This window comes from Uloborus diversus, chromosome 3, assembly GCF_026930045.1.
Source record: "Uloborus diversus isolate 005 chromosome 3, Udiv.v.3.1, whole genome shotgun sequence".
Taxonomy (NCBI): domain Eukaryota; kingdom Metazoa; phylum Arthropoda; class Arachnida; order Araneae; family Uloboridae; genus Uloborus; species Uloborus diversus.
The window spans coordinates 15,641,502-15,785,680 of record NC_072733.1 but is presented as its reverse complement, the minus strand read 5'-3'; the positions used below and the strand labels follow the sequence as shown (position 1 = coordinate 15,785,680).

At 32.9% G+C, this 144,179-nt stretch overlaps 2 protein-coding genes across 5 annotated transcripts; both read left to right on the top strand.

Annotated features, from left to right (window-relative positions):
* The first annotated feature begins 44,626 nt into the window (after positions 1–44,626).
* Positions 44,627–94,314, top strand: LOC129218535 (GDP-D-glucose phosphorylase 1-like). 4 transcript variants are annotated; one of them, XM_054852828.1, is made up of 14 exons: positions 44,627–44,792; positions 54,848–54,933; positions 55,088–55,170; positions 61,812–61,928; positions 63,725–63,832; positions 73,311–73,370; positions 73,454–73,543; positions 74,665–74,723; positions 74,851–74,953; positions 81,690–81,793; positions 81,867–82,021; positions 86,763–86,828; positions 89,657–89,728; positions 94,180–94,314. In XM_054852828.1, the coding sequence occupies exons 4-14, from the start codon at positions 61,848–61,850 to the stop codon at positions 94,290–94,292; spliced, it is 1,011 nt and encodes a 336-aa protein (XP_054708803.1). In that variant the 5' UTR covers positions 44,627–44,792; positions 54,848–54,933; positions 55,088–55,170; positions 61,812–61,847; the 3' UTR covers positions 94,293–94,314. The 4 variants fall into 4 exon arrangements, 3 of the variants coding, with proteins under 3 accessions (XP_054708803.1, XP_054708801.1, XP_054708802.1); XM_054852826.1 differs by lacking the exon at positions 55,088–55,170; XM_054852827.1 differs by lacking the exons at positions 55,088–55,170; positions 89,657–89,728.
* A 32,966-nt stretch (positions 94,315–127,280) lies between these two features.
* On the top strand, positions 127,281–132,687 carry LOC129218234 (WD repeat-containing and planar cell polarity effector protein fritz homolog). Its single transcript, XM_054852458.1, has 2 exons — positions 127,281–129,816; positions 132,647–132,687. The coding sequence occupies exons 1-2, from the start codon at positions 127,281–127,283 to the stop codon at positions 132,685–132,687; spliced, it is 2,577 nt and encodes an 858-aa protein (XP_054708433.1).
* Positions 132,688–144,179: the final 11,492 nt, after the last annotated feature.

Genomic DNA, 144,179 nt, shown 5'->3' with positions numbered 1-144,179 from the left:
CAATTACAGCATTCCTGATCGTTATGCATAAAAATGGCTGTACGTGTGCTTGTTTTGTACACAGATCCGCAGTTATGTCTTGGTACACAGGTCCTGTCGGATTTTTGATAAATTTGGCCCGGAGGTCCGTTGATGCTCAGGAAAAAATTGCCGGGGTTAAGCTTCTGAACTACCCCTAAATAAAGTGCTTTTTTGTACAAGGATTGACTTCCCTGCTACACTAGTCGATGTCTCTACATACAAATATGGGAAAACCACAGCTAACTCAATTTTGAAAAAAATGTGACTTATGCCCTTTCTGCAATAATCGATTCAAGTGCGACTGAACACTAAAAGCAAAAACAGCTGAAACAGAAGTTTAACGAGTTTCAAAAAGTTCAGGCATTCGTATGACTCCAAAGATGCCAGAAACGTTTGAGACGGTCCGCAAGTTCACGCTGGGAGAGGTACTTTTCACTGATTAACCGTTCAGCTCTAGCTCATACTTACAGCTCTTACTTACTTACTTGATAAGATTTAAAATTTAGCTTAATAAGTTTATTCGACTAATTTAAAGTTTTGTTGTGAGAAATTCTTGAAAAATGTTGCTTGATTAATAGAAATGTATGCGGCCTACGGCCGCTCATTATCTTTGCCGCCCGTATGCGGTGCACGAGCTGCACACCTGCTAGTATCGGCCCTGCAAGTGACAAAAAAATCTCTGTTTTTTTGTGGATGAGAGCCATAAAATGAATCAAAAAGTGTACCAGAAGGACATTTTAGAAGTTGTTGTACTTTTATGGACCTAAGAGCACTTCAGCATAGCAATGTAGACAAGGCATTTCAATTTGACTCCACACCAGTTCATACGGCTAAAAAGACAACAATGGTGCAAGGCGCAATGTTTTTGACATGATATCTTAACAGCGGACACTCTACTCGCTAGACCTCAATCCCATAGGGTCTGGTGGGGTAAAGTGGTCATAAAATCGTAGGTTTTCAACTTAGGTGGATATTAAATACAATAACTTCTTTAAACACTTCAACTTTTTTTGTAGTTATTTTACATTGCATTATTAAGGAACACAATACATAGAATTTCAGGAAAAAAATATTGATTTAAGTAGTTTTATAACAATTTCATTTCCCTATGTACTTATGACCATTTTACCCCATGGGTTGGGGGAAAATGGTCATAGCATGGGGTAAGTGGTCATAGTTAAAAATAGATGCAAAACCATTACAAATAACCGTAATATTTGTATATTTCGGTTATTTTTATAATTACAAGTATATGCACGAGTATACGCGGGTATATATAAGCATGTATACGTGATTACCTACAGTATACGTGTCTACACGTGTTTATACGCGTATAAACGAACATCATATGCGTGTATGCACTTGTATCTCGAGTATATAGATGCATACTTAAGTATATGCGTGTATAGTAGACATATATCCGCATATATAGGTATACATACATACATACGGGTACACACGAGTTATTTCGAGAATACATCCAGTGCATGTTTGTACATCCCTACTCACGTACATACATATGACAGCAACGAGTATACACGTATGTTTACGTGTAAACACGATTATGTACCAGTATAGACGTATATACATACATTTGCGTGTATATCAGTACATGTATGCATACACGGGTATATCCCCTAATACACTTGTATGTTTACAGAGTGAATCCAAGCTCTGGGGCAAAAATCAAAGGGGTGTGAGAAGGGAGGATACGAAGCAAAGGATCATAATGAACTTACGGTCGCTAACGCGCTACATGCACATGCACAGTAAGCCAGAAACTGATGGATGCAAAACAGGTTACAAATTTGTTACACAATTTGATTTTACCTGACCGGCTGGTGGCGTGATGGTTAGGCGCTGGCCTTGTACGTCTGTGAACCCGGGTTCTGACCTCAGGATGCCGGTCGGTGGATTTTCGAGATGCGGAAAATCATCAGCGCCCATGTCGTATGATTATGCGGCATGTAAAAGATCCCTAGGGTATTCGTTTGGCTTGGAGTTCCCTAGGCAAAATTAAATTCCTAGTGCAATTTCGCATCAAAAAGAGCCCAGGTGCCTCCCCCTGGTGGAAACTGGGCATCAAAAAAACTACTGTGTCATGCATCAGTGCCTTAATGGTGGCACATGAAATACTGATGCATTGTAGGGGAGCGCACTAGGTCTGGTTATGGCCCAGACGAATCTTCAGGTGGGACTCTTATACATCCCCCTTGGGGAAAAAAAGATGATTTTAACCAACAGTTGATTTTTAAGAAATATTTAGAGCAGATGTAAAGTTACGACCTGTAGTAACTCTAATACACGCATTACAACAAAGGCACAGCGACTGATGAAAGTTTTTCAAAAGTCTCATTATTGCAACAGAGAGTGCTTTGTGATTGCGACATATGTATTACAGCAGCCGGCCATAAATTTCATCAATCACTTTAACACTTTCTTAAGACCTAAAATGTTGTGTAAATTGTCTTTGTGTGATAAATTTGTGACCTTTTTTGCATCCATCAGGTTCTGACTTTGCGTGCATGTAGCGCTTCAGCGTTGTGTTTGTGACCATATGTTTCTTATGATTCTTGTTTCTTCTACTCCCCTCTTACATCTTTTAAGAATTTGCCCAAGTGTTTAAACTCACCCTTTATACATGTATATCATATGCTTGTGTGTAAGTGTCTACTCTAGTTTCGAGTACGTACGCGCATATACGTGTTCACCTGAGTATATAAGTGTTCGTATATATACGACTATAAGCGAGTATATGAGGCCCCTAGTTTCAAAACCGGATACTTGTAGAAAACCAAATTTTACAGGAGACGTAAAAGTCCGGTTTTGAAACTGAGGCAGACCTTCCCGCCCCATTTCAAGGGGGAAAGAAGCGGTTTTTGAACCTAATATTGAGCAGGCAAATAGGCCTTATGATTCTCTACAAGATTAACAAAAAAAAAAAAAAAAGAAAATCGAATTTTTTGCAAGTATCCGGTTTTGAAACTAGGGGCCTCATATAGTACGTGTATAGTCGAATGTATATCTTTATAGACATAAAATGCAAATACCCATATACTACACGTTTATTTTTGCATTTATGTGAATACGTATATATACGTGCCTACACGAGTAGATGCGTATGCATTCGCATATACTCGTGTATTTAACCCTGTTTATTGTAAAAGCAATACATATTAAGTGAAATTAATATTTCATTTATGTCTGCCTCATACTTAAAGATTAAGTGACGTTGGAAGGACAATATTCGTTAAGCCTAATTTTATGACCACTTTACCTCATCTTACTTAAATTGTTCTAACCAATATAGATTCAGCTAACTGCTAATGAGTAAGAGTTCTTGAGACATGTAGGAAGCTTCCTGTGCAGTCAATCTGTTCATAATTCTAACAAACAAATTTTTCCAAGAAAATTAATAGAGATGTTTAGATTTTGAAATTTTTCATATTCACACAAAATATTTTATTTTACCAAATAAAATTTTGCCAGTTGTGAAATTTTGTATTCAAAATGTAGCTTCTAACCGCCCTATCGTAAAATAAAATTTTCACATTCATTCGAACATTTATTTCCACGCTATAGCCATTTATTTAACGTATGACCACTTTACCCCACCAGACCCTACTGTATGGCCTGTTTTAGAGTCAAAGGTCCGCCCTATACTACACAAAAGTTTGGACTCTCAAAGCCAATTGCTTTATAGGGAATAGGATTGATTAAAGGACTTGCGACCCTAGAATGAAAATTTCAATAAGCAGTTGCAACTCTGATTTACTTCAAAAGGCGGCTAGTTTGAAACCAATTAATTTATTGATTGCTAAATGTCTTCTCATATTATTATTTTTTGAGTTTTGTTAATTTATTTACTTTTAATAAAGTTAATAAAGTTACAAGGAAAATTGCTTGCCAGTTTTTTTTTTTTTTTTTTTTTTTGCCGCATCCTGTATATTTGGTTCGCACAGTCAGCAGAAACATAGTTCTGTGATTAAAGTTATGAAGTTTTATGAGGAAGGAAAATAAATTCTTCACTAAGGACATTGTTTTTTTTTTTTTTTTTTTTACAAAAAGTAGTAAATGTTTTTTGATCCATATGCAAATTATATGAAACTTGGTTTTTATCAAAGTTAGACAGAGTATTTTAACATACAAGGAGGAGGGGGGTGGGGGAGGGTGCATCAGAATTTAAGTATGAAAAATTTCTAATAATGTTTTGCTGAAAATTTCAATTAAAACATCCTGAAAAGTTACAAAAATAATTTTTCAATTTTTCCGGAGTGGAAATAAACCTCTTCGGAAAAAAACGGTTTTTTCCGTTTCCGGAATTTCTGGTTGTTTCCCGACTGTTTTCATTTCTATTGACAATACATCTCTTCTCACGCTTTGGTTGAAAGAAATTTGGCAACAAATGAAACCCAAAAGTACAATGCACTAAAAAACTCGTAATGAATGTCGGATTGGAATTTTATCGCTAATTTGGCATGTTCCAAGTTTTGATAATTCCCCCAAAAGTTGCTTTAAAAGACAAAAAATTCACGAAAAAGTAAATGAGGTCGTCATGAAAATACATCGATTTTTTCAACTTGCATTGAGAATATTTGTTATCTATCATTTTTGCATGCTTTCCTCTTTCTCAAAAGAAATTAAATTAATAAAATTTTACAAGAAACGAAATCAAAATAAAGGGTTGCCCCTAAAGAAATTAAAGCTTGAAATAAAAATATAAATTTATTTTAAACAATCAATGCTGCAGACGATATAAATATTAGTTGGTTCCTACGAAGTCTCTAAATCCTCATATATATATAATAGGGAACTCACTGATCGAATAACGCTCTGACGTCATCAATAATGGAACTCGCGCCATACCTAGAGATGAAAAGGGTCGGGGAAAAAAACGGAAAATTTCGGAAAAAAAACGTTTTTTTTTTTTTTTTTTTGAAGGGGTTTATTTTCGCTCCAGAAAAATTGAAATATTATTATTTTCAACTTCTCAGGAAGTTCGAATTGAAATTTTCAGCAAAAAGTGATTAGAAATTTCTCATACTTAAATTCTGATGCAATTTTCTCCCCCCTCTCCTTGTATGTTAAAATACTGTCTAACTTTTATAATGCCAGTTGTTGTATGGTAATATAATTTGCATATAGATCAAAAAAAATTTAATGCTTTTTGCAAAAAAAAAAAAAAAACTAAACCAATATCCTTAATGAAGAATTTATTTTCCTTCTTCATAAAACTTCATAACTTAAGCCACAGAACTATGTTTTTGTTGACTGTGGAAACCAAATGTACAGGATGCGGCCAAAAAAAAAAAAAAAAAAACCAACCTGGCAAGCAATTTTCGTTGTTACTTTATCAAAAGTAAATAAATTAACGAAACTCAAAAAATAATAATTATTTGAGAAGATATTAAGAAATCATATTTTTATTCAGAAAAAAATCAATTTTTCCATTTTTTCCAATTTCCATTTTTTCCACTTCAAAATTTCCGGAAATTTTACATCTCTAGCCATAGCATGATAATTTGATTTTTTTTTTTGGTAATGTTTGACATGCAGGAAAATGCTTTATTTTGACAAGGATGAACTGGATCCGATAACCTAACTGTTTTACTGATAAAACTAATGTTAGGAGAATGAAGAAACGAAAAAGTGGTCAACGATCAACGCTATTTATTGGAGTTTACGGTTAGTTAATTGGAGTTAGGATTTAAATTTCAACTACCAAAATATCAATAAACAGGCAATTGCTTCGTTCAAATGTAGGATGCAATTTTCACCCGTCATGTCCTGACTGGCGATTTTCTAGTTTTAAAATAATGTTCATTATGATATTCAAAACGAATAAAAAACATGAAAAGGTAAACTGAAATTTGTGTAACATTAGTTTTTAGAAACATTAAGTGAACCTGATAGCAATTCTTGATTGCGAAAACTTCTAATTTGTCAGAAGCAAATTTAAGAGGTTTTTTTTTTTTTTTTTAATTCATTTCTTCCCCAGAACCCGAGAAATCGGAAGCGCAGCGTAAAGCAAAGCATCGAAGCCACATCTGTGGTTAAATGAATACTTTTTACCGCGGAACCCTCTAAACGTTTTATTAAAAATGAAATAAATATAATTGGATCATCACTCCCTGTTATGAAGCAACATCGACGCTCCTCTCAAAAGTAGCGAACTATTCAACGAGATTAAAAACCACGATCGCCTGCAGTATCAAATCCCGCTGAGTTCGAACCTCCCCTGAACCACGCTGTCGATTTTTGAAGCTCCTTTTCATTGCACGTCAGGTCTTCAAGTGTTTTGGGAGCCTAATTTCATTAGGTTGTTTAATTCTGGGGGCGGCGAAATGTTGATGGGGATGGTCCACTTGAAAATGAATCCTCTGTGGCTACTTCAGAATCGGGATGCAGTTTTTAAAAAAAGAGAGGGGATTTCTGTCAGAGAGCTCGCGATTTGGTAACAGCTGGTGCCGTGACGCAATGACCTGAAATATGTCGGGTTATCTTATATTTTGTAATACAGATCTTTAAAAATTGTGGTTATCTAACCGGTTAATAAATAGTTAATTCTACGGGCAGTGAAATGCTAATTTGAAATAAAACATTGACAAAAAAAGGGGGGGGGGAGACCATTGTAATCTGCAAAAATGTAGTTTAGGTACAGGTATATATCATCAGCTGAATTTGTTTACAACTATCAAATTTTCGTTCACTTAGTTACCTTAAAGTAGTAGTTACCTTTTGTTTCTTAAATAAAGGATTACAGCAGTAATAAAAATATTATTTTATTTACACCACGAACAAATAATCAAAAATTATCTGCTCCGTTCTGCCGTTTCAATTCCTTGAAATGTGCAAATGAGGGTCGAGAAATAAACTGCGCGAGTTTATACAGCATTTTAATATAACTTCGATTAGTGTATGTCTCTTTTGCTTAGATTGTTTTCATTACATCTGGAATCATACTTGCTCAGGATGGAAATAGCCGTTGTTTGGTGATTCATGCGATACATTGCTAGCAATATTTTGCCAAATTACGGAGATGGTTTTAATGATATAAATGGAGCCGTCATAAACTGAAAAGTGATAGCGAGACTAAGAAAAGACATGGTTGTGAAAAAAAGAAAAAAAAATTGAATTTTCACTCCAAAATATCAGATAAAAAAAATAGAACAGTTTCGCAGTGCCAATCAACTATTATTTGACATTTCATCTTGCATGTGCAAAGTAATTAACTGCCGTGGGTTAAACGACAGTTAATTACTTTGCACCAAAGTTATTAACTGCCGTCATAAACTGAAAAGTGATAGCGAGACTAAGAAAAGACATGGTTGTGAAAAAAAGAAAAAAAAATTGAATTTTCACTCCAAAATATCAGATAAAAAAAAATAGAACAGTTTCGCAGTGCCAATCAACTATTATTTGACATTTCATCTTGCATGTGCAAAGTAATTAACTGCCGTGGCTTTGCAGTTACTGCCGTGACAGGCAGTAACTGCAAATTTTTCATTTTGAATTTTCGTTATCTATTGTACGTTAGTTTTATTGTACAAGCTTGTTTATTTGGTTTAAGCTGAATGAAAGCTATAAAACTTTTTGAAGGCTCTGAGAGTGATTCATAAGTAACATTTATATTACAACATACCAGAACAGTTTTGAAATGAATTTTCCTCTTTTTTTTTGGAAAATAAAAGATTTTTTTTTTTAAATCTTTTTTCATTTTTCTGATGATTGAAACCTTATCATTGAATTTAGCCCTGATATCTAAACGCTTTTTCTTAAAACATATGCTCTATATGCTCTTTTCACTGATGACTGAGATAAATGTGAGACAAGGAATGTAGAAGTTCAATTGTTAAATGAGATGAAACGATGATAATTTCATATCTCCAAAATAGCTATGGGTACTTCATTAAATTATTATTGAACCTAACATTCAAGATTGATAATTTTTACTGATGACACAAAAAATACCTTGCTTGTAGCAGACAGAAGGAGAATATGTCTCTCAGTTATAACTGGATTATTGTATGTCGAATGCAAACTTGTTCTGACTGATAATAGTTTGATAGTTTCATCAATGCCAATTGCCATAATATGCACTTTTGCTATTGATAGCAGAAAGAAAAGCCATCTGCTTTCCATTGAACATTAGATTCATTGTGGCAAATGTTGTTTAACTGGCAATTTTTATTCTGGAAAGAAAAGCTATTACTAAAATAGACGAGTTTCGCTACCAAAGTTTTAAACCTTTTTTTTTTTTTTTAAACGTCGCATCAGGACGGTTGAAATAAACCATTGTATTTCGTCAAATATACTTATTCATTCATGGATAAAAGACATTTCTTCAAACTCGTAGCTCAATATCAAATGTTATTGAGACTTAAACGAGATGGCCTTCTGTCTTAATCTTTAAACTCAGTTTGTTCCTTTAGTCATGCTGACATGATTAGTTTTCTAAAAACTTTTAAAAATATCTTGTCACGGGTGGAGAGGAAAATTCCAACTTTCAGTGGCATAATTATATCTAATTATGCATACTGGAATATTATATACTTCACAATATTTAAGGAAACATTGAAACATTTTGGCACTTCATAAACAGACTTTTGAAAAAATGAAACACGAAAGAAATGGTTAAGTCATGTTAAACTTACAATAAATAGCCGTAACTAATGAAATTTTACCTTAATTCAAGTTACTCTAGTAACGAAAATACGCTGATTCCAATTATTAAAATTTAGTATTATCTAAAAGACACTTCAATATGTTACGTAAAAAAAATTGAGTAAATTTAGAGCATTCCTTCTTATTCAAACAAGCATCTAAAATAGAGAAAAAAATGAAAATTTCGGAAAATTTTGATTTTTTAAAGTACGATTTCGTCATCAAGGAATTCAAAAACAATTACTAAGTTAGAACTGATAGTTATTTATAGATATTTTTTCAGCGTGAATCATTTTTACTGCTATTTTTTCATTGAGAAGAGTGATTTGAAATCTGAAGTAAATTGGCAAGTTTTCAATCTTTGTTAATATCTCAGATTCAAAAAAAGCTCCGATTAAATTTTACTTTGCTCTTGCCCAATAGAGATTTGTTTATAGAATGTGGAAATATTTATTTTTTAAGTGTACGTTTATAACTTACGGAGTTATTGAGTCACAAACTGGCTGCCTATGAACTCTGAAAATTTAGGCTTAGCGTAAGCATGAACTTTTAATTTCAATAACAAAGCAACAAAGTTTTTAAACTTTCAAACTTTGCATTCCCTCATAGATATGCATGATTAATCTAAATAAAAATTTTCATTGAAATCTGTGACATGTCAGCCACAGCTGATTTGCTCATTTCGCATGGAATGACCTTAGTGTGAAAAACAGAAAGTTTAGAATTTCCTTTGCAAAATCAATGATAAATTAACCTGAAACGTATAGAAATATACTGCAAATCTTAAAATACTTTTAAGTCGAACAATTGTCTTTGTATTACACTTTTTTTTTCGGGACGGAAGGTAGGAGGGGATTTCTCAGAAAATTATAGAGCACTCGTCTTCTTCCAGCGCGATAACGATGGTCAACTGGCAACCTTTCTCTGTGTTGATCTGAAGCCTCATCCCCAAAACACGGATATAGAATCGTCCGATACCACGTGTTGGGGGAGAGCTAAGTGCAAACTGCTGAAAAACAGACAACACCACTAACCTACGAAAATAATGCATCTTGCACGGTGATGAAATAAGTGCAAATGAGTTTACAGTACCTCCCCCGCTCCTCTTCATTTTTGTTCCCCACTGAATGTATTGCTTACTGTTTGAAAAGCAAGTACACTGTTACAACCAGAGGTTCCAGACGAGTGAATATATTCCCCCTAAGGTGAAAGCATGGGGCCCAAGGGTGCAATACTAGCCAGGAAGTAGAGCAGGGGTGCGAAAACAGCAGACAATCGTAGACAGGGGTGCCAAAACAGCAAGCAATCGCAAAATGACTTGCTAGCGCATGCGCTTCCGGCATACATTCACCATTCAACCACTTCAATATGGCGGACGAATGATAGGTTGCATCTAAGCGTGGCTTCAATGTCTTTCACATTGAATGAAGTACACTATTGGATTAAATCTCAACTTTTCTAGGATAATTCCTTAAAATAACAAGTAAGTACAGCTTTTGATCACTTTGAAGGTTTAGGGCTTTCAAACATAGTTAAAAGTACATTTAATGCTTTTCAGTTACCGGTAGTTCGTTACGATACCGTAGTACCGTTAGTTGTTGATTTTCAGTTGACCGTTACTGTCGTGAAATTTCCATCATTCAAAACGCTACTAAATATATCTATCATTATTTTCTTGAGTACTCGATAAGCAACATTTAATCACCAAAATAATAACCGCAATTTATCACTAATCAACAAGTGAGAACCTAAATAAAAATGAGTCTTGTGCTTCGTAGATTACTACACAACAGCGAGCGCAAAAAAATAAAAAGGAAATCTCTCTCCGTCTAGCTTTTTTTTTCTTTTTCGTTCAAGTGTTTGAATCATTTCCTGTTAGCGTTTAATGTTTCGTTAGCGTTAGGAATTTCTTATTTCTTTAGGTTTTTCAATTGTCGAAAAATTTCATATGCATTTTATTTTATTGTTACTCTTGATTGAAATTTTTAACGTTCGAGAAAGGATTTTGTTTTTCCGTAACTTTAATATCCCAGAATATTTTTGGCTCTTCATGTAAATAATTCATAAGTACATCTACATTTTACTTTCGGTGCGGTTATTTCTCACAAATAATCATTAACTTAACTATGATTATTGAAATAATTACACGTCTTTAACTTTAAATATATTTGTGACAACTCTTTGATACCAAATAAAGTCTGTAGATATTTATTGTTTTATTCATTTTTAATATTACTTTGTAAAAAATAAAAAAAAAAAACTTATCAGTACGCAGAGTTTTTTCACAAGTTTTTTTACCGCCCCGAGAGTTATTATAATTATTATTATTTATTTTTAAGAAAAGGATAAAAATTTCACAGGTCCACAATGTTTTTCATTTGCTTTTACCGACCCGTGGGTCAAAAGAGGTTGAGAAACACTGATGTAGAGAAAGATCAGATGGATTAAAGCAATGAGCACTCCTTAACTATGTTGAAAACTCTGAAATATGATCAAATGCTGTAATTACAAGTTTTAATCATTTCCAGTACTGAATTCATGCAATGTGAAAAGTGTGCAAAACGTAGACTATCATGAATTAAAACAAAACTATTAAAAAAAAAAAAAAACACCCAATTATATTCAAAAAAGCACACAATACGGGGGAGGGGGGAGGAGGATCTACAGTGAGGGTGCCATTTCTCTCTCCGTAGGTTCATTCTTTTCACCCCGGCTGCCTACTTTTTAAAAGGTGCCTGTTTTTCACCCTAGTTAGAGGTGCAATTTCGGCTCCGTATTGGGTGCCGCTGGTGAACAAGCGTTTCACCCCTGAAAGGTGCCGAATCGCAGGGGCGGATCTAGAGGGGGGCCATGGGGGCCATGGCCCCTCCCAAAACCTTGTGATTGTAGGAATTTTTTTAAAAAAAAATATTATGAGAAGATATCAAAATTTAACACATGTGTTTTGCTGAAAAAGAAGTATAGGCCTTAATTGGGAGATAAATTATATCCCTATCCTGAAAACAAAACATTTATTTCCAAAATTTTTCTCCATCTTTTACATCATTTCTTGATTTCAACTACAGACACTTGGACGATCTCTAAATGCTGCTGTTCTCAGAGTACATTGTTCACAAGAGAGCCTAAATTTTCGTTTTTAAGGCTTTAATTTCGAAACTAGGGGGAGAACCCCCCTTTTCCCATGCTCTTTCACAAATGCCTTGATATGTAGCAAAAAATTGCATTTTAAGTTTTTTATTTGGAAAAAATGTCAAAGGAAACTAGCTTATCCAGCCCTTATCACTTAACTTGCTTAAAAGCAACTTAAATCAAATTTTTTGGGACTTCAATTACAAACGATTTTTGATAGGATCCCCTCCCTCCCTAGTTTATATCGTGATGATAGCTTTAAAAGGAGATTTTTGGAGGCGCTCACGAATCTTCCATCCCTTTCTAAAATATGTATAAATATAGTTAAAAATCGAATTTTTAGAGCCTCAAAGGCAAAATATTTCGAGGAAGGAAGGATTCTTCACACTTCCTTTAATGTAAGCAAACATTATAGCTAAAGGTGCATTTATAGGCTGGACAGCTGAAGAGCACCCCTCCTCTTCTAACTTCTCAATGTATAATGACAGAATATTTTGGTTTCTAAGCTTTATTTTCAAAACGTATTTTGGGGTCAACGCCCGAAACCTGACCTTTCTCCGTACATCATCAAAAATAGATAAAATACCTTTTTAGTTTCCTAATTTTCAAAAATTACTCGGAAATTTAAATTTTGAAACATTTTCGAAGGAGATTCATAAATCCACCCCCTCACCTAATGTCTCGATATCCCGAAAATTGAGTTTTTAAAACTTCATTTTAATAAAATTTCTGGGGAGTTCGGAGTTTGTTCAAAAATTTCGGATGGCCCCTCCCAAAACAATCAGCTGGATCCGCCACTGGCTGAATGCAACCTGTAGTTTTAACAGTGTAGTTGATCATCATTTTCAAGTCATTAATCTAATTACAATAGTTATAGTGATATGCATCAAGTGCTTAAAGGTCACGAATCAACAGAAATTCATGGTACTATCATGGTGCTTGACACTATCTCCAGCGTTTTCATAACCTCTCTAGTTCTACTGCAGCCCCTCATAAGAATTTCCGTACCTCAGAGCCTGATTAAGCCCAAAAATTGAGACTACCCGTTTATTAGTGCATTGTATGTAGAAGCCTTTTCCGCATCGAGCCATATGAACATAATTCTTTAAAAAAAAAAAAAAAAAAAAAAAAAAAATCAATTTTTTACCACGGTTAAAAGAACGCGCGTCCCATCCTTTGCATGCGGCAGAAAAATATTTTTTCTCTCTCCTGTAAAATTATCACAATGTGACTTCCGTCCTTCTGGTTCTGAGGTACAGATTTGTCGTACTTAAAAAGAATATTTTCATACGGGTCTGTCCACGGTGACTGAAGTTACAATTTGACTCTATTTTTAACTTACAAATTCAGCGCTGTCTTGAAATTAAATTTTGTTTCTTCTGAAATTGATCTAAACTATCATAAATCATAATATGGTACATCACTGCCCTCACACGTGTTTTCAGACTTGAGGAAATTTTTTTTGTGTGAAATTGAAGGGAATAAAAAAACGTGACTGATGTTACGCGCAAGAGAAATTGAGAAAATTGACTTATATACAATTTGAAATTCTCTTCAAACTAATAACGTAAAATCTAAACAGAGTTTTTCCCCTTAAAGTAGAGATTTTAGACTTGATGAAACCATTTTGTTTTATTAGAAAAACTTAAAAATGGAGAGTAAATAAATTATTTCACACCCGTGACTGATGATACAAAGATTTTGTGACTGACGTTACAATTACAATAAATTTCTGCAATTACAAATTATTTCTCCTTAAAAGTGAAATTAGCACAAGTTTTGTTTAAAATTGTATTTAAATTACAAGAAAGGTACATTTATAAAGTTTTAAAAGATATATTTTTGATGTATTTCATAAAATAAAAAGGTCTCTTGCATTTATTACATCTAGTGCGCTAAATATTTTATTCCTTTCTCATTTGAATAATAAATTTCATTCACATTGACAGGCTATTTCCAATGTCTTTCTGCTTGAATCTTTAGTCACTAAATACTCTTAGTTTTTAATTTTAATGCATCTAACTTCTCGTGATACAATTGTTAGTGATATTCTTTAAGAACCCGTTCTCCAGTTGCAATCAACAATTTTGGAACATGTTCTGCAGGAAGTGAATCCCTCCTTTACTGCAAAAAAAAAAAAGTGTCGTTGCTAAACACCTAATACAGATTTAGAACTAAAAAAAGTATCACTCGAATATAACTCTTTATAACATGATTGCAAGTCGGATGGTGATAGTTCTGAAATTTGCATGAAGCTGTGACACTTAGAAATATTTCTGTATCGATGATGTAGCACTTTTATTCAAACGTACTGCATGAAGAACTAGGAGTATCTGTTTATCAAATTTCATACCAGAAAACATTTTACATCAGCTGTTTTCTTTTGTGAAGATATAACAAAGAGCGCTTTGAATAACATATTTTACCAAGGTTTCATTATTTTAAAGTGAGGCAATGCAGCTGCTAATTTAAACCTAGGACTTCAATACTTTAAATTTGTTCTATACCTGTTCTATTTCTTCACCTAATTTCTCTTTTAAATTTTATTTCAAACCAACTTTGGTAATTATGCTATATTTTTAAAAATTATTTATTTATTTTTTATTATCCACTCTTTTCAGTTTCTACTTTGTTTTACTTTTTGTGATTTTCATGTTTTCCTTTATTTCTTAATTTATATCGCCCCTTTTTTTGCCTTTCTGCAGCAGTCAATGCTATTTGTGCAATTTGCTTGAGGTTTATTAACGAAAGCAGAAATGTGACTGATGTTACTGTGACTGATGTTACATACTTTAAATAAGTTTTAAATAATTAAATTCAACTATTTCTAAATATTTAAGGGATTGATACTAAAGATATCATCATAAATGAAGAGAATATGACATTTTATAAACTTGGGTTTGTTTTTGTTTAAGCAATGGAAACTTTTATACAATTTTGTGACTGATGTTACATTAGCGTATGAACCCTAGTTTAAAAACATTTGCTACAAGACAATTATAACAGTTTAAAGTTTCTTTGTTGGTCTAATCTCTTCCTAGATAAACCACATTTCAAGAAAAAATAAGATTGTAGACATAGCAATTAATTTCCAAAGTGAAAAAAAAGGAGTGACTTTTAGAATCGTTAATGTAACGACACATGAGCCATGAGAAGTGCTGTCAAAATTTGCCTATAAAACTTATAAAAAAATGTGCTGATAACTTTTTTCGCATAGTTTTATGAAAATACAGTCTTTTTTACCTCATATGAAAGAAAAAAATTACTGATACAAGGACGTTTTTTTTTTACTGTGATGTCCCTAGTTTCGTGGAATTGCCCATACTCCTTAAAAAAGAATCAACTTGAGCTTATAAGAATATATTTGAAAGAGGAAAAAAAAAAGAGAGAAGAGAAAACGCAATATATATATATATATATATATATATATATATATATATATATATATATATATATATATATATATATATATATATATATATATATATATATATATATATATATATATATATATATATATATATATATATATATAATGAAGCCGCGAAGCACAAAGTAGCGAGATACGACTGTACTCCGAGCATGAAAATGAGAGGGGAAAAAAACTAAAACATAAAACTCATATATACCGATCCCTCATTTTAGCCCCAATTTATGGAACGACACCGTCGTGATACCTCAGCTAACATAGATATTTTCTTAAACAACACGTTCTGTAAGAAATCCGAGAGTAAGTCTCTGGGAGGGATCATGCCATCTGTTGCACATTCTCACGCTGATCCAATTAATCCTGCGTCTTCCACCACTTTATTTGGTCGAGATCTCCAAAAAATCCCAGACATTCCTTGCCCCACCCTCGGAAGTCGGAAGCAAACGAAAGAGACGTTGAAAGACACGTAAATGAGTTGTAGGCTTGAGCTGAAAAGGGGGATAGAAAGGGTCGAACAACCTGCTAGAGTTAGCGGCCTTCGGGTCGATGGAATTCCCTTTCGATACGGACCGGTCCCCCTTTCGAACGGAGGAACATTTGGCAAAACTACTCGACAACGTTGGGGGAGGGAGAGGGATTTTTCGAGGGTTAACCATTGTTGCGCAAGACGGGCGGGAGAAAAAATGGAATTCATAGAATAGAGGTGATTAAGTGGCCAACAGCAGTCGCCGAGGAAGCGGCAGCGGCGCTATCCCCCATTTAGTTTTCCGTTTCAAATGGGGCGTATAAGAAAACGATCAACCTGCTACTGTGGGTCGTGAGAATTTCCGACAGCAGGTGCGTATCCGAAATTTTTACCCTTCTTAAGAGCGTGGAGGGGGGGGGGGGGTGGAGCGAAGAAGTGCAAATAAACATCTTAGATACATTGAGGCACGTTTCGAAAAACAAAACTGCACTGCGTAAAAAAAGACCCACAGGAAAATTTGAGAGCAATAGTTTCGAAAGTTGTGTAACTTGAAAAGAGTGGAAGATGATGAAAATAATAAAAAAAAGTTAGGGGGAAAGACTTTTTTTCTTTTTTTTTTTTTTTTTTTGCATTTTTGTCATCTATGTACGTTAGCTTTATTGCACAAGCTTTGCTATTTGGTTTCCGCTGAAAAAAGTGTCTTATTCCAACATTTTCCTACTGTTAGTATTTAATCCGAAACGCGTTTCTTCAAATATCTCGAAAACTCATTTCTGAAGATACTGTTGTTTTTCTGGCCATGGCATTACATTTATTTATTATAAAGATTCGCTCTTGCACTAAGGATATGTGGTGAATTTTGTAACGGAAAATAAGTACTTTTGTTCTTCAGTTTTTTTTTTCGCTTTTATAATTAAAAACGCTAAAGCTCTCCGTATACACATTTATCTTAATAAAAAACGGGTATGTTAGTTCTACGCTTTCTGCAGTATTATACCTCTTTTATAATCTTAGTTTCTTAAAAGTCATCAAGCAAATAAACAAAAACAGATAAATTTAGTTAGCTCTCTAGGGCTGTTGTCAGTGTTGTAGTTCGGAGAGAGGGAAGGGGGAGGAGGGGTCTCAGCTTTTGAAATATTTGTCTTTTTATGGTAAAATTAATGCAAATGTGATGTATATTGCTTACAAACCACCTTTTCTTTTGGTGGGTGCTTCCAAATTCCAAGGTGAGTTATGCCAAACATTTCTTCCCAACTCCAGAACTGCCTACTGCCTATAAAAAGCACGGAAGCACTTGTTATATTATTTTTACTTAACAAATGCATATAGTTTGGCCGCTACTTCATGAAACAATGAATTCTCCAACATTTCTCCACTAGACAAGAAGAACGGATAGTGTAGGACACTCGACCAGTGTGAGTCTAAGGGAAAGCAAGCCAGGCCCTTGCCCTGAGTGGCAACTTCCGGTTTACGGCAAATATCACCTTATTTCTGTGTTGTATTATTTCGTTGAAACTGAATGTAAAAACTTGAAGATAAATGGGTAAGGGCGGCAGTTTTAAGATTTGTCCCAGCTCCCAGCTTGAAAAAATCGAAGATCCGGCACTGCACTGGTCCAAATGCAAAGCAGTCCTAATTCCTAATTTGTTCGGTCATACAAAGAGAAACACGCTAAAGATTCAACAATGTTGAAACGAAGAAGATGGGCATGAAGACAATCAATCCACTTCGCATTTTTCGAGCGACAAACGCTGCAAGGCTCGAAGTTGTACCACGAAGAAAGCACTTGGAAATCCTATACAGTTTTCAATTTAATTGAATGGAATCGTATTTTCTCAAGAGGTTTCCTTTTTATACTATTTATTATTTCAATCATCATTCCTTATTATTCCCACATTATTTCCATTATCATTCCTTATTATTTCAATTGCGAATTCAAAAAAACTTGATAGGCTAAGGTGGATGTAGGTAGGTACAAGTAACATTTAAAAAAAAATCCTTTACTATGTGTGATGAAATGACATAATCCAGTGGTTGGAAAAACTACATTTTTTTTGTAGCGAACTACAACTACAACTACTTTGTTACAAATGTAGTTAACTACAACTACAACTACTTTTTTCAAAATGTAGCAACTACAAACTACTTTTGAAATGTAGTCGCTACTTCGCTACTTTCTAAAAAAATAAGTAAATAAAAAGCATACACAATAGGTTGTCCCTCAAAAAATGAAAGTCAGTATTTCAAGTCGTATACCCTCTTGTATTTTTCCTCTTGTGTCAAAACCAGGGCTGCGGAGTCGGAAGGAAAATAGCCGACTCCGACCCCGACTCCGACTCCGGGGTTTCGAAACACCCGACTCCGACTCCGACTCCGATTCCGGCTTTTTTATTTATTTATTTTTCAATTCAACCCCTATCCCCCTCATGAGAAGGGAGGAAAACCTCTATACAGTGATTGAAATATTAATTTGTTTCTTATGAAATTTAAGCGCTGTATTTTTTTTGTAAAATTAAGAAGCATACAACGTCAGAAATTGAATTTGAAAATCAAATTCTTCCAATAATTACGATTTTAAAATTGAATTTACATAATCATCCTATTGTTAAAAAAAATTGAAAAGGTTTAACTTGCTCCCCATTAATGTTTAACGAATAGATGTTGATCAAATCGTGTGATTTTCAAAAACGCTTTTTTTGCTATAAGTCAAAAAACCTTTCTTGAGCGAGGGCGGTCCGCTCCGGCCGAGATCCATCTGGTGGGTGACACCTCAAGTATATTTCAGAGTTTATAAAAACAATACACATACTTTAATTCTGAAAAAAAAAATCCCCAATAAATTTGAAATTATATTTCATCTATAAAATTTCAACGAAAATAGGGCACTATACTTGTATTGAGGGAAAATATGGGGTACATGTACGCTTGGAGAAAATTTTACAGAAAATGCGGCAATATACAGCTTTGTACAAATAGCTTTTCTTTTTCCTATAATTATTCCCTCAATTTTTTATTTTAATTTTACTGGCTGCTTTAGAATTAATCTTGAAATGAAGATTTTAAGATTAACTGCAATTATTTGAGTGTTGTAACCAAGATATTTGTTCTATTTCATACTTTTGTTGAGAATCAAGCTTGTAGATGTTGTCCTTAGATTGAAAAGACAGATACATTTTATCATGTCTTTTAGATTTGCGCCTTTGCACGCCAACATTAAGTTGAATTACAGAACACCGTAAGATACCTCTCGAACTACGGGCTCCAACTTGCTCAAGGGGTACATTCCTTTTACAATTTTATAACTGAGGTCGAAGTAAAAAAAATGTTATTATTGTTGTTTTAAAGTGATTTTAAAATTTTTTATTATTGTTGTTTTAAAGTGATTAAAAAAATATAAAATGTTAGGTAAGAAAACCGTGCTCACAGTTGCTATTATTTCAAGAATGTTGAAAAACAAGCAAACTAGGGAACAGCGTAGGTGGCTATTACAGAAAATTCGATAAACAATCAAGCCAGCTGGTTATTAATGACAGTTGTTTTCTTATTAGTAGGCTTTTATACATGTAATCGAATCAACTGGTAGTCAGTTTTTCAAAAAATGCCAGGAGAGTCAGCGAAAATTAAAGAAAAAAAAGTAGACCGGAGTCGGAGTCGGTATATTTTCTACCGACTCCGACTCCAACTCCTTTACGCCAAAATCAGTCCGACTCCGACTCTTCGACTCCGACTCCGACTCCGACTCCACAGCCCTGGTCAAAACAATCGTGAGAAAAAGTTTCATATAATTTGCACAACAGCAATCCGTGCCGACTTGCACCTGAAAGTGTAAAACAGTACTTGTATACTAGGCCAAATCGAAAAAAAGAAAAAAAATTTTTTTTAGAAACTCGAAATTTCTGTTAATAAAACGTTTCCCCTGTACCCAACACCCCACATCTACCAAAAGAACATTTATTCAAATTAAAAAAACATTTAGATATGTCACACTTGACCTAAAATTTATAATTTTATTTAAAAAAATGATTTTTTTGTCAGTTATCTTTTAAAAAATTACATATAAATTTAAATAGAATATCAAGTTCAAAAATTACTGGCGAACACATTTACAAATCAACAATTACAAACGAATAATAAATACATAATATAGCATTTTAAATGAAAATTTTAACTCAACCTGGAAAAAATCCATATCTTTGAGTACTATGTTGGAGACTTAAAAATTGCAGGAAAACAAAAATTTCTATTTAACGCTAATTACCCACTTTTCTATTTTACTGTATTTTTTTCCTTTTTTTTTTCAGCTTGATAATTTCGTAAAATCTTACTTTTCTGAAAATGTGTATCAAAAACTTAAATTTTTTGATGAAAATTATAAATGTTAGGCCACGAGTGGGATATCTAAATGGCTTTTAATTTAAATACATGTTTTTGAGGTGCATATGTGGGGTATAGGAGCAATGTTTTATCAACATAAATTTTTAGTTTCTAAAAAAACATTTTATTTTAATTTTGCCTAGCATTACAAGTGCTGGTTCTCACTTTCAGACATAATCGGCACTTGTTGCCGTTGTTCAAATTATGATTTTTTTTTTTTTTTTTTTGACGTAAAAGGATAAAATATAAGAGTGTGCGACTTGAAAAATCAACTTTCGATTATTTTTTTTTGGGGGGGGGGGACACCCTTATACACACACACCGTAAGAGGTTTGAACAAAAAACGATTGATAAATTAACTCATCAGAAGGCACTATGAAAAATGCCCGTTATCATACTCTCATACTGTAATGCTGGTATTTATTGTAAGTCCTCCAGAACAGTTCATTTTTTTCCTTTTCTATAACATTTTTAGTAGCTTTTTTTTATTAGGTGAATACTGTCGAAAATTTAAGCCTCACTAAAATATTTTTATTTTACAATCTTCGGTCTGTTCATATAAAATTCACAAAATTTTCAACTTGCGAAATCACCGCTATCTTCATTTTTGCGAAAATAAGTGCTTTTTTCCATATAAATATTGGTGAAATATGAAAATTACGATGACAAACTAATGGCGTCAAACAGATAGAACGTATGGCGTCAAAATGAAATGCCTGAGGTCAGCTGGTATTTTTATGAGTCTTATTTCTCATTGCATCTGATGATGTACCTTGTGTAAAATTTACGCAAGTTAAATTCGTTTTAACCTTGATTTTTTTTTTCAGTTTATATAAAAGTAGTTTCCAGAAATCGCTACAAACTACTATTTTTTGTAGTTAACTACTCACTACACTACTTTTTTAAAAAAGTAGTGCGCTACACTACAAACTACTAAAAAATGTAGCTACTACAGTAGCGTCGCTACTTGTAGCGCGCTACTTCCAACCACTGACATAATCATTACTAATAATATTCCGTAATGATATTCCATAGTTATTCAAAATTCCGCAAACAAGAGCTGTATTGAAGCAATAGGGTCAAGAGGTAAATATCATTATTGAATTCTCTCAGTTGGTCAATTATTTTTGGCCTTTTTCTTACAACTGTAAGTAAAACGAACTTTTTTCTACTTTTCATCGCAGGAAAATCATCAGCATGATCAAATATTCATTCCAATTACTGTTCATGTAATTTGTACCCCTTTATATAACAAATGTTTAAGTTCGGGATTGAAAAAAAGAAAAAACCTTGAAAAGTGAAGTTTGAAATTAATTACAGCAGAAGTGGTCGGTTTTGTGACAAAAATTTGGATTTTATTCCATTTTATTTATTTATTTATCCTTTATTTTTTCTTTGGAAGTACATTTTTCCACAACTTATTCGAAAAAATTTGGTAATAAACACAAAACAATTCTCATTGCATTCCCAAAGCCTGTGTTGTCAATTTCAGTATTAAAATCCTGATCATTGGCTACATAAATTATTTAAAATTCATACACGTGTCAGAGTACTTGAGAATACTATTTTGCGGTCAGATTAACGCCAAACGCTGACTTTTGAATAATGGATGACTTTAGGAATGGAGGCCTGGCAACTCTACAGATGTGGCGTTCATAATGGATGATGGAGGATACAGAACCTTTTGAGCCCAGGATTGTTTTCCGGAGTGAGCCCTCTACACTTTTTGCACCCCTTTCCCCGCTGGGACTGATCCCCCAAACGGATTTTCAAACCCTCCCTCTCTCCTAGACCGCAAAGATTTATTGGCCCACTGAGAGATGAACTCGGCTGTATAATACACTTCGGGATACGCGATTGATTCGCGGACCGATCGCGGTTTTTGTATTTATAACAATGAGTGACGTCAAATCTAGTGAAAGCGAAAAAGAAGCACATTTGGCCCGTTATCCTTCTTCTTGTGAATTTGCTTTAATTCCGTTTTCAGAAAAAAAATATTACTTTCGTTTAATGAAAGGAACTCGTATTTTTGAATATAGCTGAACTCGTTTGTAACGAGCGCTAAGGAGCGGAGATATTTTTTAGGTGTAACTGAGTGCTCCTAAAAAATGGGTTTGTGATAAAATATTAAAAATTCATACATACTTGCTTTGTTTTTTATTTCGGTGCAGTACCGAAGAAGCTGGTTAGTTTGCTTTGAACAGTCTTATCATCTCATTCTGATGTTGTTGATTTGCGATTAATATTCATGGCCGGAAAGACTTCGTGATTTTCAGCCCTGTCTTTGAAAACATTTTGAAGTTTTTCGATAAATTAAAAGCCATAGAGAATGTTAAAGATATAACTCAAAAAAAAAAAAAAAAAAATCATTCGCTTAAAGCGGCGTTTGCTCGTTAAAAGCGAGTTATGCTCCCATAGAGTTAACATTGTAGCAACCAGGTATTTGCGTTTTCCTTGTTACATCCGGGTTAAACCAGGGCTCATTATAAGCGGGTTCTACCCTATCTTTAGAAAGCTATAGTGAAATATCAATAAGACGAAACTGTTTTGCTCAAAGCTGCTCTGAATAAAATGGAAAAGTATTGAAATGGAACCTAAGTAGTAAAAAAGGCACAATTGAAGATATCTTTCCGAACTAAAACATACCAACTTAAATGGATAGTTGTTATTGTTGTTACTAATACCACTTGGTAAACCGAACCCGAGTAGCAATTGCTAGTCGATGAAAGGCAGTGAGGAACGGCTTCCGTTTTAACGAGCACCATTCACGTGGAAGTCTGAATTGGCTCACACATCACACGATAAATGGAAGCACCATCTATCAACATTTCGAAATTTAGAATCAAACCAGAAGTTGAACAACTCTTGGCCCCAGCACCCCTAAAGGTATTCGTATTGATTCACGTGGAGGACTTTATGACCACGACAATTTAACGTGACCCAGACATCAGCAGTAAACACGGAGGATCTTCGAACCCGGAACTTTCCAGTTACGAGACCGATCAGGTTACCCCGGCTCTAAATAGATATAGTTAAGTGCAGAATAGAAATGATGTATCAACTTATTTGCTAAATTTTAAGCACTTTTCTTGAAAAAACATTACAAACGTCGTTAAAAGCCTTAGAAAAAGGAAAACTTCTTGTTTTCTTCCCATGAGTTACGCAACATGACAAAAAGCTTAATTGTAAGGCATTTCCATGCAAAATAGGGCATTTGTAACCTTTAAGACTGATAGTCTATGTCTTCAGACGCAGCGAAAAGCTTTTGTGTGTGGGTATTTTTTTTTATTACATTCTTAGCTCGCATAAATATGATAGTCTTCTTGTGTGATTTCAGAGTAGCTGCAGAGAAGTTTCTTATTTTCTTGCACTTAATTAGCATTTATTTCCAATGTAACGCAATGCAGCCTCATAGTTTCCTTTGATTACGTTCTATTAAATTTAATGTAACATTTATAACATTTTATACCCTTGTGCGAATTAATGGAATCAAGTTGGGAATTTGTAATTTTCGAATTTTTCAGGTTGTTCAATCTTTGTCGTTTATAGCAGCTGTTTAGCCTACCAGTTGATTAGGCGCTATAACCTCACGTTTTTTTTTTCGCCATAAATATTGTGTTTTGTTTAAGTTTTATAAATTTCTACATATTTTTGCTGTTTTTTTCTCAATCCGGTCACTTTTTATCTTTTTGTTAGTCGTGGATATTTCTGTACCGATGGGGCAGGCCATTGTGACATTGAGTGAAAATCTGATTGCACAACAAAAGAAAAAATGATTTGTGCTTTGCTAAAAAACATGGTTTAGAGATCAAGAATTCAAAGAAAAGTGCAAAACCCTAGTTGTCTCTATGCCCAGTAGGGTGAAAATGGTGCTGGACAAATAAAAGGGGGGGGGGGGGTAGGGGCATACTAAGAAGTGATTTTTATTTTATAATTAAATGATGTAAATAAAGTTGATTTTGTAAAAAAAAAAAAGACTTGATTCCATTAATTTTCACAAGGGTGTATAGTATTCAATTTAGTGTAGTCTCTCAATTTCATTAGATAGCACTCTTTTGGTAATCAGTTTATTGTAAAGTAGTTCCATGATTTCATTGAATAATATTCTATTAGTAATATTCAGTTTAATGTAACGTATTCTTATAATTTCATTTGATAGAAATCTATTATTCAATTTAAGGTATCGAAGTCTCATAATTTCGTTTGATAGCATTTTATTAAAAAATATTCAATTTAGTGTAACTTAGTCTCAGAGTTTCATTTGATGATACTCTATTAGTATTATTCAGCTTACTGCAACGCCGTCTCAAAATTCATTTGATGGTATTCTGTTAGTTCTATTCAGTTTGATGTAACTTAGACTCATAATTCCATTTGATAACATTCTATTGCTATAATTCAATTTAACGTAACGTAGTCTAATAACTTCATTTGATAGTATTCTGATAATAACACTCAATTTAATGTTACTTTTACGTTTTTTAATAATTTATGCAAGAAATCATTTGAACAAGTGAAGTGCAACTTTAAAATCCCCATTTCGGGTGACTCCCGCGTGCTTGGCGAAAAGTGATAGTGAGCCATTTGGCGAGCATTTATTCCGGTATGAAATATTGGCTACTTTTCTCCAGAGTGTCGTATTCCGAGTGCAGGCGTTAGGGGACCTAATGGAAGTGTAATGACTTTCTTTTTCAATATAGGTTATGATACCTTTTACAACAATGATATGTAATTGAACATTTCATATTCATTGGTCCTCGAACCTTTCGATCTCTGTAGTAAAGAGCTGTATTATTTATCGGGCCGCAGAGTATCCACTATTGGAAATTTTTACTATTGATTCTGCTGTTAGGGGCTTGTGTAAGTAAAAGCGGATAATATTGGTATGGGAGGGAGCACAATTTTTATGAAGTTAATAATATTCTCAATATGACCTTTGCATGAGTTGAGCATTTCAAAAGCATTAACCGATTGACAGATAAGTCTTACAAGTAACAGTAAAATCATACCACAAAAATACAGAATTGCTTTTTTGTTTGAGAAAGAAATATAAAACAACTCTGATGTTTTGTCAATTAATGTTACATAAAATAAATATATATATTAATTTAATTGAAACACATACATCAAAATATACAATATATTTCAATCCCTCTTTTATTGAATTTTTTAAGTTTTAAAGGTTGTTTTAATTTTTGAAACGCTCAAACATTTAAATTACAACGCTAATTTTAATGCTAGTTTATCACCTACTAGATTTGAAACTTCTGCTGTTTTAAAAATCGCCCAGAATAATACCTAAAGAGCTGAAGTAATTAAATAAATGTGTGTATGATGTTATAATACCCATTTTTTTTTTTTTTTTTTTGATATATCAATGTGTCTTAGTGCCCCCTTGGATCTTGAAAAGTTGGCGCCTTATACGTATAATTTAATAACTTCTCTTTAGTGACGAGGAACGAGGCTAGATTGTTTTCTTTGTATTGACACCACCCTCGCAGAGAAACACCTTTTACAGAAAGAACTCCAGGGCAGTCGCAAGAATGTTTTTCAGCTTCTTGTGTAAGAAGGAGTAATTAGGAGGCCTAAATATTGAGAATATGAACCTAATCATAAGTATAATAGTCATTCAGAAGGGGGGGGGGGTCTGGGCGTTTCTCCTCTGGAAATTTTTTGAAATTGTAGCTTTAAAAGCGCAGTTTTTAGGCAAACCTTGAGGGAATGGCCATTTGACAGCTGGCCCCGAAAAATTTTCTAACTTGTATAGTAGTCTTTAAAAATACATTCCGGACGATTTTTGCTTATGTTAAGGGGGGAAAAGTTGGTTTGGGAACGCTCCTCCGGCCATTTTTTTGAAATAGTAGGTCTAAGAACGCAGTTTTAAATATTCTTTGGTGAGGTTAAGAGGAGGAAAGATCCACTGACGGTCCCCGGATTTCTTTCAAATTTTAGTCTTAAAAATACATTCTAGACTTATCTTTAGTAATGTTGGGGGGGGGGGACTCTTGAAACTTTTAAAACGCATTTGTAGATTAACTCCGATTATATGAGGGAGATTAATGTTCGGGAGCTCTCCCCTGGAAAAGTTTCAAAATATTAGCTTTCTCAACCCATTGTTACGATCGTGACATTTATACGAATATATGTGCGTTTTAATCCAGGAAGTTTAAAACTTGGCTTTTAATTTTGACAGATGTGAACATAAGTAACCACTATGTATCTTCATATAAAGTATCAACTCTGTAAACATTTTTTTTTTTTTTTTTTTGTATGTTAAAAATATTAATCAGTACGTATTGCGGTCGTTTCATTAAAAAAATAAAAAAAATAAAAATAATAAAATAAAAAAAAAACACATTCATTTTCCAACGTAAACATCCAAATTTCAGCGAATCATGATCATGGACCCGTGAGATATATTTTTTTTTATTTATTGAAAACAGTACACAAGCTTTTATCTTAAAAAAGGTATAGTTGCCTTGTTATTTCGTTTTTTAAAAAAAATAAATATTCATTCCTGTGGTGTGGTTGTGATAGTTTTGTTGCGGGGGTGATATGTATGAAATCTAAATGAATTGCACTGATTTACAAAGATGGTTATTGATTGAAAAGTATATTACTGTGATAAGCAATTTAATATACAGCATAAATACATAAATATATACATAAATTATCTCCCTGTAGCACTGAATACTTCTTACCCATTTAAGTAATAATTTTTCCCATTTTACTATTTCTTTTTTATGTTATAATTAAAAATGTTCTCATTTCTTAAGTATTGACCTTGTGGGCTGTCAAATACGAGTCAGAGTCGACTGAGTTTGGCGTAGCAGAATCGGAATCGGAACCGGAGTCTGTCATTTTTGCTTCGACTCCGCAGCTCTGGTCTTCACTCATCAACTGTTAAGTTTCAAAAATTATTACAGGTGTGGTATCCATTTACATTTACCCCAACTGACCCCTATATAAATATATTTTAGCGTTAAAGTTTAGGTTGAAACATTAATAATATGTGAAACATGAGTTAACTCATGAGCTAAAATTTTTAAATTCAGAACTGTTACGAATAATTTTGATTGTGTTAGTAAACTAGGGCTAAGTTTTAGGTTTTTCTCTGCATTTTTACCAAAGTGATAGGGAAATCAGCTTCTTCTTTGAAGTTCCAGACTTGTTTCATTTTTCAGAGATTTCTTTAATCGATCTTTTTGAACCGAACTGTAATGTTTGCCACACAAAATAAAGAACCGGCTACAATTGAGCTCATTAAGCTCGAAATCTGTCATAGTTCTAAATGGTTTTTCTTCTGCAACTACTGGAACAGAAAATTAAATGTATGAGAATGTGGGGCAAAGTGAAATAGTTAAGATGACTGAGCTTTTTCAAAACAAACGAAGTTTAAATTTGTTTTTGAAAATTACAGAAAATAAAGAAAGAACATTGTATTTTATAGTAAAACTTTCATTGAAACATCATTTTTACTTTCTTCTATATCAAATATTAAGAAGTATTGGTTTCGTGCAAATTTTCGAATTTCGAATTTTGATGGATTCGAACGTTTTGAGGTGTGCTGAGTCCATTTCGACCATTTTTGGAAAATGCCTGTCTGTCTGTGTCCGTGTGTGTGTGTGTCTGTATGTATGTGACCGGTTTTTTGTGGCCGCTCTACAGCAAAACTGCCGCATGAAATCGAACGAAATTTGGTACACATATGTGCGGCTATGTGAACTTGTGCCCACTAGTTTTGGCGTGAATTCCTCCAAGGGGAATGGATCAATAAAGCGTTTCTTGAGTTATGCGAGCCTGCTATTCCTCAGTAAGTAACTGGCGAAATCAAACAAAATTTGGCCCATGTGTTGCCCTTAACAGGTACAGGCGCTGATTCAATTTTGGGTCAATAGCTCAAACGGGGACTGAGGTATCAAACGTTTTTTGTCGTCACTTGTGACTGGTATATCTTAAGAAATACGAGTAATGAACGGAATCAAACAAAAATGTATAGACAAGCAGCCCTTAGAGATTGCAAGAGCTGATTCTATTTCGGCGGTCAATAGCTGAAAAGGGGGTGGCGCAGTCGCACGTTCTTTCTTTTTCATTGCTAGTGCTATATCTCAAGAAGTAATGCAATGCTCTGGATGAAATTTGAACCTATATGTGAACAGGGGTTGTTTCGATTTTGGCGCCAGCAATAAAAATAGCTTTATTTAGGCAACATTAAGAAAAATAAAAATCGTAATAGACTGTTGTCTGCATGTTTCGAGTGATTTTAGTTGTTGGAAAATGACCGGAAAATCTCAATGATTTAAAACTTTTAACTGTTGTCATCTTGTGCCTGTTAACAAACAAAATATTTGTAATTAATTTAAGGGCAAGGGTTTAAAAATAACTTTCAAATTTCGCCTGGCTTTTGCGATAATTCGGAAATTGGGATGGCCGTCAAGTTTTTGCGAGTGTAATCTTGTTTTAGTTGCTAATATTGCTTCCTTCCTCGTCAAGCATGGGGGGGGGGGGGCAGAATTCATAAGATAGATATAGAAGAAAGTTTTGAAATAGCCACAACATACTAGTTAATTTTTGGCAGTACATTTGCGCTTTCAAAAAACGTGAAAATTTCCCCCTTTTTTTCATTTGAGCAAAGTGAAAAATATTATATTTTTTAATGAAATATTTTCTATTCGATTATAAGAAATATTTTTGATCAAATGATTCAGTAAATGAAAGGTTCAATGAATAATTGAAAAGATAATGAAACAATACATTGAATAATTAAATAAATAAGTAAATTAATATATGAGGAAAAAATGAGCCGGTAAAAGAACGAAAGAATAAGAAAATAAGTGAATGAATGAATAAATATATAAGTGAATTACTAAATGAAGGAATGTAATGAATTAATTAATAAATGAAAACGTAAGAGATTGAGCGACTGAGTAAGTAAACGAAATGAACTATTTCATTTTGCCCCATCCACTTTGCTCCGCATGTACTAGACTGATTGTACAAATCATTTAAAATACAAATAAGCATAATATTAACTGAATTATTACTGCACCGAATATTAAAGGGTCTCAATTAGTATTTAAAATGATAATGGCAAGAAATTTATCCTTTTGTTTTAAGCTAAATCTCAGGCTAACATGAATATTAGGAAAAATTATTATTTTAGCAGGGAAGTGGAATCTTGGAACAGCTTACCGGAAGAGGTGGTAATGAGCAAGGGAGTAGATAGTTTTAAGAGGGCAATTCTGGGGATTGTAAATTGACTAAGACCAGGGCCGGATTTAGGGGAGGGCAGGCGGGGCTACTGCCCCGGAGCCTCCACATCAAAGGGGCCCCCCACAGTAAAATTTTTACAAAGTATCCTAACTTTCACGGGTCGAAAATATCGGATATATACATGTATATTAAAATATTCGGATATATATCAATGTATCGGATATTTTCGAAAATATGATGATTTTTTCGAACCTGATTAGGGGACTCCACTCCTTCGTTGCCCCGGGACCTCCACACTTCCAAATCCGGCCCTGACTAGGACTAGCCTACCTGGGCCCAGAGCCTGTTGCTGGTCGTCACTTTTGTATTTGTATAAGCAGGCCCGTGCTGGGTCTCCGAAGAGGGCGGTGGAAAGACTAGTTGGGGGCGCCTATATTTTTAGGTGCATGTTCACACATATATATATATTTTTTTGGGGGGGGGGACAATTTTTTTCCGGAAGAAAAAAATCGCTTTCTGGGAAAGTTCTTTTTCTTTTTTTTTTTTATTCAACTCCCCCAAATGCAATTTTGTTTACCTGTCTCAAATGCATTTTGTTCTGCTAGAGTTGTACTTCAAGCTTTTGGGTTTGACCTTAAGAGGGGAAATGGTATCATGAGAGTAGTAAAGGGCTCTCCTGTAGTTGGGGTGCAGAATATCCCCAAATTTGGGGGGTTCGGGGGTTTCTCTCCCAGAGAAAAATTTAATAAATAACATAAAATTCTGCATTTTGAAGCCATATAAGGGGTAATTGGAACTACAAAAATATGGGGGGGGAAAATAGGCAAACAAAATTTCTTTAAAGTTATATACTCCTTTGCAAATTAAGATAATACAAATTAAAAGTTGTTTTGGTTCGACAAATCATGTCAGCAGCCGATAGAAAGAAAGAGCGAGGGAGGAGAAAAGTTTATTTATGCATTATTACTTTCGGTGCAACTCGTTTTTGATCACCCCTCCAACTCCAACTCACCGACAAATACTACAATAAATTAAATGTAAAATGGTCAATAGTAAAAAATTGCTTTAAAATAAATGGTGCACAGATTTAGAAAATAGATAACTATATAGTATCATAATGATACTGTCCATTTGGACAATTCATAATTTAAGCACTTCATGAGAAATAAATTGGAACACTTTGCTTTAGAGCTCGAAAGACTTGTCTAATTATTTTTATGGACTTTAGAGCAATTAAAAATATGTTAAGGACTTCACTTGCACTTTTCAGTCTCTGATATTTTAGTACTTGGTTGCATAGGTTAAGCTTTAAAAACTTTGTAAGAAACAGCTCTTTTTAAATTAACTAAAGAATAAGCTATAGATTTCGCATTGCAACAACTTTTTTTTTTTAATTACAAGTAGTGCAGGCTAGAAAACTAAAAGAAATAGAGATTGTGTATTTTTTTCCCTAGCTAACTGAACAGATTGACAACGTGCAGAAGTTATATAAAAGCAAGCAATACACAAGTGGGACAAAAATTAATTTGTTTTAAAATCCCCGATTACCCCGGCAAATGTAGATTCAAGAAGGAAAATTGAAAATCCTTTAAAAAGCCTTGTACTGTTAAAAATCAATTACAAGTATTTTATTTGTGAACAAATAGAAACTGGCAACGGATAAAAATTTCAAATCATTGCATTTTCTTTCCATGTTGGCCAACAATGAATTCGGTTACCGATCGCGTGAATAAAGGCTTAGCCGTATTTAAAATCAGCTTTATAAAGCGTTATAATTCGAGTTCTATGTAACATGGAAGTTCCAAATACATTCTATCAGAGGCAGAAAAAAAAAAAAAAACTCTTTATTTTGGTACAAAACATTTAAATTTTTAAATATATTTTCACTGCAAAAATCGCGAAAAACCTTTTAGATTTTAAATTAATATCTTTGTTAATTAATGTCATCCGAAAACGCAACCTAGCTAAGAACACCCTCGATCAACTCTCCTTTCGAACAAAATTTTTTTTCCCCCAAAATCGGTCCACCCGTTTAGCCGCTAGAGTGCCACACACAGATACGTTAAACTTATAACCCCCTTCCTTTGTGTGTCGGGGGTTAGAAAGAATTTCTAAAGTACTGCATTCGCTTATTAGGGATGACATAAATAACAAGATATGAAACACGTGTCACAAAATATTTCTCTCACCCATCCCCCCTCCCTCCCCGCACCTCATTTGATAGAAATTTTAAAATTTAAGGTTTGTAGCCAAACTTTTAAAAATTTTCAAGGTTTTCAAGCATTTTAAAATGAAATTTATCTTTTCTACTTTTCATTTTTAACGAATCATGCAATTTTTTGGGAGTTGGAAACCCCCTACAAAACAGGATCTCTAAACTATAGCCTGTTTAGCTAATAGGTAAATTCGGCCTTGGTTCTTAGTTATAACAGTACTGACGACAGAGCATTTTTATAAGCATGATAGTATGCCACATAATCACCATGTAATAAGTGACCGCAAATTGTTAACGCATTTGAAAAATAACTTTTTAAATACTAAGACTTCGAATCTGGACTATACAACTACATAGGTATACCATTTACAAGCAACGATAAAATTAAAAATTGTAAAAAAAACCCGACTGAGTCGCAACTGTAGTAGCAAGAGGGAAAATTGAAAATCCTTTTAAAAGCTTCATATTATTTAAAATCAATGTCAAGTATTTTATTTGTTAACAAATAGAAACTGCAACAAATTCAATGCTTTTAATTTCTTTGTGGGCCAACAATGAATTCGAACTAAGCTAAGACAGGGTGGCGACAGATCAGGGAAATCAGGGAGATCAAGGAAAAGTCAGGGAACTTTATTAATCAGGGAAAAGTCAGGGAAATATCAAGGAATTTTGAAAAAATAACAAAATCAGGGAAAATTGATTTTATGAAGAAAAAAATTTTTTTTTTGCTTTAAAAAATTAAGTACTTAATTCCCTACGCATTTTCCACCAATTATCTGTTCAAAAAAAAAAAAAAAAAAAGTAAAATTAATGAGGTGCGATTTTACATTGCCGCATATTTGTGCATCTTTTTTCCTCAACATTGACGTCTTACTTATTAACCACAGGATGAACTTCCTAAGATTGCTTCTGTGTCTGTTAGGTTGTTTATTTTACCTAGCTTGAAATTTCCTTTAATGCTTTCAATGCTATGTAAAATAAACAACCATACAGGCAAAGAGGAAGCCTTCATTAATGCCTTAGCTCCTTTGCCTTTATTCCATTCTCTCGAAGTAATTAGCGTACTGTAATCACGATTTCAAGAAGAAATCTTTGGTTTTTGAATTAATACTATAAAAGCTTAAAATTATTACTTCTTTGTGTTTTTAATTTAATTGCTAAAATTGAACTTTCAATTAAAAAAAACTTCGTTTTTTGCCGTTATACTATTTGTTGTCACCACAGATTATAAAGGTTTTCTTTTCTTCAGACTTAAGAAGTGATTCTTTAATTTTATAACCAAGTTGTATTCTTCTATTATATATTTTAAAATTAACTTTTTTTTTTCTTGCATTGCAAAGTTGTTTGTTACAAAAGCAATCTAAGATTTTTTTGTTACATACTGAAATCATTTGGAATAGAGTTAACTTGTGTACTTAAGTAAATATCTTTATTTTTTTTATTGCTAAAATGCTGTATTCATTCATTAAAACCTATGTTCTTGATTAGAGAAAAGCTCCCCATGAATGGATGTCAAATGGTTTCATCTGTTTTGCATAAATATGTCAATTAGTTATATAAGAATAACTACATTACTTCTATTCTTTCACTATTACTTGTTATTCTTGCAACAATTATTATACTGTTTGAAAATTTAGTTCAAAATAATTTCGATTACTTTTTAGTTCTATCATAAATACACATATGTTTTTAAGAATCATTTTAATACTTTCTTAAAATTCTCATGCTAAGTGGTTTCTGGAAGTAAAGTATTTTTTTTTTTAATTTTCTATAATCTTCCTATGTAGAAAAATTTAATATACTGTTTTGTAGGTGTTTTTTTTCCAAAAAAAAAATGACTTGATATGTTTTTTTTTTTATAACCATTTTATTAAAAAAGTAGCATCTTTTTAAAATATATCTTTAGTGCAACAACTTTACACAACTTAAAACGTTTAAAATACTGCATTTTATACAAACATACAGTGGATTTCAAGTAGAGCAAAGAAAGAAAACCATTATCATTGGTAACGTAAATCAGGGAAATTTGATGAACTTAATCAGGGAAATCAGGGAAAAGTCAGGGAACTTTTTTTCGTAGTTCCTGTCGCCACCCTGTAAGAACACTCTCGATCAACTCTCCTTTCGAACAAAAAAAAAAAAAAATTTTTTTTTCTCAAAATCGGTCTATGCGTTTAGGTGCTTGCAGACAGACAGACAGACACACACACACGTCAAACTTATAACCCCCTTTCCTTTGTGTTTTGGGGGTTAAAAACCATGAAGGAAAAATAATAATAACGAAACTAAGAAGGATATTAACATCAGCTAATTACATAACAAAAAAAATCAATGAACTGGTAAATAATGACCATAGGTAAAATATTCTGTTATTACAAGATTACTTTCGCAAACTGCGCAAAAATAAACTTTGTATTCAACGAAAACACAATCAGTAACAAAACCGAAACGTTAATGAATCAAACTGAAATTACGTTTGACGTTTCATTTCTGAGCTGGTTTCACACATTCATTCTAAAATTTTATTAATTCTTATAATGAGAGTATTGATGACTGAGCATTTTTATAATCATGGTAATATATAAAATAATTATAAACTAATAAGTTACCGCAAATTGACGCGTCATTAAAGAATAACTTTTTAATACAGACTTCGAATCTGGAATGTCAATTAAAGATGAACTAAACAATAACACAGGTAAATAATTTTAAACATGAAAAATAAATAAATAAATAAATCAACAATTAAGAAAACCTTAGAAAGATATCAACATTAGCTAATTACATAACAAAAATCAACAAAGTGGGGGGAAATGACCATAATATTATTTACTATTAGATTATTTCACAAAACCTCAGAAATGACGGCTTCCTGTGGGTGAATATTTCATGGCGCCCCTTCCCCTCACACAGAATGGGGAGAAAGTACCGAACATTTGTATATAAATTATTAGATAATTGAACATGCAATCCGAAATTTATGTGTACCATAAAAGACAGGAATTAAATCTAATTAATTAAACTGATCAATTTGCATTCTAAAAACCATTATTTTTAAAAAGAACAAAATTAAAACATTAACTAATTGATTGTGATGCAACAAAAGCTAAGTTTATGGCACCCTCTCATAGCTTGGCTACCGGAGCGATCCGGCCTCCTCGACGACTTCGAAGAAATGACGACTTCTGTGGCGACCATTTTCTGGCTCCCCCTTCCCTCACACTGAGAGGTGGGAAACGTACCGAACATTTTCATATTAATTATTGGATACATGTTATCCAAAGCCTATGTGTACCATAAAAGACATGAAAATTGAAAAAATAAGCTTTTTAAAAGCCTCATTTTTTATATATAAGAAGAAAATGAAATAATAATAATAATAATAATAATAATAATAATAATAATAAATTGTAATGCAGCGAAAGCTTAGTTTATAGCGCCCTCTCTTTCTCATACGTTGGCGTCCATGGTTATCGCTCCTCTTCGGACGGCCAAGAAGGCCGGTGTCCAAGGCGAATTTTTTCTGGTGCGGAGGCACCCCCCCCCCCCCCAGGCCCGGACTGGCTCCATCTGGGGTGATCGGCTAGGTACTGGAAAGGGCCCCCCTGGCCCTGGTATGGGGGTTCCGGGGGTCCTCCCCGCGAAAATGTGAGAAAGTTATTGTTTCAAAAATTGCTTTTTCTTTTTGGACATGTTTAATAATAAAACTGAAGTTAAATTAATGTATAAAAAAAACACGCGTTTGAAGTTTTACTTGACTTACCCTTTAGCAGAACGAAATTTCATACCATTTTTACAAAATCTATTAAAGGTGCGTTATTTTATTTATCATTGTTTCTGAATTGAATTTTTTTCTTTTTTCTTTTCTTTACTTTTTTTAATAGTTTTATTTACCTCGTAAGCGGAGAAGGTGTGGAGAAGGATTGTGATGCAGGGACAGGCTTGGAAAAGTTTTTCCCACCACCGGTATTTACCGTCCTGGGAAATACTATGTTTTTCCCAAACGGGAAAAATTGATTATTAAAAATATAAATTCAAAACAATCTTTTAAAATATCAAATGAGTTCTAAGTAAATAATACTAGCTTGAAAGACAATACACAAATTACAAATCATAATCGTGTTTATATTCTTCGTCTTCTACTTCCACATTGGATCTTAGCATCAGATAACAAAACACTAATTAGAGATTTTTTGCAAATTTTATTTAAATTTTATTTAAATTTAACACAAATTATTTGCTTCTCTTGATGACCCTGGTATTTTTAAGTTTAAAAATTTTATTTTATTGTGATCAAAAATATTTATTTAGAAAATTAATTATTGATATAAAACATTGTGAGCAAATTTTATGTTTTATATGCAATAATTCTTATTTATTTATATTCCTTTCCTACACAATAATTTAAAACCCAAGGGGAATTTGTAATAACTATTTGTTTCTAACCTTCATTCTACACATCAGACTCAGATAACCAAAACATTTCTCACATATTGTTATTTAGAAGTGTTTCCCGGTATTTACCACTTTCCCCGGTATTTACCATTTCTTCCCAGTATTTCCCAGCGGTATGAAAAAAACAAGTTTTTGACGGGGAAAAGCCAACCCTGTGTAGAGCCCCCTCTTTCAGTGGAGTATGGCAGACCGGGGCACGTTTAGGCAGTGCCCTTTTTTCAAAACGAATTATAACTGGAGGGCCAACAGTCATAACAGATTGATGCTGCTCCCTAGCAAATATCCTCACAAGGTTTTGAGCATCAGTTGAGCTTCAGTCTGGCGTGCAGAAAGAATTATCGGTTTTCTACCAAGTCGAGTAAATTTTGAATTGAACGTTTTAAAGCTTACTGTGAATAAATAATATTTAGTCAGAACAAATATAAATATATTAAAATTGGTAAAATTTCATCCTTTTTTTTTTTTTTTTTTTTTTTTTGAGAATTGTATTAGTAGGAACTGAAATGTTGTTAACTTTTTTTGCACGTTAAAAATAAATCGAAGCTTGGCGAAGGGGCAAGTTTGCGCGTTGACGTCTGAGCACCTTTACGCACGTTCTTATACTGTGGCTTACTTCTAAACGTGCCCTGACGCTTTTTTCGCTCCAAACTGTCTCAATTTTTTTTAGCATCACCAAGCTCTTTAGTTTTTAAAATCACTATTTTAATTTTTAATTGAGTTACAAATTCGTATCTTATAGCTTACAATCATGTAGCTCTGTCTTCATGCCCGTTCAGTTTTTACTTTATACACTATTCAGTCTGTAATAAATTTGCTTTATGTTAACGATGGTAAGACATTATGTTCAAAACACTTTAACAGAACCACGTTAGGTGTCAAAATAAATATGCGTAAACGTGTCCCGTGTCCGGGGTAAGTTTACGCCACCGACTTGCACTTAAAAATAATTTTTTTAACGGTTAAAAACAAATTGAGCAACAACTAATCTTGACTCCATTAAATGCTTCCTTAAACCGCAATGACTGAAATTTCCTAAGTTAAAACATAGAACATAGAAAATTCATTGAAAAAATTCCGCTGAAAAGTGCTTTGGTCGACCCAATAGAATATTCCCAATTTTAGGTGGTCCGAGGGGTTCTCCCCCGGGGAAAATTTTGAAAATCAGATATAAAATTCTGCATTTTTAGGCCTAATGGGGAGGGGGGGCGGAGCTTAGTCTCTAAGAGGGAGCCCCTTATCCTCTCCGTGAGTAAGCCACTGTTGGAAGGTACTGAGATTTTTTTGCAACTTTTAAGCTTAAAGCGATGAATTAATAGTAGAATAATTCTCGTACCTTTTTTGCTTCATCTTGTCATTATCTTCTCCCAATGTATCTATTTTTTAATTTCCATAATAGAAATTATTGTTGGCTTGCACGCAAGTAAAATACAGACCTTCAACTATCGTACTATAATGCAGATTGCAGAAGTAAAAACCCCACGTGGAATAGTTTTATGGCCAATATCCGGTAATAAAGACCCTATCGGAAAGATTTCCATGTGCATTCAATTTTCCCATTTATTTACTGGTTTAAAAGCAAAAGGACTTGGTGAACTAAAGCAATCTACATGAATCTATTGAGTCTTGAACACACTGTTAAAAAAATTTCCTGAAAATAACGGATAAAGTACCGGCAGCAAAGTTGCCGTAAATATTACGTTTCCGTTAAATTATTTTCCGTGAATTAACAGAAGTTCCATTTCTCATTTCTCCGTTTAGTTCTGTTCTTCCATTTATAAATTTTCCGTGATTTAACGAAAATTCCATTTCTCTTCTTTCCGTTGATCTATTTTTCCGTTTTTAAATTTTTCGTTTATCTATTTTTCCGTTTTTAAATTTTCTGTATCTTTACAGAACTTTCGGTTCTTGATTTTTCGTTGCGCTATTTTTTCGTTTCTCATTTTTACCTATTTTACTGAAATTTCACTCTCGTTTTTCTATCCTATGTTTAAAATAATATATATTATAAAAATAGTTAACCATTCAAAAACTATTATTTTTTTAATTTGTATTTATTACTTAAATATATTTTAAGTGATATTTTTGCTTGATAACTTACCTTTCAAGCATCTATCTTGAAATTTGGACCTTCAGATGAATAAAAATAATCGAAAGGTACCAGCAAGGAAATTAGTGGATTTGAATATAACACCAATTTTTGATGCTGATACTGCTCGATATTTTCTTCCACATCTCCTCGTACATATTCTCGCATGGCATGGAAAAGCATACATGAAAAATAGAATATTTTTTTTTTGCAGAATGAGTCAAATAAAATACCATTAAAAACCGGTTGACTTTATCTTGGAATAATATACCTGATGGAGGGTACCGCATACCAATTTACTGTGTTTAAAAACAGAATCATTGACATACACGTGAAGAATTTTTTGCTCAGATGATGTATACCCCCCCCCCCCCCCGGTGATTTCCGCGTTAGAGCAAAAACAGTAACTTTATAATAGTTCTATAAATTCTAAATCAGCTACCATCGGAATTCTATCAAATGCATATTAACAAGAAAAATACATTTGTATATTAACATGTTCAAAGATATTCTACAATACTTACATGTGACCAGCGGTGCTAAGTTTAAGTGTCTCCATTGCGTCTGTACACAAGTAATCCAATAGCCTTTATTTTAAATAGATAACACGATATTCTAAAACTATTCTCACCGCTAGAACACACAATATGACTAACGAACAGAATTGTTCGAAGTATTGAGCAAAATAATACACCGCAATAATATTCTAATACTGACTCAGTAAAACTCACATCAAATCACCAGGGCGATCAAAACACAGCTGCCTGTCTGAAAATGGCGCAAACATTTTTCCAAACTTACAAAGTCCAAAGGCGTAAAAACAATTTCGACATACGAGTATATTACTTTCCAGGCATGAAATAGCAAGCTATCTATTTTGTCTTCGACATCTGAGTTGTTATTCTAAATAAGCTTTTAATTAAAAAATGTAACAGTGCGATTTAATAAGCACTATCAAAAAGCGATGTTTATCATAACTTGAAGGCTAATCAGAATACTAACAAAGTACAGCACAGCGGCAACCCTAGAAATGGAAAAATTCTGTTTTCGTTACTTCCTTTCGTGATATTTCTGTTTTTGGAAGGAAAAAATACGTTTTTAAGCATTACGGAAATATTCTGTTAAAATCAGTCAGAAAACTACCTGAACTTTCAGGTTTTTTTTAACAGTGTAGTTTACTCCTGTCACCGGAGTAACTTATAACCATGCGTTTAGTACCGCCGTCACCCCTGGAGGCGTCAGTCGGTAGTACACTTGGAGAAAGAGGGAAGGAAAGAAAAGTTGTTGGTTAAAATTTTATTTGTTGGAATTCGCAAAAGATAACTTTTTTCAACTTTAGGATTACTCTGGAGATCTGCGTACTCGCAGACTCCGCAATGCGAGGAGGAGGGGGGGGGGGAGGGGCACACCACTAAGGGGCCCACGGCCCGAGAAACCAAAGAATCTTTTAAAAAAAAAATAATAAAAAAAAAAAAAACGAACACCTAATCACCTCCAGGATCTGATTACTGAATAGGCCAACTAGGCCGCGTGGCCTAGGAACTCGATATTTAGGGGCCTGAAATGGCTGAAACTACTTTAGTTTGCGGCTAAAATTGTTTTAACCAATGGATAGAGTTTGAATACTGGGCCCCCCATAACAATTATTGGCTTACGACCCCTCGATACCTTAATCGGGCCCCTAATATCTTTGCTGAAATTTTAAAAGTTAAAAATATGTTTTAGCAAATATTTGAAGAAAAAACGAAACTGAACTCATATTAACCCAGGAGCAGCTAAACTGTGCAACTGTGTCGTTTAAACACATTTTTAAATAGACAAAAAAATATATGTACGAAAAGCATGAAAAATCCGCAAAGTTTTAAAATCTCTCTTCAGGGGTGCCCACCAGGAGAGGGGTCATGGCGCAGACTGCGCCATTGAAAGTTTTAGGGGGTGTTTTGAGGGGTACTTTTTACTTTTCAGAGGGAGGTTCTTGCTTTGGGGGGGGGGGTCTTCGTGATATTTAGGGAGGTGCGCCCTTGCTCTTATGGGGGTTGGGCACCCCTGAATCTCTTAATGATAGTTTTATCAGTTCTAAAAGGGTGAAAGCAAAAATTTAACTTGATCAAGAGATTGATGTTAATGTTTTGTATCTCAACTTATATAAAAGGCAGACAACACCTCTAAACATCCCGGTTAATAGAGGAATAAAATGAAATTCAAAAAATGGATTCAAAGCGTTTAAAAATTAACCGAAAATGGTGGCGGTTATCAGTGGGCGGTTATGGGCCGGGATGATTTTTTGCAAGGAGGTCGAGCATTTCTGTTAGGGCCCGTAGGCGATCCCTAAATTGCCTATTTGGTAATCCGGCCCTGTTAACGGGACAAATTCAGAGAAATTAAAGCCCAAGGGGACCCTAACCTAAAATTAATATTTGCCCCGGGGCCCTACCTGGCTTTAATTGGGCGCCCCATTGTGCTATTTGTATAAAACTAGAAAGAGTGATCAAAAGCATCCCGGACAGGGCCTGATTTAGATATAGGCAGGTTCTAAAAAAAGATTTTTTGGAGTCACTATGCAGTCAAATCTTACTTTTAGTCATTAGCTAAAACAACTTTAGCCATTATGGGGCCCCTAAAAAGCAAGGGCCCTAGGCCACAGTCTAGTTGGTCTATTCAGTAACCAGGCCCTGATCGTGGCAAAACGTATAAGGAAACATATTGAAATAGTTACAAGGAAATCAAAGAATTTTAAAATCATTTTTTGCTACAAGTTTTTTTTTTTTTTTTCGCTTCATTTGGGGGCTCCTCCTAGCATGGGGACTCTCGGCGATCGCCGACTAGCCGATTTGGCCAGTCTGGGTCCGCTCCTCTCTCTCCTTTTTCACACAGAATGATAAAAAAAAAGTACCGAACAGTTTTATACTAATTATTACGTAATTGAAAATGTAACCTATCATCAAAATGTAATCTATGTGCGCCATTAAGACAAGAATTAAATCTAAATTTGTATTCTAAAAACAATACTTAGACTAAAATTTAAAAATTAATAATTAATTATTATGCAGAAAAAGTTTAGTTTATGGCGCCCTCTTAGATCTCTGCGCGTGGTGCAATTGCCCCTTTCGCCCTCCTTTCGGACGGCCGGTGGCACCAGGGCGCCGTAAAGTCTGAATGTTCCTAGTCTGAAGGCGCCATTATTTTATGGCAATTGCACCGCTACTAAGAAAACGTTTCAAACTGAGGAACCCTTACTTTTTTCCCTCCCTGACTTCGTACACTGCTTCATATTAACTCTAAAGGAACATTTAAATAGAAGCCATCTGGTTACCCCAGGGAATAATTTAACTTTGTCCAGAAAGGAATGATGGGGTCATCAGGTGTAAACAGTGATGAATGGCAGAGGGTAATTTACTGTTCAGAAGTTGCCGAACCGCCTCCCCCCCCCCTTTTTGTATGGATTGGGGAGCTCTTTTATTGTAACTATTGTATATCTTATTGAAACTGGAAAACTAGTACGTTATCTTTATGCGGGCACTTTACGGAAGATATCGCTTTCCCCCTTTGGCTATTGTCTACTTGAATGGTGCAAGATTTTAATAATTAGTTTGTCGCTATGGCTGAGTTTTCATTCGACAGATTTATAATTTTTCTTGGAAGTATTTTCGTCCGTACTAGTTTCGATAGAAGTTTACATTCTTTGAGGAAAAGGGCGTCGTAAAAGGGGGCGCACCGGGATTCGTCCCGGTGTCCCGGTGGGCCAGCACGGGCCTGTGTATAAGTTTCTTTGAAAGTTATCTTATGCTAATACACCAAACAAATCTAAGAAGGTTCTTCTGCCTTTAAATAGGAGTTTAGTAAGACCTCATTTGGAGTATGCTGTTCAGTTTTGGTCGCCTTATCTGAAGAAAAATATTTCTGCATTTGAAAGGGTTCAAAGAAGGGTAACTAGACTAGTAAGGGGATTTTCAGATTTAGATTATGATACTAGACTTAATAGGCTTAATAAGTATAGCCTGGAGCAAAGGAAAGTCAGAGGGGACATGATTCAGTTATTTAAATTTATAAGATATTAGTGGATTAAATTTTTGCAGGGAAAGCAGGACGATGGGTCATTGTTTCAAGCTATTTAAATTTCAGGCTAACTTGGAAATCAGGAAAAACTACTACTTTAGTAGGGTCGTGAGCACAGCTTACCCGAAGAGGTGGTAATGAGCAAGGGCGGGGTGGATAGCTTTAAGAGGGCCATTCAGGGTCGGATTTAGGGGAGGGCAGGCGGGGCTACTGCCCAGTAAGCAAAATATCTTGCCTCAGTATTGCATAAAGGTTGACATGCAAGAAAAATCATCTTGCATTAATGCTGCCTCAATGTTGTTATGTTACTCCATTTATGCTGTCAGCAGGCTGCCACAATATTGACTGACAAGGTGTATGCAGCATAATATCAAGAAAATATCAAGGTAGGCTGCTTTTGCAACATTGCATACGTACTGATATGACAGGATAATATCAAGATGTTGTCATGACAGCATGAAATCAAGGTCTAGGCAAGATGATCTTGCTTTTGTAATCTTGCATACGTATTGATATGACAGGATAATATCAAGATGTTGTCATGACAGCATGAAATCAAGGTCTAGGCAAGATGATCTTGCTTTTGTAATATTGCATGCGTATTGATATGACAGGAAAATGTCAGGATACATTGACATGACAGTATGAAAACAGCACGTTTGCAAGGTGTTTTATCTATTTATTTATTTGTATTATTTTCACTTTAAACTCGAGAATTAAATTTCATTCTTTAATTGTTTCTGTTATTCTTCAAGATAGTTTTCTAGCCTAAGAATATTTCCTTAAAGCTGACATCTGATCGGAAATTCATATAAAGGTATTAATAGTACTCGCAATTTAATTTAAAAAATGAAAGTTACTTCGTTTTGCGTAATACTTGACTTATTTTTTAAATTCATGCTTCTAATTGTATTATAAAGACATAAAATGCCTAGTTAGGAATAATTGCGGAAGTTTTTATAACACATTTAAGAGTAAAGAAAGCAAAATAATAAATAAGTAAATAAATACAATAAAGTATTTATTTACTTATTAATTCCAAATGGATGTCAGCATTGAAAATATCCCATGGACAAAACACATAAATTTATCTTAAAGAATAACATAAATAACCATTGAATAAAATTAATCTTACTCATGAGATTGAAGTGATAATACGAAATTCTGGGCTTCATGTCCTTTGTTTCAAAGTCTAGGGACGAAAAAAGTTATTTTCGGCCATTTCTAACATGGTCGCACATCGTCTGCGATATGAATTGTTTAGTACTATATTAATAAACAAATGCAGTTATCAGTCATTCATAAGTTATTCCTAAAACAGTACTATTTCACACTAATAACTAAGCAACCAACTTAACGAAGCCTAAAGAACGCAACGCCACGTGCAGCTCCTCTGAACCGACTGAATCGTAGGTCGATGCGAGGGACGCTGGGTAGAAAGAACTGTGCGCATGCGCAAGTATCATCGAAGGTCCACCTGTTCTATTGTGTACTAATTACCTTGACGGCGACAGCATGAAATCAATACATATTGACGGCGTCAACATGTATGCAATGTTGTTATTGTAAGGTAATATCAATATTGATATTTTAAGATGAATGCAATGTTGCATACGTGTTGTTATTGTAATATTGCTTTTTAATCTTTATGCAAGCTTTATGCAGTATGAAACACGTCAATATTGACGCCGTCAGTGTAATATCAAGATCTGTCAAGATTGATGCGAGAAATTTTGCTAGTAGGGTGCCCCTGGGCCTCCACAACAAAGGGGACCCCACAATAAAATTTTTACGAAATATCCTAACTTTCACGAATCGAAAATATCGGATATATACATATCTATCAAAATATTCGGATATATATCAAAGTATCGGATATTTTCGAAAGTATGATGATCTTTTCGAACCCTGATTAGGGGCCTCCACTCCTTCGTTGTGGAGGCCCCTAATCCGGCACTGGGGCCATTGATCTTCATTGGGGACTAATAAATTGACTAGGACCAGCCTAGTTGGGCCCGGAGCCTGTTGCTGGTCGTCACATTTGTATTTGTATCATATGATTCTGCCGGTGCCTGTGGCTTAAGTAAAAAACAATGTTTCTAAAATCTAAACAGTTATTTTTCATTGCAATGCTTTTAATTCAAAATTGTTCATGCTTTAGTTTTTGAAATTATTTGTTTTTGAAAGGTATTGAACAAAATTTTTCTTCCCTAAAAGATTTTTTTTTTGGTGAAAAGTGTTTTAAATGGAAAAAGTGGATTGTGTGTAAAATACCCTACTAGATGGCAGCAGTGGTCCGGCCTGTCTTTTGCGTTGGTTCAACTTGACTTGAAACTTTTGCGATAATTAATAATTTTTAGATTTTGAAAAAAAAAAACATTTTTAATTTCCTAGGGAGAAAACGTTTTATTGTTTAAGGGAAAATTTTGGCGACATTATTATATCTAGGGCTAATCATCCAGCTAGCATTTTTACTTTGCAAAAATTCTGGCAACACTAGATTGCCATGTGCCGGTGTTTTGTTTTCAGTCTCATAGCCATATTCATAATCCAAAATGGAATTTTGAATTTTTTATCTTTTATCTCATAAAACTCATAAGCATACGTCTGTTGGTGTTGGCACTTCAGCTCTTAAACAATTAAGGTGACCGGTGAATCAGAAAATTATCATTGGATAAATTAGGTGGGTTTCCTTTTTTCTGAAATCACTTTAAGTTTGAACTGGTCACAAACCTGCATTTAAGTACAAGCTAAGCAAGCTTTGTTGGGGCCCCCACTTTGTTAGGTTAAGGGCCCTATCTCCCGGAAATTAGCATGATTTGTTCTTAAAAATAAAAAAAGAAATTAAAAAAAAGGACTTGAAAAAATAAATTTTATTTTCCAGTGCTTGAAAACCTTGAAAATTTGAAAAAGTATGGCTATAAACCACAAATTGGAGGGGATTGGGAGAAGGAATGATAATATATGTCAAATTCAGCTCCTTGCTACATCCTGTACCAAAAATGTAAAAACCATGGTTCTCGCATTTCTGAAACATATTACAAATTTTTGTGACTCACAAAGTTTCATATCTTGTTATTTATATAATTCCGAATGCAGCATTTTGGAAATTCTTTTGTTATTACTTGCTTCTATCTTACTTCTTCTGCATATTGTCAATCTGTTTAGCACAGAAAGATACACTATACCTCTATTCCTTTTTGTTTTCTGCCCCACGAGCAACTGAAGAAAAGTTGTCATGAGAAATCGATAGTCTCTTTTTTCTTTTAAATTTAAAATAGCTGTTTCTTACAAAGTTAGAACAGGACTGTAAAAATTTACTTAATCAAGTACTAAAATACCAGAGACTGGAAAGTACAAATGAAGTGCGTTAAATAATTTTAATTGTTCTAGCGTCCTTGAAAATAATTAGATAAGTGTTTGAAAATCCTAAGCAAAGTGGACTCCAATTTTATTATCAAGTGTATAAATTATGAATTGTTCAAATGAGCTGTATGTTGCTCTCTTGTTGCCTCTTTTCTAAATATGTACACCATTTCTTTTAGAGCATTTTTTACTATTGATCATTTTATATTTAATTCATTGTTGTATTTGTCAGTGGGTTGGAGGTGTGATTAAAAACTAATTGTACCAAAAGCCAATATGAGCAAGTAACAATGCATTTCTCTTCCTGCACTTTTCTCTCTGTCAACTGCTCTCATTGATTTGTGAAATCAAAAACAATTTTTACTGTGTATTATCTTAATTTGCAAAATAGTATATAACTTTAAATAGTTTTGCTTGCCTACTTTTGTCCTGAAACTTTTGTAGTTTCAACTACATCTTATAAGACTTCAAAATGCAGAATTTAATATCCACTTTTCAAAATTTTCCCAGGGGAAGAATACCCCCGGGCTCCCTACATTTGGGGATATTCTACATTCCACTTAAAAGGGAGTCCTGGGTCACGCTTTAGATATCATTCCGCATTCCCTCTCTTACAATCAATGCAAAAATGACATCAAAGACAACATATTAAAATAGTAGTAAAGTAAAAGTATTGCTGTATGTATCAGAGGAAAGAGACAAACATAGTAAAGAGGAAAAAAATGCATTTTACACCACCGAGAGAAACGTTCATACAAAAGGGGCCCCATACCTGAAAAGCTTAGGGCCTTGTTAAGTCTATATCCGGTCCTGACTGGTCATTAGGGATCTTGTCTTTTGTTAATGTCACTTTCACTTACATGAAACTGTCAGAATGTCATGAACTCAGTTATGTATTCTTGTTATTCTCAGTTATGCATTCTTCTTCATTCTTTTCTCTGTTATTCAAAATTTAAAAAAAAAGAAAAAAAAAAGCTGTAAAATAACTTTGGTGATATAGATCAATGCTTATTCACATCCTTTTAATGTATTTGGTAACTTTTATCTCTCTTTGTTTCTGTCGAATCGTGCCAGTCATTTTGGCGAACGAGGACCCCCCCCCCCCCATCAAATTAAAAAAAATGTAATTATGCATTTTGCATGTATGTTTTGATTTTCTCTTATAAAATGCGTCCCCCCCCCCCCCCCGAAAACATTGAAATAACAGGCCTGCTTCGATTCTGGCTCAGATTTTTGTGTAGAATCCTTCCAGAAAGAACCCTTCAAGGACCTTAGGACACGTGTCCCTAAATTCAAAATTTATTTCGTAAAATTTCCAGTATAAGTAATTTATAAATTATGTTTTTTCTATGTTATTGAGACATCAGAATCTTAATATTAGCAAAAAAGAAGAAAATAAATTCCATACTTACAAATGAAATATATTCAATTCATTCTGTCATGAATCGACTTTTATTCAATATTTCTTTATAATTGAAGATCAAATGTACCCATACTCTCAATGAGTCCAAATATTTCTGAGTTGAATAGTTGTAGCTATCTCTTAAGGACGCTATATACATAGATTCCCTATTAGTTTATCCAAAATCGACTGAACCAACTTTCACCAAAGATGCTGTTGATGGGATTCACTTCTCCATTATGTTGTGTATATACCGTATTTTCCTGCGCATTATCTGCGGGCGGCCTATAATTCACAGGTCCTAAAATCGGCCTGAAGGAAAAAAAAGCTTTGTATAATGTGGATAATACGATGTAAAAAGATATAAAGATTGATTTTAACATACCATTTGAGCAACTAAACTAAAAATATGAAAAAGTAATTACTTTGAAGGTATAATCAAAATTAATCTGAAATATAATCTAAAATATAATGATTTCTTCTTGAAATCTTTATTATAGTACGCTAAATACTTGAAAAACAAAGAGTCGAGACAAATAGTCCAGGATCTGACAGCACTTCTGTAGGAAAGTTCGAGTAGGGAGAGTTTCTTTTCAAAAATGTTTAGTAGGTGTCCTAGAAAGTATTTCGGACTCGGGTGGACATCCGCCACCTGGTCACTTCTCCTGCTATGACGTCATCAAAGATGGCGGCCGCTCGCTCTCATAAATGCTTAGTACTTCGATAGGAAGATTGAGTACGGAGAATTTTTCCTCAGAAATGTTTAGTAGGTGTCCTAAAAAGTATTTAAAGCTTATTTGGACATCTGCCATTTCGTACATTTTTTAGCTATGACGTCATCAAAGATGGCGGGCGTGCGATTTCGTCCCCATATAAGCCCAAATTTATGTTAATACTTAACCAACAAAATGAAAATTTGGCCAGTAAGTTACAATTGGTGTTTTTAAGGCGAATAGCAATGTATTTTTACTACTGCTATAACTTAATAACTTTTTTTTTTTTTTTTGTTGCACTTAATAAAATTATATTTAAAAGGGGTTGTTACGAGTTGGTTGCAAACCCGTACTGTTACACTTACAAAAAGAGCAACAAGTTACTTCATTTGCTCTGCAAGTACAGGAAGATTTGGCACATTTCAAGTAATTACATGCTCCAATAAAATCAGTTGGAAATCTCTGCAAGTTATTTTCTGGCATCAAACCATTATCTACCACTGCAAAACCAAATTCACAAGGATCTAAGTCAACAGCAACATCGTCAAAACAATGTCGTTGTACGTATGTGTAAAAATATGATCTTAATAAGTGGCCCTTAGCACTTCTACTAGTAGGCGGCAAGTTATCAGTGTTAATACCTTTCGCATGATGACACAGCCATAACCTAAGTTCATCTAAAGATTTACAGAATGACCCTTTTTGCAGTACTTGCACTAAGTATTTTTCTGCAGATTTAAGGCTTTGCTCTATATAAATCCAGTCAGATGATACGCCAAAACTCTCCAAATACTCTACAGATGCACAATGAGGAGAAGATTTTTTGGTACCAAATCTACTTGTATAATCTGGTCCAGATAGTGCGTGGATGGCAGGAAAGTTCACCTATTTTTCGGTGAATATCATTAACAGATAAGAATCGTGTAGAATCACCAACTCCAGTACGCACCCAAAGTTCCTGAACACCAAATCGTTAAAAGAGTAAAATAGTGAAACAAAGCTAACACCATTATATCAGTGTCGGCGCGCTAACAATAACTATTTTAGTAAACCCACACATGGATGCATGTTTTGAATGAATAAACATTCTGAAGTCATATACAGTAAATTACCGCCCAATAGCCAGGGCTAAAGCAGAAATACAGGAATACACCGCCTGCTCAGTCATTTCCAGCCGAGGATTGCAGTTTCGTGCTGATTAGCACTCATCAGCCCGGCATAGGAGAGTGACTGAGCTGGAGATGGAAAACCTCAAAGGAAGTCAAGAGTGCCAAACAAACTGGTAGCTAATATAGAATTAGCGCTTGGCTTCCTTAGAGGTTTTCCATCTCCAGCTCAGTCACTCTCCTATGCCGGGCTGATGAGTGCTAATAAGCACGAAACTGCAGTCCTCTGCTGGAAATGACTGAGCTGGCGGTGTATTTCATGTATTCTGAGGTCAGTTTCCTCTATTGTCAGACAGTTTAATTCTGGGTGAATTATCTGTTTTCCACATTGCACAGATGTACAGTTAAATATTACATCATCCTCTTCATCACCATGCAAAGGACTAAAATTGCGGTTGGTATTATGTTGTCAAAGAAACTGTGACTGTATCAGCAATGAACTTTTGCAACATCAATTTGTTTCTTGAAGAACCCCAAAAGCTGCTGAGTTGGACAGGCAATGGAAGATCTTCCGAGATTTTGACCACATCTATAACGATGCTACTACCTTGTCTTTGCACCCTTTCAGACTTTTTGGGAGATAATTTGCGATAACTGTCAAAAATGTAATCTACTCTTCCACAGTTCTTGGTGATGCTCCCGATGTATGACGAAAATGCTGAAACAGCTCCACCAAAGGTTTTATTTTCATTTGTCATAACCTTTCGTATAGAGTTCATGACGTCGACTATAAAGCAGGTTTTGTCGTCAGACTTGAACCAGGTATCATCACTGTTACTACCATAAGATGTTTTCAACTCTTTTAACACTGCGCTTTTTTGTGGTTTTACCATTAGCCCTTGGTCATTGAACAATGAACAATTTTCAGATAGCTCATACCTCGTGTGATACCAGTTTCCGATGAGCATGGTTTACCTGATATGTCTTGCTATTTATCTTGGAATAGTACGCGCACATTGTCATGAGAGCCTCGTATACCGGATAAAGTAGCTTTTTCGTGGTCAAAGTTATCGAAAGCGCCAACCGTATATGAATCTGTCTTAAAATGACTGGGCATTGGCACTGCAATAGGAGACTGTTTAAGAGCATATTGTGCCAGATTATCGTGGTGACGAATGATTTCACTGTAGCTGACACTGAAGCCGAGATGATTCAAGCTTGTTATCAATGTTTTACTTTTGCATTTCTCATGTATTTCTTCGCCCATCATATGTGAAGAAGTTTTTTTAGTTCCACGATGCATGTTATAGTACATTATTTGTAATAACGCTTGTGCCTTAAGATACCACTTCTAAGAATACTTCCTCTTTTCTTCCTCTTCTTGTACATTGTCAACTTCTTTCATGGAGTTTGGATCTATGTCAAATAATGTACTGAAGAAGTTTATTAAAACATCAGGTATCTTACTTTTAGTCCAAGATCTTTTAAGGTCTTGCGCATCACCAAATTTATCGCTGAGCTCGAAATGTAGCCCCTGCAATGCGTCTCTTAGTAGAATGGGGCATTCTGTTACAGGATTGCAGCTTCTAAGGACATCTGCTACTTCTTCTGTTTGAATATTCGCAGAAAAAAACATAATCGGTTTGTTTGCCTCTTTAGGTTTGGCGAAAGTAATGTCATTTTGAAAGCAATCACACAGCATTAGTTTAAGCGCCTTGTTGCTGAATTTGATGCCCTCATTTTGTATATTAAACTTGTCTCGAATGTAACTGAGCGTGTACCCATAGCCTTCATGCAGTCCGGATTCGTTGTCATGAGCTATAAGCGAAAAGGCTGCCACCTTTTCTGAAACTGGAGGTGTACTCCTGTCATCTGCTTTAAATTTTCGTTTGTACTTCAATAAATATCTAGAAACACAAAAGATCGGCGCCGAAAACACTTGATACATCCTCCAAATCACTAGTGCGAGTGAAAACATCATCTTGTAAGTATAATGTGGCTTTTAAAAACTCCTTAGCTCTCGGATACTCACTTATTCTGTACTTCTCGCACATGCGATTATATGATACAGGGTTACAGATGATACACAATTAAATCGATGAAGAATACCTCCTGCTTGTGGACTGTGATAACGTGCACGCTTTGTTCTAGATTTCTTTAAACTTTCGTGCACATTCGACTGAGCAGTAATGATGCCTTCATCTTCATCCTTTGATTTTTCCTTCTCATTTCGAAGCTGTAAAATAGGTTTCTAATGACAGTATTGCTTAAAGCATGCATTATTTATATGGTAGTACAACAACTCTTCCTCACTTAACGCGTTCAAACGCTTAGTAGCTACGTCATTTCACAATTTTACAGTGGCCCTGTTTTTTTTCACAACCATTTTCTGTACTTATCACACTATTGTCGCTTTTATTACATATAATTCAAGTCTCTTCAACTGGTTTGAGATCTCTTATGCTGTCTTTTGACACTCTCGGCAGTTTAATAATATCCATATATCTCAATTTTATTTCGATAAATCTCGAACAAAAGAAACATTCAGATTAACAGCGTTTCATCATCTCAAGAATCACCCTCTGTCGCACTCATAACACATCATATAATTCAATGGCTGCCAACTTACTACTTCGAAGAATAACAACGCTCTCGAATCTTATGTCTACGCCGCCTATAGTGGCGCGCCTAAGTGGGGCGACTAATAAACATTTTGATTGATTAGCCACACCAGGTGAAAATGGCAAATAAACATTTTTTACGTAAATAGTTTTTGAGTGTAATTTTAAACGGTTGTTCAACGATTGACAGTTGAAAAATAATGAGTGAATTTTAAAAAAAGGAAAATAAATAAGAAACAATGAAATAAATTGTTTTTAAACTATTTTTTCTGGAAAACTTTAACACTGTAACTTAAAAGTAAACTAGTTAATATAAATTAGTATAAAAATGTGAAAGAATCGCGCAAAAATGTCAAGTATTAAAATAATTATGAGCATTTATGTGATCGAGATGCCGCCATCTTTGATGACGTCATAGCAGGAAAAGTGACCAGGTGGCGAATGTCCACCCGAGTCCAAAATACTTTCTAGGACACCTACTAACCATTTTTGAAAAAAAATTCTCCCTACTCAAACTTTCCTACAGAAGTGCTGTCAGATCCAGGACTAAAAGGAGCAAATGGTCTAATCTTGTGCAAATGGCTACCTATTTCACTGTAATCTTGCTTATTTTACATGACCTGAATCGCAAGAGGAACATTCAAGCAACGTAAAATAACAAACAGGCAGGCAGCAAAGGAGAACATGTATGCTTCGTAAAATAAACAACATTCAGTCGGCGTACGGTGGTCTCGCCGGTGTATCCTACTGTAAAAATATTGAGGTTCAATACTGTTAACGCCTCTGCGCGGGTCCCTGAGCGATAAGGAGCAACGCTTGGGGTCTTGACAATTGGCTTCGCCAAGCAACCCTAAAGCCCCCATTGTGAGAGGAGCGTGGGAAACCACCCCTCAGAGATGCACTTCCAACGTTGTCAGCGGATGCAGCCATAGGGCTCTCGCTCCCAATCTCTCGCTAGGATACAAGCGTATCCTATTCTTACTTTAATGTTATGCTCATACTCTAATTGTAAATAAATTCATTTGTTTGTTTTAACCACGACTCATCAATGCAGTCACCAATTTCATTATACAGTCCACTGCTGGAAAATTAGTTTTCCCCCCTGAAGCCAGGCGGCTTCAAATGCATTTGTGTTAAATGAAAAAAAATATCACAGATAATCCGCGGCTGCGTATAATCCGCAACTCATAAACTTTGCCTATTTTAGCGAATAATCCGTAGACTATACGCAGGAAAATACGGTAGTACATTGTTGTACAGTGGAACCCAGATTTTACGCTTTTTTCTCGAACCAGTGATAAAAAACGTTCCAAGCAGGAAAATGTAAAATTGGGGCTGTATTAAAAACCTAATCATATTACTTAAAACTTGACACTTATCCAATGTAGTAGTGCGGAAAATATGTAAACATGTAATCTTTACTTGTTTTTGCCTATAGATACAATATCATTTGTAGCACAATCTGTACTAACAATTTTTTTGCAAATTTGCTTCTTAGTTGCCATTCTAATAAAAAAAAGTTTTTGAGTTTTTATGCTTGGAATCGCTCGATTACTATGATGACCCCCCCCCTCAATTATTTCTTCTTTGTCTTCATCATTATTGTAACAATAGGGTAGTAAATCTTATAGTGAACAAATTCATGATGTGATGAGACGATACATATGTCATCAGCTGCTTGCAGGTTTTACTCATTTTGTGAAACAGAAATTATATACCATAACCATATTCGACTCAGATGCCATATCAGTGTCAGCAGAGGCTGAAGTAATTCTTTTTGCACATGGCCGTGGTCGAGGTAGGTGCATATATGAGGGTTGATTCAAAAGTAAGGTTCCCATCAATTTTACAAACATACAGCACTGTCTATTCTCAGTGAAATTTACATCGTTGGAAAGAAAAACGTTTCTCTATTATTATACATAATTGCCATCTTTTTATGTGCGTTATTGTCGACCAGTGCCATAACTTCCGTATCGAGTGTCAACAGAATTCTACCGCCAGAGTGGGACATGACAGTGAACAAACCACTCCGTTCTTGATTGCAGTTAGGAGCTCGAGTCTAATGATTAGAACTTGTTTCCCAAGTTTAAGGAACGCTTTTATGGCCAACATTTCCAGTGTGACGACAATGTCGAAAAAGGAGTGAAAAGCTTGCTCAACCGGTTGGCGGTGAAACTCTATGACACTCGATTCAGAAGTTTGTGCACTGTCAACAATAATGCACAGAAAAGATGGCAATTATACATAAAAATAGAGGAACGTTTTTCTTTCCAACGATGTAAATTTCAGTGAGAATAGACAGTGTTGTATATTTGTAAAATTGATGGAACCTTACTTTTGGATCAACCCTCGAATGTTCCGCTCTTCGGGGGATTTTAATTAGGGTGAAGTAATTTTAAGTTGAATGGGGCTCTAAAATTAAGTTTCAATTCAAACTTTATTTAAGAGTATTCTTCTTATTGTTACTAGCTTATGTTAATTTAGTTTTAAACTTAAAAAATGAGTTCTATTTGCAGTTTTGGCAAAAAATTTCAAATTAAATTCATGAATGAATCATTGTTTACTTTCTCGTCCGGCTCCAACCTTTGGATGTGCCAGAGTGCCTAACATAATTTTTGTTTACAAATGATGAGAAAATAAAGGATGTTTTTTAAAGATTTTTTGAGGGAAATAGGGTTAATCAAGAATGAAATGATTTGTTCTCTGTGTAATTCCATTATGAAAATTAAAAACTGAAAGAACTTTTCGGATGGGTATGTGTTTATTTGTAAAAAGGTTATTAGGGGGAAAGTTTGTGGTAAAGAAACTACCATCAAGTGAGGGTCTTGGTTTAGTTTGAGCAAATTGAAATTGAAAGATTTTTTTTTTAACTTATGAAATAATAATAGGTACAAAAACAGCAGATATAGAAAAACAATTTTTTTTTTGTATTTCATACATTAGCGGACTGAAGAAATTATATTAATGAAGAAATTTTAAATTTTGTTGAATTAAAGTCTGAAAAAATAGGGGGGGGGGGGGTGTTAAATTATTGAAGTGGATGAATTAAAATTTGATATAAATTCATATTTTCCCCCTCATATTCATATTTTGTGTCCACAATGAGTATAAAAATAGTGTCAAAGCACTTTTGGTTTTCACAGAGAAAAAAATCACAAACAAAGTTTTTATTCTAACATTGCCCTGTTGTTAATGTTGAATTAAATATCTTGAAAATTTATTTCTTCTGATAGTGCTATTTACTTGACTATGGCAGAGGCAGCATTGTTTATAAGTTCATTTTGCAGCATTTTTGTTCTAAGTATGCTTTTGACAATTTTAGTTAAAAAATAATTTCCAAGGATTCATCGGAAAAATTTGTAAATGGCCAATTGCCGATTAGTGTATTCCTAGTACATACATTGGTAATAGTGTATCAATATATTTTTTGTACTTATGCATAATTAATGGAAATAATCAAGGTTATTTGTTTAACACTTAAAATATGGCATTGTATATATAATGCTAAATGTTTTTCTATATTTCAGAAGTTATGAATTTCGGAGACTGCAATGAATTCTCGTTCTCTAATGAAGACTTTGTATTTCAAACTAAAATTGGAAACAAATCAAAAGTAAGCAATTATCTTTTGATTCATTTGTATCATTCCAATGTACGATACTTCAGTTGTTTTGAAACTAGTGATTTCAATTGAAAATATGCTTTTCCATTTCAAAAAGTTACCATGCATTCTTAAATATGATGATCTTTATTTTTTTTAAATACAGATAAACACACACATTGGTAGGAATCTTAAGCAATTTTTTGCCTATGCTAGTTCTGGGAAAGCTAGCGTCAAGTAGGTCAACTGGTAAGTGAGAATGGGGTCAAATCCAAAAGTTGTTCATATTGCTTATATTTATATATTTTTTTCAAATGTTTTTAACAGAAATTGTATTTCATCTGTTGATATGAGTCAGACACAAGCTAATATACAGCTTGAGGATTTTGTGTTTTCTAGGCAAGATGTATTGTACTATTTTAAACAAATTAAAGCGTCTAAAGCTCCTGAACCTGATGATATTATAATTAAAAATTTTAGTTACATGTGCACACAAGTTAGTGGACATTCTTTAAAAAAAAAAAAAAATCATTGCTTCATGTAACTCGGGAATGGTGCCAGAACTGGAAAACATCACACCACTCTTTAAGAAAGGGTCAAAAGAGAAGGCAGGTAACTATGGACCTGTGAGTTTAACTTCGGGTGTTTGTAAAATTACTGTACAATATTTCAATTGCCAGAATTACTTGTGCTCCTGCTAGCGAAAGGTTGCCATATTTGATTACTTTTCGAAATCATTTAATAACCGTTATGAGCAGGATTGCTATTTCGTCCACTTTTTCCTAAAAGTGGACGAAATAAAATAAAAGTGGTGAATAAAATAAAAGTGGACTCCTTTTTATTTTATGACCAACAAATAGCACCTATGGTCCTACAAATCCTACAATGAAATCACATGGCACAGTTATATTGAACAAATTTTATTCCAGAAAGTTACTTCAGTAGTCCTGAGTAATTTTCAGAAAACTGGAACTTTATTTTTTTTAATGGTTTTCATCAAGATTGCGGGAGAAAAATTGAACTCCTTTTTTAATGTAAAGTCTTTCAGTTCATAATAATTGGCAATGTTTGCATTTTTTTGTCAAAAAAAAAAAAAAAAAAAGACAGCCTTTTTTCAGACCAAGAAGGTGGGGCAGGTTGGTCCACTCTTTGCGGGGCACGTTGGATGGGACCAACCTACCTCACATAATTTTAAAACTTTTTTTCCTCTTAAATCTCAATAATTATAACAATATTCTCACTGTTTGTATATTATACATTCATTTCATTTCACACATGTTTTGAAATAATAATAAAAACATAGATATATTTAGGCAGAAAAAGCAAAGATATATTTTATAATTATTTAACAAAAAATATACTAAATTTTACCAAAAGATTTATTTCATATCTGCACTTTTTTACTATTTATATTTTTGAATATACTTTAAAATTTTTGCAGACAATTGTTTTCTAAGAGTAAAATATGCAATACATGCTATAATAAAGTTCCTGTATTAAACAAATTTTTTTTGCTAAACAAGCACTCTACATAGAAACAAAATAAAACAAATAATTGATTAAAGGAATGCAAAAATATAGTTTTACTTAAGATTATCTAGTTTTGAATTTAGAACACAAAATATGCTAACTTAAAGCTGTTAATTTTATTGTACTTTTTCTTTGAAATATATGGTATTAGTGTTAGAGGATTCTTTTCGTTTTGGAATTGTTTCATGCAATGCAATGAAGAAAAAAAGAGCTCCCTCCCCCCAGCAAATATTGGTGTAACTTTGCATAAAAGTTACATATGACTTATCCATCCACAACCCAGTCCAATAAAAGCGCTACTTTCAAAGCTCAAGAAGTAACACTTTTACATTTCCAGATATCATTTAAGACATCTTTAGTTAACTTTAACCTGCATTAATTGTCTCCTGAATATTCAATCATTGATTTTTCTTTTGAATTTTAAAAAATAATTGTGTGGTGAATACTTATTGCGGTTTTTAAATAAAAATGATTTATCAATTGAAATCAATTTAATATGGCATGTTGATCTTTAAACTGCATATTTTTCACTCAGCATACAAAAGAGAATAAGGTAGTTACAAAGTTTGGTAGTATTTATCACTAAAATTAAAACAAATGTTGTTTGAGCTATGCGAACCAACATACCCCACCCGTGGGACACGTTGGTCCACTTCACGAGGTTCCGTTAAAAAATGTATGTAAAAAAAGGTTTATCAATATTTCCAAAAGAATCTGTGGTGTTGAGAAGTGTTTAGTGAAACTTATTGGAGAAAATCGAACTGCTCATTCAATTTTTTGATGAGATAAAAAATGATAAGTAAAAAAGCGGACCAATGTGCCCCACCTCCCCTTAATTCTAAAATTAGTAATAATTTTAATATAATTTCATTATCTATTGTCAGTTAATCATTTAATTAAAATAGAATGATTGTAGGTTTCAGAATCAAATAAACTGAAAAGAAAAAATCTTATTTACACATTGGTGTGACTAATTTCAGATTATATTTTATATAAAAAGAATAAAATTTAAACAAAGTAAATGAAATTTAACAAAGAGCTGTTGAGCGTGATTATGTTATTATATATGATATAAATTAAGCTCAATGGAACACTCGCATTAAATGCTTTGAGAAATACATACAAAACTAAGATATATTGTTGAAAATTATCGATGAACATGAAGACGAAATAGATTCATACTTAAGGAGTATAATTAATAACATTGGGTTATATAATGAAGTGAAACATCTAATTACTCTTCTGAAACCCATCAGCATTTCATTAAATGTGCTACAAAGAAATTTCTCATCTATTGCAGACCTAACTAATGAATTTTTGGTATATAGAAAGCTGAAGAACTAAAAGATTCATAGCAAGCTTCTGCAGAAAAGATTTGATGATTCCACTACCCCAGCTCTCATTGCATCATGCATGTTGCATCAGAAATACATGGGTGGAAGACTTAAGGCTCTTCAATACCGTCCATCTTGGTTTTCGACGCTAATACTTTCTCTATGGGAAAATCTGCTACCAATTCCAAGCAATTCCAGCTGTCCATCATGAAATCAGACCAATTAAAAGTGCAAAAAAAATGAAGTGAGACCCTCCCAGGTACACTAGGGTGTCCCAAAAAAAATGAAAGTCATTTTTTTAAAACGCATACCCTCTTATTTTTTTCCTTTTACATCAAAACCGTTGTAAAAAAAGTTTCATGCAATTTGAAGCACGGTAACCCATGCCGACCTGCGCCTAAAGGCCTAAACGTGCAAATAGCACGTGTATTCATAAGCAAGCGAATGCTGGCAACGCGATACTTTGAGAAGCTCAAAACAGCTGTAAATTGTGCACAGAAAACAAGTGAAAACAGAAAAAACATATGTTGGGGAGGGGGGAGGGCTTATCCGTGGTAATTTGCAAACCGTCAAACGTGTCAGTACGAATACATTTCGATCAGCGAGCGCAGTATAGTCGTTCCATAGGGAACGAAACATGGCACTGGAATTGCAAAGTTTGAAAAATGAGATACAGTCGAGCCCACTTAATGGAATATCGGATAATAGAATATCCCGCTTAATGTAATAAAATTCCAATGTACTACACCGTTGATGTGTGTTATTTTTATCCCGGATAATGGAATATTCCGCTTATTACAATAATTTTTCCTGGCAAATTGCCTATTCCATTAAGCGGGCTCGACTGTATTTTTAATAAAGAGTCGTAAAACACCAAATTACAGGTTTGAAACTTCCCTCTAACGGACAAGTTTTGTCTGTTTTGTTTTATAACATTTGAGAAGTAAATTTAACCATCAGTGAAAGTGCAAATGTCGACATTCGGAAATGCATCATCTTTTGGGAAAAGGCACGCATTCCCACCAAATCGTTGCCAAATTGTGTGAATAAACTTAAAAACCTGTATCAAATTTGGAGAGACTTACAAAAAAAATGCAAAAAAAAAAAAAAACTGCAGGAAGTATTCAGGCAGCGCCAACAAGAATTTGAGAGTAATTTAAACAATTTATTCAATATTACATATGCTGATGCACTTCGGCTAATCAAAATAGAGGAAGATGGGATTTCCTTGCAACTCCAAAGAAAGACCGACCGACGTGGTCACTTTAGGTAAGGTGGATAAAAAACTGGCCGATAAAGAGGAAAGGGCTCGACTTTGAGCTGTCAAAGAAGAAAACAGGCGCATGAAATACGATTCCGCTTCAACATCCTCGGAATTGTATGAACCTGTACAAGAAATTTCCTCTTTGAGCTCTAGTGAAAATATTAATTCAGAAGATTTCCCTGAAACATATAAAGCAGTACCTGGAACAAGTATATTAGAACCTGGAACAAGTATATTAGAACCTGGAACAAGTATTCCAGAACCTGGAACAAGAATTACCAGAACCTGGAACAAGTAAATATGTAATGAGGAGCCATTTTATTACTCCAAAGTCAGTTGCTGCATTGGACAGGTGTCCAAGTATACGAGATTATGTGTTTATTCTTTGAAGCTACTATTGACGCACTTGGGTGTAACATTGATGGATTTCCCATAGGTATCTTCAATTCAAAGATTTGAACCGGAAAGCGGAAGGAGCACGAGGAAAGAATATAAATTGGTTTTAAGTATACGAGGTACCACATGTAGTGAATTTACCTTGGGATATAAAAGTGTTGCGTGCTTTGAGTGCTCAAAAATCAAAAGAATATCGCTTACCTATAGTTATTTCATAAGGATGTGACCAACAACTCATTGATGAGTCTAAACTGGATAATTCTACAGGAAAAGAACAAAAACAGGCTGTTTGATAGGCAGTTTTAGATTGAAATCTCGAAGACAAAGTTCAAAACTCTTTGTTGTGATACTGAAGCTTCCAAAACAGGTCCTTTAAGTGGTTCTTGCGCTATTCTTGAGAAAATATATGATAGAGAAATGCTTTTCTTTGCTTGCAGCCATCATATATATGAACTGATCTATCCCACTAAAATACAGTGAAGCTGCGGAGTTGTTCCGAACTGTACCCTAACTTGGAAAAATTACTTGACTTTTACCGTGCTGAACTCACTAATATTACGGTTAAGGATGACTATCAAGAGTTGATAGAACTGCCTATCATATTTTTAGTAGGAGATACAGAAAATGATTTTAAAATAAGACCACCGGGAGTCATGCAACAAGCTCGATGGACGGCTCGAGCGATTTACTCCCTAAAATTATTACTATTTAGTTCACAACTAAAATTAGATACGAAGGAAAATGAAACGTTGTTTGATGTCTGCTTGTTTGTAGTAACAATATACGTGAAACCATGGTTTCAATGCATTTTGGCAATCAAAACACCCAAGAAAGATTTGTGCTTTTTGAAAAAGTGTACAAAAATGTGAACCCAGTTATCTCAAAAGCTGCTCTACAAAAATTCATCCAGCTTTTATGGTATGGTCAATAATATTTCATTCTTTGATGTGAAAAAGACTGTCTCAATGTTTAAAGCAGTAAACGATACAACTGAAAAAGCGGGGAAAATGATGCAGGACTTTCATGGTTTGCTTACAGCTGATGAGGATGAGGAACAGAAACAATTTGTGTTACGTTGCGTTCGAAAGCACCAGAAGCTCTATCCTGACTGCATAAAGCAAACATTGAAATAAAAATATGTACAGTAATGTTTCTTGTAGTCTAATATTGTTATAAATATCTGCTTTAAATAAATTGATGTCACGTAATGCTTTAAATAATGATGTTGTAGTAAAGAATTATACAGTTAGCAATATTTCCATTGTAGTCGCTGTACAGGATTTCAAGTCCAACTTTGACCTCAAGTCAGCACGGGTTCCCGTTATTTTATTGCAATAAAACTTTTTTCTCATGTTTCTGAGGTGAAAAGGAAAAAATTTGGAGGGTATGCGTATTCGATTTCACAATTTTTTTTTTCGCCATTATATCTTGAGACACCCTAAGGTACACCCCTTTCGTTGCCACCGATTCTGCGATTTCGCCTAGTAAGGTTTTTCAGAGGTTTAGAAGAAACTTGACTAGAAGAAATAGCAAGGTATTGGCTGACTAATATTGATAAACGATGCTTGTTACATTTTCTATCATAGCACCTGCATTTCCAGCAATCCATTGTGTACTCATATCTTTCTGAGGGGGCTGTTGCTCAAAAAAGTGGGGGGGGGGGGTCAAAAGAGGTGTAGGGGTCAGGGGGCGGCCCCTGTAAGTTAATTCTCCCCCCCCCTTTTTCATGAAATTGAACTGTATATTATTGGATTTTCACTTAACTGACTAAGCGACCTCTAAAAGATGTATAATGTGGCTAGCAAAATCGGTACAGATGACTACCATAGACTCCCCCTTCCAATCAAAAGTTCCATTCATATGAAATAATATGCGAAAAGTCCATTTATTTGGAATTTTTAGTTTTTATTTCGGTGAAATAATCAATCTACCTGAAAACAAATCATTCTTCCATCTTTTGTTAATTTTTAACTCTGAAAAGTGAGGGGGCAAAGCCCCTTTCCTTTTGGAAGTGAGGGGGCAGTTGCCCCCTGTATGATCCACCTATGAAAGCAATCATAAACATAATCAGTGTCAGATCCTCATTATTCCTTCCTAACTTTTTCTTTTTTAAAAGTAATATCTCTGACAAAAGTTAAAAGTACAAAAATCTGATGCTGAAACATCTGCACCGAAACGGTCATCTCTGAAACTGCTGTGACAAAATGGTTGTGCCTAATTGTACCAGACTGATTTTTTGCATACTAAATGGAAAATATGCAAAGTTCTACAAAATGTTTTTATATTCAAATTTGTTGTAAAAAATAAAAGTGTATCAGAAAGTACTTAAACTTTGTATTTGATTAGTTTTCTTACACTTTTGATAGTTCGACAAAGAACTGGAATCATCTTGGCAAGTAAAAATGGATAATGGTTATTTTAGATACAAACTTGGAGATCTTAAAACAAGGCATCTTCCTGGAAAGTACAATTTTGTTGCTCAGGTAAGAACCCTTAATGTTTTCTTCAGGAGAGAGCCACTAATGTCCTAAGTGTAAAAACTTTTATGGGTCATTCTCCAGAAAACGTAACTTTTGAACGCAAATATTTTTCAATTTCGAAATTTCCCTTACCCTAACACCACCAAAACAACAATTTCGAAAAATTGAAAGTAAGAGGCCCCAAATCCGTCGACTAGGTTCATTTTGCTGCTGTTTCTTGATTTCTGCAAAAAATAGCACAATTCTTCTCCCCCCCCTCTCCTCGCTTTGCAGTTTCATGGCCTCGCAAAGACTGCCTTCATCCCAAAAGTCCATTTTCGCATTTTTAATTTTATTTATAATTTAATATTTTCGTTTTGTGTATCTCTACTATCATTATAGAAAATAAAACTTAAGTAGGTAAGTACATTTATGTCATTTAATCTAGTAGTTTCAATAAATATCTTACTTTTATATGAAAATAGGCTACAAATGCAAAATATTTATTCGTTTTGTTAGTGGTAAGAATGAGCAATTTTTTTTCATCACAAAAACTGAATAGTGGGGGGGGGGGGTTGAAAATTAAAAAAAATATGTATGCCCCCCTGTTGGGCGAACTTGCCTCCCCGTCGGGCATTTCCCAACGCCACCACTGTCTATTTCGTTGTATAACATGAGTTTAAAACGTCTAATAACCATTTACTTGTGGTTTTGCGGAATTTTGTGAAAGAATAAAACTTCTGTGTAATATTCATGCAATACACAGTATAAGTCACATAAATTAGTTTTTGAAACTAAATTACTATAGTGTGACGAATGTAACATTTTTGCAACCTTAAATTTGCAGCATGAAATTCAGCTCTCAATTTCTCTAAAGTTAAGGTAGGTATTATTGTAAAAACTGTGCAATGCATTAATTTTATTCCTTAATTTTCATTTACATGCAGAATAATGCTCATTTTTCTTATAATGTAACAGAAATGAATATTTCTTCAAAATACGACAAATGACAAACGTAACATTGAAGAGCATAACTCTGAAGTTACATTTGTCACGGTGATGACTTGTGTAGTGTCTTAGACCCTTACGTGTCTAAATATTAATAACTAAGCACTGATACTTTGACTTAAAAGTAACGTTTGTAGCAATAATTTTTCAACATGGAATAAATAAATGCTTTTTTATTGTCTTATAACTTATCAAATACTCCATATTTTTACTTCAAATTTCAGTATAGTTGATCTCTTGTATACTGTCAAGTTTTCTAAAAGTTTGACTAAGTTTGACTTAAAAATCTGTGTGTTACTAGCAAAAATCTTGTGAAAAAATTGATATTTTTGAAAAAAATGTTCATATTTTTGTAGATATAAAAGATACTTTTACAAAAATCTATAAAAATACATGTATATAACAAGTAAACTACCACTGTAAATGCCCAGCTTTTTATGATGCAGAGGATCAAAAATCTCTTTCCATTTCTTCATTTTATTGTCAGTCCCTTAAACACACAAGGGACTGAATTTTCACTGGATGGTCTAAGCTGAAGCACTTCTTTAACTGAAGTTACAGGACAATTGCTCTGGTTTTTCTTAAGAAATTGTAAAAAACGTGAATTTTTTGAAAGAGTCCGATTACTTTTGGTGATACAGTATATCTCCCAAAGTGATATTTTTTGCAATTTGTTACTCAGGATCTAAAATCCAGAAACATGATGGTTCTGAGTTTTGGATTAGAGGTTGCATACTGTGCTAATTTCTCATAATTTGGTATTTAAGTAAATATATGCATTTTCATTCTATTACTTCTATTTATTTTTGTAGCTAAACATTAAAAGAGCAGTCGAAAGAAGAAAGCCTGATTTTATTACTGATGTTATCATGCCTTTTGATCCAAATTGTTTCAATTTTACAAAAATATCCAACAATGAAGTAAGAATTTTAATATATGTATGTGTAAAACTTGAATTAAAATATTAGTTTGAGTAAAATTCATTTTTCTGAATTCTTTTGACCACAGTGTAAGAGTTAATGCTACATCTGTTTAATTTTTCTTTGTCATAATAATTAATATAATTATTATACAATAATAATAAATATAATTAAGTAATATAATTGTACCTAGTTAGTTTGAAGTGTGTGAGTGTTCACCTCAACTTTTTTTCTAAAACTTGATTTTGCTCATGTTTCATTCTAATTTTGAACCACAAAATTGCTCTTTCTAGACGAAGGAATGAACATATCATTTTGAATTTGATGCCCACTTGGAAAGCCCTAAAAAGCTATGTAGTTTTAGCTTCCTTTTAAAAGTTTGAACTTCCTAAAATAATCAGGATGGGAGTTTATAAGTGTTTTTTTTAAGTCTAGAGGAATTTATTTTTGGAAGCCAAAAGGGATTTTCCGAAACCAGTGACATGCCTACATGAGTACATGCAACCATATTTTTACTATCTTTTGCATTTTCTTCAGACAGAAATCAAGCTTTTCTATACATAAATGCTAATCAACTGGTTGCCCTTGGTGGGAAATTTTTAAATCTTCCAAAATTATGTTTATCACCAAAATATAAAATCATTATACATGTAACTAAAGCTACCTGTATATATAAATGGTTATGGTAATCTGTATATAAATGTCCTCTCACGCACACTGACCCTTCTTCTCCTATCACCACCAAGGATTGATTAAAACAGCATTTTTAAGACTTTAATTTAAAAAAAATTTCAAGGATCTAACACGCTTTTCATCTTTCCTTTGACGTCACTAAATATATAATTCCTTTAAAGCAATAAATTGCACATAAAATTTTCGTATTAAAATTATCTCAATTTTTATAAGTTCGTCCAATTTCTTTTTTCCTATAAAGAACCTTGATATAAAACTTGAGGGAAGATGGGCAACGGTAGCAGTTTCAAAGTTTACGAGTTTTAATCGTCCTATGGACCATGCCACACCCTCACACATTCTTTTCATCTTTTAATTTTAGCGCTATTTTTTGTCTCAGGGCTTAGCAAGCCTGTCGTTTCAAAGGTTTCCATGAGGGGGGGGGGGGAGTAATAGCACATATTTAATACATATCGTAAAAAGAAAGCAACAAAAACACATAAATGTATGTTAAATATGTCTATGAACTCGGGAGGGAGGAGAATCAGCTCCCCCTGATTCCCTAAATGAGGTCCCTGGGGCTTAGCCCCCCCCCCCCCTAGAGCCAAAAGTCTAACTCCGCTCATGATTTGTTTTTAATTATTTTGGAAAATGGAACTAGTTTTGACTTACGCTACTTTAATTTCACTTATTTTATTTCATTATTTTTATGATTATTTTAATTCTTGAGGTTAATTTTAGTTATAAATTTATTAGTATAGTTTACTTATTTTTTGGAGAAGAGTATAGTTTAAGCAGTCTTGATTTTTCATTCGTTTACAAAATAACATTTTAAAAATTGTATCCATATTTTAAATAAATTCTGATGCGATCATTTTACTCTACCCCAATGTCAAAGAAATGAACGGAAGAATACAAGTAGACCACAAAAAACGTTTTGAGAGAGGAGCCCCCACACTTTTTGTATACGGCCTTGAAAATGAAAGCCATAACTATTGAAATTAAATTAGAAACAGCAAAAAACATAATTTTTTATTGCCAAATTGTATTCAATATTTCATGAACATTACAAAAGACCAGACTTTTGTTTAAAATATGTTTGATAATTGGCCTATTAGTGCAACTTTTTTGCCACAGATTGATTTGATCAAGAAGAAAAAATGTGAACTTGAAATAGAAAAAATCTTAATAGTTCACAATGTCTTTTTTTTTTTGCATAAACTCAGAGCATTAATAAGAAAAAGCATTGGAATTAAATGGGCGTGTAAAAAAATTATTTTGTCTAGTTTCAGTTTTTGATAGCCCACTCTAAACGTATTTGTGCTTTAGACTTATTCGAATTTCGGGACTCTATGGCAGTATGAAGACACACATTGCCGCTTAATCAGCCTACCGTTAGATATATTTTCAAAAAAATACGACGGCAGGAAGAGGGTGTAAATTGAGTTTCAAGATTCCGTAAATACGCTAGATAGCATCTGGAATCAATTAGGTTTTGTTATCATTGTTGCGGGAACCGAAACCGGTGGTTAGTATCCCCGTCCTTTCTCCCTACTTTTTCTTAGAATTCTTAGTGTTGTAACCCCTATGCCAATTCCAAGAATCTCCAGTTCAACTTGGCGACCATAGCTCTGAATGTCAGTTTTTTGAACCTCCAGTTTTCATTCTATTTACACATGTTTTCCTTGCCATACGTAAAAACCGGTCGTCGAGTGTCCAATCTTGACTAGTATTCTATTATCTTTGGTATTACTAGTGTTCCCGCTAGACCGTTTTTGAAGGGCACAGCGCCCTGCCCTTTTTCATATCGGCAGAATTCGCCCTGCCCTTTTCAAAAATAAGGTATTGCTCTCTGTGTTTTTAAAAAGATATCACAAGCATCTTATCGGACCCCATCATATCGTGCAATTGCATTTGCCCAGCGATCCGGCATAAAACGTCCAAGTATTGTCATTGTCCCCAGAATTTCACCCTGAAAACGGCCCCATAAATAAAAGGAGAAGGAAACACCTAGGCAAAGAGAGTAAATGGGATTCTCAGAATTCAGACAGGCTTATCAGTTGGGTACAAAAGCAAGTTCTTCCTTCTTCCCAGGGAGGCTTATAAGGGTGTGGGAAGGGGTCCGGTCATCTGTGAATGGGGGAGGGAGAGATTGTTTCATTCAAGCCCCATCTTTGATCTTCTGAGAATCAACAATGAGAGTAAACATTTCATAGTATTTTCTGCTGTAAGATCAGGGGATCTCTGTTCCAGAAAAAGTAGAATGGGTACTTGGAAAAAGTCTGAGTGAGAACGCAAACAACACGTACCTTCTGCTAAAAGGAAATTGAAAGAGTTGGAAGAAAAGAATATAGATGCCAACAGATAAAATATAAAGATTAGTGATGCCTCAGGCATTTTTTTTCTTCTGCAAAATAGAAGAAGGGCTGGTATGTATGCTCTTGAAAAAACTTGAAAAGGGGTTAGGAAAAAAGTTTATTTTTAAGTGATTGAAAAAGTTATGAAAACTTATCTAGTGCTTGAATTCCTTAGGCATTCGTTGAATTGTGCATTTTTTTTTTAACATTTCATCAATGCAATTTTCTTATGTGTCAATATGCTTAACACGTGCATATCACAAAATCGTCTACCGCGCTTGAGATGTCAATCCTTTTGCATCTTGTAAATATTTTAATATTTTTGAGAGTCGGAAATTATTTTGACACATGCTGACTTATATTAGCGTATTTTATGTTTTATTTTTAAAAAGTACTTTATTTTTGAAACCATGCCAACATTCAACTCGCATTCCGCAGAAACGCGCTTCTCATATTTTAGATTTCAATCCTTTTCCATCTTGTAAATATTGTAATATATTTGACAATCGGAAGTTGTTTCGACATATGCAATCCAAGATTAGCTTATTTTATGTTTTATTTCAATAAATCATAACACTATTTTTGGGATGTTTCGCGAAAAATTACTTCCAGGGCTTGAGATTTCAATCCGTTGCACCTTGTAAGTATTTCAGTTTTTTGTATATTTTAACATGTGCGACTTTAATTAGCATACATTGTTTTTCATTTTTAATACTAAAAAATTAATTGTTTTTGTTTTTAGTCTTTTCTATTAATTATTGCAAATAGGATTTTAATCATTTTTTCCTCATTGGTCATCAATGATATTTTGCAAAAAAAGTTTAATTTACATCCATCATTATCTTGATGCCTACTAAAATATTTCATGGTATAATGCAGATTACTAGGAAGCTTTTTTTTTTAACTAGGAAGGGGGGATCTGTAATTAAATACTATTCTTATATTGCAATTCAAAGGATTTTGAAATGCCTAGAGTTTTTACTCTTAGGGATCAAGTAGTCAAATTTATAACCCAAATTATTGTTGAAAAACACCCAAAAGCAAAATTTCAGCATTAGCTAAATGTCAGGGAGTGGGGAAAATGTACTTTGTCAAGCAAACCCTTTTCTAAAGACAAGTGACTCTGTATAATACAGGGGTGATTGTGTTCAGGTATTTTACCGGATTTCCGGTATTTTCATCTTGATTTCTGGTATCTTCATCTTTGAAAATACCGGAACTCCTATATTTTCAGAAAAACCCACTTTTGTAAAATTTAGATGGATGTTTAATGAAACGCCGAAAGTCCAAATTGAAGACGTTTCGTTTGGTATAAAGCGTAAGCTACCGTCATGTTTTGCAATATCTATGGTAATTATTGAAGAACAGCTGGGGTGGGAGATGGAATAAAGGCTAGATAAGAAGAGGAAGGAGGGTTACTCGATATTTTCCCCCTTAATATTTTCTTTTCAAGATGTCTAATAGCGTTTTTCTGTTGCATATCTTAATATGCAGATGATGTAACTAGGGGTGCCTGTTCCCCCCGACTGCGATGCCGCCTCTCAATTTTACCAAGCCTCCCTTTTCCTTCAAGAATTGCCATCCACTAATAAAAAGACTTAAATTCTTCTTAATTTCTCCAAAAGTTTCTGTGGTGTAATCTGCCTCATGATCCCCCCCCCCCCGACACAAACACATGAAAAGCCTTGCTGTAGCTATATTATTAGAATAATTGCTAAACTACTTATTCACCAAGATGGGCTATGGCTTTTCTCTTTTGCAGATGCTTATGTAATAGGCTTTGCAGTCTCCCCCTCCCCCCATAAAATGTTGAATTTAACGACCTATATATATTGAAAATATCGATATTTGGGGAGCGATATACTGTGGTATTAAAATTCGGATATCGCCTAACCCTATTGCACAGTGATCATAATACATGCTGCCCCTTTTGCGCCAAACATATTTAATTCTGAAATCTTTATGCACTTTCAGTAAATGAATGTAATTAATGGTTAAGGATTCAGATACAGTTTAGGAAAATAAAACATACTTTGAAAAATTTTAAGAAATGTGAAAAATTAAAAGAATTTAATTCCCTTCATGCACATGGACGTATTAAGTCCAATTAAAACTTCGAGTTTTAGCCCCAACAAATAATTACGTATAAAAATCTGTGCATGCACGTAATGTGTATATATATGCCCATCAAAACACTTTTTCTTCTTGGAAAAAAAGTTCAGGTATTTTTTCATTGAGTCACAATCACCCCTGATAATATCACTATATTTAATTCTGATGTCAGTGGGAGCCTTCGAAGAGGGGAGGGGGATTTTTGCAAGGTGTTTTAAATTGTTATTTTTCCTTAGGGGGGGGGGGCGCTAAGTACTTTTTGAGTATGGGTGCGTCATTGCTCTTTGGTGGGGGGAGGGTGCACTGCGTTGAATAGTGCTCTTTTTATGATAACAGTGCCCCTTTCATAGACCAGCACCCTGCCCTTTTTTTCCTCTAGAGTGAACACTAGGTATTACTATAGGAAGAGGGAGGAGGGTGACATTCAAAATGGATGTATGAGTTTACAAAGAATATAAATACTTCAATTCTGGAAATTTATCATTTTTTTCTTAAACTGTTTCATTTATTGAATTTTACAGAAAATGAAGCAAAATAACATTTGACAGGGGGGTTGGCAGCGGTTACATACACGTGTGAGGCAAATTTTGCATAAAGCAATAAAGTTATAATATATACTTGTCTTTTAATGTAATCTTTTGTTTCATAAATGCAAATATGATACAATTACTACTTATGTTCATGTAAAGCATTAATTTTTTGAGGGGTATGGAACACATCAAATTACCATCCTGTGGGACACCCATGCTAAGAATGCTATTGATGTAATATGTGTTGTGAAATGAACAGCAAGATACAAAATTTTCAAAACTGCAAAAAATAAAATAAGGCCAAGAATGTTTTTTCAATAAGTTTTTTTTTTCTTTTATCCAAGCAAAACAGCTTTAAATTAAATAGTGAGTAGTTCTAGTTAACATTTTTCTAGTCAAATCTAAGACCTGAATAAAGAAAACAATTTGAAAATTTGAACAGAGTACCACATTGACATGGAGCTGTACTCGAATTCTTCTAGAGTAAAAAGCTACTTTCATTTAATTTTAAGTTTACTTATTTAGACTCGTTCTATTACAACATTTAGAATAACAAAGTTTGCCTGATTTTTTTTACATTTGCACTTCTGTCTCCTGCAAATAAATCGTTGATATTCCTTGCATAAAGAAATAAATGATTTTCGAACACATTCTTAAAGTGATATTGCTAGATCTGGAACATCCTCATGCAAAATAAATTTTTCCTCCCATATTGTGAGTCAATTTCTTGTAAAATTTTATACATTCCCTTTCCTACTGATTAGGGAAAATATAAATGAACCAGTGAGTTTGATAATGAACCAGTTAAGTTATTGACCTATTAAGTTCAATAACTTAATAGGTCTACATATTTTGGTGGTAATTATAAATAATCACTGGTTTTATGCAAAATCATACCTGGGTCATTCCATGCAAAATGAACAAATCAGCTGTGGCTGACATGTCACAGATTTCAATGAAATTTTTTATTTAGATAAACCATGCATATCTATGAGGGAATGCAAAATATGGAAGTTTAAAAACTGTTTGTTGCTCTGTTATTGAAATTAGAAGTTGATGCTTACGTTAAGCCTACATTTTCTGAGGTCATTGTTGCCAGTTTGTGACTAAATAACTCCATAAGTTACAAACATAAACTTAAAAAATAAATATTTCTGCATTCTATAAACAAATCTCTATTGAGAAAGAGCAAAGTAAAATTTATTTGGATCTTTTTTTCAATCTGAGATATTAACAAAGATTGAAATTTTGCCAATTTACTTCAGATTTTAAATCACTCTTCTAGATCTTTTAATGAAAAAATAACAGTAAAAATGATTCAGATTGAAAAACTATCTATAACTAACTATCTGCTCTAATTTAGTAACTGTTTATGAATTTCTTGATGACGAAATTGTACTTTAAAAAATCGAAAATTTCTAAAAATTTCATTTTTTCCTGTATTTCAGATGTTTTTTTGAAGATGCGGGAATGCTCTAAATTTACTCATTTTTTTTTACGTAACATATTGAAGTGTCTTTTAGATGCTACTAAATTTTAATCATTGGTATCAGTGTATTTTTGTTACTAGAGTAACTTGAACTAAGGTAAAATTTCATTAGTTACTTTTTATTTTGTAAGTTTAGCAAAACTAACCACTTCTTTCGTGTTTCATTTTCTCAAAAGCATGTTTATGAAGTACATGTTGAAATGAACATTTTTAACACGCTTTTATTAGCTTCACCTGTATGCATGTATGTATGTATGTATGTATCTTGTAACAGAATCTTGCAGCTCAAATTTCGTCAACTTACTGCGATCGGATTCTTTTGAAATTTGGCACGTGACCTCAGACCCGATGACAATGCAATATTCTATAATCAAATTAATTAATTAACTCTTTTAATTGCTAGTTTCCTCTCATTTTAATCAATATTTTGGCATAAATCCAACAATGTGAAAAAGGAAAAATTTTTAAAATACATTAAAAAATGCTCGCAAAATTAACCTTTTAATTTTTCTGCATTAGACAAAATTTGTTCCAATGTTCCAAGGTAATTAGAACATGAAATATAATTGTTTTTAACTAATTTCATGCCGAAATTTAGGTGATCCTTCAATTGGAAATTTATTGCTGATCAGACCATTGTTGAACAAAACTTATTCAAATGCATCTCAAATTTTCAAAGTAATATAAATATGATTTCCGCAAACATACATCGATGACTCACAGTAGCTTCCCATCTGGGTGCTGTTGTCTTAACTTTAAGATATTGCCTCACACTCGTTTTATAAATAATTTCATCGCCAATTCTCCAACATAAGACTAAAAAACAGAAAAATAAAATAATAGTTTAAAAAACTAAAAAAACACGTTTTCATAGCAAAATGAACTAAAAAGTGAAAAATAATCTTTAGATGATAGTAGTTGACCAATTACTTAATTTTAATGTAATACAAAAAAGCGTGGGGGGCTTCTTATCAGTTGTTTTGAATTTCTTCCATTTGTTGTCCAAGCCAAAATGTAAATAGACAGCACCCCATCAACTACTATCATCCTAAGATTATTTTTCACTTTTTAGTTCATTTTGCTACGAAAGCATGTTTTTTTAGTTTTTTAAACTATTATTTTATTTTTAATTGAAATAAATGTTAGTTTTACTTGCTTTTGCATCATTTAGTCGTTTATCTAGTTCTTTGAATTCTCGTAATTTCACATAAGGGTCAATCCATACAGGTTCCATACAGTATAAACTACTCATTCATGTTCAAATATTTCTAAGTTATCAAATTTAATTAATTATTTTGAAAATTACAATATGTTTTTTCAGTATAATGTATTATTTAGGGCACAATATACGTAATTTAAGAAGGTGCCATGAAGTTTTAACACTTTTTATTTCTGTTTTAGTGTGTGAATTGACTAGCAAAATTGCTTAATTTCGAAGACCTGTATCTTTTTTACAAACCAAATACAAAAAACAATATGTAAAACATGTATAATACTTGAATGGAATATTCAATTGGCCAGGAAATTTTATTTTTAATTCCATCCCCTTTTGGTTTATAGGGGTCTAAAAATGTCATTTTTGTCATTTTTCCGATTTTTGAGGGCTGTAATCTATAAAGGGTGCACAAAGCACAAACACACAGCAACGGTTACATATTCTTTTTAGCATGGTTCCAGTGATTAGTTTTTGCCGTATTTCATTTTGTTTCCGTCCCGTGCTTGAGTTATCCCCCTCTGAAATGAGTACAATTTTTGTGTTTGGCCTTAAATTTTAACCTGTTGCCATTATTTTAATTATTAACTTACAGCCACGTAACTCAACATGTAAGACTATCAGATTATGCACTTTAACATCAAAGCGTTAAATTAACCCTCATAAATGTAATTCAAATACATTTTGGCCAAAATGCAAAGGTCTAAAAGTCCCATTTTTGACTACAAAAATCACTTTTGATAACCTCTAAAAAGGTCCACTTGAGAGAAAAAAATAAAAATGGTTTTAAACATCTTTCATATGCAGCTTTAATAATTATAAAACTATTACTCACTCAAAAATTTTGCAAATAAAGATGAATAATTAACAAATGTAGTTTGACATAGAGTTTTATACTTCCAAACTAGCTGACAAAGACTGCAGCTTGTTCTTCCTAGTGTAATGTAACAATCATGTTAAATTCTGAGTCTCATCAAAGATAAATCTGATTATGGCTTCAAAATAGCTGAATGTTTTTTCATTATTATTCATTTCGCTCCCTTCATTAAAAAAAGTATAAAATTGTTTTAGTGTTATTAATAATTCTATATATTTATTTTTATAGATACTATTCAGTATTGTGTCCCAACATCAAATGCAAGAAATATCAACACTCAACATAAAGGTTTGCAAGAAATGATACAATATATTTTTACCTTTGCCTAAATATACTTTTTAAGTTTCTTATATGCGTTTTTTTATTCACAGTTAAAAACAAATGTCCTGGCTATAAATGTAAGCCCGCTTGAATACTGCAATAGTTTGCTTGTTCCAGGTATTGAAGAATGTTATCCTCAGGTTCATCATATTACTTTTCTTTTCATTGTGCTTGTACTTGTTTTTATTGTTCTAACAAACTCCTATTTTAAGCAAGCAATAGAGTATGAAATCATATACCAAAGGAATACTGTCAGGCCTGTCATCTCCAATTTTCCAGGGGGTGCCAAAGAATATATATAACGCAAATTTATTGAGAAATCGCAAAAATAATTCCCACTTAAATGTGAATACATCATTTTTTCAAAAGCAGAGGTGGTGGACTATTGTCCTCTCCTGACCCCTCTAAATGATGAGCCTAAATACTTTTCTTTTTTATTCTCGCTACATTTTACACAAGACAAGATTCATCCAAAATCTCCTTTCACAAGAAATAAAAGTATTAAGACGTTTAGCTTTACAGATCAATCTGGTCTTCAACTAGTTTTTCATCATTGAACTTCTCCAGTTTAATTCTTTCAAACTGAGAAGAGATAAGATATAATGCAGAAATGTACGCTCTAACTCCAATTTTTATTACAGTAAAATCCCTCTAATGCGGACACTAACGGGACAAATTTTTTCATTTGCAATAGAGAGGTGACCGCAGGACAGGGGTTTAATAATGTTATTTGCATTGGAACTGGGGAATTAAAATTGTCCGCATAAGAGGGGCGTCCGTTAGGAGGGGTTTTACTGTACTTTTAATTAAGGTATTATTTTACACAAGAAATACAAATATTACTCTAGATGCTTAGCTTTGCTAGATTGATTCATCAGTTCTTTCATCATTTTCTCCAGCTTAATTTTACTTAGCTGCGAAACTGTAAAATATATAGCTGCAACTTATGCAGTACCTCTAATTTTAACCTTAATTAAAAGTAAAGCTATTTGTTTATTTAATCATTGCGCCAATGGAAGGGGTTTAAGCCCTAAAAATCTCCCATTCACCACGGCCTTAGTAGCAATGTTAATTGCGATTACTTTTATTAAGGGGTTAATTTTATTAATTTCATCAGAGGGTATACTTCCCCTTTAGAGTTTCTAAAGCATTTTTTTCTTTTAATGAGGTTTTTTGGCTTAAAAATTTTGCAGAACTTAAAAAAAAAAAACAAAAAAAAAATCTTGCATTTTTTACTGAATAAAATGTTTTTATTTTATAGGTTATAAACTTTGATGGACTAAAACTTGCTGTAGAAACTATGCTCATCAGTGCTAATCCGTAAATAAGCGATATTTTCACTCTTAAATCATAGCATACTTTCATTATTTTACATTTAAAAAATGTGCTTTTGTCTTTGCATTATTTGAGATTTTAATAACATATTTTTATTTTATTTTTTTTACAGTGCTTTAAGAATAGGTTTTAATAGTTTGGGAGGATACGCATCTGTGAACCACTTCCACTTTCACCTCTATTATTTAAAATCCATTCTTTTTATAGAGCATGCTGTAAGCATCTTATTTCTGTATTTTTGACACTCACTTGATTCAAAAAAATTATTTCTTTGAAAATGGTTTTGTGTTTTTAGTTGATGTCACACATACTCTTGCTACTTCTGTTTAATTACATCTGATGTTATTACTTAAAATGTTATTTATTTTATGAATTTTTGGTTTGTGATCTGTTTTCAATTTTTTAAATTTTTTAAAGTCAAGCTTTGATTAAAAGAAGAAGCACTTTATTTGATCAAATTAACAAAGATGATTGTACTCATCATAAAACCCGAATTCCAATTCTCTTATGTACTACAAATCCAGAATTACAGATTAGAGTTTTAAAATTTATATTAATATTATGTATCTCAGTTGTGATTGGCAGGTATGAAAGTAAGAACTTTATTCTAACATTCTATTCTACATGTTTTTTATACTAATGCTAACATGATGGAAAGCATTTGAAAGAAACTTAAATATTCTTTCGACCTTTAAAGTCATTTATTTTCTAGTTTCCTCTCTACCTCGTTATGTCACAATAGTCATGGATTGTGTACATTAGAGTAGAATTGTTTAGATTTTGTAAGATTAGACAATGTAGCGTCGAAAAGCTTTGTGCACATACACACAGAGATCTATTGCAACCATTTCAGGTGTTTTTCAATGAACCAACAATTTCTTCTGAATTAGTTTTATATTTCCTGAATGAGTTTCAGTTGTCACCTCAGTTGCATTTCAATAAAAAGGCTACCATTACGAAAATATTTGAGTATGTTTTTATAATGGATTTTTAGTAAATTTATTATTAAGTGTGCATTTTTTTAATTTTGGAATTTATACTCATACACAGTATTGCACTTCTGGATAAGATGTATTGTCTTCTTGATATGTAACTTTGAACTTATAACATGCTATTCCTTTTAAAGAAGCAATTCTATAAGTATTGTTGGTTCAAGAATTGATAAAGTATAAGTAATTCAATCGGACAAGTATTAAAAACACTTGGTTTTAAGAATCAAGAAATGAGTATTTTATATGATTGAACACATGCATGATTGTGTTTACATGTTCGAATAGTGATATTTGTTAAAATCAAGACATAAGAAATGTATGTCAAAACCTACCTGCCAAGGAAAAAAAGGTCAAATTGGGATTGACGTTCAAAAACGCCCTGTAACTTTATTTGTTTTAAGGAAACATTTTTTTACGTAAGTCTGAGCATTGAACTGGAAATAAATTAAAAAATAATAACAATGCTTTGAAATAATTCTTTGTTTAATGATAATGATTATTGTTGAAATACATTAGCTGTAGAGAAACTGCAGGAAATAAACTTTTTTTTATCTCTTATCGCTAAATTGTAGTTTAAAAAATGTCATCAGTGGCACAGCAAGGGGTTACCCCCCCCTCCAGAGGCCTTTGATTTTACATTATTTCCAATCCTAATACAGTAGTTTATACACATGTCAGGACTGTTTTGATAAAAAAAATAAATAAAAAACCAGAAGGTAGTCCTGACTGCACTAGTGTTTATCATGATTTGATTAACTCTACTCTTGTTTTTGGCTTTTCTCTGTCAATATGTTATCCCTTTTGGATGCAAATACTTGAAATTTTTGAAACATAACGAAAAAACACTATGAGTGGGTTAGATCATTCATTTAGAATTTGCTGTAAAATTTTTTTCAATGTATCTTTCGTAGGGGTGGTGTCCATATTTGTTCACACCGCCCACTAGGGCAGGCAAACAACATATTTGTGCATTCAAAAATGAACTTGAATCATTTACAAAAATATGATTTAATTCTTCAGGGAAAATGAAGAAAAATATTTGACATTTAGAGCACATTTTTTTTTTTTTTTTTTTTAAATCTTGCAGCAATTCTCATTATTGAGTTCAAAAGTTGGAATGATTTAAACAAGAAATTGAGGCTACAGAAAAAGCCTTTTTGTAATGCTTTCATTTTCGAGAACAAAATACTACATCTGCAGCAACTTTTTTGTTTTTAGGGAAAAAAAAACGATTTTTTTTTTTAAAAATTGGTATCCTTGTTTGGGGACCATTGTGATAGAAAGGGTTTCATACCAAGATTTTTTTTCTCATAACTTTTCTTCTCAAATGAGTGGAATTTAGTTTGATCACATTGGATTACACATTTTTAAAAAGAAAGATCAGAACTTTAATTGCTTAAAAAAAAGTTCTCAAATATTTGCACACAAGAATATATTAAAATAAAGTTTGCTATTTCTTCCTCAGAGAGTATTTTCGTAAGTCTTCGCATGCTTATTTTTAAAACCTTACTCTAATTTCAACAGAGGGTGAGATTTTCTCACCCACTTTTTTACCTCTAATAGGAACCCTGTTTAAGAGGGTACATGACCCAATTAGTTGACTCTCAATATTTCAAAGACTTGAATATAACTTGAATATTCTTTTATCTCACAGTTCTCATTCAGCCAAAAAATACTTCTGTGTTTTTAAATACATAGTTGCATCTATATCTCGAATTTACAACTTATAAGTCAAAGTTTTTATGAGAGTTTCGTTTTCATTTTATGCATAAAAATGCAGCCAAAATAAGGGACAGAAAGTACTTTTTTCCTTTAACACATTGCTTTGCTTATCAGTTAGTGTGAGGGCTATAATTTATTTACAATAGCGCTCCTTAATGCTCATAATGTTGCAAGATTGCATAAAAATTGCGGATATGGCTATTTTTGTTATAACTGACAACCTAAAACTTCATTAGTGCTTATCTTTGAGTGACTTAAAATTTTGTCAAAAATTTAAAATAATAGTCTTTAATTTGTATAAGACTCAAACAAATGTGCTTTTATGACAGAAACTACCTACAACCGAAACAGTAGTTGAAACAGCTGTTTTCATAAATAGCAATTATAACGACGCTAAAGTGACCACCAAACAGTGACCACCAAACGGAATCATTTTAAAATCTTTTTTGATGTGGACTGGGAGGAAATGAAAGATTACTTGAATGTCAAGGAAAATGTAACTATGTGTGAGAAACGATTTTGCAAGCTATTTGCAGAGAGTCTGCTTGTGTAGATTCTAATGAAGATAATGATGAAGAATCTTGACCACCTTCAACTAATCTGAAAGTATCAGATTTTGCAAGTATTTTACTACAGTACTTGGAAAGTATGAAAACGTGGATAATTCGAATTGTATTTACAAACTTAATGATGTTTTAAGATGTGATTAAAAAAAAAATCTAAGCAGTCAAGAATAACTCTCTTTTTTTGAAGTCTCTTAATTAAATTAATTCTCTGTGAAGACACTTTTATGTAGTAATAATTAATTTTGTCCAATCTGTAAGTGTTATGTTTTATAGTATATTTTTTAAGCACTACACCTAAAAAAGAAAACAAATATTATTCATGAAAAGCCTAGCAAAGGAACTTCTAATAAATCAAAGGCTTTAGCCACTCCCTTTGGACTTCAAGTTATCGAGAGTTGACTATTTAAGTTTACTGTACAGTAGTACCTCCTGTAAGGGACACCTCTATTTAAGGGACACTTTTGCTGGTCCCAGTCCCTTTGAATAGAGACTCAATGTATTTACCTCTCATTAAGGGACACTCTATTTAAGGGACACTCAAAGAAATGAAAAAACAAAAATTAATGCATAAATGGATAAAAAATATTGAATTTTCTAGAATTCAAGTTCCACTTTTTCTGAACAAACTAACTGGGGAATAATGGTATAGGTTTCAAAACATGAACAAAGAAAAGTACTATTATCACACTAAAATGTTAGCTGAAAACTACTCCCAAATGCTTTCCCCATTCATGTGGGTTCAGCACTGACAACTTGAGCACCGCCCTTGACATTTTCTATTCATAACAGGAAAGTGCATACTATTGCTCTAGAAGGGGCAAGGGGTGAAATTATCTGCAAGGTGTTTCTTACAAAGTGTGGATCTGGATTACTTCTGGTTGATTTTGCTTTTGTTCTCACCCTCACTCATACTCATCTTTTAAATTCTTATCTCAAGTTTTGAGAATGCCTTTGAAAAAACTCCACAGGTGTCTCAGAATGTACACTGGTGTATTCAACTCTAAGCAGATTTCACTAGCAAGTCAGGGGGGAGGGGTGTTGTTCAGAAGAGTTTGATAAGGTTTCTTATGAGAAGGAAAAGGCTGTATGCATAGAATGTTGCTTACTAACAATCAAGAATGGAGAAGGCAGGGATTATCTTGACTGATTGGCCCAGTCACTATTCTAAAAGGCTAAATTTAGATTCCGTAGGAAAAAGGAGATTTTTTGCTTTTAATGTCCTGTCAGCAGTCAGGTAGGTCATATAGAGCTCTGTTGCTGAGAGGAATTTGTTTAGTTTTCAAGCTTTAATTCTAGCCATGGCTTCTAAAAGAAAAAGATTAACTTTGAAAGAAAAGATTGAAGTAATAAATGTGGCAGAAAATGAAAAACTAAGCTTAAGGGATTTAGGTGAGAAATTTAAAATAAGTAAAAACCAAGTAAGTAATGTGCTAAAGGAAAAAGAAGAAATAAAAAGATTGTGGATTACAAATTCAACTGAAAATTCTAAAACTGTTAAGTTTAGGAAAACTGAAGGAGAAGATATTGATCAAATAGTTTTCAAATGGTTTTCAGCTATTAGAGGAAAGAACATTCCAGTTAGTGGAGTACTGTTGCAAGAAAAGGCGAAAGAAGTTGCCGAAAGTTTAGGATTGCAGAACTTTAAGGCCTCTAATGGATGGCTGGAGAAGTTTAAACTACGTCATAATGTTACTTTTAAAACTGTTTGTGGGGAAGAAAAATCTAGATTTGCAGTGTGTTACAGAATGGCTGGAAATATTGACAGAAATTTGTGAAGGTTATGAAGCTAAGGACATATACAATGCTGATGAAACTGGACTGTTTTTCAGAGTTTTGCCAAATAAAACCTTATGTTTTAAAGGAGAAAAGTGTTCTGGCGGAAAAAGTTCTAAGGAACGGTTAACTGTGTTACTCTGCTGTAACTCGGAAGGAGAATTTGAAGTACCACTTGTAATTGGTAAGGCAAAAAAACCTAGATGTTTCAAAAACATTAACCCAAAAACCTTATCAGTTCAGTGGTATTTCAACAGAAAGGCATGGATGACTCAAAATATAATGATAGAATGGCTAACTGCTCTTGATGACAAAATGTGCAAAACAAATAGGAAGATTTTGTTATTTCTTGACAATTGTAGAGCACATCCACAAAATTTAAAATTGAAGGGTGTGAAATTGGTATTTTTTCCACCAAATGCTACATCTATGTTGCAGCCTTTAGACCAAGGCATTATTCAAAACTTTAAAGTTGGATATAGGAAATTGTTTTTAAGGCATGTTATTTCGCAAGCTTCCAGTGAAAACAGTGCTCAGCTCGCAAAGTCCGTGAATGTATTGAATGCAATCCAGTGGATCACTAAAGCGGTTTCCTCAATATCCAAAAGTTGCGTTCAGAACTGTTTTAAAAAAGCAGGCTTTAAAATCCAAGGTGTAATAGTCAATGAAAGTAACAACGAAGAAAATGAACTCTCCGAACTTGCTCGAGTCACTGGCTGTGATATTCCGATTAACGATTATATAGCGATAGATGAAAATTTATTCACTGATGACACCAATGAGGATATCACTGCTTTCATCTCTGAGAAAATTGAAGATGCAGGAGGAAGTCTTCCAGAGGATCTTGAAAGTAGTGAGGAAGAAGAAGAGCCAGAAGAAGATTGCAAAATCAAAAATTATAGTGATGCTTTAAGACATATCACACAGTTGCAAAAGTTTATGTTGATAAATGGTGACAGTGAAGGACTCGGACTCATTAGCGACTTTAGTATACATGTACAGAAAAATGCGTCTAAATTACGTGCTGCAAAACAAACAATTGTAACAGATTACTTTAAATAAATATCTGTAAGTACTTTTCATCACTAAATTTTTGCTAAAATTAATTTTTTCTAAATAAATAACTTAAAATTCAAAATATTTTCAAACTTTATTTAATACTAGCGTTACCCGGACGACTTAGCCTGTACTAGAAAATTAAAAGGGCATTTTAAAAATTATTATTGAATTCTTATTAATTATTATTGTATAACGTTAATGCTCTATTTAATGTTTGGAAATCTTGATTTTTGTACCTCCGAATAAGGGACACCTCTATTTAAGGGACAAAATTTCTGGTCCCCTTCGTGTCCCTTATTGGGAGGTTCTACTGTATTTAAGTTGATTAAAATAGAGGATGTTGGTGGTATAAATTTCTGAGCAGATGGCAAAACCATGACCATTGTTTAAGATTTTCAATTTCCAAAGTAATATTGAAATCAGGAAAAATTACTACTTTAACAGGGCTGTGCGTGTGTAGACATTTGGAATGGTTATTGAAAGTTGCTGTTAATTAAAATGGAGTAAATAGTTTTAAGAGGGCTCTTGATCTTCATTGGGAATCAATAAGTTGAGTAAAATAGCCTAGCAATGCCCAGAGCCTCTTGCTGGTCATAATTTTTGTATTCATATGTTTCTTACAAAATAAGAACGGATGCAGGAAACCTGTATAAAATTATCTCTTAACATTAATCATAATTGAAAAACACAATTGATTTAAATCGTATGAACCGTGGATGATGTGTTTCTTGCTCAATTTCTTTTGTTCAAACCATTTGCTTCACGGAGTTTTAAAGTAGTGAAATCACATGCCATAAAACTTTTCTGCTGTGTGAGTAGTAATTGTCATTTTTTTTCAGAAAGTGGAACATTTGATGGGAAACTGTCATGTGTTGAAATGTTTTCCAGCTAATGGTTTTGTTTTTGAAATTTTGAAAAATGAAGATATTGGATTAATTGTTGGGTATGATTATGCTTTATCTTTTATGTCCCTCAATGTAAGTACGGACTAGTTATAATGTTAGTCAATTTTTCAGATCAGTACTCAAGTTAATAAATTTTTTACTGGAAAGGAAGATTTCACACAATATCTTCATAACAAGGGGAAGTTCTTTCAAACATGATGATGTAGGAACATCAGATATTTATGATGCAGTGAGAATATACATTTGGGCAAGGAAATCAGTATTTGGTAATGCATTTCTTACCTTTTGGCACATTTTGTATTACTCAAATTTTAAATAGTCAACATAAAGTAATCCTTTTGTTATGTCCAGTGAACTATTTATTATGTACAAATATAGGGTGAGTTTTTTAAAAGAGGCCCCATGAAACATCCATAAAATATGAGTGACTGAATAAATACACTATTGTGAGACCAGAACTTAACTAGAGAAGGAGTCCTTAGTTGACCTAGGCATGTGTGCAAATGAGATCAAAATTTCTGGAAAGATGAGAGAAAGATAACCTGAAATAGGACTTGAGAAAACTGATAATATCCTTTCTTTGTCCCTAATCTTCACTCAAGGCTCAAGGTCACTGCTGGACACTTTCTGTATACTTGGTAAGTAAGTTCTCGTCACATGATACTGCATGTATTTAATAATTTTTTCACTTATGTTCTACAAAATTTTGCTTAAAAAGACTCGCCCTATATATATATATATATATATATATATATATATATATATATATATATATATATATATATATATATATATATATATATATATATATATACACACACACACATAGTGTAGTCTGACTAGTCAATGAACGCGTAAGAGCCAGCAGGTCAGATACATGCCATTTTTTATTTTGCTAAAAATATTACAGTGGTTTCTTCGAATGATTTTAGAAGACACATATTTTTTCTTTTCTTCCAAAAAAATTTTTTGTGACCCACAAAAATCCCGAAAGTTGGTCCCAACTTAGGGTTTTTCTAAAAATCGACATTTTTTAACATTCAATTCTCTCTGCGCATTGAGCATCAGCAAAAGTAATCTTTAAGATTACAACATGATATTTAGTGCCTCAAATGAAATATATCGTAAATTTTATGGCTGACCCTCAGTGGACACTGGTAGGGGTGACTAAACTGTGCAGAAGAAAGTGAAAATGTCATGTTTGAGACCTCCTGGTTCCATGCACTGAGGTTCAACCATAGTTTTTGCGAGCAATTTGTGTAGTGATATATATAAATTATTGAATAGGCTCATTAAATGCATGGTTAATGCTCACTGCTGCGAAAAAATAGCAGTTTTGTCATCAAAATATGAAAAAGTGTACTTTTTAGGGGCCTTTATCTCAGCGCACTGAGGGTCAGTGTAGAACTGGATACTTGCATTCCGAACTAGAATATGTGTATTTTTACAATCAAGTGGCAGAACTGTGGACAAATTCTTTTCAAGAACACAATACCTATTTCAAAACAGTAAAATGAACTATTTAGTTTTCAATTCAATCGACATATCCGGGTTTAAACTTTACTCCGGGGACTTCCAGATACTATTTAAAAAAGTAGTATGATCAAAAATTTACCATAAAAGAGTTATAGGTTTGGAAATAGTGTTTATGCCGCATGTAAGTACAATTTATAATATGATAACTGGAAACAAAGTGAAAGAAAAAGGTTATTATTGCGGTAAAAATGCAAGATATATATATATATATATATTTGTAACACTTTTTTTGAAGGTGTTTTAGATATATTTTTAGTTATTTTAATAAGATAGCTTTTTTCAGTTTGTACTGTACATTCTGTTCGTTAACATTCGTTTAGGCTGTACATTATAGTGACAAAAATTATTTTCTCTGCACTAAACTACCATGATAGCAAACAATTACTTAGTCATATTTTATTACTTATGATAAAAGCAATACTATGAATTTATGAAACAAAGGTATAGTTGCCTAACTGACTAGTGAGACAGTAAAAAAATGCAAGACAAAGCACTGTAGCTTGAGTAACTGAATGTTAACTCTTATGCATTTTCCTCATCTTGAAGTGCATTTTATCAGCCTGCAGAACCATTGCCCATAGTTATGTCACTTATTTGTGAAAAGACATACACTCTAGTTTGAAATGTAGGCATCAAGTTCTATACTAACCCTCAATGCACTGAGATACAGATACAGTAATAAAAAGTACATTTTTTATAATATTTTTTGATGTTTTCCTTTTACTCTGCTTATAGTTAACAGATTATAAAGTATGCGGGCAAGCATAATCAGTTTATTTGCAAGTTTATAACACTTTTATGGTACGTTTTTGAGCATACTAGTTTTTTAAATAGTACCTGGAAGTCCTTGGTGGAAAGTTTAAACCTGGAGAAGTTGACTGAATTAAATTTCATTTTACTGTTTTGAACTACATATTGTGTTCTTTAAAAGAATTTGCCCATAGTTCTGTCACTTGTTTGTGAAAATACACATACTCTAGTTTGAAATGCAGGCATCCAGTTCTACACTGACCCTCAATGCACTGAGATAAAGGCTTATGAAAACTGTACTTTTTAGCATTTTTCGATACAAAAACTGCCATTTTTTTGCAGCTCAGAGGTTGAGCCATGCAACTAATGAGGGTATTGAATAATTTATATATATTACACAAATTACGTACAAAAACCATGGTTGAGCCTGAATGCAGGGAACCAGAGGTCCTCAAACATGGCATTTTTTCAGTTTTTTCGACAAAGTTTGCCAACCCCTGAAAGGTTGTACTGAAGATCAGCCACAAAATTTACAATATATTTCAATTTAGGTACTAAATGTCATATTGTAAACACAAGAATTGTTTTAGCTGATGCTTAATACACAGAAATAATCGCATTTTAAAAACGCTGATCTGGAAAAACCTCTACGTTGGGCTCCACTTAACGAATTTTTTCAGGTTCTCCTAAATGTTTTGGAGGAAAAGAAAAAATATGTGTCTTATAAAATCTTTTGAGGAATACACCATAAAAATTTGAGGAAAATCAAAAATGGTGTATATCCGAACACCCCATTTCTGCCTGGCTCTTATAAAAACTGGCTCTTAAGCACAAATTCATGTTCAGAAATTTATAACATTGTTAAAAAATGTAACATTTGGTACATGATACTAAAAATATTTTTACTGATATGTGTAATTTGACATCAAATGAATGTATAAGTATAATATCGATTATTTTTTGCAATACCAGTTGTTGAAGGGAAGTGGGGTAAAAAGTTCAAGTGTAAAAGATTTGATTACATGTTTATTTTGAATTTCAAAATGTTAGTCATATTAAATCAAATTGTCATACTCCTGGCATAAGAATAGGTAAAAATTCAATTTGGCAATAGAAAAGAAAGTACTACTTTTTCTATGCGAAAGAACTGCTATTCACAAGAAAACATGGTTTTCATAAGCAAAATGCTGAGTAGTTATGCCACCTATAGTAAAAAGGTTCTATAATAATATAGCCCATATATTTTTGCTAGACACAGAACTCAGAGGGGCGTTAGAAGTAAAATAACGTAGGATACAAGATTGCTCAGGTCATTGCAAATTTTCTGGTAATTTTTGCCCATTTCAGGCAAAGACAACAATGCAATAAGTGGTTGAATAGATGTTGAGGTCATAAGCAAAACATAATAAAAAGAAGCTTGCACTCGAGCACATACTCACAAATCTTCATTTTACATGTTAAATATAATTGTGCATTGGATATGACCTTTTACCTTGAAAGGTATCAAAGTTTAGTAAACTTCAAGTGAATTTGACATGTTTTTGTAACCAACAGGATTTAGTTTGCCTAGATCTTTCAGCAAAAATGATTTTATGCTGGTAAAAGGCATCATATGCTTATCAATACTTATAAAAGAAGACCGTAGAATGTCGTTTTAGACAGTTTTGATAAGGTTTATTATTGAAATTTTGCTTTATGCCTTGGCTGTGGAGTGACATCAGGTACAGCTGTGATACTGAAAGAAAATCTGTTACATATACTCAAAGTATTACCTTAAATTTATTTTCAAATTGTTCTTTTCAGTTTTGCATACAATTTATTCGGTGAAAAATACATCTTTTTGTGCTGCTTGTAATTTCTGCTTCATCAGAATCATTCTCATTTGAAACTGGCTCGTAAGAGTGCAATTATTAATGTTTTCACCACTCAAATCTTAAGACTTGATATCAAACATAATTCCATTTTTAATGTCAATTCATATGCTTCTAAAATTGTTGATCTTCTAAAGATTGTTTACTTAGATTTGAAATTCTTTGAAAAAAAAAATCATTTATAAAAAGTAGATGGAGAAAACCAGCAGAACATTTAACTTTAAGAGAATATCTTGAATGTAAACAAACTAAGGGGCATATTCATTTCTAACACAATAAATTGAACTCTGTAGAAGTCATTAAGTTCAAGTTAATTTCTCACTACCCTATTGGTTGATAGAATTCAATCAAATATGTTCAATAGCGTTAGAGATGAATATGCCCCAACGTTCATTTCAATGGATGTTTTAAAAACAATAAATTACACATCTGTTGCAGTTTTGGTGTATTCTTCGTTATTTATATCATAAGAGTTTAAATATCTTGCAGACAAGAATGAAAAAATGAAAACTTATTATCACGGGAGCTTGAATTTTTAGACTGATTCAATCACTCCACCATATTGTCAATAAATAAAATACCATTGCTAGACTCTAGGAGCTAAAATGTGATTTCTGATTCATCAACTATGATGTAATTGCTTTACTTATTAGCTACAACACATAGCATATATGCAGCAGTTGAAAGCAAAACTAAAATATTCATTTTAATGAATGAGAGATCTCAAGAGGGTACAACAAAGAAAATACATAACAAGTAATAAAACATAATTCAAATGTTTTGCATTTAAGTATGCAACCATTATTTTTACTAAACATGTATTAAAATCTCTGTTAAATTAATGTTTTAGGTTCAAAGTATGATAAAAGATTTAATCCAGCTCTCTGTGAATTAGGAGGGCATCTAGTTATAAAAGGTATGTGCTCACACATGTTGAATTACATTTTGTTAAAATTTAGCTATGTAGTATATAATATGTAATGCAGTTATTGATTCCTTTTACTATGTTGAAATTATGTATTTTAAGTAACCTGTGGGCAACTGAGGAAATTTCTGGCTTGTTTTTACCAATGTATGAGATGAAATAAGCATATCAAAATACAACGAAACATGACATAAAAGATTGAAATACAAAGAAATGGTCTGATTATATGCAGTTGGAAAATTCAGTTTCAGGGGCTTGTCTAAGATTTATGCCATTATCTTTTTGTCATGATTTCCTGAATATTTTTTGTAAAAATGAGATTAGTTAAGTTTACTAATAAACTAATTAAGATAAAAGCACTATTTTTATGACTTGTACTATGTGAGCATGATATAAAATTGGAATTTTAAGAATCGTTTTTATGCAAATAAAATTCAGGATTTTTGCTATTGATTCCTGTTTACAAGTTTCAAACTTTGTGTGGGATCTTAGTGCAATTACAAAATTTAAATATTTATTTTAGTTCAAAAGGTCCTATACAGACCGAGACCTCAAAAGCACTTTGTGGATTGGCTATTATGCTCATAGGAGCTCATTCTAATTTGAACACAAATATATCTCACTAAAATGAAAAAGATTAATTTAAATGTGTAATTTTGTCTGGTGGCTCCTACAGTGCCTGATCAATGCACAGTTTTGCAAGTCCATCAACCCAAGGGCACCAAAATATTGTTTTTTTTTTTTTTGGAAAACTACTTGAAGATATGCAAATTTTCTTGTGAAAGGGGCACAAAATTTTACCAGGACCTGGCATCACTTTGACTAGATCAGGCCCTTGGCCTCTAGTATTGATCACTGAATTGGATGTTTCTTATATGATAACTAAGCAAATAAAAATGAGCAATTCATAAATTGTTCTGCAGTTAAAACGCAAATTATTTCCTTCTCAGATCAGAAATTATAATCTGGTATTTTAATGCGTTAATGTGCAGAGGATATGTATTTCAGTTCATTTTCTAGGAGATAAAATTAATTTTACACTTGATATAAGGTAAACACTTCAGTAGTGGCCACTTCAAGGTTTAAAATGCACTAGTAGTGGTCACAGTGAAGTATATTTTTAAAATGTGAGTCTACAATTTTCATAACCTCTCTTGAAACTCAATGAGCATATTACATCCCAACTCTTTCTCAATCATCCCATTTTCTAAAAATGCCAGAATTTCAATTTATTCAATTTTTTTCATCCATTTTCCATTAGGGGCCACTCCAAAATTGGAAAATTTCATTAGTGGGACATCTGACATTCTCCCATCTGAAGAATTTACATTACTTATTTTAAATTCAAATAGCTGATGAACTCATGACTAAAATTGATTCAATATGATAGTTACATTAAGTACCAATATATCACATTATTATTATTTATTTATTTCTTCAAAGTATACAGGGTGTTCCGGTTTAACCTGCAAGACCTTTATTTTCGCAACCGTTAGTCCTTGATGTATTCTTTCAGTTGCAAAAATGTTCAAAATCAGATGCAGAGTTAAGGTATTGAAAATTTGAAGTAAAAATAAAAATGAGTCAAAAAATACTAAATTTAACTTTTTATACGGGCCCCATGTCCCCTAACTTATGTTTAGAGAAATAATTTCCATTGAAAAATAATTCAACACAAAAAGTTTGAAATAAGTTCGACCAATGTTCACCGAGATACGAAACTCGGCGTTCTGTGACTTACACCATTTTTCACTCGCTGTCAATAACTCCTTTTGGGGGGAAATGTAGCGGTTAACAAGTGTTTAAAATTATACGTGTGCATAGAGTGTGGTTTTTCAAATTGTTGGAGATTTTGTAGTGTGTTTTTGTATAACAGGGCATAACATTTGCATTTATTTTTGAATAGCAGTGAAAAATATAAATACCGTGTGTTTCTTGCTTTGACGACCTGCCGTTCTTCTGAAAGGGCGGTAAGTTCCAATTCCATCTTCTGTATGGTCCCTTCAAACTTTGAATTGGAATATCTCCTTGAGTTTTGGTCGTACAAATGTCAAGTTTTTTGGGTCAGTAATAGTTTTCAATGGAGATTATTTCCCTAAACATAAGTTAGGGGACTTAGGGCCCATATAAAAAGTTAAATTTTTATTTTTTGACTCATTTTTATTTTTGCTTCAAACTTTCAATATCTTAATTCTGCATCTGATTTTGAACATTTTTGCAATTGGAAATATACATCTAGGACTAACGGTTGCGAAAATAAAAGTTTTTGCAGGTTTAAACGGAACACCCTGTATAAATAACCTTGGGGTGTGTTTACCGTATTTTCCTGTGTATAATCTTTTTTTTTTTTTCTTCTTTTTTCATTTAACACAAATGCATTGAACCTCAATATTTTTACAGTAGGATACACCGTTGAGACCACCGTACACCGACTGAATGTTTATTTTACGAACTATGCATGTTCTTCCTTGCTGCCTGCCTGTATGTTGGTTATTTTACGATGCTTGAATGTTCCTCTTGGCAATTCAGGCCATGTAAAATAAGCAAGATTGGAGTGAAATAGGTAGCCATTTGCACAGGATTAGACTGTTTGCTCCTTTGTCTTGACTCTTTGTTTTTCAAGTAATTAGCATACTATAATCAAGATTTCAAGAAGAAATCATTATATTTTAGATTATATTTCAGATTAATTTTGATTATACCTTCAAAGTAATTACTTTTTCACGTTTTTAGTTTAGTTGCTCAAATGGTATGTTAAAATCAATCTTTATCTTTTTACATCATATTATTCACATTATACGAAGCTTTTTTTCCTTCAGGCCGCCTGCAGATAATGCGCAGGAAAATACGGTATATACACAACATAAGAGCTTTACTTCCAAGCATGATAAGTAATTGTGTGTTTTATTCTTCAATATGTTCTTATTCAGTACATTTTTAATACATGTATATGTATTAAAAAATATTTAAAAAGAGGTTGCTGTTTTATTAAACAGTATCGTTTTTTTTTCTTTTCAATATGTAGCTACGTAGCGATGCATTTTTTTTTTTTTTGTAAAATAATTTTATTTTAATCTTGGTTGTAGTTTTGCTGAAAATCAAACATGAAAATTAAGAAAATTATTATAATGGTGCTTAAAACTTATAGAAGCTTATGGTACAGAAGGAAGGTTTAGCACAGGCCACAATTTCTTGCTCCTATTTTTTCCCTTCAGTGCTCTTATTTTTTTTATCTTGAGGTTGGCAACTATGCTATGGAACATCTTTGTCATTAAATGCAGTGGTCTGTCTAGGATTTTTCACATGATCTGTTTTTTGCGGGAAATCATTTTTGTGAAAAAACAAATAACTTTGTAAAATCAAAATTTCAAAAGTTGTACACATATTAATGTATTGGGGAGGGGAGGTTGCACTGTCTGCAACATTGATTGAAATTATTAGCTAGGAGTTTAGTGGTATTTTTTCTCTTTTCTAGTGAGAATATCATTTTGTAATGTTGGGGGGGGGGGGGGGGGGTATTCAACTTTGTGACACATGACTCTTACAGAGCATGGAATTTCATTTAAAACTTCTAAATTTCGATTTCAATGAAAATAAAAAGAAGTTTTATTTGTTTGCCCCTTAATTAAGCATAGTAAACATCAAAATTGCGAAAAAATCGATTCCCACAGTGGATCGGAAAATATTGCATTTTTTAATGTGAAGGCATCAAAAGTATAAAAATGGCATTTAAAAGAATTTATTTTAGTAAAATTGATTTTAAATTGCATCTTAAAGGTTAATGATAAACATATCATTATCTATCGACTAAGTTCGAAGCAAAAATTAAATTAATCTTTCGATTCAGTTTAACTTTTTGACACTCCTAAAAGGAACACTGAATTCTGCTTAAAGAAATGATTTGAATAAAAAGAAAGAGAATTTTCATTTATTTGCCTGCTAAGAAACCGTAGTTAGCATGAAAAATGTGTAAAATTTGATTCTCACCCCGGATGCAATGAGATTGCATTTTTCAAAATGAAGGCATCAAAAATAAAAAACAGTAAATAAAAGAGTTTATTAAAGTAAAACAGTTTTAGAATTGTATTTCAAAAGGTTTACATGATGAATATTATTAATAATCAGATATATTCGCCGAAAATTTAGAGTAAGGAAAAAAAACAGGTGGAGAGATGTAGAATAACAGACAATACCAGGTTCCGGTATTAACACCGGGAAAAAAACAGGAATTCCAGTACAGTAAAACCTGTGAAGTTGACCACCTTTGTAAGTTGACCACCTGTCTATGTTGACCGCTTTTGTCAGGAACAGAATTTATCCTATCTTATATAATAAGGGAAAACCTGTAACTTGTCCACCTCTCGATCTTGACCACTGATGTACACCAAATTTGGTTTGGAATATTGTAAAAAACCCTTCGGTAAGTTGACCACTTGGTTTATTTTTTAAAACTTAATGTAGCAAATTATTTTATTTTATATTATTATTTATTTTATAGCTTTCCAAAAATATTTTCGATGCCAGACCAGCATTTTACCAACTAAATAAAACAGCAGCATAACTAAACCTCCTTGTGAGTTTAACAACATGGGAAAACTACTAAGAACCCTTTTATTCTCCAAACTTGTTTTTCTTTTGTTGTTCCATTTGAGATTGCCTTTTGTACTCTCTGTTCAATGAAAACATGTGTCAGTAGAGAAGTACAAAGTATTTTTTTAGCGCATTTGCCCACAATATTTTGTGGCAACACTGGAATTGTGCTAGAGTAAAAGTTACTTGCATTGCAGTATTTCTTGTGCAAGGTATTAAGAAATAGGACATTTCCATTTTCAACTGCCTTTTAGAACTATGCGAGTCCAGCTTGTTGCTCTTTGTGTTATAGTTTTACAAAAAATGCCTTCAAAAAGAAAGTTAGTTGAACTTGAGATTGATAAAAAGTATGAAATATTAAAATTAATTGAAATGGGAGAAATCCAAAGAAAATTAGCTGACACATATGGAAATTCTGAAACTAGTGTCTAATAAATGCGCCAAACTTCAATAAGGAATTATTTTGTTGAACAATAGATCATCATGGTTATAAATGTATATGAGAAAAAAATAAAGCGAAAAATTTGTTATTTTTGAATAGCTATGAATTTTTAGGAACTATTAATATCAAACAAGTAACTTTTCATAAACAATAAGATATAAGATTTTTTTTTTTTTTTTTGATCAGTTTACTGAAATTTTAAAATTGCATGACACATTATACGTCATTCTGGGGAAAATTATCTCTAAAAATATTTGAATAACATTTTTGTTTCAAAGTAATGTTAAACAATGAAAGTGAGTTGAATAGAAAAAGTAAGCGTCAATTAGTCAAAAAATGAAAACATGGTGCAAGAAATGACAAAAAAAAAAAAAAATACCCCCTTTATAAGTTGACCACCTAAGTTGACCACCAAAGTACTGCACCGTAAGTGGTCAACTTACACAGGTTTCACTGTATATAACCGGAATACAAGCACCACTAGCATCAAAAGTTCAAAACCCATATAATTTTCTCCCAAAATAATGTTAAAACATCACACCATAAAGGTGCAAATATTGCCAAGCTGGTAGACTGTTAGGAATATTTTCCAATCAAGTGCCTATAAAAGTTTAACACTAGAAATTATTTAACGATAATTTTAAAGCCCTATCTGAAGCAATCACATTTTCCCCCATACCTAGCTATCCTCTTGCATTCCTCAGTTCAGTTCACTGAAATATGCTATTATTGTTTAATTTACAATCAGGGAGAAAAGAGCTGATGCAGTAATATCAAGCTGCAGGTGAATCGCATTTTCAGAGAAACATATAACAGCATCGCAGCTGGCCTTCTGTGATAAAAAAAAAACAAGCAAAATTATTTAAAAAAAACAATTTAAGTTCATATTTTCTCTTAAGGAAGCAAGCAACAAGCGCTATATTTGGAAGCATTAGTGATTTATCGCTTACACAAGCATCACAGAAATGAGCTGCCATTTCCTTTGCAAAATTAGCCATTATTTTGATTTTTGAGTTGCTTTTTTAATAAATAATTTGTGAAATTATTTTTACTTATTATGATAATTACTTAATGAAAGATTAATTACTATTTTGGTCGATTAAAATTTTGTGAAGGGTCTATTTTGGTTGATCGAATTTTAGTTAAGGGTCCATTAACGGACCCAAATTTCCTCTGGCCAGACCCCTGATTAATGCACTATAAATGCTTTAATGATTTTCAAGAGTATCATATTTGTATATTGTGTGCAGAAATTCATTTTTAAAGCTTAGTTTCATATCTTTTCTTTGAATCTTATTCATTCTGACAGTTCTTAACATTTTGTTTGGGGGAAGATAATTTCTGATAGAGCAAAATAAACACCCCTGCCTAACAACTACCCAACATTCAACTGTTCAAGTACATTGATTAAATTCTGTTGGATGTATTGCTGGTTATAATTTGATAGCATTAGGTAAATAGAACTTTCTTTTTTTATACTAAGACTATTTACTCAACTTTCTATGTATATTCTTTTTTTGGTGGGAACAACTTAAAAAAAAGACCTTCTAGCGTACATACTTAAGACTTTAACATCAGCAAGCATTTGCGCCTCCCCCCCCCCCTTTTTTGTGCTCTGAAACGGCAGAATTGATCTTGATAACAGTCTTGTAAATAACAAGAATAAATCTTATTTTGGCAACTCAAATAAAGGCATTCTGCAATTAAATGCTCGCAGAAAAAGTATGTTTCAAATTTTAACTTATTCTGTGCAAAAATGTCAGTGATGGAAAGTTAGTAAGACATGTATGCTGCAAAACGAATAAGGTTGCAATAGCTGTTGAAATTCCAGCAAAAAAAAGTTTTTTTTTTTTTGAATGAACTCTAGTGCTAGTTGCCATGATTTACATTGTAACACCAAACTTGTCAAAGTTAATGTACATACCAAGTTTTAAAGATGGTGTACTTTTTTTGGCGAAAATTAAAAATGCTTTTAAAACACAATGAAATAAATCAAATGTATAAAATCACAACTTTTGGGTCATGACATAAACTAAACAATACACCGATCACTTTAGCAATTAGGATTGAATCAATCAAAATCATTTCAGTTTTTCATGATAACTATAATTGTAAAAAAACTGAGGGTGATTTAATTTTTTCAACCACTGCCGTATATCCTGACATTTAAAATGACAGATTTAGAAGGAGGAATGATTTTTTCCTAAATACTGACAGTTTTCTATTGTATATGAATTTTCTTGATTATTAATGAACATTTTGTTAGAATGACTTTAGATATTGAATGTGTAATAAATATTTTTGTTTCAGAAGCATCATATTATGATACAGTAACAGAAAATGATGCTGCTGCAGTGTTACAAGATGCATGTCAAGAAACATTTGATAAAATTCTAGAAGATGTAAAGCTGCTGTATTCATGAATTAGTATGATCTAACACCTTAACAAAAATTATATTTTATTATAAAAGTAGAAAAAATAATAAAATCTTATTAAAAGTATCTTATTGGAAAGTTTCCTTATAAGTAAGCAAAATACCAGTATGCAAACAGTATCAACAAAAATATTAGAACTGCAAGAAGGAAAGACTTTCTATTTTCTTTCTGAAGTTTCTTCAAATTCACTTCTGAAAAAGAAAAGAAAAAAATAGCAAAATAAAATTCATAAACTTCAATGTTCTTACAAAAATTTCATAGTTTCCCTCTAAAAAATATAAACTTCCACTATTGCATGGTGAACAATTAAAACAAAATAAATTACAGAGATGCCTCTGGCCTAAGATGAATATTTTCTACAATATACAACATAACATGTTAAAAAGCAATAATAGCACATTTACCTGAGATCCCCATTTGAATCAAGTTTGGAACTTCCTTGAAGTTGCTTAATGAGTCAAGAGCTTAACACTGCTGCATAAAATCAAATTTGAATTTCAAAAGCACAACATAAAAAATTTCTGGGCAGAATTTAATTTTGTTCAAAATATTTTGCAGTATGAATAGTTGTCAAGGTTCTTCGCTTTGCAGCAATTCATATTACTAAACCTTGGCAGCAATTCATACATCACACATTTTGAATAAATCTAACTACACCCCTTAGTTGGTGATTTTAATGTTTGGTTTTTTAAGTTTTATCAAAGTAATTCATCATTCTAACATTACATTATTCAAGATATTTTTAACAATTTAAATTCTGGTCAAAAATATGGTTGCTCTAACTGTTTTCAAAGCAACGGTTTAAAAAATTTCATCAACTTTCTTTAACAGAGGAAATTCAAGGAATAATTTCTGGATAAAAATATTTGAATTATTCAAAACAAATAAAAAAATGCTCTAGACTCACTTGAAATGCAATTTAAATTTTCAGTTGTATTTAATTAAATAAGATTTTTTTTTTTGTATTAGTTAAGAAATTTCTGAAAATATTTACTGATGTAATCTTTGAATAATAAACTTCTAATTTGTGATGTGAATTCTGAAAGTTTAAGGTTCTTGATTTTTACAAAACTCGATGTGATTTTTTGCATAAAAAGATAATGCAAGCATATATATATATATATATAATGCCATGGCCATATTTGATAGTATCTGTCTATGTGAACATAAGTTTTTTCCAATGAATCTAAGTAATCAAAATTAAGAAATAAATAGGAAAATCAGCACTTATAAGCTGTCTTGAAAAAATAAATAATCAAACATTAATAATAATATTAAATATAATGCATGAAAAGTTGTAAATAATTTTTTTCTTAACCATCATTAACATACAAAATTATTACTAACCTTACGATATTTTAACAGACAAAAGTTACACAACTTAACTTTAGTTAAATTGTGTACGTTGGCACTTAGTAGCACAATATTTCCTGTAATCATAGTAAGACTATTGAGCTAAATTAATCTATCTCTCCTGCTATTAAAAAGGCTGTGTACCACTTTAGTGTTAAAAATATTCTTTTAAACTCTAAACTTTTAGTTTAATTTAGTCACATTTATTTTCGAGTTAACCTTCATTGTGTTGTTTCTAAATCCCACTTGATCGATATTTGATTTGTTCTCAGTCTACAAAACAGGCAAAAGACCTAAACTTTCAAGGCTAAATCTAGACATGGGAACACATGAATTTTAGGAAAATATTTTGCTATATGTTTAAAAATTATCTATTAAATTCTAAGACACCATTTAAGGCAAAATGGGCTCGCTATATCTTTCAAGTTTGTGGACCCTTAAGATATCACACTGCAGAGTTAAAAACAATATTCTTTCTTTGAATAAAGCATAAACTTTATGGGTTTGATAGTTATGCACTTAAAAAATCTTCTTGTACCTTGTTTTGTGCACATAAGAAAGTGATAAAGAATCAAACTGAGAGATCTGAAAGTGCAACATATAATGACACTACAGTCGAGTCCCAAAACTTGGTTTAATGTGAACCAGAAAGTAGCTGAGTTTGTGAAAATACTAAGTAATTTATAATACACCAGCAACAGGTTTTTTCAGCAGATTTTTTTTTTTTTTTTCTGTCCTGCCAGAATCAGACTTTTCTGGCCCAGGTTATTAAATGCCAAGTTTTTGACTCAACTGTTCTTACAAATACAATATGCTACACATGATGCAAGAAAACAAGACTGTCTCAATTTTAGACAGATTGGGACATTAGGACAAATCATTGACACATTGAGAAAGATTGCATTTTGTACTTTGTTCAACTAATTCTCTAGCATTTAATTAATAAAACAACAGTAAATGTTTAATTGATTAGGCATTATATGTTTTGAAATTTCTTTTTAAATCCATTTTTAGGTTTAAAATATTCTACAGGAAAAATAAAAATCAAAAAATGCAAGTTACAAATAGAAGAGTATTTCTCTGAAAATTATTTTGAGAAATTAAATTTCTGTATAACACATTTTCAGCTGCTACACCAAACAAAATGCTTAAGCTTGCTAAAATTTAAAACAAGCTTTTTTAAACATTTAAAATGTTAAACTGGGCTTCAAAAAACATTTTTTTAGGAGGAAGGGAAAATAGAGCAGCCAGATTTTTTTTTTTGGAGGGATATATGGATAGTTTAAGTCCACTTCTATAGGCAAAGCAAAAAAAATTTCTGAATTTCTGGGCGGGGGGGGGGGGTGGATCCCAAAATCAAGCCTTTTTGTACACACCATGAGCAAGACGAAGGGGGGCTTAAAAAACAAATGTTTATTGTTGAAAGAACAAAAGGTACGTCAATCAAGAAATCAATTGTACTCTATTGTAAACACTTATGGTATCGAGGTAGTTTTAATGCAACAATTTTTGTCTGCATGTTAATCCATTGTGAGCATGTCTCAGCAGTTGCAGTTTGAGTTCAAATTGGAAAAGTTTTGAGTGATTTATTTTTTGTGGGAAAAAAACCAACTACAATCGGACCTTGATATAAGATCACCTGCATCTAAAGTCACCGCGCATAAAAGGTCACTTTTCTTTAGTCCCATCTCATTGAATAGGAATTCTGTGTCATGAATTATCGGATACATGATCAGATCTTGAATAACATAATCGCTTATAAGGTCACTTTTGTCTGACTTTTTTAAGGAATTTCAATATTACACAGACCCCGATTTCAAAAAATTTCTTTGGTTTGCGGTCTTTTATCGGTGAAAAGTTATTTTTTTCTACTAAAGTTGTATAAAAGTGAAGAGAAAGTAAGAGAAGGTAGATATAATGAGAGTGATACTGAAATGTTGACACAAGCAGAAGCTCTCACTGAGGGCATAAATATATAACATTTTTTTAAATGATATGAGAGAGCTGAATTTTTTTTTCCTGAAAATACAAACCTTAGGAAACACTACAAAAAATTTTAAAAATGCGCCAGTATTGAATTTTGGATTATTTTGAGTAACATAAGTTGCATATCAGTACTTTGCTCGAGCATATTTGTACTTAACTTTATACCAAATGAAATTTTTTTTAAAAATATATATTTGTTGATTCCATTATTTTTTATTGGTTTGACTCAATTAACAGTTATAAACAACTATTAGTTTGTAATTAATTCAATTTTACTGATAATTGGACTATATAAATACTTGCTCATCATATGAATTGCTTATAAGGTCAGTTTCAGCAAGTCCCTAGGGGTGACCTCACATCGAGGTCCGACATCAGCAAAGTCTTGAGGCGTCTGTGAAAATGAAGGTTATGTCTATCATCAAGCTATTTGAATGCGATTGAACATGCTCAAGAATAGTGGTAAAGATATCTCAAGATTGAATGCATTCTTAAAAACGCATCAAAAGTAGATGAAATTGTAAGTGAACAGGATCTCTCATAGAAGGGTACAAAGTGTTTTTACTGAAGGTCTTTAATTTAGTAAAATTTGTGCTGGATGGTTGTACAATGTTGAACCAGGATCTTTGAATGAAGCATAGAAAGACATCTTGCTATATCTTGACAAATGTTTCAATGAAAGAGTGATTACATCCAAAATTAACATTTGTTACAATTTTAGTTTTCAAAGAAAATTATCTCAAAATCTCAAACCTTTTTTTTTTCAAGCACTGAAATTTAACTTGTTGACTCGCCCTCACAGATTAAATATATGCTTAAATTTTACCATTTCTTATTTGAATACAAAGGACATATATAATAATCAAAAACTTATTTAGAAAAAAAACTTGTCGAAAAAGGGGGGGGGAGACATTATTTTAAGCGACATAAAGAACTGAAAAATACAGTGAAGCACTGTTTATACGTTTTTGAAGGGACTGTATGAAAAGAGTATAAAGGAAAAAAAACGTATAATAGGTAAATGTTAATGAGTGCAGGGATCTGGGGGGAATGACTCTGCAGGGATTGATTTGAAAAACGTGTAATTGATAAAAACTTATAAAAGAGAAACGTATAAACAGTACTCTACTGTACGTATATGAATATTAAATTTTGCAGTGAGGTAAAAAGTTTTTAAGAATTACATATAACATCACTTAATATGAGTAAGTATACATTTGAAAAAAATAAGGTTCTTTAAAATATTTTCAAAAGTTAATACAATATAGAAAGACATATTACCTGTTTGAAACAAGGTATCTTTTAATCGATTGATTTCATCTTCAAAAGCTGTTCTAAAAATAAAATGTTAAAACTTTATTTCAGTGATAAGTACAAAATAAATACTGATACACAACAGTTACTAACTAAAATTTATTAAGTAAATTTAAATCATATACAATTATGATTGGGAAATACTTTTAAGTATATATTTATATTGGAGATGGAATGAAATTTTGGTCTGGTCAAATCATGAGCTCTGATTCAGCCGCTTTGGCCTGAAACAATTTATGTTGCGAATTTTCCTTTACAATTTTTGATATTGTCTTTTAAATTCAAAAATTGTACCTCATGATAAATCATAACAGAAATGTATATTTAATTTAAAAAATTGTAGAGCCCCCCCCCCCCCTTGGGGCCGAAATTTATTCTACAATAAAAAGTTTAGTAACAATGTATTCTATTGAAAGCTATATTACATTATATTTAGCTTATAATTTTATTAAAAAACTTACGTTTTAAAAAATGAAGGTGCATAAAACATTCTTCAAATATTTCTAGCTTTGAAACTGATAACAATACTGATGTTATTTATATATACAAGGGTGGATATGATACTAATGGGAGTCCTTAAGCAATTTGTTTTAAAATTATACTTTATTTTATATCTATTGGTGGGCAATTCCATGGGTAACTGACTGATATTTTTGAAGCAAATCAATACGTATTTTGTGACATTCAAAGCAAAATATATCTTTTGCCCTAGAATATTGTATTTTTAAAGCTGAATTTAATGGTATCCCTGAAACACATTTTGGATGATTTTTAAATATTTGTTAAAAACATGATAATTGACTGACATTTTAAAAACAAGTACTTCAGTCAGTTATTATGCTTTTAACATTTTTTTTTAATCGTCAAAAATGTATTTTCAGAATTTAACTATACCATTGAACTCTGCCTAAAAAATACAGTATTCTACGAGAAAAGATTGTTTTTATAAAGTATATTTTGTGTTGAATGTTACAAAATACATCTTGTTTTGCTACAAAAATGTCAGTCAGTTACCCGTGGAATTGCCCAGGTACAATATTTCAGTTTTTAAATAGATGCATTAATCTGTCAACATATTTTAACTTCTGATATTGTTAAATTATTTTTATAAACATAAATACTAAATGATAGTCTAGTAGGAAAAAATGTGTGACATTACTTTTATAAAGTCATCAAAAATTTAAACATTTTGCATTAAGAATGTTTAGATATGTACATTAATATCAACACATAATCAAAGTAGTAGGGTTCTTTATTTTTGGATATTTCTATGATTGATCATTCATATATCCATTGGTTATTATAAACATTCAACTTAATTGAAGAGCATGCCTTTAATATTCCAAGTATAACGCTTTATGTTACTTTTTCTAATAAAAAATTAGAAACATGTGCTTTTCTGGTACTACCAGTGCAAAGCAAAAGTAAAATCTTAATTGGTGATACGTATTAATTTAATAAACCTGTCAGTAAGCTGAAAATGTTGAAAAAAACTAAGAGTAGTAGTATAGGAAGAATTACATGATATTATATGCATTTATTGTGCATTTAATGCTAAAATACAGAACAGCCGAAGCTTTGGTATTTGGCGCTTTGGCCAAATTGCACTTCATGCCACCTCTAATTTATATACCACAAAATCCCGAAAATTATCCCCCCCCCCCAATCGATTACAGCTCCCCTTTTTTGTAGAAAGATAAATCATTTTAAAATCCTGAATATACCCCCCCCCCCCCTTCACCTGCAAAATTTTCCGATCAACTTCATTTGCCACTCTCTCTCAAAAAAAAAAAAAAGATAACATTTTCTGCTTTACTTGGAAAGCATTTACAGAGGTTTAGTTTCCCCCTCCATGTGCAGGTTTTCTTTTCTAAAAAAAGGAAAAAAAAGGAAACTGATTTGAACAAAAAAGAAAAAAAAAGGTCTCTGCAGTTTATTCCTTCCAAAATGTCTAGCCTCCTTTTGATGCAAAAGTGCCTTTTTTTTTTTTTTGTTAAAATGTATTACTAAATAAAATTTATACGATTGTACTGCTTTTTATTCATTTTGGAAGAAGCATTTTTGTTCTGACTAGTGAAAATTAACAATCTTCAACAAATCTCCATTTTGAAAACGTGGCGTCATTTTGGAAATGCATTGCTTAAAAAGTAGAGCAAAACTTAAAAATAACCTTCTTTAAAGGAGAAATAAAGTAATTGAAAGAGCTTATGATCATCAGAAACGTATATTTTACAAAATCAAATAAGAGATTTGTCTGTGTTTACGTTCGCAAACTTAGTAAAACTCAATTTTTAAAATTACGATCTTCGTAACGAATTTACGGCCGTGATTGCGAGTTTTGCTTCTATTCTGAAACAAGAACATTAAGATTTTGTCTCTTTTACTGTAACCTTATTACATTCAGTACATGATGAATTTTCAAGCGATAAATTATAGGGGTTTTGCCAGCTTAAAGTGCAAAATCCTTTCTTTTGGGAAAAAAAAACGGCGCCCACATGCAATTTATTACTACTAGAAAATTATGACAGGTTTTTATTAATTAATTTCTCATTCTTCATTAACATTAACTCTTATTTACTTATTTCTTTTCTGTACTCTAAAATTAATACTACTACAAACAATTCCTTTGCCTAATTTTTGAAAAAAAATCTCGATTATACCCCCCCCCCCCTCCCTCTGAAATTAACAAGTTTTGCTTTGAAAATAGGGGGGTGGGTACTTTTGGAATTTACGATATATACACAGTAAACTCCTGATTATCCCTGGGTGGCTTATCCATGAGGTGGATTATCCGCGCTCTTTCAAACTAAATGAGGGGGAGAAAGGGTGTTGGACACTTTTAATGAGAGTTTCCTCCGTAAAAGTCAAGCACATTAAGATGGAGACTTGTTGACGGGACTTCTACTCTCTTTGGGAACCGTTAACATTGGAGCAACAAGGTGCAAATTCTGATTACTATACATAGTTTTATGATATCAAAAAAAGTGTCCAAATTGCAACCTAATTTTAGCAATCGACAGTAGATACATTTTTCGAAGCAGATAAGTTCAAATTTGAATTTTGTGATTACGATAAAATTCTTCAAATAAGCAAAGAATGAATATTTTGAGTGAATACTTTCAACAATACTAAATCTTGTTAGACTAAAATTTAAAAATAAGCATTCTCCTAAAATATCAGCTTTATTTTAGTTTTGCTGAATCAAAACTGTTTAGAACAAACATGATTCCAATAGACGGTGGCTACTGTACAAGAGTGGTGACCAGCAACAGCATCCAGCCCCAGCATGGCTGGTCTTGATCAATTCATCAGTCCTCAGTGAAGATGGAGGATATTCATTTTATTGGAAGATCAACTGAATGGGTGGCGGGGAAAAACAACTTTTCACTACAGTCGAAAATAGAATTTGCTTACTGCAGTATACTAAACAGGCCATAGAGCGCGGCATACAATGGTTTTCCATTCAACTACCTACTCATTTCCTGTTGAAAGGAAGTCTCGAAGAAGGTTTGCAACATATAACGTTCTAACATAAATTTTATACTTTATTTACAAGGTTGATGCCAGCTAGTGCATTCTCTGACCATGTAAACAAACTAAAAACACAGGGGATTCATTCTCTGATCTATGTTCATAATTTTTATACTAAAAAAATTTAAAGAAAAAAATGTTGAAAACCTAGATACAAAGTTTTTTCCCCGCCAACTATTCAATTCTTCTAATGAATTGAAATTCATCCTCCTATTAGTTATAAATAAATTTATATTTAGTTTTCCCCAACAAAATACATAATGAATATGGAGCAGGTGATTTGCTTCACTGTGCCATTTATACCCTGCTTATACAATGCACTATTTATCATTAAGAAATATTTACCTTTCTTCTAAAGGAAGTTCTTGCTTAATTAGTTTTTTTTCCAACTGTTCGATTTTCAACAATTGTGCCTTAATTTTTGCCTGATGCTCCTCTATCTACAAATAAAAATAACATTACATTAAAATAGTGTCAATTGCAATCCTACCCCTCCCCCGCCCCCGTTTCCCAGAAATAAAACTGGCCCCCTACCATGTTCCCTCCACTTGCACTAGTCTACGAAAAAAAAAAAAATTCTGCACAAGGTGATAAATACTTATATTTGTATAAAATGGTATGCTAAATTCAAATATGAAAGCAGTTCTTCTGCTTTTTAGTCAGATTTTTTTGTGACAAACAACTGAAGTTCGAAAGAAATACAAATATTCATAAGCAAGATTAAATCTAAAAAAAATATATCAAAAACATAGCAATTGTTCTTTTTTTTCTATATATTTTGCATCAGGAACATCCCTTTTAAATGTCCACTACTAATAAATAGCCAGAATTTGTTCCGTTTGGCAGGCACTAAAAATATGTCTTCTTTAAGCTTTATATCACTAATATGTATAAACTTTGGTTCAACTTTCTGGTAACCCTTTCCAATAAAGAAATAAATCTAGAAAAATATTTCTTTTTTGGAAAGGGTTCAAAGAAGGGCTACGAGGCTAATAAAGGGGCTTTCAGGTTTATATTATTATACCAGACTGTGCTGAGAATAAGTTGGGGAGAAATGCAATAATACATAATACAGTAGAAGACCATTATAACGCATACCTTGGGACCAAAGCCTTTGTGTTATACATGTTTTGGCATTATAGATCATTTTACAATTTTAGAAAATAATGTTCAGAATAAGTTTTAACTCCAATGAGTATTAAAGCACTCTAGTTATACAATATAACATAGATATATACTGTAATTCAAATAAATATGTTTCATAAAATCAAAAGAAAGTCGCCGCTAGAGGGCGCTACAGTTGCTGGGGAGTGTTTTTGCTGCTCCTGAGATAAATGATTTTTTACTGTAATTGTTTATTTTACTACTTTAGTTTCAGTATTTTTATTGTATTTTATCATATAATTAAGTATTCTTGTGCTTTTAAGTCTTATTTTTGATTTACTTGCTTTCTTAAAGTGTTTTTCTATTCTGTGTAGCTAAGCCTAAATTGTGCTGATTTCTTGTTAAGCCTGACTGCTCTTTTTAGGGTGTAACTTGTTTATTTTAATTTACTGCTTGTCTTAGGATTTAGTAATATTTGTATCTTTTACTTCCAATGCTTTCTAATTCTAATAATTAGCATTATTTCTCCAATTTTGTATTTTTGTAATGACTTTTTAAGTGTACCATTTTGAGCTAGAATGGGAGTTATATACAAATACAAATGTGACGACCAGCAACAGGCTCTGGGCCCAGCTAGGCTGTTCCTAGTCAATTAATTAGTCCCCAATGAAGATCAATGGCCCTCTTAAAGCTATCCACTCCCTTGCTCATTACCGTCTCTTCCGGTAAGCTATTCCAAATGCCCACGACCCTGCTAAAGTAGTAGTTTTTCCTGATTTCCAAGTTAGCCTGAGATTTAAATAGCTTAAAACAATGACCCCTTGTCCTGCTTTCCCCGCAAAAATTTAATCCATTTACATCTTTCATTTTGATAAATTTAAATAACTGAATCATGTCCCCTCTGACTCTCCTTTGCTCCAGGCTATACAGAGGCCTGGCAAATATGCATAATGAAGGAGGTTAAAAGTGGTAAAGGGGACAAGTGGATTTCTTGTAACCTATGTCAGATGTTCTGCTTGTTTAAGGAGAAAGAATGAGTCTGAGAAGGATTTCATTTGCACAAATTGTGTTGAACTCTCAGAAATCAGAGTTAGGATGCTTACTATGGAGGGTGAGTTAGCATTAGGCTGTAGGCATGTAGATGGGGTAAACACTCCAGAGGGAAAGGGGGAAGTTAACAAAAAGGAGGTTGGCATTAGCTGTGTGTTAGATAGTGGGAATATTCCAGAATTAAAGGAGGAAGTTAGTAAAAAGGATGTGGGAATTAGCTGTGTGTTAGATAGTGGGAAAATTCCACAGGTAAAGGGGAAAGTTATTGCTGAGGCGACTGACTGGGAAACAAAGGGTATAATTTTGGGAGATTCAATGGTGCTTGAGGTGGGAAACTCAATAGGCAGAGTTAGACGTAAGGTGGCTAGATGTTGTCTGCCAGGGGCTCGGGTGAGAGATGTAAATAGGGTTGCTGAAAAGAAGGGGGTATTTAATAAAGAGGATGTAGTTACGTTGTGGGTGGGAACTAACGATGTAGGCCATAGTAACAATGATGAGTTTACAAAGGAATGGGATTCCTTGTTGGACAAAGAAACCAACTGTTCGGCAAATGTCCAAGTGGTTGGTTTGCTTCCCAGGTATGGAGTGCATAGGAGTTGGTTAAACCAACGGGCTAGGTGTATGAACCTGGTACTCAAGGAAATTTGCGTTAAGCGTAGTATCAGGTTTATTGATGTGTGGAGTAGATGTAAACGAGATTGGATTGCTAGGAATGGCCTACATCTGAGCTCTACAGGGGTCAAAATGGTTAGTGGTTTGGTTTTAGAGGCTTCAGAATCAAAAAACTAAGTTGGAATGGGGGGCATGGTTTAAGGAGCAGAATTCGAAAGGGTACTAACTATCGGGATTTTAGTAGAAACGGAAATAGGGTGGCTAATAAGAGAAAAGATTTTAACACTTGGGATTCAAACAATCGTGCAGCATTAAATAAAAGTAAGATGGGCTTACTTAAGGTTTTTTATACAAATGCTCGTAGTATTAGGAACAAGATGGAAGAACTGAAAAGCATAATTATAGACGAGAGGTTGGATATTATTGGAGTTACCGAGACATGGGCTACCGAAAGTGATGATGATTTATTATCTATTGCTGGGTATAATTTGTTTAGACAAGATAGAGTAGGTAAAAGAGGTGGTGGGGTTTTATTTTATGTCAGAGACACTTTAATTTGCAATGAATTGGTAATTAATGATAAACCTAATGAGATTGATATGATTTGGCTGGAGTTGATTAGTAATAAGGGCAAAAAACTACGTTTGGGGAATATTTATAGGCCACCCAACTTAAGAGGACTCATCAGACAGAAAATTTCTAGCTTTCGGAAGAGAGAGAGAGAAAGCTGTAGTGTTTTACTTCCCCTTCTACGTGGAGCGGCTGACAGGTTTTGGGGGACGTCTTCCCCCTCTATGCTGTCACCGCTCAAAATTTATTGGCAGGGGAAGAGGGTCCGTGTATAGTATTGGATGACCACATACAATTTTTGCGTTGACTCTTTTAGCGCATTTTAGTTTCGACCGAAATCTTCTGCACAATCGGTGTTTTGTGCCTAACTTTCCTTTTCTTATGCACTGAAACTCGAAATTTTGTTAATTTTATATTCGTTTTCTGTTTTCTAAATTTGATTTATTAAAATGCTTTCACATGCTACTTTTTATGCACAAGAAGGATATGCAGTAGGATCATTAACATTTCGTTTTCCTTCGAAATGCAGCATTATCAATCTGCAAATCAAAAACATTTGCAGGATTGATAAAACAAATTATGGATCACGTTGCGATTCGAATTTGCCGCTCTTGTTCATCAAATATTACCGCATCATTACCGCCAGCACCAGGCAAATGGGCGCGAAATTCCTGCAGTCTGGTTGAACTCACCAAAATGAAACAATTATTCAAAATTTGAGGAATGTACCAAAACAAGGCCACCACCCCCCTCCCAATTTTAAAGAAACGACTTGGACTTGAAATGATATATTCGAATAAAAGCAAAACTGTTACTTTTGAAAACAGTTATATTCCAGTATTATTTTAATCTTTTGCAATCTATATTCTGTAGCATTTGATCTATTTCAACCTCTGCTTCACATTTTAAAAGTCGATTATGAAAATTACGTTTAAGAACTTCATTGGCCGCTGCGACACCATCATTAACTTTCTAACCAGAAGTCAGTAAATTTAATAGTCAATTAAATGTATCCTGATTTAATTAAACACACTGGTATGATAAATTATGAATTCATTTGTAGAAACATGAATCGAAATAAAAGTAACGGAAAAAGAATGATTATGAAAAGTTTTCCGCATTAATTTCCATATTTGTCAAGCTGTATGGGAATGACAGAATCCTTAACCCCCCCCCCCCCACGCCACTTATCGATGCGAATTATCAGGGAACGTATTTTTCGGACTTGAAACATACTGTTTTAATTCATAGGGTAAATTGTAGAATTAGTAAAGCGTTCGAAAAAGAAAATCAAATTTGTTTCTGAAGTGTAAAAGTTATACCATAAGAATAGTGGCACCCAACCTGCGGCTCGAGGGGCACATACGATCTGTGAAGTTGATACGTGTGGCCCGTGGTCTTCTTTAAACGCAACAAATCGAAAAGCACGTTTAATGAGAACGTCAAAAATTGAGCTAAATATTCAGAATTGGTTTCTGATAAACTGATGCAATTAAAAAAAGATGCATCAAGTAATGATTACATCAATTATTGGTTTTTAGTTTTCATTCTTTTTTCCTCGTTTTCACATGTTATTTAAAAAAATGTTTTTCAAATTTTAGTTATGTTCTGAACCGCGAGAACCATTTTAATATGAGGTGCGGTCTCAAGTAGAAAAAGGTTTGGCACCACTGCCATAAAAGATTAAAAAATCATCAAAAATACTTTTTATTACAGTATGAAGTATGAGTTTAATAATTTTATTTCTGGAAACACTTGGGAAAACATACGCAAAAAAATGTCCCCTGTGGCTCAAGCTCGCTTATTATAACCCCAGTTTATTACGTTTTATCTGCAATCTTAGAAGTTTGGATTTTGAAAGATTGGAAAGTTTTGTGTATTTGCCATGAAATGAAATTACATACCTTTAATAGCATCCGTTTTATTTCTACCTACATTCGTAGCATAAGATGGAAAAACGCAGAACTTCGAGGCTGTTAAGCTACCTCTCTCTAAATGTTAAAATTATGAGCTCAAACTTCACAATAATTATTTTTTACATAGGTGAAACCAAATGGGAGAGTAAAACCAATAAAATAAAAAATAATAAAAAGGCCTATTTTGGACCACGCTAATTTACCATGCTGTTTCGTATAAGCTGAAAACGGACAGGATACAGAAAAATCTTTTGAAGGAGGCACGGAAAATTGAGTCCCCCCCCCCCCACCTATTCGATGTTTAACAACAGAGTTTTAATGACTTTATTTTTAAATGGTTTTGCGGTCAATGAATCTACTTCTAAATATAGGAATATTATGCACTAATATATTTTGAATGTGGACGGAAAACATCTTCAACGTCTCAAGCCAATTAAATACTAAAACCAATTTAATGTCACCGAGATGCTATACAATGAGCGGTTTTAATTAGGAACATTGAGGGCAATGTTATTAAATAAATCCATCCCTCATTTGAGATTTTATAAATTAATTTATATTTTAACTACAAAATATTATTTGAGTAAAAAAATCATAACTTCATAAAACATAAATTTTATTGAAGAATTCAGAAACTATTTCTGTGTGAATTTCAAAGCAGTTGCTGATTTGTTTTTAAAGTCATGATACAGTTGAGATAACATATTGATACTACATGCCGTTTCCATTAATAATCATGATTTTTCCAAGAAACTACCATCATGTGATTTCTATCATTTTGTATTTTTTATGAGCTGAAAAAGAAATCTATTATTTGGCAAATAGCTGCCTGGATCAAAATGACTTTTTTAGGTGAACCTACACATTTTTTTTTCGAAATGTTAATTATTGATTCCATAAAAGAAGAATTAGTAGACGAATGGCGATAATACGTTCCCTAGAATTCGAAACCAAATGTATTCTGCCACTCTGTGCCTCTGACTCCAGTATTACTTCTTTAGCAAACAAGAATGCTTTTATTCGAAATATGCTGTGTGTGTTTTGTGTTAATAACCTATATAAAAAATGCAAAAAACAATTCAATTAAAAATAATTAATAAAATAGTTTAATTAATCTATCCCTTTTTTTTGGGGGGGGGGGGGCTGCCTCACCCCTAAAATCCGCTACTGATCATAAACTTATGATTTGCTTTCTGACCCGCCATAACTCATCTAGGTAAGCACATACATATGTATTAATTTTATGTTAATTACTAATTCAATGAAAAAAGAAGTAATAGACAAATCGCGATAATATATATCCTTGGGTTTAAAACCATTGAGTTACATATCTTTTTTCGCACTGTCCTTAAATTCCAATAATACTCGAAAGCAAACAAAAGTGATAAGGGTAAGTTCAAATTTTCTTCTAGGTATATTCAAATATTCTTTCCTTTTTATATGATGTAATAATTAAAAATATATATATATATATAGTTACATTGTGACAAAATTAATTAAAAATTATTTAATGGGTGAGTTCAATTTATTTTATCCCGTCGAGAGAAGCACGTAAACTCTCAATCCCCCCCCCCCCCCAAAGATTTGCAACTGCATGTAAATCGTGATTTAAATACTTTTAAAGCTTAAATTTTGTGTTTATATACATAATTTTACAAAGGAAAAAAACGCAATTACTTATTAAAAAATAAGCAAAGTTAAAATTATTTAAGAGCGTCATTTTTGCCAGGTTTTTTTCCTCGCAATTCTCAAGCGAAGGAAAAAAATGCTTTCCAGACAGCTATTTTGGACAGTCGATCTGTGGAGAAGAAACACGCCCACAAGTGGGGTGCTGACCGTTTCCCCGAAAAGGCCATAAATCACTTGCGTAGAGGCGAATCTCGTACCTTCGTAAAGGGGGATGGAAATTTTTAGTTTGTGAATTGGAATAGGCTCACCATTTATTTGATTACTGCTGTTCAATTAAAGCTATCGAAAATATTTTAACATCTTTAGAAAGCTGAGATTATACGCTATGCTTCTATTTTTTTAAAAATCCGAATACTCCTCCTGGTTCGTTAAAAATTCACCTTTTCTCAAAGTTCAACTTCAAGTTTGTATAAAAAAATTTTGAATTACTTTAATGAAAAACCGCAAAAATAGAAGCACTCTATAGTCGTCACAGATTAAGTCAAAAAAAGAAAAGTTTGAAAATCTCAATTTCCCAATGAGCTATCGTAAGAATGAGAAGACATTCTGCCCCGTAGGTTAACATAGGGATGCGAAAACCGGGAATCTGTCTGATGCGGCCTCTTAAGCCCGGGTCAAGACGAACAGATGTTTAGTATTATTAGTGACATTTCTAGCAAGGGGTCAGTCATCATAATGGGAGATTTTAATTTTCGAAGAATTGATTGGAATAATTTTTACCATAGTAATAGCAGAGAAGAGGATTTTTTGAAAGTAATTGGTGACTGTTTCTTAGATCAAATTGTAACTCAGGGTACTCGACAGGACACGATTTTAGATCTAGTTTTCTGCGACATGGAAGGCTCTGTTCACGGGTTATGTGTAGGGGAACACATTGGAGATAGTGACCACAACAGTATTAGGTTTGGGATTAAATTTGATATGCACAAAGTAGAGAATTTTAGGTTTGTGCCCAATTTCAGAAATACTGACTTTGTGGCACTTCGGCAGTGTTTGAAAGCAGTTTTTTCTTCTGGATTGGACAATAGCGATGTGAATCTTCAGTGGGCAGAGTTTAAGGAAAATCTAGCGAATACGGTTAGGGATCATGTTCCTTTTAGGAGAAAGGGTGTCAACACTAAAATTTGGCCAATGTGGTTCTCCAGGGAAACTAAAGACGCTCTAAATTACAAGCAAGCTGCTTTTCATAGGTTTAGAGAAACAGGTCACAATGCAGATAGGCTCCAATATTGTAAGGCAAGGCGTAAATTTAAGTATTTGGTACGTATTCAGAAAAGAGAGTTGGAGCAAAGACTGGCAGATAACATAAACAGGAATCCCAAGAGGTTTTTTGCATACGCTAATTCGGGGAAAGTTCGAAATAGTCATATTGGGCCACTGGTTGATGAGCACGGAATTTTAATTCAGGACAATAGTGATATTGCTAATGTTCTTAATAACTTTTTTTCGAGTGTTTTTAACGATAACTGTATCTCAACAGTTGACACCAACAAGACACAAGCTATAGTACAGCTTGAAGACTTTGTATTTTCCAGGGATGACGTTTTACTTCATTTGAAAAAAATTAAAGAGACTAAGGCTCCGGGGCCAGATAATATTTATCCGAAAATTTTAGTTGAATGTGCAGAGGAATTAGCAGATGTAATCGCAAACATTTTCAATGCTTCTTATAATTCGGGGACAGTGCCAGAGGACTGGAAGCTGGCTAACATTACACCGCTCTTCAAGAAAGGGTCTAAAGGGAGTGCGGGAAATTATAGACCTGTGAGTCTAACTTCGGTGGTTTGCAAAATTTTTGAAACATTGATGAAAATTAAGATAGTAAATTTTCTAGAGACTAATAATCTATTGACTAGTTTTCAGTACGGTTTCAGGAAAGGTAAATCTTGTGCAACTAATTTATTACATTTCTATGACAAAGTTACCATGGCTTTGGACAATAAGAAGCCTGTAGATGTTGTTTACATTGATTTTCAAAAAGCTTTCGATAAGGTACCGCATGTTGTTCTACTTAGCAAATTAGCTGATATAGGAATAGGAGGGAAAACTTTCATTTGGGTAAAAAATTGGCTGACCGGAAGGAAACAAAGAGTAGTTGTAAGGGGAAATTATTCTAATTGGAGTGAGGTCTTAAGCGGGGTTCCTCAAGGATCAGTGTTAGGGCCTGTTTTGTTCATTGTCTTTATGAAAGATATTCACAAAAATATTTCTGGGAACATGAATTGTTTTGCTGATGATGTCAAAGTTATGGGGACTGTAGAAAATGAAGAACAAGCAAATCAGCTGCAAGAGGATCTAGATCATATTACGGAGTGGGCTGATAAATGGGGTATGGCTGTTAATGTTGGGAAATGTCAAGTGCTACATTTAGGGCATGGAAATAAGTGTACAAGTTATTATTTGCAAGGTTCAGTCATTAGTCAGGCAAAGTTACTGATCTGGGGGTCCTAATAAGTCAGGATTTAAAGTTTAACCAACAGTGCAGCATTGCTAGCAACAAAGCCAATAAGATGCTTGGGTTTATCAATAGATCTATTTCAAATAAATCTAAAGAAGTTCTTCTGCCCTTATATAGAAGTTTGGTAAGACCCCATTTGGAGTATGCTGTTCAGTTTTGGTCTCCTTATCTTAAGAAAGACATTAATGTATTGGAAAGGGTTCAAAGGCGGGCTACAAGGCTAATAAGTGGACTTTCCCACTTAGATTATGATTCCAGGCTTAGAAGGCTAAAAATGTACAGTCTTGAGCAAAGAAGAGACCGAGGGGACATGATTCAGCTGTTTAAATTTATTAAAACGAAAGATGTTACGGGGCTAAAGTTTAGCACTGAAAACAGGACAAGGGGTCATTGTTTTAAGCTATTTAAATCTCAGGCTAACATGGATATTAGGAAAAATTATTATTTTAGCAGAGTAGTGGAACCTTGGAACAGCTTACCAGAAGAGGTGGTAATGAGCAAAGGAGTAGACAGTTTTAAGAGGGCCATTGATCTTCACTGGGGATTGTAAATTGACTAGGACCAGTCTAGCTGGGCCCAGAGCCTGTTGCTGGTCGTCACTTTTGTATTTGAATTAACCTGCACATCTGCTGGCTTCATGATTTACATAATAGCAAAAATTCAATTTGCCTAAGAATTTTTCTATTTGCAAGGCCGAGCAGAGTGCTTTGTTTTAACTCCAAAACTTACAAATACAAATACAAAAGTGACGACCAGCAACAGGCTCTGGGCCCAGCTAGACTGGTCCTAGTAAATTTACAATCCCCAGTGAAAATCAATGGCCCTCTTAAAACTATCTACTCCCGTGCTCATTGCCACCTCTTCCGGCAAGCTGTTCCAAGGCTCCACTACCCTGCTATAATACTAATTTTTCCCAATATCCATGTTAGCTTGAGATTTAAAAAGCTTAAAACAACGATTCCTTGTTCAGTTTTCAGTGCTAAACTTTAGCCGCGTAACATCTTTCATTTTAATAAATTTAAACAACTGAATCACGTCCCCTCGGTCTCTTCTTCACTCAAGACTACATTTTTAGCATTCTAAGCCTGGAATTGTAGTGTAAATGAGAAAGTCCATTTATTAGCCTTGTAGCCCGCCTTTGAACCCTTTCCAATACATTAATATCTTTCTTAAGATAAGGAGTCCAAAATTGAACTGCATTCTCCAAATGAGGTCTTACCAAACTTCTATATAAAGGCAGAAGAGCTTCACTAGATTTGTTTGAAATAGATCTATTGATAAACCCAAGCATCTTATTGGCTTTGTTACTAGCTATGTGCACTGTGTTGACTAAACTTTAAATCCTGACTTATTAAGACGTCCAGATCAGTAACTTTTTCTGCCTGACTAATGAGTGAACCTTGCAAATAATAACTTGTACACTTATTTCCATGCCCTAAATGTAGCACTTGACATTTCCCAACATTAACAGCCATACCCCATTTATCAGCCTATTCCGTAATATTATCTAGATCCTCTTGCAGCTGATTTGCTTGGTCTTCATTTTCTACTATCCCCATAACTTTGACATCATCAGCAAAACAATTCATGTTCCCAGAAATATTTTTAGGAATATCGTTCATAAAAACGATGAACAAAACAGGCCATAACACTGATCCCTGAGGAACCCTGCTTAAAACCTCACTCCAATTAGAATAATTTCCCATTACAACTACCCTTTGTTTCCTTCCGGTCAGCCAGTTTTTTACTCAAATGAATATTTTTCCCTCCTATTCCTATATAAGCTAATTTGCTAAGTAGAGCAACATGCGGTACCTTATCAAAAGCTTTTTGAAAATCGATGTAAACAAAATCTACAGGCTTCTTATTGTCTAAAGCCATTGTAACTTTGTCGTAGAAATATAATAAATTAGTTGCACAAGAGTTACCTTTCCTGAAACCGTACTGAAAAATAGTCAATAGATTATTAGTCTAAAAAATTCACTATATTAATTTTTATCAATGTTTCAAAAATTTTGAAAACCACCGAAGTTAGACTCACAGGTCTATAATTTCCTGCACTCCCTTTAGACCCTTTCTTGAAGAGCGGTTAAATGTTAGCCAGCATCCAATCCTCTGGCACCATCTCCGAGTTATAAGAAGCATTGAAAATCTTTACAATTACATCTGCAGGATTCCTGTCTATGTTATCTGCCAGTCTTTGCTCCAACTCTCTTTTCTAAATCTGCACCAAATACTTAAATTTACCCCTTGCCTTCAATATTGAAGCCTATCTGCACAGTGACCAGGGCGGTCATTCCAAGCTCTTCAGCTTGCGAGATCGAGATTTTCGCTCACGTGATTGGTTGTGACATAGAAATGTCACAAAGTAGTATTCTAATCTACTCGAACCTAGCCGCAAGCTAAGTTCGAGTAGATTAAAATGCTACTTTGTGACATTTCTGCGTCGCAACCGATCACGTGAGCAGAAATCTCGATCTCGCAAGCTGACAAGCTTGGAATGACCGCCCAGTTTCTTGTCTTTAGTTTTCCCGGAGAACCACATCGGCCAACTAATTCTTAACAAATTAGTAAAGCCACACTACGTAATGAAAAAACATGCATTTTCACTTATATTAAATGAAAATTATGATTAGGTGAAACGTAATTGAACAAATAATATTTATTCCTATCAGAAAAACTATTCTTGCAAATATAAAAAGAAATTTTTTTTTAAATGCCAGACCTTTTTTTTTTGGTGTGCTTTTGAGAAAAAAAAAAAAAAAACAATGCCATTTCGAATAATTGTTTCAACATTTTAAGTTTTAGAACACAAAAATATCTCTGTTAGCTAATTTTCATAACATTACTTACATTCTTCATGACTGACATTGTAAAATGAAATTTTTTTGAGCAATAAACGATTAATGTTTAAGCACTAAGGAATCCTCTGTACTTGAAACACTCGAGTTTTCAGAAACAAAATTGCACTCGTTCAAAAAAGTTAGAAAAACACGATTAATATTTACATTTAAAGAATAGTTGTTTCGAATTAAGAAGAGAAAAAGAAATAGTGGCGCCATCTAGGATCTAAAGAGAGTAACCGACTCTTTTTTTCGGAAGGATCATAGTAATTTACTCCGTGCTTTTGCGCACACTTGGAATAAGCCAAAGCAAAATATTACAACCCTGCTTTTGGCAATTTTAGGCGTATAGCGTGACGAGAGACACGTGGTACCATTTTCAAAATAACTGAGAAGTGACGGACGCGTATAGCGTGCAATCATAGGAGCATTAAATAATAAAGCTGAAAGTCTCTCTGTCTGGATATCTCTCTGTCATGATCTCTGTGACGCGCATAGCGCCTAGACCGTTCGACCGATTTTAATGAAATTCGGCACAGAATTTGTTTGCAGCATGGGGTGTGCACCTGGTAGCTATTTTTCAAAAAATTCGATTTTTTTTTTCTATTCCAATTTTAAGAAAATTTTCCCGAGCAAAATTATCATAAGATAGACGAGTAAATTACAAAGTCATCATAACGTGGAACATTAACGTGGAGCCCATTGGCAAGAAATTCATCATACATTAGTTGTAAATATACAGGCGAACCAAAAGACCTTTTAATTTTCTACAACGGGCATAGCCGTGCGGGTGCCCGGCAGACGATGTTTCTTAGTTTTTTTCTTTTTTTGTACCCGATGGCCAGAAGCCCCCATATCACGTAGAACTCTGAAACTTGTCGCGAAAATTCAACGCACCCCGGGGGTGTGCACCTCGAAGCCAAAATTCTGAATTTCTATTTTTTTTTCTTAATTAAATGTTTTATATGATTTTAGTCCTTTTTTGTGTTCAATTCGTCACAGACACAGACCCCCAACCAATCGCCCCACAGGAATTACACTATAGTGTAGGGAATTTAATTTCAAATATGACGACAGAAAAAAAAAATTTTGAAGGTTGACCGATTTTTGAATTGTTTATGAATTTTTGAAAAAACCTTTATTTTGCGTTTGTCTCCAGGTTTAACATTTTTCTAAACCCATCCCCGCCAAAAATATGAGAGATTTCTTTTCGAAATTTTAAGCATACTATTTCACCCCTTTAGGTTTTTTTTTTTTAAATATGCAATAGATTTTTTTTTTTTACAATTTTGTAAATTCAAAGTGACACATTTTATTTTCTACAGCCGTTCCAATCAGGGGAAAAAAAACTTTCTTCAATTTTAGACGTCATGGTAGAGCTTTCCTAATTGTTGTGACATCATGCATGCCTGGATTTCGATTTTCTTTTTTTTTTTTTTTTGGCTATTGCTAAAACGGTAGCACTTGCTTTTTTCTTCACTTTTTTTATTTAGGAATTCTTTCTTTTTTCAATCCCCTCTCCCACGCCTGACGTTTCGTTGTATCTATTTTATGTTACATATTTGCGTACTTAATTTAATTAAAATAGTGAGGTGGTTTTTTTTCTTTCTTTCATTCTTTTTCTTTTCTCAGAGCATTTTTTAAGGAATTTTTACTAGGCGACACAAGTTCATCATAAGAGTAAAAATTATTGAGAAGGTTACAGCCTTTTTCTCAACAAATGTATGCATAATCGTCGCCTCAAAGTGGAATTTCTGTAAGTACTGTTTGTTCTGTGGCGGCTGTATAGATCTTCTGATTTAAAGGAAGCCGATATGAACCAAACCTTAAGAATAGTATTAACTCCGAAGTAAAGGGGGTCCGGGGGTTTCTCCCCCGCAAAATTTTCGAAATATTTAGTCTTGAAAACGCATTTTAGACGATCTTTGGTAATGTTAGGATTGAAGAAGTTCGGTGTCACTCACCTGTCTATTTTTCGAACTTCTAGCTCTAAGAATGCAGTTTTAGACGATCTTTTTGATGATGTTAGAGTGAGGGGAGATTTGAGGGCCCATATCAAAGGAAATTTTTCTTTATTTGTAATTCTAACTGACTTTCGTAATATTATGCGCTCCGGTGCGACTCCCTCCCCATGCCCGTTTTTTGAAATTGAAACGTTCAAAACGCAAACATTATGTCCAATAATGTTCAGAAGAGGGTGGTTCGGGGTTGTCAGGCGGATTTCTTTCTGCAGTTGTAGTGCTAAAAACGGAGTTCAATACGTTCTTTTTGTGATATGACGTGGAGGAGTAATTCAAGGGCCCGCCACAAGAAATTTTTCTAATTTGCATTCTTAAAGATGCATTCTACTTGTCTTTGATAATGGTAGGGGAGAAGAGGTTTGGAGCACTCCCTCGGAAATTGTAGCTCTAAAAAATAAAAGATGAAAAAACTAAAACCCGAATACGGCAAAAAAAAAAAACCTAAAAGATAAGAAACAAGGTAGGTGCTGTTTAATATCATCGTCCTATTGAGTAAAACCAGTAATTTGATAGGTTAGATACTCCTGTTTATTTAGTTCTATTGAAATCCTCTGCCACTTTCGCATTAATAACATTATAATTCAATTCAAATGCCGTTGTCGTGCGTTCTCAACTACAGTTCTACTATACCGCAACACACATACACACACAAAAACATACACACACATACACACAACTACCCACACATTCATGCCTGCACACAGACACAAACACATATGCCTACACACACATACACATACCCCCTCCCACACACACACATTCATACACACAACTACCCACACACTTATGCCAGCAAACAGACACAAACACACATGCCTACACACACATACACATAACCCGTACACACAAACACATACCCCCACACACACGCACATACACACACTCGTGATTGCGAAAAACATGATTTGAATTCAAGATGTCAAAATTCAAATTAGTTTTTTTATTTATTTATTTATTTTTTTTTGCCGTAGTCGGTTTTCAGTTTTTTATTCTTTTATTTTATTTAAATATTTTCCGTTTTAATCTAAGATGGACAAAAAATAATAACGTGAGTAATTTACGGTAAGCATTTTAGTTTGATATACAAGAATATCATTAACTTAAAACTTAAAAGGTAAACTTAATTTAATGCTATTACATGAAGCTGATAGAAAATTTAAACAATAAGAGATTGATTTAACTTAATAAGACTATAATAGTAATCAACACCAAACTTGTTTCTTACCCTTTGTTCCCTTAGTCGGGTTATTAATAAATTTATTTAAAACCCACTCTAAAAAAATCATTTAAATTCGAGTTTTGCAGGGTAAAATCAACTCCTCCTATTGTTGAAGTCGATTGATAGCGTACGTTACTTGAGCCATAATAACGAATCAATTGACACTTATTCATGAAAGTCGGATAAATAGTTTAGGTGCTGCAATAGAACATACGCAAATACAAAGACTGCTATTTTTTTAAAAAAAGCAAATTATTAATGATTTTTTTTTTTTTTTTTGCTCTATATTTGTCTTTTCCCCTGAGACACATAAAGTTATGCTCTTTTCTTTCTTCCTTTCTTTTCTTTTCTTTTCTTTTTTTTTGTGTGTTTTTTCAATGTGTATTTGCCTGCCTTTTTGGATTTCCCTTAAGAAGGGGAATAGCATTGAGAGAATGATGCAGGGATCCCAATTTAGGGGTCCCGGGGGTTCCCCCAGAGGGAATTATGGAAAAAAAAATCTAGTAAAATTATGCAGTTTGAAGCCATATAAAGGAAGATTGGAATCGAAAATATTCGGGGAAAAATAGGCAAACAAAACTTTTTTTAAATTATGTACTCTTGCAAGTTGAGATAGTACACAGTAACATTTTTTTAGGGGTCGACACATCAATAATGAGGCAGCCGACAGAGAGATAGAGCGAGGGAGAAGAAAGTATAATGCATTGTTACTTGCTCTCATGGACTTTCGATACAGTTAGTTTTTAATCACTTCTGCAACCCATCTACAAAGTGCGTTAAAAGAAATAGGGTACACACTTAGAAAATAGGTAGCAAGAGAGTAACATAGTGCCCATTTGAACAATTCATAATTTATACGCTTAGTAAGAAATAAAATTGAAGCATACTTCTTTTTATGAATATACTTTAATCCAATGTTAAAGCAACCCCCCCCCCCCCTCGCGCGCGCACACACACACACACAAGGGAATAGAGTTTGATGGAATAATGAACGATGCTAAGAGTAAGAGTATAATTTCCATGAAACCTATTGTTCAGTGGCAAATCATGTAATTAATTGAGAAGTTCAAGAAATAAACTGCTAAAACTGGAGGTTATGTCCTAGCTGGGTCCAAAAATGTGAAAGTTCTGTCTTTGGACCTATTGTCCGTCGGACATTGTGTCCGTTGGACGTTATGTCCGCTGGACGTTATGTCCGTCGGACGTTATGTCCCTCGGATGTTTTGGAACTGGACGTTATGTTCATGGACGTTTTGGATCTGGACCTTATGTGATGTCCGGCATTCCATTGAAGCACACACTGAATTTAACATATTTTGGCACTCCTTATCAACTCCAATTTGTTAGAAATTTTAAAATTCAAGGCTTGTAGCCACATTTTTGTAAAATTTCAAGCATTTGAAAATGAAATTGATTTTTTTTTCAAGTATTTTCATTTTTTTAGGAACGACAACTCACACAACTTTTCGTGATAAGCAATAGGTAAGCATAACTAAATATTAAGCGTGATAAGCATAACTAAAATGTAAATCCGGGCCCTGGAAATGATAGTATAAATAACAAATGTCTCAAAAACATTTTTACAAATTAAAAGCGGTAATGGATAATTAAAGTAAAAGTTTTTGAAATAAGTAAATTTTCTTACGAACCAAACTTACCCTTAAAAATCCTTTGTTTGAATCATCAAAATGAGTTTCAATTTCATTATAACTTTAAAAGGATTTTTAATTACAGCTAAAACGTGTTACAAATGACTCCATCATTCTTCAGTCCTGTTGCCTCGAAACTGGAGAAAAAATAAATAGATTGGCAGTTCCTACAAGTTTCAACGCGCGAATCCCTTTTATTCAAAAAGCCATAAAAAAGGAAGTGGTAGGTGTGGTATAATCCTCAGTTACCCTCAAGCAGAAATTACTGAAAAGAATTCCAGGAAGCAACCCCGACCCTTCAGCCTTCGGCTTTTCTTTCGAAAAAATACCTCTCTCTTTGCATCTTTGCATGAAAAACAGCTGTTTTCGTTCCGCAAACTGCTTTTATTGCCGTCCCGTCCCACCAAAAGTAGTGTCCCTGCAGGGTCCTGTACCCTGTACACAGATAGACGTGAAATGCTTATCGGCTATCATCAATGAAAGAGCTAATGAGATGGGGTGCTAATCGATTGCTTAATCTGGCGCCGAGTGCGTGGTGGGCCGGTCCCCAAGGGTAGAAAAAGAAGGCTTTCGTCATGTACGAGTCGACGGTTTTTTTTTTTTTTTTTAAAGAAGGCAAGGGTCTTCCTAAGATTTTTACAAAGATTTGAAATCCGTTTACAAAAATGAGTGTACCAATTTTAGATTTTCCAGTGTCGCCCAGTGGTTTGATTTCGCATCTTCTAGGCGACAGATTTTTTTCACTAGGCGACAGTAATGTCGCGCAGTTCCTATGTTAAAAAATGCTCTGTCTTTTCTTTTTTTTTTTCAAACGCTATGTTTTACAAACTACGGGGAACACGGAGAGAGCTATTTTTCTTTTTCACTATTTACTTTAATGAATAAAGCGCAGGTTTTTTTTTTTTTTTTTTTTTTTTTGTATGATCTTAGTTTAGATTAGGAAATGAGAGGGGAGGTTAAAATAAGTTATTCGTTTAGGTAGCGGCAATTTTGGCGTGAAAAGCTGAATGACACAAGACGCAACTGGAAATAGGTGTAGAAAATGCGAAGAATATAGATACAGATTAATTAATATCGCTAACAAATTTATTTAAGCAGCCGCCGAAGGCCGCTATCTTGGCGTAAAAAGGCGAATGATAATATTGAAATAGCGAGATATAGATTTATTTATACCATCGCCAAATTTATTCAAGTTAGCGTACAAAGGCGAACCAGCTGGTCGCGGCAGGCGGCAAGTTAATAAATAAATGACATCCTAACCTTTAAACCTCCAGCTCAGTCACTTTCCTATGCCGGGCTGATGAGTGCTAATAAGCACGAAACTGCAGTCCTCGGCTGGAAATGACTGAGCTGGCTGTGTATTTCACGTATTTCTGCTTTAGCCCTGGCTAATTGGGCGGTAATTTACTGAATATCCTATCCTTTGTTAAAAGAGATTCGCTCTGACTCAATACATCTATGGTCTGTATCTGCATCTCTACGCCTTTACGTTGCAATGCAAGATTTACGTGCTTCCTGGGAATTTATCTCGTTTGGGATTACAATATATATTTTATAAAATATAGAATCTAACTATGTTCGAAAATTCATCACAATACACTATATCTTACTGTGATATATCTCGGAAAAAGTATTTTTAGTTTACCATCTCTTTTAAACATTTTCTGAGAAGTATTTTTTTTATAAAGTATATTCAAAAATGGCAACTAATTTCCTGATGTAAGCTGACCAATCACCGTGCAATTTAATATGCTGTGTTTTGTTTTATCTTTTGTGTGGTTCTCCCTGGTTTGTGATTTTGTGATACATCTGTATTTGCATAGTCAGAAGAGTTTTTTAATTTTCATTGTTGTGCGCATAACTTACACCATTATTCTTAAAAACAGTTTTATTTTCTGGACTTTTGTCTTTTGATTTTTGTTGTCTTTTAAAGATATTAATGATCACATGTTGGTTTGTTTATAAACATTGTTCATGTGTCAAATATTTCTTAGAGATTTGACATGATTGCAAATGTTGAGCATTATTTTCCGAGAAATTCTCGGGTAAGTCTTACAAATGTTTCTGTATGTAAGATTTTATTTTGAATCGGTCTACGTCAGTTTGTCAAATATTTGAAGTCAAAAATATTATAGTCTAGTAGTTTAAAAATAGAATGTAAATTTTGAAATTGCACAAGCAAAGAGTTAAAAATCTCATAACTGTTACTGTCCTCTCCTTCTCCCTCCCCCCCTTTTTTATTTTTATAATTATTGCATGCTGCTTGAAAAACTAGCACATGATTTTTTTCCCAGATCAAGCCAGAGAAAGAGGTTGAGGACAATGCATTTGCTTTATCAGGACCTAATCAAGCCCATGTCCTGGTTGAATTTGATGCCCCTCTCACTAGAAACTTCACATTTTTAAAGTAGTAGTTTCAGAAACAATATTGGAAAGGAAGAAATTCCCATCTTAAGGTGCCCCTCTAAAATTGATCCCAAAATCATGGACATCTATGGTACATTATTTTGCAGGTTATTTAAATAATTTAAAAAGACAAAGAAGAAATACTGCACTTGGCTTTAACCTGTTTCAGATATAGTCTATCAGATTTAATTCAGTTAAAAGTGAGCACAAATTATAGTTGATAATGCATATATTTTCGTCTTTTGTGCTTTGAAAACACTCATAACTTGTATCATTAATAACTATGATTAACATTGAAGAGATTTTTTTCCAAAAATATGCTCTACTGGTGCACTGTAAAAACGATTCAGAAACGTTCCTGAAAAATAATGGGCAGCTGATGTGCCCAATTTCTTCCAGTAACATATCTTGGAAAAACCAGGAACGCTTTCCGCTAAAAGTCAGTAACCTTTCTGAAATTAATCTTGAAACTTTATGAAGACGTGCGAAATCTGCCCTGTTAAAACCAGTCATGTCTCTAGAGCCTTCTATAAAAATTAAGTAGGTTCAGTATAATTGATTAGAACCTTCCTACTTTACCAAGAAGGCTCCATAAATATCAGAGCGACCAAGGCTAAAGCTATGCAAGAAGGAACCAAGCATATCTCTTGCCTGCAATTCTCGCCTTGCAAAGCTGTAGCTATCCATTGACATTTTCGCTCTCATTGGGAGCTTAGTCAGTCTGGACAGGCCGTAAGCAACTTCAGGCCAATACACTTAATAAACACGCTCATTGAATCTTTAAACTGGTTGCTAAAAATATTTTCCACAACAGTGACAAGTCTGCACGTATGCAACTTGTATCGATTCAGGAAACTTTTTTGTGATGATACTTGTTTTTACGAGGAAATAGGTGAAAACGTGTGAAATCCCGAGACGTTCCATGGAAATAGCCAGTAACTTTTCGGAAATTTTTTGCAGTGTGTTTTGCAAACCTTGCATCACGCGTATTTATTTATTCCTTAGCGCTTTAGGAACTGATATCAGAGTATTACAAAAACATCAATTGGACATCTCTTTCATTTTTTAAGTAGCCCGTGCAACGCCGAGCATACAGCTAGTACTTAATTAAATCTTGAATGGAGGATAGAAGAAAGACTGACAGTGATTCAAAAGATTATGAATGCTATATATTTTTTTATTTTATAACATAATTCTTTTAAACTATTTAAAAAAATCAAGTGATTCAAATTTCACTTTTAAATCTGTTATGTTTTTTTAGTATTGAGTAAATAAATGAATAAGTACATGGGAGGAAATGTGTTGGGATATGTAACCGAGGCATACAAATATCCCTCCGTTCTGTGAAAAAAAATTAAAAGAAAATTATAACATTATTAATTTGTATTGATCATCTTCAAAAGTTGTTATACTTTTCCGAATCTCATAAAAAAAGTTTTAAAATGAATATTTTTGAAACTAACTACCCTGGACCTAAAAAAGCATGTTTTTTGTAGAATGTCTCATATATTTTTGTGTTCTAAAATCATATATAAAAAATGAAATTAGATAATCATAAGTAGAAGTATACCATTTTTTCTCTTTTGAATTACTTTGTTTCTATGTAAACTGCTTGTTTGGCAAAAAAATTATGTTTAATACAGGAACTTGATTGTAGCATGTCACAGAGTAGGAAGAAGGAGAGAAATGTCCTACGGGTTTGCTAGTGTAAAAGTGGCAACGATTGTTCACTTTTTCCAGAGCGCGCTGTCGGCGAGCCGCTCCCGACAATCGCAGCAGATCAATGTAAATGATGCTAAGTTTCTCATTTTTTTAGAGGCAGCTATTAAAGCAAAAAAAGAAACAAAGTACTGGAAATTGGTTATAATAAGGGGACAATATAGTGGACGATGTACGGCTTTCGTACACAGGAAGTTAGCGCAGTATTTTGATGGAAAAATTTATTTTATTTTTCATCACCAACTTGCCGAATTCGTCTGCTATTAATATTGCGCTGTGAGATGTTTTTTTTATTACGAGTTGGAATTCCTGTAAATAATTGGCAAAATGAGAATGTAGTACAATTATTTACGTAACTACATTTTTTTTTAATTAGTTGTAAATTTCGTGACATGTTTCGAGAACTAATTAAAGAGAAATAATTTTTTGCTTTCACGACCTTTAACAGATAAAAATAAATGTTAATGTTCTATTTACTTAACTTGAAGCTGATATTGATTATAAAAATTTTATTCATGTATTTACTCACTGCTTAGACATAATTATTATCATTGCTTTTTATTATTATTGAATTTTTTTCTACAACCAAATCGAAAAAAAAATCAGAAAACCTTTTTTATTTAAAAAATACATGTACAATAAGAGTAAATTTTAATTTTTGAAAACTTGATTAATTTCAACAGAAAATCCCACAAATGTCTCAAAAAAGCGTTCCAAGGTATAATTTTTTTAATGAATAAGGTTTCTCGATTTTTTTCCCCATTTTGTTGTCGAAATAAATGCAATAATAAAAAAAAATAATGATAACAATTCTGTTTAGGCAGTGAGTTAATACATGAATAAAATTATTATAATCAATATCAGCTTGAAGTTAAGTAAATAGAACATTAACATTTATTTTTATCTGTTAAAGGTCGTGAAAGTAAAAGTTATTTTGCTTTAATTAGTTCTCGAAACATGTCACGAAATTTACAACTAATTAAAAAAAATATTTACGCAATTAATTCTACTGTATTCTCATTTCGTCAATTATTTACAGGAATAGAAACATTCCAACTCGTAAAAAAAAAGAACATCGCACAGCGCAATATTAATAGCAGACGAATTCGGCAAGTTGGTGATGAAAAATAAAATTAATTTTTCCATTAAAATACTGTGCAAACTTCCTGTGGACGAAGGCCGTACATCGTCCACTATATTAGCCGCTTATTACAACCAATTAATTTCCAGTAGTATTTTTCTTTTTTTGCTTTAATAGCTGCCTCTAAAAAAATGAGAAACTTAGCATCATTTACATTGATCTGCTCTGATTGTCGGGAGCGGTTCGCCGACAGCGCCCTCTAAAAAAGTGAACAATCGTTGCCACTTCTAAATAGGAAAGATTTATCTCCTCCCTTCTACCTCCCTGTAGCATGTATACATATATTTTACTCTTGGAAACAATCATCTGCAAAAATTTAGGTGTACATTTGAAAATATAAATAGCAAAAAAGTGCAGATATGAAATAAATCTTTTGGTAAAATTAATTAGGTGTATAATTTTTGTTAAATAATTTTAAAATACATCTTTTTTTTTTGCCTTAAGTTTTTATTATTATTATTTCAAAACTTGTGTAACATGAAATGAAATGAATGTATTACATAAAAACACATAGAATATTACATGAAATACACCGCCAGCTCAGTCAATTCCAGCCGAGGACTGCAGTTTCGTGCTTATTAGCACTCATCAGCCCGGCACAGGAGCGACTGAGCCGGAGGTTGAAAACCTCCCAAGGAAGCCCAGAGTGCCAAACAAACTGGTAGCCATTACAGAATTAGCAATGACCAGACGAGTGACCGAAACAATGGTTTGGTTCAACTCGAATATTGAAGGCAAGGCAGGTATATTCAGTAAGTTACAAGTAAGTCCTGTGCCGGGCTGATGAGTGCTAATAAGCACGAAACTGCAGTCCTCGGCTGGAATTGACTGAGCTGGCGGTGTATTTCATGTATTTCTGCCTTAGCCCTGGCAATAGGGCAGTAACTTACTGAATATACCTGCCTTGCCTTCAATATTCGAGTTGAACCGAACCATTGTTTCGGTCACTCGTCTGGTCATTGCTAATTCTGTATTGGCTACCAGTTTGTTTGGCACTCTGGGCTTCCTTGGGAGGTTTTCCACCTCCGGCTCAGTCGCTCCTGTGCCGGGCTGATGAGTGCTAATAAGCACGAAACTGCAGTCCTCGGCTGGAATTGACTGAGCTGGTGGTGTATTTCATGCATTTCTGCCTTAGCCCTGGCAATAGGGTGTAACTTACTGAACATAGAATATTGTTATAATTATTGAGATTTAAGAGAAAATAAATGTTTTAAAATTATGTGGGGTAGATTGGTCCGACCCAACGTGCCCTATAAAGAGCCTACCCCACGTTCTTGGTTTGAAAATGTAATGTCATATTTTTTTTTCTTTTTGATAAAAAATAAAAAAAATTCCAATAATTGTGTACTAAAGGAACTTACTTTAAAAAAGGAGTTAAATCTCCCCCCCCCGCACTTTTGATGAAAACCATTAAAAAAATGGAGTTGCAGTTTCCTGAAAATTACTCAGCACTACTGAAATTACACTTTCTGGAATACAATTTTCACTATATAACTGTACCTTGTGATTTCATTTTGTATTTGTAGGTCCAGAGGTGCTATTTGTTGGTACGATATTTTTTTTTTTTTTGAGGGGGGGGGGGGGTCATGACATCTGTGCTAGGAACTCCACTGCTTGTAACACCAAAATATATGTCTGCATTTTTTTGTTACCTGTTTTCTCTAGCAAGTGACTACATACATGATAAACTTACTAGTTCATCAGTATATCTTTCCACAATAACTAAAAACATATGGTCGCCTCAGAGCAAAAGTAAGATACCTAATCTCAGAAATAACACTAAGCTATCTTACTGTTGCTCTGAGGTGACAATATGTGCCTTTCTTACATGTTTTGGAGGAAATGAAGGTTTAACTCTTTGTACCTTCATTGTTAGGACAGATTGGATTTGGACACACTTCTAATTTAACATTAGTGTGAAAAAATTAGAGGTTAAAACCCCAGCAATCCTGAACTGGTGTCTGTACTGTGTACATCAAGGAGTAATATTGATCCATCAGTTCGGAGAAAAATTCTTAATTGGTTTAACGATTTGGGATTCACACCGATTTTTTGGGGATGCATTTCCCAGCCATAATATGTATGCATCTGCTTAATTTTCTTGACTCACATCTAGCTTTTAAAGCATACTATTATCTGCTGTTTTAAATATATTGTGCTTTAATGGAAAAAGAAACAGAAAATAAATAAAAATGCAAGTTACTTTTGAAATGAATGTGAAGTTAGATTCCAAACAAAGTGCTTGAAATCTAAATTTAATTAATATGATATGTAATTATTTACTTTTTTTTTGTTTCTTAGATTTAGAGACATTGCAACAATATTCTAAGACAGAAAGTGTTTACTGGAAGGAGTGAAAATGTTTTCTTGATTTACCTTTAAATCTGTTTTGTTATGGCATCCCTTTTATCTTCACTTTGTTTATTGAATCTCAAACCCTCCGAAGTTCATCATTCAGAGGAAGTAGATTGTATGAAAATAGCAAGAAAAGATCTTTGTACTCAAGGTATGTATAGTTTTGCTAAAAGAGAACAATTTTTTAGTCGATGTGAAAAAACGAAGCTTTCATTACGCCACAAGAAAAACATCAAAACTATTTATTCTGTTTTACGGTTGTATAGATGCATTTCTTTGTCTTGGGAAACTGACCTGCCACTTACTTTATTTTTTAACAATGGCAGTATTATTGGCTTTGAATTCAATGAAGAAAACAATACTTTGCTCACTGTGGAAAGTGATGATTATTTATGTGGGAAATTGCTTCAGAGTCATGTTATTGATGTTATAATCAATCATAAAAATATATTTGTTAGTTATTCCGAGCCAAAACTGACTGTTGTTTATATCAAAAAGCATGTCCATGCTCTTCCAAAAATGCTTTTTGCTAAAAAAGGTAGAAAATTTGTTGGCACTGAGCCAAAGATCCTTCATTTTGATCTTGTTGGACCATCTAATAAAAGCTTAGCAAGGAAACTGTCATTAAACATTCATAAGGATTGCTTGTTAATTTGGTGGAAAATTTCAGGAGATGGTGTTTGGCCATGGACTCCAGTAACATATTGTACTGATCATATAAATATGGTTATTTATAAATTAAATGGTTTCTCAATTGAACTTCTGAACACCATAAAAATTCAAGGAGAACTTATACATGCTCATTTTAGTTCTCAACACTTTAATCAAATTTATACATTAGAAAAAGTTATTATAGAAAATACAATCAATATTTCGGTTTGCAATTATGAAGTAATTGGTGATCAATGTCATCTGTTATTTTTATCAAAACTGTCAATAGAAGGACAATTAGTTTCATTTGATTTCAATTCGTCTGAAAACAAACTGATATTGTTAGATTCGGAAAAAAATATTGTGTTACATGATTTACTTAAGAAAACTACACTGGTTACTAGTATTACATTTTTACCTAAGCATGTTGCTTTTCATCCGGAAAATTACATTGCTCTTGTAATTGGCGTGGAAGGTCAAGTTCAGTGTTTTGATATAGCCTTGAACTGTTTAAATTTTAAAATGTTCTATTCTTCTACAGTACATAATGTTTTGCATTTGATTTCACATGTTAAATGCTTTAAGCCTGGAACATTTTCAGTACAGAAAGCATTATGGCAAAAATCTTCCCTAAGTAACACTTGTATGCTGATGCTCAATGCACATGAATGTTTATTTATTTTTCTAAAATTAACTTCAGGATGTATACCTGTCAGTCACTTCACAGCATTAGAACTTACATGTGAATATCTTAAACATGATTGCATTGATGAAGCAATACTGGTTTTAAGAAGCTTGAATTGGTCTCATCAAAGTTCTATTATATTCCAGTGCTTATCAAAAATAGTTAACTTTTTACTGAGAAAGCCATTTAGTTTTCTGACAAAAGCAGGCATCCAGATGGCTTTAGCAACATTTTATAACTCTGTTGACTTTATACCTGAGAATATTCTAAGTATTTATGTAACTAAAATTTATCACATAGCAAGGCGTTTCTTCCATCGCCTTTTGCAATTTCAACAATTTCGAGAAGCTTTTTTATTAGCAGTTGATCTTGAATCAGAAGATTTATTTTTAGATCTATATCATGTTGCTAAAAGGACAGAAGAAAATGTTTTAGCTTCTGTTGCTCTAAGTAAAGCACAAGAACTCGGTAATTTGCATAGCAGCTGCTCTTACAGCTCTGAAACAAGTTCTACATCATATTGTGAATCTGAAACATCTGATGCAGCAAGTACTTTTGAAGAAATCATCAAAGGTCCAATTGATGATGAAAATAGCTTGCACAGATATACTCAACAGCATAGGGCATCTTCTGTGGAACATCAAACTGAACTTCAAGAACAGTTTTCTACAATCAAATCAAATTTTGGTCAGCTCATTGATGATAGAGCAAGCATTGCAGTCAAACCAGTGTCTGAGTTTTCCGATGAGTTGCCTTTGAACTATTTGTTTCATCATAAAATGCGTTTTAGTAATTTTGAACACAATAGTAATGCTTTTCCAGTTCCTCATCCTGTACCTTTCACACCTTCTTTGTCCATAGACGCTAAGTATCCTTACAACTGCTCTTCAGAATCAAATTTTACATCCACTTCTAAATATGATAGGCTACCTAATCAACCTGACATGCATCAAGATTTCATGGTTACCAATTCATGTTCCTCATCATTACCTGGATTTTCTTCATCCCGATTCAACTCTGGTGAAGTACTTAAAAACTTTAAACTTCAATCATCATCAAGTACAAACATATCTACAACATTTGATCCATCCCCTTCTAGTCTAGTTGTGATCAATTCATCTTTTGGTAAAAGACCTTTGCCTCCATTACCTGTTTCTGTTGCAAAAGAAGACACCAGACCAGTTTTCAATGAAACTTTGGTCAGAAATGCTGACTCACACCATCAAAATTCATTGTCTGGTATGCATACCTCTTCACAAAATCAAGCCTTTAAAAACGTTTCTGCATCTCGATCATCCTTTGTTAGGTACGATAATTATCCTGTTTCTGCATATTCTTCAAATTTAGCAGTAAAAAATAGAAAATCAACAGAATTAAAAACAACCAAAATTTTAGACTCTGATGAGACCGAGAGCAATCAAGTCAAGTTTGAACACTTTGGAATCATTTAACAATTTTTGTAAAATGTGCCTTCTTAAGTATAAATGGAAAAAAAAAAACAGCATTCCAAAAATTATATGGAATTATATTTATAATAATACGAATGAAAGTAAGTTTCTTAGTCAACCAATGAAAGTAATATTGTGCTGTAGACTTAGCTGCTTTTTTTCTGAATTTTTAGGAATATTTATGCTGACTAAATTTCTTAGTTATACTTTAAGTACACTAAAATATAAAAATGGTTTATTTATATTACATCTCAAAATTTTCAACTTTCTCAATAAATATCCAATATTTTAATAATTTGATAATCGAAGAAATTTTCCAAATACTACAAGAAAATCCTTAAAATATCTTAATGTTATTATTTTTTATGTAAAGCGAGAGGAAAAATCTGAATAGTTTTTTTTTTAGAATATAAGCCCGTGATTAGGTAAAATTAGTATAGAATAAACACAAGAAGACAATCTAGTTTTCCTTTTGGTTTCATGTTGTGCAAAAATAAAATGTATTAAACATTTTTTTTTCATCCATTTTCTGACTGCTTAAACTATTTAGTATCCTTATGGTCTCTTTTGAGTTAGAAATGGGCTCTTTTGGAAATTTCTGTCTGCCAAAATATAGGGGAGAATGGCAATACTTGATCCTCTTTTTCGTTGGAGCTTATAACCTTTATTTGCTTCAATGGAACTAAACAGTCGCTTGATACATATTTAGAAAAAGTCTTTGTCCTATCAAAGTGCTATTCCATTTTTGAAACTTATATATTGGAATAAGATATTTTAAATAAAACCTCAAAAAATGTTTATTATTTACTCATAAAAAAAGAAAAGTTGATTGTGACTAATTCAAAAATGAAACAAAACAAAAACAATAGGTATTAAAACTTATATTTTAAAAATAAAATCAACTGTAATCAGAAAAACTCACACTGCTATGGAAACTCATAATTTTTCATCAGTCTTTATCAAATTACAGTGAATGCTAAGAAATAATTATTAAAAAAAAATAAATAAATAAACCTTAACTTATATTATATTAGTAATGAGTAAAATTAAAGTTTTAGCATCATGAACAATAAATATGTTTTGAATTGACACCAGCAATCAGCTGAAACTACTGGTTTAAATGAAAAGAAAAAAATATATTAATTTTTGAAATTCAAGAATGATTTTGGAAAATTAAAAGATCCTTTGAACTTAATAGTTGAATTAATAGTTGGTGTGGGCATTTTGTTAAATAATGTAGTAACACTTCTCCCAAGTCGACTTTTTTAAGCCTTCACTATTGATAAAGAATTGATTTACATCAGCTGTAGGCTATATTTTGTAAGGCAACGTCACATCTGTTAAGCAATAAGTACAATATATAGCAAATTCTTATGTGTATAATCATATTAACGGACACTTGATCCCTGATCAAGTCTCCTTTGTTCAAAAGGATCAAATACACCTAATTATACTTTTCAAACATATTTCAAAATTTCAGCAAAAGAAGCCAAAAATTTGTAATTTTTATGCTTGTAACATTATTTCGAGTCTTCTACCATACCACAAAAACAATGTATGTGTTGCTTAGCTTCTTCAAGAATGCTATCTGCCTCTTTAATTCACAATCGGAAAAAGTAGTGTTAACTCTGAAAACTGATAATCACACTTAAACTCAAAAGCAGGAGCAAAATGTACCTTCTGACACCTAAGGATATGAACCTACCATGGCTGCCTTTTAATGTTGCCCTTATTAAAATTTTGTGTTATTGCAGTTTTGAGATTTGAAAGGGTAAACAAGTCTCCAGCAAGATCAAGTATCCCACTCTCTCCTATCGTTTGCAAAATGAGACTGATGGAATTGAGATTGTCAAGCAGCTTGAAGTTTAGGTTGCTGTATTTGTTGAAATTGTCACCGCTGTGGAATTCTTTTTTTTTTTGAAAGCAAAAAGATATCTTCTTCATTTCTTAATTTAGGCAATTCTTGATGTTGACTATTCTTTTTGACTACTTCAAATATTTAAAACCATGGGTAGCCATTCCTCGAAGGGCAATAATGTACCCCTCTCGAATGTTACAATGTTACACTGAGAATGAGACCCCTCAAAAATGAGATCAAAAAACCTCTGAAATTATCTGAAATGTTGCAGTACAGGGGTGCCCTCGTGGTCACCCCTGTAATAACTGTGAAAAAAAACTTTTCTATGTAATTTTTAGATTATTTTCCTGTGTAAACCATAATTATTTTATTGATGAGTTTCAGTGAAAAAGTTATGAAATTGAAAACTTCAGTTCTATGTTATATATCATGACAGTGTATAAATGTTTTTTTTCTTTTTCAAAATATTTTTTCAGAAGTCTAGTAACTATTGATAGGACTTCAGTACAAAAATTTTGTTTGAACATGCTTCTGGTAACTGCTATGTGATATGAAATATGAGCTTATGAAGTTTTAATAATGTTGAGATGTAAACTTCAAAGAATTTATATTTACGATGCAAAAACATAAACAATTTATTCCTGTGATATCATTATTCATGGTACTAAGTTAGTGGTTTCATTCTGACATGGTGCAATAATTAATAGCATTAAAATAAGGCTATCATGAATTATAAATTTAAAGTTTTTCTTATATTTTGCAGTTACTTATATAGTAGATCTTTTCTTTGATGTAAATACCTGATTTATAAAACTTATATGCCGAAATACAGAAGTAGTTAATGTTATACAGGGTCATTCCATAGTTACTAATGCAACATTCACAGCAGTTTTTATAACTCTTTTTATTTAAAACTTTTAGCATGAATAATAATTTATGGTTGAATACTTCAAAATGAAGTAACTGCTGATAGATATTTTTTCAGCAAAAATGGCATAGTGACTAATGTACTATTATTTATGCTACCAGAAAAATTGTGCTCATGTTGTAAGGCAAATTTTTCTAAAAGTACAGCAGGCACTTTAAATCAGCTGATGTATTTGAAAGTGGTGAACAGTTTACTTTAGAAATATATTGCACACTTATTAAACCTGGCACCTTTTTTGGTCCTAAGCACAGGCCCATCATTTCCACGTTTTCCAGGAGACGGGGGATCAAAGAGTATGCTCAATACAAATTTCACCAGAAACAGCCAAAATCATACCTACTTATATGTAAATACATTAATTTCTCAAAGCCAGGAGGGGCCAATTGCCCCTCCTGACTCCCCTCAATGATGAAACTGCTTTTTCTTAAGACTGTGTGTGATCGAGGTAAACACAGATCTTTAAAAGGAATAGATAAGCATTTCTCCTACAGCGCAGCGTATTTCACCTGGAGAAAGTGGGGTCATCATGATTCTTCCGAGAATCACGTGATCAAGGGACATTGTATCTCCCGCTTCTCAGGCAGCAATGACACAACAATGTGAAACATCGTTAAAAATCTAGGATTGTCTGAAGATTTTCATTATACTAATGTGAGAAATCTCTATCTGTGTGAAAATGAGATTTTCTAGCGAAAGAAGGTTTAATGAATGCAATGCTAATGCCAATCTTATTAAAAAATGTAAAGACTTTCTTACTAACAGAAATCTTTCTGCCAAAGACAAGAAAGGTCCCTCGCAGAGTCAAAATTTTGAATATTTTAAACAATTTACTGTACATGCGGAGCATTATATTAAATTACTGAAAACAAGTGATGGAAAATTAATTATTTTGGTTGTTTGCAAAAAACTAGATTTTTAGGTTTCATAATTTCTATGAAAAATGTGCTGGGAATATATAAAAAGTATGCAAGTGCCTGAATTCCAGTTCTAAACTTACGTAATGACTTATAAGTTTAATCAGGATCACCTTGAAACGTTTTTTAGTGTGATCAGGTTGCGATGGGGATTCAAAAATAATTGTTGGACAATTTCGAAGTGCCAAAGAAAGATTATTAATTAATACTGAAATTGAAGATTTCAGTTTTTCGAATTGCGCTGATTTTGACAACCTTCAAATTTGAAGCGTACCAAAAATGCATTGGAAGAATGCAACTTTTCTTCCTCAACTTGCGCTCTGTCGTGAAGTGCGACAACTGTAACAAAGCCTTAACTACAACAAACCAAAAAACAGGATGAATAAAATTTAAGAATTTTGGGACACATTTAAGTATAATAGCTTATTTCAACTATCGAAATATCTATTATTGTGCAGAACAACTGAGCGGGTTTATCGAGAATATGAAAAAGTTTTAGGAATAAAACACAAAAATATAATGGTACTCATGACCACAAGAGTTATTGAAAAAATTTCAAATTCTGTTTTTCTAAATTTAAATGGGCATAGGTTGGAAACAGAAGCAGCTGATAATCATGTTAACAAGTTTATAAAATGAATCGGTTTTAAGTATTTAAGCATTATAACTATATATTCATGCAATAAAATTAATTCGCAAAGACCAATACGTAGGAGACTAACAAAATTAATATTGTAATAATCACTAGTTTTCTTGATTTTAAATTGTCAGAACTATCATTTTGTGAGACAAAAAAAAAAAAAAAAAGTTGGGGAAGGGTTTGGGGGGGGGGGGGGGCAAACGACCATTCATGTAGTTTCTAATTGGGCTGAAAAGTAACAAATGAATTTATTTTCTGAGCACTTAACAAAAAAAAAAATGAAGTTTACTAAAAATCACGAACAAACCAAAGATAGTGTTTGATTAATATATTACTGGGGTGTAACACATGCAAATACTGTTTAATTAAATTAATTGATATTTGATTCTATTTATATTGGTATTTCTAATTGATTTAGGGTTTTACATATGGTTTTATAAAAAATTGTTGCACTGGCTTCAAAAGTTGTAGAAAAAGTACGCGTGGAATCTATTTATCTGTGTTTAAAAAATTTAATTTAAGTAAAATAAGATTTAGAATTTAATTTTTGTTGAAGATTTTTTTCTTTTATATTTATCATTGAAGATGTCCATTTATACTTAGTATTTAAGGCACTTAAAAAAAGTTTAAATAGCTTCTGCTTCTGCACAAAAGTTATGATGGGAAAATATCTAATAGACCATTCCATGAAAAAGCTGCCATTTTGTCCTGCATTTCATTAAAAAGTGATGACTTAAAAAGGTAATGAATAACATTTTTTGCTAAAGTACGCACATACATTTGTGATTTCTTAAGTAAAAAAAATTTGTTCATTCCACTTTCTAATTATTACTTTTCGTGAAACATATGAGCTGTCACGTGCGACACTTTTTCCGGAATTGCGCTTTTATTTCTCTTAATTGTGCAAGTGATTGTGGCGAAAAGCGATTATCTTCGATAATGGAAAGAGTTTCTAATGAGGGGTGTCCCATGGGGGAGGTTGACGCACACTCCGAGGCAGGGTTTCGGCTACGGTCGCATTTTTCGCATAATGCGAAAACACTATCTGAATTGCGAAAATAAAGCAATGCATTTTCGCTTTTTTGCTCAAATAAAAAATAAATTAGTTTTTTAAATAAAGAAGAAATGTATGATCCTAGAGAGGAAGCGTGCATGGCGATAATCAACTTAATCTTTTTAAAATCTTAGCTGAGATGTTTAAACTGCAATTAAGTTCAATAACTATTAGTCTTATCCAGTATTATGTCCCCCCCAAAAACTGCTTTATTAGGAGGAGGGAACTGCAACGTTCTAAACACCAATCATGTTTTCTTTTTTTATTTTATGTTTTAAAAGAACTGCTGTTGTACTTATTTCTTCAAGAACGTCACAAATGAAATATGAATTTTATTTTCAACTGGAGATGAAACACACTGAGGCATATATAAATATATGAGAATGTGTAACATTTTAGCATTTTGCTAACATTTTTCCATCAATTTTAGCTTTTATGCTAAAGAACTTTTGAACCCAGCTTAAACCCTGCTCCGAGGAGAAAAGCGGGGAGAAATCACATCTACTCTATTTTAAGATCTATGGAGGTAAAAACGCTAATGTAAGGATCAAATCACAATCAGTGCATACATTCAAAAATGTTTTTTATCTTTAACACTTAAAGCTTATAGGTAAATACAGCCCTGATCCTTACAAATGAACTTAAAAACTAAATTTTAGCTGTTATTAATCATGTGTAGCCATGTGAAATTTTAAGTGACGAGGAAACTTATTCATACACCATATTTAGCACCAGTGTTGCCTCAGATCAGAGTGGACCAACTTGTGTTGTAGACAGGGCTGTAATTTTAGCCGGACAGAACCTATTTTTGGCCATGCCACTGGCAAAAACCAATTAAAACTGGCCAAAACTGGATTTAACCACCATAGAGCTGGCCAAAACTGTATTGTATAAATGTACATTAATATGTATGCACAAATACACATACAGTTTGTATGCATAATGTTGCACATTTTAATTTATAATTAAAATAAATAGGATGTCTATTTATCATAAGGGTCATTCCATAGTGACTAACGTAACATTCGCAGCTGATTTTCAAACTCTTTCTACTTACACCGGCAGTAAAAATGAATGTATTTTGGTTTAATATGCAGATTTAAAATGTACAAGGTGACTATTTTTCATTTCCACCAAGAATTTGAAGCAAAATAAGCGCTGGCAGGTGTTTTTTCACCAAAAAAGGCATTGTGACTAACGTAACATTTTTGCAACCCTGAGAAACAATGCTTATGTTACGAGGTAAATTTTTCTGAAACTTACGCAGGCATTTAAAATTGGCCGATATATTTGTAAGAGTTAAACAATCTATTTTTAAAAATGTACTACAGATTTGTTACAGATGAATCTTTTTTGGCCCCTAATGGTACTTTTACGAAAAACTGTGTGTGACTAACGTAACGTGACTAACGTAACCATCGAATAACAAACAATGAATGCACATAAAATACTTTTTATAATTGATTTCTTGCTCTTATATTACTTTTACACTTTTTAGGAACCTTCTTTGTGTTGCATAATGGTTCTTTCTTTACTTTTTTTTCTATAATAGTGTAAGAAATTGAATGGAAGGATTCAGTTCAATTAACTCAATTTGAATGTGCAAAAAAAATAACAAATAAAAAAAAAATGCTTTTACAAACTGAATAACATCATTCTTGGGCTAATTAAATCCTAAATATCTCTCTTTAAAAAAATTAACTTTATGCAAATTGACGGTTTCACCGAATTCTAGTATTCTGCCGATATACTAGTTATCGTCATAAGAAACTCCGCAGTACTTTTCAATGGCATATTATTTTTTAAGGTTTACTGATTCATCGAACGAATTGTGTTGTGCATGCTTTTGAATTAAAATGTAATATTGAAGAAAAAAAAATATTCGAACGTTTTTGCAGAATGCATTTTAATTCCAGATATCACCGCAAATGTTTGAATTTCTAAATGATCATTCTTGCATTTTCTGAAATATATGGCAGCAGCGCTTATTGTCACTGTATCATGTAACATCTTCAAATGTTTTCCAACGAGCAGCCATTACTTCATTTTAATAATAGGTGGACATGTATTTTCTAAAAAATAGAGACGTTCTTCTTTGTTAAGACTGTACTTCTATTAACTTAATTCTTAAGCTTGGATTCTTGTGTCGAATGCTAATTCAGCAGGGTACTCAATTTGCTTTATTCACCTTTTTTCTTTTTTAATAATTCTTTAAATTGGAAGTATCTTTATAAAGACCTTTAAAAAAGTATTTTTTAAAGTAAACAGAAGGTCTATACAATGTAATTTTACTGGTATTTTTCACCCTTTATATTTTTAATCAATATAGAATGCATGTATATTCAAAATTGTACATGAAAATGTACTTTAAATTAAATAAGTTTAAATATTAGCAGTCATTTTTAAAATGTTACGTTAGTCACATGCAAACTGTTACGTTATTCACAGCTCAAATGTTACGTTAGTCACACTAATTATTTTATATCTACTGATACTGAAATAAATATTTTGCACTTTTTAAGAAGATATGATACAGATGTAAGAAAATAAAAAGTGCTGTTTGGTTCAATCATCTGGTTTAGTTTTTAAACAGAAAATAGTACATTTTCGTGACTAACGTAACGTAAATATTTTCAGTGAAATAACCAAACTAATTAAAGTACTTATCTTATAATGTATGCAAAAATAACAGTCAATTTTATTCGGTCAACATCTAATCATTTAGAATAAATATAGTTCTTTTAAAAATTTGCAAAAAATTTTACATTACACAAGAAAACATAGACGCATGTTTTTTGCACATGCTAAGCCTTTACTACAACCTCGCACGTTTAAAGCCAGATGAAAAATACCGAATGAAATTTTTGCAAACTATTACTAGATTTATGTACTAGGAAGTATGCTGAATGAAATGATAGGTCACAATTAAGGCTTTGGGGAAAAAAATTTTCTGAGGTTGAGGTTGACATTTCTATGGAATGACCCATAATTAAAATAATTTTTAAAACTGATTTATCAATTTAAATGCAACTTTTCTTATTAACATTAAAAATTGTTCACTATAAAGAGAAAGGGCACTCGTACGAAACAGCTTTCAATATCAACTAATAGCTATTCTTCACAAAACTTGTGACATGTATTCAATGAATTAAAATATAAGTAATATACTTTGATTTAATTTGAAATTCATTTTGTGCGCATATATCTATAAAAACAAATATATATTATGCTATTTACACTGTACAAAGTATACTTTTAAAGAATTATGACATATTTCTCCTATAATGTGACTAACCTTCTTAAACATGCCAGCATTTATTACTTGCCTATGGTATAAAATTAACTGTTTACTTAAATAAGGAATAGTGGCTTCTCATGGGATTGATGTTTCATACGTCTTTTAATTATGTACTGATTTATTTTGATTTTAAATTTTATTAATTCCTATATCCACATCCAATGGCCAAAACTGGACAAAACTGGTTTTATCCAAACCAGTTTTATCCATGGTTAAAACCACCACTGGCCGAAACTCTTACAACCCTAGTTGTAGTATATTAGAATTTAAATTGATTGCTTTATTACAGATTTCGCACTTAAAATTTGGCAACTGTTAGTGTTTGTTCATGTGTGTCTTCAGTAGTGTCTGGTGTCGAAACTTTATGTAACACATGCACACGTGAGCCTGATTCTTAAAAATGAACTTAGAAACTAACTTTTAGCAGTTATAATTCATGTGTGTGTACCCATGTGACATTTGAAGTGATGTTTGAACAGGTGATTCTTGGCAAAACATTCCTGTTTACACATGGACATAATCCTTACAAATGAGCAGAATAACTAAATTTAGCAGTTATAAATCATGTGCAGCAGAGTTACATTTTAAGTGATGAGGAAACTTCTTCATACCTCAGATTTAGCACCAGTGTTGCCTCAGATCAGAGTGGACCAACTTGTGCTGTAGAATATTAGAATTTAAATTGAATGCTTTATTACAGATTTCATTTAAATTTTGGCAACTCTGTTTGTGTTTGTTCATGTGTATCTTCAATGGCGTCCAGTGTCGAAACTAACACATGCTGCTTGACAGAGGATCTTCTGATTTGTTGTATGTCTCTTTGTGAAGGGACAGGCCCCTGAAGGCGCAAAAACTTTTGTTGAAAATGTCGTATTCATAAGGTTTCTTGCCAGTGTAAATTCTCTCGGAATATTTCAGACTGAGTGGAACTACGGGTTCCAAACCCAGCATTAGAAAGATACGACATTGTGGTGATGCCTCTTGGGATTCCCCAAGCTGGATCTAGACAAAAACTGCTCATTGCAACCCTTGCAAGAAAGGTTGTCCTTCTTCTACACGTAATGTTCTTTGTGCAGCGAAATCCCATAGGCTATCTTGGATTCTCATGTTGAAAGTATGTTCAGCAGTCCTACTTATTTTGCATTACCTACCTAAATTAGTGAAGTGATTTTACAGCCTTAATATGTTTAATTTATTTAATTTGTTTATTTATTCAAAGTTGTGAATGAAAATGAATATAAAATTAAATGAAATTTAAGTAATAGCCGTCGTATTTAAATTGTTACGCTAGTCACGTCTAAATTGTTACATTAGTCACTGCTCAACTGTTACGTAAGTCATGCTGATTTTTTTTACTTCTCTTACATCTAAAATAAATATTTTGCTCTTTTTAAGTAGCTATTATGCGTATATAAGAAGATAAAAAGTTTTAACCTTTATTTTTTGTAACCAATTGTCTAATTTTTAAATTATGCAAGAAAATTGTGACCCATGTTTTTTGCATATGCTATGTCTTTTCTACAATCACACACGAATAGAGCAGCAGCAAAAACTCCTAATAGAATTTTTCCAAACTTTTAACATATAGTGAAACCTGGGTAAGTTGACCATTTGCGGTGCACAACTTTAGTGGTCAACTTAAACATGTGGTCACCTTATAAAGGTGGATTTATATGATCAGGGCTAATTCTGTGCCTGAAAAAAGCAGTCAACTTAGACAGGTGGTCAGCTTACAAGGGTGGTCAACTTCACAGGTTTTACTGTACTCATATTCTAGAAAGTTACTGAATAAAATGATGGGTCACAATTAAGGCTTTGTGACAATTTTTTCTGATGCTGAGGTTGACATTTCTATGGATGGAATGGCCCTACAACAAAGTATTTACATTTTAATGTATTATGTAATAATGGATGGCACAAAGTAAGAGCTTAAAGAAACTAATGTATACAAATTTTGTTTATATTCTTGATGATTATTCTTTTGTACTACAAAAACAGAACTTCATATGTTTACTTCTATTTATTTATTTTGCATTTATAACTGTAGGCAGCGAAAAAGGATATTTTATATTTTTTAGTGGTAGCTGATTGTTTGTATTTTTCTGTATTCAAATTTAAATGTTACTGAAACATGTTGCATATTTCACACTACAATAAATTGTATAAAATTAATTTTGTATTGGGGTGTTGATAAGTTCTCACTTTTTGGTGAGAATGAATACTTCATTTTAAAGAACCATTAAAAAACATGTTACTGAATGATCATCTATCGCAAGACACTACTTTTCCCCATTTTTCTGGCGGCATTTGAAACCCTTGTCGGAAAAGTGACACATGTTCTGAGGCTATCCAAAATTCGACACAATTTTTAGCATCCCCATAAGAATGGAAGTGCTGCTCAGCCAGGCCATATGTCATTAACAAGAACAAGTGGTAGTTGAAACGGACAATGTCCGGTGAGTACGGTGGGTGTGGAAGAGCTTCCCACTGAAGAGTTTACAAGTAGGTTTTAACTGGTATTGCAACTTGTGGCCAAGCGTTGCAAAACGATCTTATTTTGTTGTTATTCATATAGTGGGCGTTTTTCCTTTAATGCTTGGCTTAGTCAATCCATTTGCAGTCTGTAGCTATCTCCCATGATGATTTCATTTAGTTTGATCAGATCAAACTTTTGTGGTGCTCCAGAATGTTCTATATCTTCAAGATCAAAATCATTATATTTTACTTGTCTAAGCTAATCTCCTTACTCGTTGTTTCAGACATAGCATGATTGCCCTAAGTCTCTACAAGAATTCTGTAAACTCCGACTACAGATTCTTTAAAATGAAATAATTGCAGTAAAATTCCCTTCAAAATACTGCTTTGTTTGGCTCAAAATTTGACATATTCAAGCTGTGAAAAATAAAGTTGTTTGCACTTATGCAAAGTGCCACAAGCTGAATTTTAAGCTTATAGTACTTGTATATAGATGCCTCACTATCATAAACTAGCGCAATCACTTCCGATAATGCCAGTTGTGTACAGAATGTCAACGTCATTAGCAGTGACATCTGACATATCTTATACAGTCTAACACTAAGCAGAATGAATAGGGTCTGGTGGGGGAAAGTTGTCATTGAGGTAAAGTGCGGTCATATATCAAATAAAAGGCTTTAATAAATGGTGGAATGGGGGTAATTTTTTATTTCAGATTTTAACAATTAGGAATTAAGTTTTGAACCACAAATTTTATTTCAGTCAATACTTTATTTTGTGGAAAAAGTCTTTTTGCTTGCTTGTGAAACATTTTAAAATCTAAATGTCTCTTTAAACTTCTTTGTAAAATTCATTTTTTATAATATTTAAGAACAACTTAAGTAAGATGTGGTAAAGTGGTCATAGTTTAGGTTCAATATATATCCTTCATCTAAAATTATTCAGTCATTATTCATATTGCAGATATCAGTTAAATATTAATTTTACTAACATTTACTGTTTTTAAGGTAAACTGGTTTAAATAAAACTGAACTTAAAAGTGATATATATCAACTGAATTAGTGCAAGATTCTAATCCTATAATGTATGCAAAATTCTTGGCATTTCTTCTGCAATCACATCTTTAAATTTATTCTAGTAGAATAATTTGTCCCCCGCCTCTAAAAAAAAATAAATTTCATTAAACAGTTGAAGCTTAGAATCAGAAGTATTTCACATACATTGAATAATTATATAAAGCTTAGTAATCATTTTTTCCCCCTTTGAAGTAACATTTTTTCGTAACTCTCTTTGGGTGTAATATTTTCTTATTATGTAATTTGGGCAATATTTTCAGAACCTATCTTTAATATATTTCAAAAGAAATGAAACATTGGAAATTATCACACATTCCCTGATGATATTGATAAAATCCAGGAGTGAAACACTTGATTAAAATTTAGGTGACTCAACTTTTTATCACAGTTGACCATCAAAAATTTGTAATTTATTTAAATAAAGTTAATTTCCTCAAAAGACTTAGATGTACTGAGCATTAAAAAAATGTTTGTTATTTATAATGGTTTTGCATCAAATTTTTTTAACTATAACTATGTTACCCCACCCCATCCCGAGTGATGTACACATATGAAAAGAAAATGCCATTAAGCTATTTTAGATTAGAATTTTCAGTTCCAGTGTCATTCATAGTGAAGCCCAAATTACTGGGATTTATTTTTGTGGCTGTCTTTTAAGTCATAACCCTAGTTCATATGCATACATGGTGTTTCTGCTGATAGATACACTATGGTTGTAATGTGCAGTGTTTTATTGCTATTTGTGTAACTTTAACATTTTTATTTTGTTTGTAGCACTATAGTGTGAGAAATATAAAGTAGGATGCAAAAAATGCTTTTTTCCCTGCATGATTATTTTTCCATGAAAGGGCCCAAATTCAGTAAAAAGGGGTAGTATAAACTTTATGTTCACACATGATTTCTTATGATTAAATAAATATTTTCATGTGAAAGAGAGGAAAGTTTCACAACTGCTAATTAGATTGTAAGTTGTAATGTCCTTATAACTTTTTTTTTAATTTGCTATTGTTTGCATATTGTTCAAGTTTCTTCCTTTATTTGTTTGATTTAAAGTTTTGGCTTAAATATCTTTGCCTAGGTTTGTTCTTGTGTATGAAAAGAAAATTAGATGTTATATTCTAAACTGATACGGGAGATATTTGCTTTTCTTATTTCATGTTAGTATACAAAAAGACAAATACATTTCACCTTATTAAAACTCTGGGAAATGAAAAGATATGCTGATATCTTATCATATAATAAATGAAGTTTTTTAAGGCAGTTTTCCATAGAAAAGGTAATCTAATTTTGAAGTTATGCATGAGAAAATCCATTCACACACACACACTCAATGTTCTGAAGTAGTCTCACAAAAATTGTCAAAATCCTATGCTATTTCAAAATTTTTACTTTTCTCTTCCTTACAAAAATGTTTTTCTTTTTAACTTTTATTTTTGTTCATAATTTTGTTTTAAATTTTATTTCTTCTCTAAAGATTACATTTAACAGTCAATTCCAATGAGCTTGAATAGCATGACATAAAATATAAGAATGAAATTTTACTTAAGCAAAAACATTGTGCATATTATGAAATACAATATATTTGAAGCTTATATAAAGTTTACATTTTGAGGACAGCCACATTTCAAATTGTTTAAGTTCAACCCAAGCTTAATGCTGAATACATAGTTACCTAATGATATACACTCAGGAACATTGAAATTAGCGCCCCAAAAAGGAAGCATTGGATTGAGGTGAAATTGAATATACAGAATAATACAGGTGAGAGATACACTTGATTCCGAAAATCCAGGCAATTAAACAAATACAGGCTAATAGAGTGTTGGACCCCCTTTTGCTGCAATTCATGCCGCAACATAAACCGGCATTCAGTTAATTAAACGTCCTGAGGCAGATGGACCCCCAAATTTT

Coding starts and splice junctions, on each gene's coding strand:
- LOC129218234 (XM_054852458.1), top strand. CDS start 127,281: ATGGCATCCCTTTTATCTTCACTTTGTTTATTGAATCTCAAACCCTCC. Junction 129,817..132,646: donor CCATCAAAATTCATTGTCTG/GTATGCATACCT, acceptor TATATTTTGCAG/TTACTTATATAGTAGATCTT.
- LOC129218535 (XM_054852826.1), top strand. CDS start 54,853: ATGAATTTCGGAGACTGCAATGAATTCTCGTTCTCTAATGAAGACTTT. Junction 54,934..61,811: donor AAATTGGAAACAAATCAAAA/GTAAGCAATTAT, acceptor CACTTTTGATAG/TTCGACAAAGAACTGGAATC. Junction 73,544..74,664: donor TTGAAGAATGTTATCCTCAG/GTTCATCATATT, acceptor TTTATTTTATAG/GTTATAAACTTTGATGGACT.